At 39.8% G+C, this 121,896-nt stretch overlaps 1 protein-coding gene across 3 annotated transcripts; it reads right to left on the bottom strand.

The window, feature by feature from the left end:
• Positions 1–281: 281 nt before the first annotated feature.
• On the bottom strand, positions 282–69,549 carry ZFR (zinc finger RNA binding protein). 3 transcript variants are annotated; one of them, XM_087815317.1, is made up of 21 exons: positions 69,444–69,549; positions 69,044–69,143; positions 47,422–47,445; positions 45,710–45,992; positions 42,857–43,001; positions 40,366–40,584; positions 39,780–40,027; positions 36,101–36,292; positions 35,082–35,373; positions 33,038–33,231; positions 31,467–31,586; positions 30,404–30,549; positions 26,499–26,661; positions 25,063–25,268; positions 24,084–24,234; positions 22,428–22,569; positions 17,522–17,619; positions 16,565–16,660; positions 3,511–3,622; positions 3,308–3,405; positions 282–1,884 (listed from the first exon to the last, which is right to left on the bottom strand). In XM_087815317.1, exons 1-21 carry the CDS (start codon positions 69,478–69,480, stop codon positions 1,705–1,707), a joined length of 3,246 nt encoding a protein of 1,081 aa, XP_087671443.1. In that variant the 5' UTR covers positions 69,481–69,549; the 3' UTR covers positions 282–1,704. The 3 variants fall into 3 exon arrangements, with proteins under 3 accessions (XP_087671443.1, XP_016079801.1, XP_087671444.1); XM_016224315.2 differs by lacking the exon at positions 47,422–47,445; XM_087815318.1 differs by lacking the exons at positions 282–1,884; positions 3,308–3,405; positions 3,511–3,622; positions 17,522–17,619 and having other exon boundaries at positions 16,576–16,660.
• Between the last annotated feature and the right edge of the window lie 52,347 nt (positions 69,550–121,896).

Below are 121,896 nucleotides of genomic sequence, written 5' to 3'. Positions count from 1 at the left end.
CCAAATCTGGGATACTTAAATTCTACTTGCATGCCATGTCTTGAGCATTTAAATTCTACAGAGGGCTGGTTAAAAACACATCTGTAGGAGATACATGGTATAAAGATTAAAAACTCAGGCTTTTAAGCCCAGAACTCTCCAAGTATGCAGCTCTCTGATGACCTGACCCTATTCAAGAGACTATACTGAACCAATACAGTACTGAAAATTATAAAATTTTCTGCAAGTTATGTGCTCAGGCAACAAACATTTGTCAAGAATAACAAGATGTAACTACCCAATACTTTTAAATATGGTTTTACTAGAGCATAAGTCATTTCAAAGCAAAAGTAGTTTATGTCAATTATAACATATAATACATTTAAGTCATAATATGAATTTAAGTTTTTATTTGTGTATTTCACTGTAGTGCTGTGACAACAAACTGACACTGTGTACCAGAGCATACACACACCAACAGCAAGGTGTAACTTTCATTACACCACTGCTAGAATATTTAGCTTTTCGTAGGACACATAAGCATGTAAGATGGCCACACCAAATAATTTTCTGGGGTTTTTTTCCCTTAGATAATCTTAATTTTTTTTAAATCAGTAATACTTTTATCAATCTCACTGTTAATAGAACTGTAAATTATCTGGGTGATAGGGTATGGGGGCAGGGGGAAGAAATCATTCAATTGTGTTACACTGTAATAGTCGCTAGAGTAATCTCACACACACCAACAAGGAACTGTCGTCATAATTAAGGGCTAGTTACTGTTGTTAGTTGCACAATGATAAAGTTCTTTTCAAAATATTGGTTAGCCCACTTATAGTATGAAAAAATGCCCTCTCCACTTATGCAGAAGAAAAAAATATTCAGAAAGTTATTTTTGGCCTTGCTATGTCAAAAAGTCAACTGTACAAAGATCTACGTGTCAAACCTAAAATTATAATTTTAAAAGTCTATTAAAAACAAAAATGTCATGCATTTTTATTAATTATGCAGAGGCTTTAAAACTGTTGCAAGACCATATAGTATATATTAGCTTTTATACTGCTAATGCACAACTAACAGCAAACTTGATTAGATGAACAGAAATCTGTCTTAATTACACCTTTATATATCACACTAGAGAGACAAATGCCACAAGATCTGCAGAAACATTCAGTTCTGAGCACTTAAATGGCAGGGTAACTTTTTGAGTTGTAATCCATCACATACAGAATAACAAAATAAAAGGAAAAAATTCCGCAGCCTCACATTACAAGAAAATGTACTGCTATAAAATATTAAGGAGTAAAGGATATCATCTATAACACAAACAACTAGTGTCAAAAAACAAACAAAACCTCTAAATAAAATCTCAAAATACACATAGCAACTGAAGCACAAATACTGCATTAAATACAGTAAAGATTTAATAAGACTAATTAATAAAAGACACAAAAATAGGAGGAACTAGGGCAATGAGTAAATAAAACCAAAATAATGGGGGGGGAATCTGAACCATTGTTTCCCCCCTAGTTGGAGCACAATTTTTGGGGGGTGTCTTTCCATTCATATAACACCTAACACTGTACACGAAGATTTTAATGTCACAGAAAAACTTGGTTCTCCCATGAAATTCTTGATAAATTTTTTGTAGACATTATTATGAGTGAAAAACAGCCAATGAATGGGCACCTATTATTTTTAACACTGCAGATTTACAGAAACTTTTTAAAAGTTATCATAATCTTTTTTGTCTTTTTTCCCCTCAGCTTCAAATCCATCAACTCCATCACTATCCCTTCTTCGTTTCCTGTTGTTGTGGATGTTAAAACGTTGGCTCATTTGGGGTAATGGGTCCATGCCTAGAACTTTGTGTATCTGGCGGAATGCAAGGAGTCTCAATGCAAACTGCAACAAAAAGAGTCAGAATTTAGAATTAATTTTAAAAACCAAAATAATAATTCTTATTAGGTTTATACCTCCATATGTAAAAAAGCCTGTTTAATGAAAGAAATACCTTGAACAATTTTAGTTTCATAACTGAAACTAATTCACCCACCCAGTCAATGACTGAGGAACATTTGGGATGTTTCCACTTTCTCGCTATTATGCATAGTGCTGTTGTGTACATTCATGTACAAGTTTTTGTGTGGCACGTTTTCAGTTCTCTTGGGTATATACCTAGGAGTGAAACTTTTTCAAAATGGCTGCTGTTTAGACTATTTTTAGCCCCTCTGTATTTTCTTAAGCTGAGATAATACATTTAGTACATTTCTGACATTAAAAAGAAAAGCTATAGCAGTTTTAGATTAATTTTTTCATTCATTATTCATTCATTCATTCATTCATTCATTCATTCATTCGGTTCACATATTTTTTCCTTTTCCATAATTCTTCTTCTAATAGGACTTATAGCTGATAATGATGACGACGACAGCCAACATAAAGCTGGACAGTGAAAGCTGATAGGGAAAAAATTAATTCATTGGAAACATGGTGTTGGAGGAGAGCTCTATGGATACCTTGGAGCACCAGAAAGATAAGATAAGTAAGTGGGTCCCAGAGCAAATTAAGCCTGAAACACCACTGGAGGCAAAACTGACAAAACTGAAGGTGTCCTAATTTGGGTGCACATGAGGAGGCAAGAGGGAGAGAAAGACAAAATAAGAGATGGACTGATTCCATAAAAGAAGCCATAGGCATGAGTTTACAAGAGCTAAGCTGGACTGTTGAGGACAGGACACTGTGGACATCACTTACACAGTTACCAGGAGTCAGAGCTGACTCAATGGCACATAACACACACATTATAGTTACACATACTAACTCGTTTAATCCTCCTAACAACCCTGCCTGAGACAGATGCTGCTTTTATCCCCATTTTACAGATGAGATGGCAGAGCCTGTATTCAAACCCAGGGAGTCTTGACTCCAGGGCCCACGCTTTTAATTGCCACATTAAACAGAGAGGAGAGGCTAAATTACAACAATAATTACCATAAACCACACAGCACACCACTTCTATACAACCAGGTGACATAGTTTCTCTACTGATTTTGATATATAACCTAATACTCAGATTTAATGAGACACTGAAAATACTGTTTTATTTTTATATTTATATAATACACTTAAACACACACACAGTTAACATAGTAAAATTCCAGATTATATTAGTGAATCTAGTTTAAGTTATAATCTCTTTAGGGGCTTATTAAAGCAGAAGAATGAATACTATACAGTATTTCTTCTAAAGGACAACTATAAAAAACAAAACCTTAATTAAAGGCAGTGACTCAACAAAGCTTTGGGATTAAGAACACCCTTTTACCTGTGCACTGGATGTGATGTCCTCACGCTGCTGGTCAGTCATTGTTGCCAAGGTATCAAAAGGATCCTTCTCACAAGGATCCAGAAGTCCAGGACTACCTACAGCAATCACCACAGTGAGAGAAAAAATTAGTTTTTTGTAAAAGAAAAGAGAGTTTTTATTCAATTATCAAACACAAGCATTAAAAATGAAGTAAAACTTACCTTTCAGAATAATTCCTGAAGAAATGCACTCAAACACTCTTCTTAGTGCATCTCCAGGGCTCTGAGGACTAGAAGCACTACTGATTGCTTTCTCTACTAGTAACTCCATAGCCTAAAAATAAAAACATAAAAAATGTGTTTAACAGCTTACAGACCAAACACCAGAATGACAAACTACTTAATAAAAATTAAAAATTTCAAACACGGAAAAAGTACATAGAACAAATCACAAAAACAGAAAATAAAATTGCATGTAATGGAAAAAAATTAAGTAAAACAATAAAAACAACTCATAAAGCAATATATAATTTATTTTTTAAAAAGATTTTTTAACTTCTTTTCAGAAATTTTTTATTGATTAATTTTAGAGAGAAAGAGGATGGGAGGAAGTGAGGGAAGGAGAAAGAGACAACAACCTATTGTTCCACTTATTTATGCAGTCACTGGTTGATTCTTGAATGTGCCCTTACATGGAATTAAACCTTTAACATTGGCATATCGGAATGACACTCTAACCAACTGAGCTACCTAGTGAGGGCTACAATTTATTCTTAATAAAGAAAAACATAAAATAGAATATTAGGGTTTTGTTTTTTTTTTATTGTTTAAATAACTGCTATCCTTTCCTATTAAAAAAGGACAGTCCTTAAAATTCTTTAGATATTTAGGGCTCACATACATTTATTCTGTTATCGTAACAGGGAGTTACAGGAGACCCATCTTCTACTAAGTAGAGAAGATTTTTGTTTTTTCTTTACAATGTACATTATCTAAATTTTCATTTAATTCACAACTGAACTTCAATTATCCTTGAGAAAAATACAAATTATGCTTTCATTGTAAATTATATTTGAGAGACTTAAAATCTAAACTAATGAATAAAAGACAAAAGTAAAAATATAGATTTAGAAAGCAGATAACCCAGAATTATTCTGAAGGGCCTATTAGAAAATCTGATTTCATTTAGATTTTAAAAATTGAGATATAATTCCCATGATAATATTCCCTTTTAAAGTTTACAATTCAGTGGATTTTAGTATACTTACAAGTTGTCCAACCATAACCACTATCTAATTCCAGAACACATTAATCACCCACAAGAGAAACTCCTTACCCATTAGTAGTCATTCCCCAGTCTCCCTTTCCTCCATCTCCCTGGCAATGACTAAAGCACTTTCTATTTCTATAGATTTGTCTGTTCTGGATATTTCATACAAATGAAGCCATGTAAAATGTGGCCTTTTCTGTCTGGCTTCCTTCACTTTGCATAATGTTTAAGGTTCACCCATACTGTAGCTTTTACCTTACATTTTAAATAAGACCACCAATAACAAGTCAAAGAAAGTAAATAGACTAGAAATACAATAAAATCCCGAAAATAATATTGAAGCTGAAAATACCTTAGTGAGAATCCATTTTTAGTTGCCTGCTTAAAAAGCTCACAGATTTAATCAGAGGTAAAAAACTATGTCAAGTTATTCACGCCAAAGCCATTACTCAGATGTTTTAAATAAGAATTTTAAAATGTTTGGACACGTGAAGACTGTAGTCCCAAATAAATTAGGAATAAATTATAAGAGAGATGGGAATTTAAAGTGACACATTAAAGAGTGCACATCAACAGTAGTAAAAAAATGTCTGCTGGCAGTATGAGAGATTGGGGAAAAAAATTAAAATGAATGTTCATAATGATAAATGTAAATCAAACTAAAAAAAAAAAAAAAAAATCAGGATATTCAGTTTACCCAGTTCAAGAATGCAGAAGATACTCAAGACATTTTAAAAGGGGTTTCATTTAAAAATTTCAGTGCTTTGTAAGGAATCAGCTTCAGTTTTCCATACAATTCTATGAATGTGTAATAAATATTTCTTTACCAAACAAATCAAGTATTATTTTAAGACGTCCAACAGACTGTGAAATCCTGAGGGATAAGGTCAATGTCATATTTTGAACCCCTCTGCTTAGCATAAATGGCCAGCATACAGAAAATATTTGATAAATATTTGTGAAATGGAATACTTTTGGAAAGAAAGTAAAAATAATTCTGCTGACAAAAGAAACCAAGGGTAATAAGCAAATTACTTACTGATGTTGAGCTTAAATATAAAATTGAAGTAATAAAATATGCCACTTTCCATAAATACCTAAACTTTTACTAAGTACCTTTAGAGAATGTTAAGAGAAAAATAAGTATTAAATAATCACCTATAATCTGTATGTCAAGATAGAGAATATGTTTCAAGTAATTCAAAGCCTTTTCAGCCCAGCTGGGGTGGCTCAGTGGTTGAGCATCGACCCATGAACCAAGAGGTCACTGGCTCAATTCCCGTCAGGGCACATGCCTGGGTTTCGGGCTCAGTCCCCAGTGGGGGGTGTTCAGGAGGCAGCCAACTGATGTTTCTCTCTCTCTCCCCCTCCTTCCTAAAATCAATAACAAACATGTAAAAAAAAAAAAAAAGAAAGCTTTTTCAAAATCTGCTTATTGGGAATTTGTGGGAAGTGGGAATTTGTGATTTCTACTTGCATACAAAGGTAGATAGAAACTAAGACTCAAGAGAGAAATTAATTATTTACGGAAAACAATAAGTCAATATATTTAGAGATACAATGAAACTAAAAAAATCTGACCTCTGAGAAAATTTGCTATGAAGCAAGCAATTTAAAAATATGTTTTCTATAGAACAGGGTTATTCTCCAAGCAGATATCTACAGTTAGAAAAGCAACAGCAGTAGAATATATGTGGTTTTTAAACTCTGAAATATATATGTTAAAAAGTAAAAGTACAACATCAAAGATGAAGAATTAAATTAGGGAAATGATATTTAGGCTGTAATGTAAAGGATCTTGGTGGCTTAAGTTATTTAAAGAGAAAAGCTCTGCATATTAAATGATTTGAAATCAATGATTGCAATATTTGTTTTAAAAAACAGTCATGAAGCATGTATTATCCTCAGTACTATTAACAACAATAATGCTTACTAAATTAAATGGCAGGCACACTGCCAAGCACTTTAAATGCATGATTTCATTTAATGTACATAACTAGATGTTATTATACCACAATTTTAAAGATTAAAAAAAGAAAACAAAGAGGTTAAGTAGTTTGTCTAAAGTCATACAATTATAAGGTAAAAAGACTAGGATTTGAACCCAGGTCTGATTCAAATCTTGTTTTTTTTAACTACAGCTATATTTCAATAAATATCCTTTTCTAGTTCTCGTAGAGGTCAAAAGTCATAAAAAAACCCCTACAAAACCACCCACAAAAGCCGGTGAGATTGTGGTGACACAGGTATTTTCATTTGGTAGGAATATAAACTGGTAAAACTTTTTTTTAGCACACAACTGGCAAGCTCAAAGGCACATACCAGCAATGTCAATACTAGAGATTTACAATAGGGCTTTTATACTTAAATGAATGCATTAAAATATTCAGTGCAACTGTTTATCTGTAACCAACTGGAAACAAAAGAAATATTTAACACTAGGAATTCTGGTTAAATAACAGTAATAGGAGCAGTTATCTTCTTCACCATTGTAACTTATTATACACTAAGCACTGTCTGAGCCTTTCCAGACCCAATTTTAATCATCACAATCACTGTTAGGAGACAGATATGACTATTATTCCTATTTTACAAATAAAGATGTTTATGTTATTAAAGTAGGACTTTATGAGTACCATTACAACAAGTTATTGTATATACAAAAATCATTTCTATATTCTAGCTGACACAGGGTAATATTGATACATGCACAACAGACTTTCATTCCTAAATCCATTTGTAGGATGTTATTTATATTTGTGTATTATATTGATACACAGCACCTTATTTTATACTCAACAATTCTTCATAAAAACTGTCAAGTCTTGCGGGGGAAAAAGAGTTTATTCATAACTATTGGTGATTTGGGAGTGCGTGGGTAGGTACTTAGTTTTAGTTAAGGGACAGTTAAGTGCTGAGTTACTACTATTTTTAAGCTAAAGTGAATGAGATGTAAGCAAAGAGAATGTTAGTTATTTGTCCTGAGTTATCAGTGTGCTATCATTTAAAAACTTTTCATTGGTTCTAAAAGTGACACACAAGAACTCTCTTGCTATAAGCCACCACCACTAAGTCTAAATTATTTGTATCTATCTAAAACACTCTTGAAAAACCAGTAAAATATTTGTAAAGAAATGTTAAATCACATATTTCAGTTGCTGTTTGGACAGAAAGTATAATTACGATATTTCTCTCAGCCTATTCTTTGATAACTGTTCTTTCACATTTGACAGATCATTCTTAAAAACAAACAAAAAAAGTGAGGCCCTCGCTGGGTAGCTCAGTTGGTTGGAGCATCGTCCAAATATGCAAGGTTGCGGGTTTGATCCCTGGCTAGGGCACATAAAAGAAACAACCAATGAATGCATAAATAAATGGAACAACAACAACAAAACAAACAAGAGAACAAGTGAGGTAAAATTCACATAACATAAAATTAACTATTTTAAAGTGAATAACTCAGTGGCATTTAGTACATTCCCTGTTTCACAACCACCACCTCGGTCTAGTTCAAAACATTTCCATCACTTCAAAGTAAAGTTCCTTACACCCAGTAATAAGTTTCTCCCCACTCCCTCCTTCCCCAAGCCTATAGCAACCCCCAATTTGCATTCTGTCTCTATGGATGTCTACTCTGAATATTTCATACAAATGCAATCATATAATGTATGATTTTTTTGTGTCTGGCTTCATTCACATTTTGGAGGTTCATCCATGTTGTGACAGACCTTTTTTTTCTTTTGTAAAATATTCCTCACTGTAATATATACTGTTTAGAAATACACAATAAACATTCAAAAATTAACTATTGCTTTTTTGTAAATTACAGCAGGTATACTATTTTAAAGGAGGTTTAGATACTACAAAACAATTCTGATGTCAAACCAACCTTACACTAGGAACGCTACCTGTATTTACTTCATCACCATGGATTTAGGACAAAAAGAACAACTAATCTGAAGGCAGAGTACTACTTTCAGTACTCATCAGTGGTCAAAGAAGAGCTTAAAAGCAGGCATTGTTACTTAAGATTTATTCAGATAAAGTAACCTGAATGCTAAAGTAAAACTGAAGATTTATGATTAAGAAATATGTTACAACACACACACCTACTGCCACCCAAGCAAAACTGTAACAGCTTCAACCAAAAAGAGGAAAAGGCCAGTGAAAGAACATTTCCAAGAAACTGAGTGGCTTGGCCAACTCTCCACATAGCTCCTCATTTGGCTTTCTAGAGAGAAGACGTGGGTGGTGTTGGCAGTTGACTGAAAAAAATAAAAAAAAATTTCACCAAGAACTTCCCAACTCGGAGAGGTATAAAAAGTCATGTTGTAGGTAGTCTCAAGAGAATTTTCCTAAATGTAAAACCCCCCTCTGACCACCTAATACCTTACCAGAGAAAAGCAAAGTAATAGAATTCACCCTCCTAAATAATTTCTGTGGAAGTGAGGCAGGGAAGGGTAGAAGAACCCTAATTATCCACATCTAATTATCTGTAACAATAAATAGACATTTGCCAAACATGTAGATAAAAGAAAACATAAATAAGGTAGTATCTTCCAAAGGCCTAAGAGTTAGGGAAAAAGTGATATATCAAAGATGGCTGTGAACTCTCAAAACAAATCTCCCAAAATATCTTCAAATACCCCGACCCCCTGCTGATTCAGAGAAATGAAAAGTGTTTCTGAGATGGTGAATAGGCTCAGGAAAAAAATACAGCGGATTCTGCATAGGAAAAGGCTCCAGGAGTCTGTCCTGGGTTGGAAACCTGAAGCCTAAAGGTGTGCCAATGGAACCCAACTCATAGAGTACTACAGCACATTTGATCAGGGCACAGGAGAAAGCACAATCCATGTCTGCAACAAGGCTACATGCAGCCAAACCCTACTCCTTTCCACAAGCAATCCTCTAAGCAGATCTCATAAGTGAAGATAAAGGAGAGGCATTTAAAAATGTGTGCACAGATTCAAAACAATTGTTTGGATGTTTCAACACAAAAAGCTGATATTGTAAAGGAACTGACAATGCTAAGCACTAATGAGATGAAGAAAAAAAAAGGAATTTGGGTGGAACAAGCATAAAAAATAGATGAAAAATCTATTCTTTATGAACTCTGAGTGATAATGATGTGCTAATGTAGGCTCATCATTTGTAACAAATGTACTGCTCCGCTGTGAACTTTTGAGCGGAAGGCTGTACGTGGCATCTCTTTGTACTGTGCTCAATTTTGCTATGAACCAAAAACTGATCTAAAAAATAATGTCAATTAAAAATATCCAATCTGGAGAATCTTAAGGGAATAAAGATATAATCTGCTAATGTTGTGAGTCATAAAAATCTTTTAAAAAAATGTTTTTATTGATTTCAGAGAGAGGAAGAGAGAGGGAGAAAGAGAAACATCAGTGATGAGAGAGAGAGAGAGTCATTAATCGACTGACTCCTGTACACCCCCTCCTGGGAATCCAGCCTGCAACCCAGGGGTATTCCCTGACCGGGAATCGAATTGTGATCTCCTGGCTCATAGGTCGACAATCAACCACTGAGTCACACCAGCTGGGTGAGTTATAAAAATCTCGGTGAGTACAAAAAGCCAATAAAATTAAGAGCTCAAAGTTGATATGAAAAGACTGCAGAGCTGATACAGAAAATTGAAATGAAAAATAACATTATTATAGAATAAATGAATTATAAATAGCACAGAAGATTAGGACATAGCTGAAAATCAAGTTACTGCCAAAGAAATAATCACACCCTGACCAGCTTGGCTCGGCAGATAAGCACTGACCTATGATCCAGGAGATCGAAGTTCGATTCCTGGTCAGGGCACATCCCCGGGCTGAAGGCTCCATCCCCAGCTGGGGGCATGCAGGAGGCAGCCGATCAATGACTCTCTATCATTGATGTTTCTCTCTCTCTCCCTTCTTCTCTGTGAAATCAAGAAAGACATATTAAAAAAAAATTAGAAAGGCAATAGTTGTCTAAATAATCAGAAGAAAAGAGATTTATAAAAAAAGAAAAGGAAAAGGTAAGAATTATGGCAAAGGAGAGAAAAAAACAAAAATATGAACAAAACTCATAGCAGACAAATGTTAACAAAAAGAAAGCTAGTTTCAATATTAATAAATGAGTAATTCTTATTAACTCACGTCAGAAAGTATTCAATAAGGGGCCCTTTAGAAAGGCAAGATGTTCAAATTCGCGACATAGCTATCCTAAGTGTCCAAAAAAAAAATCACTGCAACAAAACAATAAAGCAGAGGGTGTAGGAAACACAACAGAAACAGAAACACAACAGAAGTAGCAGATTTTAATTCACTTTAGTCAGTTCATGAACAGATGAAGTAGACCAAAAAATACGTAAGAATATAGAAGATACAAAATGACTGATGAAGTTGAGCTAAAAGGTATATATTTACACACTATAACTTGTTGAGAACACATCTTCTAAGTGCCCATTTATAAAAACTGTACAATTATTAGACCACTAAGAAAACATTTAAATTTAAGAAACTGAAAACAGCAAAATATATTTACTAGATTACATTACTATACAAACTAGAAGTTATCTACAAAAGGAAAAGCCACTCTCCTTCAATCACACAGAATTAAAAAATTCCCTCAAAACCACTCTTGGCTTAAAGACAATATTAAATCACATTTTAGATAGCATAAAAAATAAAGAGAAAAATACTACATATATAGCCAAAAATATGTTTGACTTTACAGTTTTAAAATCTCTATATAATTAAAGTGTGAGTGAATGAAACAAGCATCCGACTCAAGAAGTCTGTAAAAGAACAACAAACAATAAACTCAAGGTAAACAGTAATCAGAATTTAATGAGTTATTAAAGAAGAAAATGATAGATCTGGCAGATAATCCAAAGAGCTGATTTTTTGGGAAGAAAAAAATAAAATAAACCACTACCTAAAAAAATATAAAAATACAATACTAGGAATAATTTTTAAATGTCAAAAGACTGACATTTTGGTGTGTTTTCAACTACTGAAAGAAATACTGGTGTACTTTATGTCACGTGTATATGATTTCCAAGATCAGTAAGGAGCTTGGCTCGTCCCTCCCGACTCTCCCCCATCATTGCCCTGCCATGGCCTATGCCCCACAGCTCCTTTCACCTGCGCACCCTCTCGCCCTCTCTTTTCCACTGAGTTCTTGCAGCTCTACACCCTCAAAGGAGAGAGTGCTCTATAAAGTTGATTGCTGTCTTTGGTAAAGAGGAAAAATAAGGTGTAGAGCAGAGCAGGGCCACATGCACATATTGGACTTCCAGACTCCACAAGTGGCCCAGAAGGAGAGGCTTCAGAGACCATCCTCACAAGTATTGAAGCTTGGATTTACTACAACAGAAGAAGGTTCAAAAGCTCCTGGTATGAGGAAACTGAAGTTGAAGGAAGCACAAAACAGAATGATGATATCCGATGCTTGTATTTTTACAAATTTTTAACATTTGAAGTTGTAATGCTTATTTTTTATATTTAAAATCTATTAAGAATTTAGTGAATTCTGATCACAAATAAATACTGAAATACCCATTTGTCATTGCTTCTATATGGCAACTGCTATTACTTGCTAGTCTAATCAAATAAAGAAAAATTAAAACCAGAAAAAGTAATCATAAATATGTTGCAAGGTATTTAAAAAACCCTGTTAGCAAATCTCTACTACATAAAAATCTGAGTTATCTGGTTGAAGAATTGGTTGATTTTCCTAGAAAAATATAAGTTACCAAAATTAACCTCAGGAGAGAGAAAAATGGATTAATTAGTCACAAAAGAAGACATTTAAAAAACGCTATCCCTAAAAAGGATTGGGAATGGATGTCACGTGAATTTTATAAACTGTAAAGGAACAGATGGTTTTGATGCCACTAAAACAGTTTCAGAATTTAGAGAAAGAACAAAGCTTCCAAAAAACATTTTTTTAAATTTTTTTAAAGAGAGAGAGGGAGAGAGAGGACAGGAGAGAGAAACATCAATTTGTTGTTTCACGTATTTATGTATATTGGCTGTTTGTTGTATGTGCCCTGACTGGAGGTTGAACCCACCACCTTGGTGCACTGGGACAACACTCTTAAGCAACTGAGCTAGCTGGCTAGGACTCAAATTGTTTTTATAGTTAGTTCATTATTGATTCAAAATCTGAACAAGAGGACAAAAATAAAACTACAAAAAATTATGTTATGACACTGAAAAATTTCCAAGTAGACTATCAGCAAACAGAGCTTAACATGTACTATATGAGACTCAACTCTGGAATGCAAATGTAACTAAATATGAGAATACCTATTTGTATAATATATAATACTAACAGATTAAAGGAGAAAAAAAACTATACACTTATGTCAATAAACCTTGAAAACTTATCTGATCAAGTTTAATTTCCATTTCTGATTCAAAATTATTTAGCAAACTAGTTCTAACATGACAAAGTAAGTATCTCAAGGCCATGCATCATGCCTAATACACTCAACATGCTACAACCATTTTCAATACAATTAGGAACATAACATGCATAGGAAAGTATTATTTCTTTTATTCCATATTTGTTGTAGAATATCGATTAAGTTAGAAAAAGAAGGAAAGATATAGGGAGAAAGGCTAAGTATCACTTTTAGATATGATTCTAATAAACATTTTTTTTATTTGTGATTTCAGAGAGAGAGAAAGGGAGGGAGGAAAGGAGGAACACCTATTTGTTGTTCCACTTATTTATGCATTCATTGGTTGTTTCTTGTATGTGCCCTGACCAGGGATCGAACCTGCAACCTTGGCATATTGGGATGACGCTCTAACCAAGTGAGCTGCTTAGCCAGGGTGTAGATATGATTCTAAGAATAGAAAATCTAAGGGAATCACATGAAAGAAATGATTACAAATAAAGGAATACAGCCAAGTGGTGGTTTACAAAATTAATATCCAAAGCAAATAGCTTTTATATATATAAACAATAACCAGAAAATGCAATGTAAGAAAAAACTCTGAGATAAAATACTTAAGTACAAAAAAACAAAAACAACCTGCACAGATCTTATTTAAATCTAAATAGGTACATAAACTTAATTTAAATAAGTAGAACATCCCATATTTTTTGTTAAGAAGAGTTAATGTTATAAAAGTGATGATATTTCCCAAATTATTAATTCAATGCAGTCCTACTTAGAAAGCATCAATAGAACTTTGGAGAAAATGAACAAAATGGCAGTCAAGTTCATTTGGAAAAAAAAACATATGAGAGCCAAAAAATTCCTCTGTGCAAAATGGAGTTTATAATGGGAGTTAGAGAATGGAGAGGGAGGAAACATCATGAAGAGGACAATTAAAACTTTGAAACACACTATGAAGCTCCAATAATTAAGAGTTTAGTACGAGAGAAGAAAGCAAACTGAGGAATAAAAGACTGCAGAAACAGGCCCACAAAAGTGAAACTGTGATTGATGACATGGTTTCTCAACCTCAGTGCTATTGATGACCAGTTTTGACAACCAAAAATGTCTCCAGACATTGCCAAATGTCCCCTAGAGGGCAAAACTGCCCCTGGTTGAGAACCACTGGTTTATGATAATGATAGTATTTCAAGCTGGGGATTGGGAACACAGATAATCATTATTTAAAAAATTGTTAAATGACATTGAAATAGTTGGCAATTGGTCTGGCATTTATAATTTTAAAATTGATTTTTAATTTTACAAGCAATAGATGTATATCTTATCCTTGTAAAAACCAAACAGAGTTCTCTATTTCAATCACCCCTTCCTCTCACTCCTCAGAGACAACCACTAGCAAGTTGGAATACATCTTTCTAGGAGCTTTTAGCTTGGGGGTGGGGGGTGGGGTGGGGTGGGGGGGTGGTGTGTGTGTGTGTGTGTGTGTGTGTGTGTGTGTGTGTGTGTGTGTGGCTCTAGAAGAAAGCATGTGTGAACTGATTTATAACCTAAAATACAAGAGGATTTTGTAAGCAGAATACAAAACCCAGAAGTCATAAAAGATTAGTTAGAATCTGTAACAATTTAAAAACTTTTGCCCTAGCCAGTTTTGCTCAGTGGTTAGTGTCAGCCCACGGACTGAAGGGTCCTGGGTTTGATTCTGGCCAAGGGCACGTACCTCGAATGCAGGATTGATCCCTAGCCCCAGTTGGGGTGTGTACTGGAAGCAACCAATCGATGTCTCTCTCTCACATTAATGTTTCTCTCCCCACCCCCCACCTCCCACTCTATGTGAAAAGCAATGGAAAAGATGTCCTCGGGTGAGGATTAAAAATAAATAATAAAATATAAAAACTTTTATGTAGCTCGGCCGGGCGTGGCTCAGCAGTTGAGCATTGACCTAGGATCCAGGAGATCGGAGTTTGATTCCCGGTCAGGGCACATGCCCGGGTTACGGGCTAGGCAGCCGATCAATGACTCTCTCATCATTGATGTTCCCCCCCTTTTCTCCCCCCCTCTTTTCCGCTCTCTGAAATCAATAAAAATATACTTAAAAAAAAAACTTTTATGTAGCAAAAATTCCATAAAGTTGAAAAGCAAATAATAAAAAAAAAAAGCAACTTTCAATACAAGAGTCAATTTCTTACAGAAATATAAATTTAAAAAAGTAACAAAGGAAATGGCAGTTAAAGAGAAAAATTACAAATGCCAGCAATCACTCGAAGAAACATTAAGTTAAATGAGACACTACTTTTGACTTATTATATTGTTACTAAGTGATAACATCCCACAGTTAATGGGGGTATGAAGGAAATAATCATCTGAACAGTTTTTGGAAGTTCTAATTAATCCAACTTTCTGGGGAACCATTAGCACATATTCTTTGACTTTGGAATTCCAGCCCTAGTAATTTATCACGTATATAATACTCACAAAAGTTTGACCACAGTATGAACATTTAATAGCAGAACACTACACACAACCCATATCCATCAAATAGATGCCAGTTAAATAAAATATGGCACATCATGCAGAGGGAATGCCACGTATGCAATGTGGAGAATGGGGCAGACCTGACACGCCCTTCTCAAAGAGCCCCAGGATTCGCTTTGTTAGGGCGGATGCAAATAATGTAAATAGCATGACCCCTCCAGAGAGAGAGAAAGGATGAAAGAGAGAGAGGGAGAGACAGAGGAAGGGAGGAAGGCAGGGAGGGAGGGAAAGACTGACTTTAGGTAACCCTGGCTAGTCAACTCTCACTAACCCAACCCAACTGTGGAATCAAAGGGTTCAACTATATTTTCCAATGAACCCCTCTGTCTGAATTTGTTCTATTCAGGAACCAAAAAGGTTCAAATATCAAAGGTTCATATATAAAAATAAAAACCTATATGCATGCCCTTTACCCCTGGAAGAAATCACAACAAACTGTTAAGATATAATCTGCCTTTAATCACTTCCTATTTTGTGCCTTTCTGCATTATTTGAATGTTCTACCATTACATATATTATTTCTGAATAATGTTTATTTCTAAATTTTTCAAATTCCTAACCTTGCCTGGCTGGCATGGCTCAGCAGTTGAGCATTGACCTAGGATCCAGGAGATCGCAGTTCAATTCCTGGTCAGGGCACATGCCCCGTTTTCGGGCTCGATCCCCAGCAGGGATCATACATGAGGCAGCCAATCAATGACTCTGTCTCATCACTGATATTTCTCTCTCTCCCTCTCTATTCCTCTCTCTGAAATTAACCCTGCAAAGGGAGATTAATAGCTCATTTTTAGTCTTTTGTACTGCTATATAGTAAAAGCCAATTAATAACTGCTGTCACTGTGAGACCAACAAAAAAAGGAAAGGAAAAGACAAAATAAAACCCCATCAAGTGTAGTTCTTTAAATACTAAATTCTCAAAAAATTAAAAACCCTAACTCCCCCAGGATTTCTCACTAGAAGAGGAAACTGTATTTAGGAAATGAAAATAAAGTATAAGATGAAATTATAAGAACTGCAAAAGTATTTCCTAAATGTTCATTTTTGACACCATACAGTTACACACTACTTACCCAGCTTGGAAAATCAGACCAAGTTGGAACTCGCTGACAAAGGTCCCGGAGAATACGTATGATAATCACACAGGATTGCAGACCATTAGCTCTAGCCTTGAGAGCAACACAAAAACCAATTGAATTAATCTTAGAAATACTACAAATATCCCTTGATGAAAAAAAGTTAAAATACCACTGTTCAATGGAAGCTCAGATAAAAATAAAACAAAAATAATCACACTTGACATTGGATTCAATGAGCTGCCATTTACAGCAATATTTTATGCCAGGGTTAGTATTTAAAAGCTGGTATTTTAGGTCAAAGTAAACAGATTATACAAGAATAATATTTCTTGATACCCTGTGAACCTTGACCTGTAATCATTTAAATCAATAAACTTAAAAAAAATCTGCCTACATTAGAAATAAAAGAAAAAGTAAAGAGCTAAAAAGTTTGTCTAGGGACTGAAAGGTTAAGGAAATCTGTTTGGTTTCCCTTCTGTGCCTTTGCATGACTGCAAAGTCACTAAACCAAACAGCTGCTTCCTCACCTTTCACTCCCTACACTTATTAACTTAGAGAAGGGGGGGGGGGAATCTTAAAACTATACACAAAGCTTTAAACACATATTCCATTATTTAAAGCAAAGTTAATCTGCAGCCTTATGGAATATAATATATATACACAAACATGTGATGTTCCTAAACAAGTCAACTTTAAATATAGCTATAAAAATAAAAATAAAATAACCCAAACTACAAAACACCCCCAAAACCTAAGTTCATTGTCAAATTAATAGTAACTGCAATATGCAGATCTTCAAAACCAGCTTTCTATGTTAACATATTTTCTGAAATTTAATTTAAAATAGTGTTGCTTGGGCAATCTTTTGAAATGTTTAAACACAGTTAAACATGTTGTACTGAACTACTCTCTCATAAGGCTACAATAAAAAAGTAAAATGATGTTCCGAACCTGGAACCACTTAGCGTGGCGTAGAGCAGCCAGAGCGTCAAGGCATTTTTGCCTGTCCAAGACGTCCGGTGGGTCTTTCACCATACCCGAGGTTACATCTAAAATGGATTGAATTGGCAAAATGCAGTGAGGAATGGGTGTTTGACCAGGTGAGCAAGACACTTCCTTAAAGTAGCATCAGTGTCACACGAGCCATTTGAGAGTTGATCAACACTTTAACGTACCCAGGGAATTATTTTCAACAAATTTACATATTCCAACACAACGGTCAAAAGGAGACTTAAATTCTTAATTCAGAAATATGATAATTTCTGAGAATATAAACCCTACCCACCAAAATAAAATAAAAAGGAAGGATTACTGGACACAGCGCACCAGCACAAAGATGACAAGACAAGAGGGACCACAAAAATCCACCTTAATAAATGAGAATGTACAATACACTACTGAGTTTGTTCAGTATTTTAAATGGCCATAGGTTATTTTGGAGCTAATATAGCAAAAAATTAATGATAAATATGGAATGACAACACAGTAATAACCATAGAAAAAAATAAAGAGGCAAAAATGGGCATTTCTAAGAGTTCAATACTTTCTCTTCCACAAGGGGATTAATTGTAAGGAAATATGAGAAATGCCTTTTAAAATTCAAAGTTCCCATAAAGTGTTCCAAATAACTAGAGATAAACAATGGGTAACAGAAAATGGCAAAAGGAACTAGCATGGTTAAAGAGTAAGCACAGAAATAGAAGAGATGGAGTAAGCAGAACACTTTGATGATAAATATAAGGTCTAAGGTTATAATAATTGATTTTAATCAGATTATTATATTAAAACATAAATGAGCTACATAAAACTTGAGAAGGAAATCTGAACCTAAACCAGGACAAGTAGTTAACTTTATATTCACGAAAGTAGCTGGAAGGCCAGCTTTATAGTCACCTAAACATATATGTGTAAAATGTGTTTAAATATAACAGTTTGCTAATCAAACTATTCACAAATAAATAGCAATTAAGTCCATCAAATTCACAACTCTTGGTGATTTTAACCGTATAAATATTTTCTAAATTACAGGGAAATTATATACCGGCAAGTAATCTATTCAATTTAAGTCTTCTGGCAAAAGAACACCAAAATTATGGGACAGTTAGGACATAATGTAATAAATCATTGAGGGTGCCAAATGGATGAGGGAAAAAGAATATGTGATAAAAGAAAAAGTTAAAGATGATTTTATTTTAAGAGTACTACTGCAACTCTGGGCAAGTTACTTGACTGCATATTTTATATGACCATTCAGAACTCTTAAGAGATCCTTGTCCATATTTTGAATAGATAACATACAAAATTCTATGCTCGGTCTGGACTATATGCTCATACTGTTGTTAGTTCCTACTCCTCAATAATCAGATGGCACAGATTTTTCAGAAGACAGGTTAGAAGGGAGACTTACAGATAATAAAAGAACACTATATGGTTTTGTGAGAATGAACACTAAGAGGAATCTGGGTTCTCAAAAGGAAATATCGCTTGGCCAGGCGTGGCTCAGCGGTTGAGCATCGACCTAGGATCCAGGAGGTAGTGGTTCGATTCCCAGTCAGGGCACATGCCCGGGTTGTGGGCTTGATCCCCAGTGGGAGCCTGCAGGAGGCAGCCGATCAATGACTCATCAGTGATTTTTCTATGTTTCTCCCTCTCCCTTCCTCTCTCTGAAATCAAGATTTTTTTTTTTTTTTTAAAAAGAGGAAAATATCAAGGCAGAAATATTATTTTTTAAAAGTAATAATCTCAAAACCTGCAAGAACAACTACCGAATCCAGAAATATATTGAACGTAAGAAATGGGCTATTCTGAGATAAGAAACACAGGAAAGCACAGCTAACTGTGGAAGAAAAAAGGAAGGAAAAAAGAAAGAACAAAAAAACCCGCACTCCTCAAAGCAGGGTTACAGAACATGCGGAAAGACCCTCTTTTCATGTCCCTAATTATTTACATTATTTGCTAAAGCTAGAACGCAAATAGGTGACAATGTGCAATCTCTTTCTAAAAATGTTTCTGAAATTTCTAATGTTAATTCAGAATGTTATTTCCTCCAATATGTAAGAAAAATTTCCTTTTTGCATATAAGCATTCATAACTTTGAAAATGTTAATGATATAATTTCAAAGATGCCAAGACACCTATTGCAATTTAAAAACAAATTAAGAGCTAGAAAATTTCTCTCAGATTGAGAGTGTGGATTTTTGCACCCATTTTATATTTCAAGCAGATTAACCCCTTAGATATACTGTACTAAAATCATACTTGTTGCCTAATACCCAGTTAAAACAAAACAAAAAAGTCAGTAAATTTATTTAAAAAAGGAAAATTCTTAACCTATAAGAATGTATTTCATAAAATTTAAGGGGTTAATCACCAGTTAGAAAACATGCTGTGTCCACACTATTTTATGATTAAAAGTTAATGGGAATATATTAACATGGTTATGTAAAATATATAATCCACCCAACCATTTAAAAACTAGTGTGAACACTGCTCAAATCTAGAAGACACAAAGACAAAACAAGACAGCCACACAAAGGACAATAAATGCCAGGCTCTGCATCCAAAATCTCTTCTTAATCAAATGGCAGGTGTGACACTGAGCTTTTGAAAACCTTGGTCAAAAATCCTTCCGATGTCTTGGCAGCAACCCCTGACAGGAATCAATCCCCTCTGCTAGAAGGCTTTGGACCGGGCCTGATAAGCTACAGGTGGGAAAAAACACACACAATACTTGACTTGCTGCAGAAAACACTATGTAGCAAGGGTTAGAGCATTTTGAACATTTCAAGCTTCAAGTCAATTAAACGTTTACTTAATATTTAACTGTCAAACACAGTACCATAAAATAGCTCTATCATGCGTTTAACAGTTATTTGGGCAGTTTAATAATTTCCTTTAAATAATTTTTGGCATTAAATAGGACCATATGCATTAAAGAGGTTACCACACTATGCGCAAGTCTCATGATTTACAATCGCTCTTCCGGCAAAGCCTTCCTTACCCCCTGTACTAACTCCCCAAAGCAAGCTATAGGCTTTAAATGATTTTAAGACACAGAGCATTGGGAGCTGCAGTGAGACAATACATACCGTTATTCTGCAGCAAGAAAGAAGCAATCTTCATAATGAAGCTAAAGACATGGTTTACTGCAGTTATCTGCAGCAAGGAACACTATCAATGTTTCTACATTTTGCACATCCAACTTTTCAGCTCAGTGTCTTGAAGGATAATCTTTCAACTTTGGACTGATCATTTCTCTCAACATAATATTTATGAAATTCAGAACAATAATTCTAAATCAAGTCTGGGTCAGACAAAAATATAATTTTGTTTCCTTTAAAAGGGATAGGTTATTAAACACTCTACTACAAATATGATACCATTGACTTTAGACTTTTGCAACATAAAATGACTTGATACAGCACAAATTAAACAGGCTAAATATAATTGGACAAAATATGCTCTGAAATAAAGTTAAAAGGTTATACAAGAATAATTTCATCCTAAATATAGCAACTTTTACTTATATTATGTTAGAAGATTTTTTCCTCCCCCAATCCCAAGAGTCATATGCTGCATATGAATTGACCAGATTGACTCAGGAACTGCTTTTCTGGTAATATCCATGGCCAGGCCTTGAGTGAAAATTCATGTTCATATAAAAGATTCTTTACATAAAATTCATTTATTTTTAAGATGCAAAGCTTATAGAACACACAAGTCCTGATATGGTGTATACACAAAGTATGCAAAATTAGACAAGTCTCCCAATGATGTTTCAAATAAAATGTTCTTTTTCTGGGTTGTAGAAAGCCCAGTGCCTTAAAAAAAATTGCTTTGCTGTAAGAAAACAAATTTAAATTGACAGTAATTGAGAGCCTACTGATGCTATTTTAGACAAATTTCAATATTCAATATATAGTATTTTTTTTCTCCTGTATGTATCACAAAGAAATACTAGTGTAGACTATAACTCCATAATCAACAAGTTAGGATGTACAAAAACAACATGAAAGGAAACAAAGTAAATTTTATCTGACCCATAAAACAACAGAACCAACATATGGCAGACACTGACCATGCTTTTTGGCTTAAGCTTTTGAAGCTTTGAAAATGTTATAGAACAGTCCCTAAAGCAACATTGCTGGCACCAGCAGGATTTCATATTCTATAATGAAGTAAAGTAAATCCTGAATTGTACTATAACTCACTAACTACAGCTACACCATTTATTTTTCAGTACCTCTAGTATAATAGTGGGGTCAAATGCCCAAATCTACGTGCAACAGGATACTCTGCATTTACAAAAGCGCTCCAAACCAAAGAACAACCTCAGAGAACTAGAAATATTTTTACCACAGGACAAGCCAAATCCATGATCACACATATAACAATGTCTCTAAAAATATAACTTATGAGTGTTTAACCAATTTTACTTCTGAAACTCTTGTCTTTTTTTCTAAGACAAGGCAAGAACAAGAACTTCTTAAAAGAAGTTAAATTTGTGGTCCCTTAGAAGCAACATTTAATTTTTTCATGTGTCGTGACTATGTCGGTAAGAATAATTTTGAACTTTTTTTTTCCAGAAATCTGAGGTTAGCAAGAAAAGAAAAAAAAAAAAATCAAGAAAATCAATAATAATACCATGAGTGTTTTATATAAAAGTACATTACTAAAAAGAGCATTTACTTTCGGGGAAATAATCTTAAGTAAAACTGGTTGCTATGTTAAATCAAATCTATCAAATTCATATGTAATGCCAGCATGTTGCCTTCTAGGGCTTAATGCCATCTTAAAGAGTAGGTAAATGGAAAAAAAAAAGTTAATAGAAAAGTAGAATGTTTAATGGCTTTCCAACCTCCTTCCCTCATGTTCTCTTCTCGAATAATTGGAGATGTTAGGGTGATAGTGACTTGCATTTTGGGTTCCACACATGAATTCAAAATTATTGCCGCTTCAGACACAGCGCATTTTATGTCATACTTCTCAGGACTTATAACCTATATAAATGAAGAGTATAAGAAATTAGTTGGACCTTTTACGTTATCAGACAAAGCTGATTCATCACAGCTCTTTCATTTTCTCACTACCATAAGCATTTTATAAGGACTAGGTCATATCTACTCCCCTGGAGAAGCCTTGCATTAAATGAAAATATCATTAAACTATCGCTCCACTTTCCTTTTAGGATTCTTTGAATTCCCTTATACCTGTTTCTATAAAATAGGACAGTAATTCTATCCTATAGGATCACTGGAGGATTAAGTGAATTAACTATATGAAGCACTTAAAACAGTGCCTACCTGGTACACAATAAGTATTATATAAATGTTAACTATGACGATGATGATGATGAATTCTATTTCTCTTGCTTATCCACTTGTATAATAAGTACAGAATGATTTGGAAAGAATATTCTGCTTTTCACTTTAACTGTTAATTATTTAGTTAATATACAACATTTCCTGCTTTGTGGTTTTACTAATAAGCACCACAATTAGGATCAAGATGTTTCTTGTAAGTTTACATAATTCTTTCAAGGTCCTCAAACGTCTTTGCTCTCCTCACTGTCCTAGCAGCCTCAACAGAGAGGTAAGAAGTAGACAATGCCAATTCTGCTGGCTCCTAATACTTAAAAACTTCGTATCTGGAACAACAGTAATACAAAGCAAACAACAGTAAGTGCCAGAGTTGTCAGAACTTAAGCTCAATAGCATGCTTCATCATTCCTTTGCTATTAGTTGCTTTGCTGTGGTCACTTACTATTTGTTCTGATTCATTACAATACACATTACCAATAAAATGTCAATTCTTGGATTTAGAATGCCTAATTAAATTGCTAGATTTTGAAATAAGTTTTATACATTAAATTACTCAAGGAATCTTTAGTTTAAATCTCAGCCTTAGATTCTAACAAGTTAATGTATAAAACTTTTAAAAATTCAAAATTGAAAAAAACACATTGCATTTGTAGGACCAAAAGGAGATATTCTATTAATTGTGTATTGTGCCATGACTTAATGGACACCAGAGAAGTAATTCTTACCATTATAACATGTAGAAAACTAAAAATAACTACAATAAAACTGGGGAAATTCAAATCAGAAAGACTATTACTTTATCATATTTTATTAAAAACATGCATTCAAGTAAGTAGGCAAGAGGTTCATGATTTTTAAAAATTTAAGCTTGCTATACATGGTCTTTGTTTAAAAAAATCACTTTCTCTCGGATGATTCAAATCTTGGAAAAAGAACATAAACAGGACATGCAATTTTACATTTTAAAATAAATCCCTAAGATGGCTTCATGCCATATACAAGCACTATAAAACCTAAAAAAGACAAAGTAGAAGATAGCTCTATCAATTTGCACAACCAAGAATAAAACTCAACATGGAAAGTAAAGCCAAAATTTTAAGGGCTGGCTTAGGTTTAAGCTGAAGCACAGTTAGTTCTGCCAAAAACTTCTGAACCAGGCAAGGGGTAAAAATGAACATTTCCATAATACTTACCGCAAGCTGTTTAGGTAGGTTTTCTGCAATACGGCTTAATAATGTCTTTGAAGGTTTCTCTGAGCATAGCAAAACAAGGTTGACATTTCTATCTCCTCGGAGAAGTAATCCTTTTGCCAATACTCCCACACGCAAAACTCCTTTTAAAGCTCTGCAGTAAAATCAAGTTATGACATTTCTCTTTTCAGCCAGAACAATGATAGTCTCTGAACACACAATAGTAAATTGAATAACTTTCTGTACTATTAAATTTTTCATCAACTACAGTATAAAAACATTCAATATTTGGAAGGACCTTTCATTTATATAGAAAATCGATAAATAAGTCAAGAGTTACGTTCTCACAGGGACAACTGAAAAACATAGAACATTAACATTTCTGTGTCACATTTTACAAATTAGAGTAAGAGTCATTACTGATATAATACAAAAATATTTCCAAATAAAGGGACCATGAAAAGTTAAAAGGTCATAATGCAAAACTGGAAAGATGTTGCTAAACCTTGGGTTTATTCATGCTTTATGGTCAATGCATTAAGGAAAAAGAAGTTGCTAAAACAAAGACTGAATGTGGGACAGAAGCAATCAATAAAAACTGAACAGCAGATGAATGCAATTCAAAAACTACAAACGCAGCTTTGAAAATGGACTAAAAATAGTTTTTGTTTTTTTTAAAACATCTTTTATTTTTTATTATTATTTTTTCTTTTAAAGTTTGTCTTTATTGTTGAGAGCATCACAGGTATATAAAAATAGTTTTATATAAACTTAAACTAAATGTGTAAATTTACAAGGTTGGAGACTGTATGAAATTGAGTATTTCTCATTTTAGCAAAAAGCAGCTGAATACATCAGATACCCAAGCATGATAAGCATGTAGATTCACACCAGAGTTTCAGTCTTTGTAACTTTTATTTCAAGTGTAAGGCCATGTAAGGAAAAGCAAAAATATACAAAGTACATAACTTTGAAGACACACCTGTCTTTACCTCCCTCTTTTTTATCATCTCCCTCTTTGCTCTTGCTCTTCTCATGTTCAGACAAACTGTCTGAAACAAGTTTTAAAGCACGTTCAGTGATAGAAACAATTTTCTGAACTGCCTGTAATTCCTCTTCAGTTGGGTAAATGGTTGCATGTTTTGTCATTACGTAACGGTCATCGGATGAGTCAGGACGACGTAAAGGCTACAGAAAAAAAAGTTACTTCATTTAAAAAAAAGTTTCTTAAGCAAAAGTAACCTATGATTTATAAAATACACATATTTTCATTCTATCTTCTCAATAACAAAGTCAATTATGCAAAATGTCCATTTAAAATTATCTTCTCCTTTTTTCCATTTCAGTAAAAAAAAAAAACTATGGAAAATTATACTACGTAAAATACATACTTTGCCTCAAAACAAGTAAAATTATAACACACACCATTTCAAGTTATAATACTTTTTTACTCAATTTTAAAAACCAGTGATTCTGCCTGGCCGGGCGTGGCTCAGCAGTTGAGCATCGACCTAGGATCCAGGAGATCGGGGTTCGATGCCCGGTCAGGGCACATGCCCCGGTTGCGGGCTAGGCAGCCGATCAATGACTCTCTTATCATTTATGTTTCTCTCTCTCTCCCTCTCTCTCTCTCTCTCCCCCTCTTCCTTCCCTCTCTTTGAAATCAATAAAGATATGTTTGGGGAAAAAAAAAATTTATAAAAACCAGTGATTCGGAAAATATTTTTTGCTTATAATAAAATGTTTCACTGATGCTTATTCTGTGTAAACACAAATGAGCAAGAGAATAGGTTAAAAAGGAGGAATTTGCTGTTTTCTTCTAAGTGTTCTCTAGAAAATAAAACCAACAAAAAGATCCTTTTGTTTTCTGTAGTCTGAACTTCTATGAAATGTTCCTCACACCCTAGATGTCTCTTCTTTTACCCAGATTCCACAGAACACAAACTCTAAGATGTAGATATTTCCTAGAATTTTCCTAATACATCAACTGTGGTGCTAATCTTGAACTACTTATGTACTACCCCTTATCTTGCACTCAGTTCAGTAGTAGTAGGTTTTAGATGGTCAGGATTTGAAGAGGGAAAAAATATTCTAAACCACTGGTAATGGAAAGATAAATCAGTTCCTGCTAATCTAATCTAAACAACAAAGGCAAGACAATCTCTTATGTTGACAAAGAAGCTCTATTCCCATTTAGCTTATACTGAAAGAAAAGACTCATGGAAATTCTATGAACCCTTTATACGTAAAGACAGGCACTGAGAACCTGTAATAAAAGGAGAAAAAATTCTAAAGCAGATGAATTTATAGCAAGATGATGAGATGATTAAGTTTAAGAATTGGCCCCCCAAAACTGTTATCTTCTAATGCTGAACCAGCCTTACACTGTCCCCCCACATGAACGAAGTGGACACTCACTGCAGGCCCCTGTGGCTGAGGCGGCATGCCTGGTCGGACTCCGAGGAGGCCTAGCGGGCCAGGGGGACCGTGAGGATAGCCACCGTCGGGCATTCGGCGGCGATCGTCCCAGTGGTGCTGCTCTTCCTCCATCCTTCTCCAGTACATGTCCTCTTCATAGCGTCTAAAACACAGAGAGGGGCATTACAAGCCTGCAGGAAAATGACATAAACAATCACATAAAAAGCTATTAGAACTTCAAATCAGCCTTGATGACGCCTTCCTTTTTTCCCTACTGTAACTGACTTTCCCTTATTTGCTTTCATTTAGAAGCAAATGGGAGTGAATAGAAGTGAAAAGAGAAGGTGAGAATACAGGGAGAAAAGCAAAACAAAATTTCACAGTCTGCGGTCAAAGTTGACAGAACAAGCACTGGAATCCTCGGCTCCTTCCAACTGCTCCCTCTTTAAGGGAGAAATTGTCAACTTAAACGCCTCCCTAAAGTGTCCAGACCAATATGTGTGTATGTAGAAGATCCAAAGCAAACATTTAGGAATTTCTTCATGAATCCAAAGAAATGTGTTCTCTCCTATTTTTTCCTTAGAGAGAACCTCTTAAAACTACCTTTAATTTTCCCATTTATGATACAGGTAAAAACAAAGACATTTCTCTACTATGAGGAACAACAGTACAAGACAATGATAAATGGCAACTCACATCCTGTCTCATTCCTGGGAATATTATGAGTGATGGAGACTATGGTAAAAGTACCAAGTCACATGTTCTGGCTAGAGACAACAGCTGTGACTTGGCTCCTATTAATTATTGCTGTAAGGTAATATATGTAATCCCAAGGTCACCAGGATTCTAATGTTTTTAAATGTCTTTTAAAGGTTGAGGTTGGTCTTTAAGTGTTAGTTCAGATTTTAAAATACCATGTGTACCAAATAAAACACCCATGGGCTGAACCTGAACTGTGGACAACTAGTAGACAGTCTCTGCTTTAATGGTCAACACTTACAGAATCTAACTTTTCATCATCTTACTCTTTCAGCTCTATTCTCACTTTCAGCTTCAAACTAGGTAACAGTAACTCCTAAGGGAAATCATGTCTTTAAAGAAAATTTTTGTTAACAATAAGCTTTTAGTAGACAAATTTATTTAATACAAAATGTGAGAGGTATGCTTCTCAAGTAGCACTGTAGAAATTACCAATTTTGCCAGATTGGGAATAAGCAGTGCTTTTTTTTAGGTCATCCAACTTAGGACAACACTGTCAATGTTATTTAGGCCTTGAGAGAAAATGAATAAAAATAGCTTGAAGGCTTTGATAAATTATGTTCATTCCAGTTTCAAACAGTTATTACTAAAAAAGTTAAATAAGGGCAGGGAACTTTATCCATTGTTTACCAATTCACACTCAATGCCGAGTACTTCAGGTACATGTAGGTGCTTAAATAAATAAACAATATATCAGCGAAGAGAAAATAACTGCATAATGTAGGAATAGAGAAGAATTTCCAAAGCATGGCAAAGGAAGAAACTTCATAAAGAATGTGACTGGTAGATTTAAATACATTTAAAAAAAATCAATACACAAACGAGAATAAAAATTATTTAAAAGTAACGTGTTAATAATGACTTAATATCTACAACATAAATGTCTATGAGTCAACAGGTAAGTAGGCAGAAAGATAAATGGGCAATTTACCACAGAAGAAATATAAGTAGTCAAGCATGAAATAAAAATTCAATTTGCAAGTCATACAAACACAAATGGTTTTCATATTTCACTCTCTCATTAGCAGAAATTTTTTTTTTTAAAGAATAGTTTATTGATTTTTAGAGAGTGAGGAAGGGAGAGGGAAAGAGAGAGAGAAACATTGATGTGAGAGTGCAACATTGATCAGCTGCCTCCTGCACATCCCCCACCGGGATGCCCGAAACCCAGGCATGTGCCCTGACTGGGAACTGAAACAGTAACCTCCTCGTGCACAGGAAGACGCCCAACCTACTGAGCCATACCAGACAGGGCCCACTGGCAGAGATTTAAATAAGTTATAGCAGCAGTTCTTGAAGTGTGATCCAAGAACCCCAGATGGCCCCTGAGACCCCTTCAAGGGATCACTAACTTCAAAATTACTTTCATAATAATGTTAATACATTTATTTTGCCTTTTCCATTCTCATTCTCCTATGAGTGTAAAATGGAATTATCCAGAGGCAAAATGTGGTATCATGATATACTGAACATAGATGTAGATATGAGAATTATGCTGCCTTTTATTTATTTTTAAAAAATATATCTTTATTAATTCCAGACAGAGGAAGAGGGCTAGAGAGAGAAACATCAATGATGAGAGTCATCACTGATTGGCTGCCTCCTGCACGCCCCCAACTGGGGATGGAGCCCGCAACCCAGGCATGTTCCCTTACCAGGAATCGAACCTCGATCTCCTGGATCCTAGGTTGATGCTCAACCGCTAAGCCATGCCTGGCTGGCCTATGCTGCCTTCTTTTTTAAATCAGACACTAAAGAGATTTGCAAAAATATAAAACAATGTCATTCTCATGATTCTGGGGAAGAAATATAGTTACTTGACTGGTTGCCTCTCACATGTGCCCCAAATAGGGGCAGGGAGCAAACCTGCAGAACCAAGGTACGTGCCCTTGACCAGGAATTGAACCAGCGACCCTTTGGTGCACAGGCTGATGATCGAAACTACCGAGCACACCATCCAGGGTCTGGCTTAATTTTTTAAAAAGTTGATATGTAAATGAAAAAAGTGGGTTATAAAATATGCATATATTATGTTTCTGTTCATAGTTTTTGAAATTACATTTTAAAATTGGCACACAAATACTCATAGCAGCAGTATTCATGATAGCCCCAAAGTGGAAACAATACAAATGTCCATCAATTGATGAACAAAATGTGGTACAACCATAAAAAGGAATGAAGTACTGACATATACAATAACATGCATAAACCTTGAAACCATTATGCTAAGTGAAAATAGCCAGACAAAAAATAGCAACTATTGTATGATTCCATTTATATGAAATCTCCAGAATAGGCAAATATCCAGAAAGAGAAGTGCATTAGTGGTTGCCTAGGGGTAGAGGGAGGGGATGGGGGGAAAATAGGCAGTGGCTGTTAATTGATTCTTGGGTTTTTTAGGGGAGGTGATGAAAATGTTCTAAAACTGATTGTGGTGATGGCTGTACAAGTGAATATATGTGAATTGTACCATTTAAAGGTATGTCCCTTAAAATGAAGATCTCTATGGAAGATGTTTCTCATTTCTCTTTCCCTATGGCCTCTAACTTTCTTTTAAAAAAACACTAAGATGTCTAGACTCTACCAAATCTTTTTTTTTAGTATGTCTTTACTGATTTCAGAGAGAGGAAAAGAGAGGGAGAGAGACAGAAAAATCAATGATGAGAGAGTCACTGATGGGCTGTCTCCTGCACATCCCCTGCTGGGGATCGGGCTGAAACCCGGGCATGTGCCCTTACCGAGAATAGAGTCGCCATCTCCTGGATCATAGGTTGATGCTCAACCACTGAGCCACGCAGGCCAGGCTCTCCCAAATCTTATATTCAATATTTTTAGCATGTAGCCAAATGTTCTACTTTGCTTGTTTTAAACTGAGGCATTTATTTATAACATTAAACTATTTCTTCATATATTTAATACATACAAGATACCACTTAACCACATAATTCCTACTCCCAAGGCCATGGTCAAATATTAGAATAGCCAATAACTTACCTATGACCTTCCTGAAAACTGAAAATTAGAAGTACACTAAGTAAATCTGGATTGCTTTGAATGGGAGTCCCATACTCAGAATACCACCCCCCCTTTTTTTTTTAAAGAAAGGCCGAACCACTTATCATGCTACTAAAAGTTAAAGCTATTACCTCATTTCCATTCTCCAGCGTTCTTCTTCTTCTCGTCTTCGCCAATACTCCTCCTTCTGCATTTGCTTCCTCATTTTCTCTTCTTGAATCTTTCTTGCTCGAATACTGGGCTTTACTTCTACTTGCAAATCTGGATTGACTTTTTTCTGTTAATATAGACAAGACATTTCAAAAACTAGCACCCCCCTTCAACAATCTACACATTTAAAAAATCATACAATCCCACATATTCTTTCATCACAGAGGCTTTTTAGTTGCAAATTTCCTATTATATAAGAGTAAATTCAGCATAGAAATTGAATCAGAGGAAAGATTCAGAATACATTAATAAAACATTCATTTTCCCCTCCCACCCCCAAAATTCTTAATTTTCCAAGTTTCAAATTACTTACTCAGTTCGTAAAAACTACATGGCTTAGTGCTGACCAATAGAAGAGATCCTTAGGAGACTAATGGATATTCAACTTTATTTTTTTGTAAACAGATGATTCTAAATGTCTGAGTGTGATATTAAAAAGTTTCTTAAAAAAAGAAAGTTTCTTTTCATAAAAAAGTATTGCCCTTTAACAGACTATTTTAATTTTCACCCCCTGTGTTTATAAGAGAAAAAACATGGATCTAATGCATTAGATTAGTTGTCTAATTAAAAACTTTACATACAGTATGTATTATTTACCTTAACGCTTGAAGTGTTTTCAATGAAGAATTCCTTATCTCAAAATTCATGTTAGTGCGAATTCTACCAAGATAAAGTTGGCAAATGGAGACCTGACACTTCTTTCAAAACACTTTATTATGTGAAAGAATTATCTTTACATGATTACTTGATCCAAGCAATGTTACCACTTAGCTACAATCACTGTGAATGATGAAATATGGTTATAATCTCTTACCTAAGTATAACTAATCAGTAAAAAACAAACATCTGAATCTAAGTGAGACAGAGTATGCTAATCTTAGAGTAGGAATTCATGGATTCAGTGAGTTAGCTTAGATGCTTTGTTTTATATCTAGAATGTTCCAAGCTGTCTAAAACATTAAAAAAGCTGAAATTTTTACTCACTTTGTATTGAAGTCTGTGTCTTCGCCCTTTTAAGTGCATTTCCTTAGCATTGGGATCATTAAAGCTGCACTCGCATAATTTACAATGGAATCGAATTACTTTTCCCTCATCATTTCGTACCTTGATGTGGGGGAAAAAATCCAAGAATCATAATGGGAATGCTACAGTTGAAGATTTCATTCAAATGGCCTCCCAGATTCTCTGATAAGTAATGTTGTGAAAAATTAGAGTTTGAAGTGAAGAAGGAAAAAAAGGGCAACGTCTAAAATTTTTAAAAAGGATGATCTCTAAAAACAAAGAATTTTTAAACTGTGGAGCATTAGCATACATGTTAGCATGTATTTGCTTTTGTAATTAACTGTAATTTAATACTTTTGTCTATATGTAAACATTTAAATGCAATTAGAATACATAAATTCTCTAATAAACAGTTACTGAATACTAGGTACTGTTGTTGGAGATGAAGATAAAGATGATTAAAGATATTATTTTGGTATACAAATTTCTACAAAGCTTAAGATTTTATACATGTAACTTTATGGAAAATCAATGTCAATTTTTTCTAACTGTACAACCAGTTAGGAAGACAAGAGACTAGAATGTTACTAAGAAGTTTATGATGAATACTATGTTCAAATTGTTAGGGCATGCTTTAAAGACTGGCTTTGAATGCATCTATCTGAAGTTTAGGATTACTTAGTTAACTATTATAGTTGGAGATTGGTGTTCTGGAGGTATATACTTTTTCAGATAACCAAATCTTACTCTTTTAAATTAAAATTGGGTGTGAACTACTTAAAAGCAGCATAGACCAGTTTCCACCTTGTAAACAAAGAACCCAACATACCCTGATGAGGAAGAGGATAAAGGAACAAGTATTTACCAAAAACCTACATGCCAGGTACTTTATTTCATTTACTCTTCACAACTTTGTTGGGGGAGGAGCCAAATTTTACAGATATAAACAGTGAAGTTCATAGAACTTACATACGTTCTAAAATAAAGAGTAAAGAATAGTGCTACATCATTCTATTAGTCTTTCTACTAACAGCAAATATTTATATCAAGACACTCTGATGTTTCCTCACTCCTCCATCTACTGAGTTTACTTGTCTATAAAACAGGAATAGTTTTCTAATCAGCTTGAAAAACCAAATAAACAGTGTCTTTTAAATTAACAACCCTTATTTTACACACGAAACTAAGTAATTGTTCAATAAAAGAAATATTGGCTTTGTTAAAATTTTTGGTGCTCATGATTTTCTAAATTTTTATGTTCAGGACAGGTGAAAGATACAGGAATGCCTACGAAATCAATGGAGGGCTGCTTTACACCACAGCGATGGTTTTAGCAGGGAAAGAGATAACAAAATATTGTGATGTCATTTAGGCTTAAAGAGTGTGCGTTTTAAAACCCTTAAAAAGATCCCTTTGACATTCCTTCATAAGTAACCTAAATTCAAAATATAACTGAATATAATTTAATTTTACATGTAAAACATGCCTACAACAAAGTGACACTCCTTTTCCCTTTATCTAATCTCACAGCAATGGTATTCTTTAATCAATACCTCCTCCACGTAATCATGGCCCACTGGCTGCACATCACTCTGCAAAGCGGCAAGAGATGCAGGTGTGACTGATTCTGACACTGTGTCTGGCTTTACTTCTGGAATCTGTACAGAAGTGACAGGAGTGCTTTTAATACATTCAGTTCCTTTTAAGTCTTCTGTTTTATTTCCTGTTGATTGCAGCTTATTACCACCTAGAAAAGCATAAAAGAATTACAGTAATTTTAACTTTCTTTATAACCTGACACAACAAACACTTCAGATAAAATTACCTTTTCTACTAAGAGTCAAACCCTTGCTTGACATATAATAGATGAGAAATTTGAAGAACCACATAAACCACTTGGCTTTTTTATCTTATTAATAAAACACACGCCTGGGTTTTCCCCTTCTCCACCACCCAACATCCAATGATCCTCTCCATCCCCACTATGGCTCCCATAACACCAAGTACCTAAAAAGGTAGGGTCTAAGCCTTATTCGTGTTTGTATCCCTAGTTCTTTGCCAAGGGAACTGGACACTGTCCTACATTTTGGTAATATAGTAAGAGTATTACTATATTACAATGTAGTTGCTTTTGATGTGCCAACAATTAAGGGAAGATACAAGTAATTATAATACAACGTGATAAGGGCTGTAATAAGTATGAAAAAAGTACTGTATGAATGTAAAGCAAAGAGGCCACTACCCTTTAACCTGATCCAGTTAGAAAAGGCTTCACCAAGGGTGTGACACTTGGACTGGGCTTTGAAAGGAGAGTAACAAGTATGAAGTGGCCAGGCAGAAAGAAGAGAATACTGTCTACACAAAAAGAACAGCATGTAAAAGAAAAGCACAACACGAACTTAAAGACTATAGTAAACTTAAGAAAGATTCAGTAAATCACTATGAATTACTACCTAGTAGAGATGATGACATATGAGGCAGGAGCCAGAATGTGAATGGCCTTGGATGACATAATTAAGGAATATAGAGGTTTTTTCCTATACCAAGGGGAATGACACTGAAAACTTTTAATCAGGAGTCTAACATAATTTGAAAAGTATTTTCACAAAATGACTTTGATAAGTGTTGGAGAGACTGGATGCAATAAGAGATAAAGCTCTGAGGAGCAGACTTTGAAGCCTAAAAACAAGGCAGTGGCTATGAAGACGACATTTTCTTGGGGCACAGAAATATTGTAGTATTAGAAACAAAAGAACTAGGTAAAGAACTAGAGGAGGCAATAAATAGGAAAAAATAATGTCAGTAAAATTTTCCAAGTGAAAAGGCAGCCATTTTATGAGGTCATTTCATGGTACTCTTGTAATGAGACAATAGGTTAGAATGAGGCACTAGTAGGCTGTACAGGTAATGACTGGGGATACCTAAAATACGGCTCTAGACTCAGATGGGGGTTAGAGTTTTCACAAAATATTTTAAATGAATACTGGGTGAGTAGAGTAAGATGAGAACAAAATCAGAATCTTAGGAACACCACCATTTAGTGAACATGAAGGAAGGAGAACAAATCAAGATACCTGAGAAAGGAGTGGGTAGACAGACAATAAATAGAGAAATAAAGACATATCTTAAGGTCTATGGTATAGCAGTCAACAGTGTCAAATATTAGAAAGGTCAATAGGATGAAATTAAAAACTGGCCACTGAATTTGGCAATCAGGTCTTTGGTGACTCCTGAAAGCAGTTTCAGAAAAGGGTAGAGTGGAAACACTATAACTGACTGAGGACTGGATAAGAAGTAGAGAAGTAGAGAAAGAATTAGGTTAGCAGCTTGAGAGGATAACAGGAATGGGAAAACATTTTTTTTTAAATTTAAGACCATGAAAGATAAAGGTATACCTGCATGGCTGAAGAGGAGAAGAAACCATTAGAGGACCAAAAATTCAAGGTAAAAAACCAAGAGATATGTGATTCACCAAGGTCCTAGAGAAGAAGGGAGGATATGGGTACAAGAGCATAAGCAGAAGGGTTAGTCCTGGACTGGAAGAGAAATGTTACTTTGACGGAGTTAGGAAAACCATAAAGAATCTTCAGTACTTGCCAACAAAGTTTATTTTGGGTGTAGATGTCTTCTTGGCAGCCATACTTGTAGGCACTGCTGATACTTTAGTGTTGGATGTGCTATTAAGAGATGAATTTCCTGTAGTTGTAAGACCTTTCACTGAGGAAGTTGCAATTGATGAAGTATTCACAGTACAATTGCTTGCTGCAATGCTTGAAGGAGAGGCAGTCGGTTTTGAAACAGACACAGCTGTTGAAGCAGTAGCTTGGCTAACAACATTTGGTTCTGTTGAAGGAATGGGTTTACCAAGTTTTGTGTGTAATTTAACCACCTACAAAATAAAAACACATTTATTTGTTAGAAAACAGTGTAGATTTTTGTCTAAAAGACATAAAATTAAACTGTATTTTTTGTTGTATATTTTCATATACAAACTCATTACTTTCCAAATAATCTCTGTGAAATAGATAGGGATACATATTCCATCTATTACCAGTGAGGAAACTTAAGGCAGAGAAAGATGAAATGACTTGGCCACATGCATACCAACCTAGACTTAAGCATGACAAAAGGAGGAAAATATACAATTTTCTAATTGGTAGAATGATCCAGATTAAAAGAAAGGTCTCTAGCCCAGCCGGCATGGTTCAGTGGCTGGGCATCAACCTCAGTGGCTAGGCATATGATCCAAGGGATTGTGGCTTGATTCCCCATCAGGGCACATGCCCAGGTTGTGGGTTGGATCCTCAGTGGGGAGCGTGCAAGAGGCAGCCGATCAATGACTCTCTCCATCACTGATGTTTCTATCTCTCTTTCTCTTCCTCTCTCTGAAATCAGTAACAATACATTTTTTTAAAAAGGGGGGGGGGAAGGTTTCTAGTCTAAGCAATGATTATTTGGTGTCGCCTTTATATATAAATATAGTAGCACATAAACAAGGCTTATAACACACTGAAAGTTTTGGAGCCACTTTTACTTTACACCTCCCCCCACTCCCTACTGAAAAAGTAAAAGAAAACAGAGTAAGGCATAAGGGTGTGTGGGGAAAAAACACCTACTTTCTGATGCTTAGCACCACGAATGTGGGCAGCATATGCATCTGCTCCTGTACAAGACACATCACAGAGCTCACAACGTAACTGATTTTGAGTCCCACGAGTAGAGTTGTTGCTGCTGCTGGTATTTTGTGAGGCTTTCAATGCGGCTTCTTTTTTTTTATGTTTCTGTCCTTCTAAATGTTCTTTGTAAGTCTGTTTCAAACAAAAAGGATAATTTTGTTTTATTAATTTTCTAGATACAAAATCATTTAAAGTTATTCAATTCTCAAATCTCTAATACTCATTTAAAAAATGAGCACAAAACAATTTTAAAAGCAATTTAAGAAAAGCACATGGGATGCTCTACACATGTGATACATCTGTGGTTCTCTGCACCTTGTTTATCAAGAATACATTTGTCGCCCGGCCGGGCGTGGCTCAGCGGTTGAGCGTCGACCTAGGATTCAGGCGATCAGGGTTCGATTCCTGGTCAGGGCACATGCCCGGGTTGTGGGCTCAATCAATGACTCTCTCATCATTGATGTTTCTATCTCTCTCTCCCTCTCTTTTCCTCTCTCTGAAAAATCAATAAAGATATATTAAAAAAAAGAAAAAAGAAAAAAAAGAATACATTTGTCTAACACTTCGATTTGCAAAGGACTTTCACATATATCCACAATATCAATATTAGGTAACTGACTTTTTGGTTTCAAGAATTTGTATCTTGCCCTGGCTGGGCAGCACAGTTGGTTATAGTGTTGTCCCAATGCATCAAGGTTGTGGGTTGGATCCCAGTCAGGGCACATGCAGGAATCAGCCAATGAGTTGTGTGAATGGGTAGAACAACAAATCAATATCTTTCTCTCTCAAAAATCAATCAATTAATAAAAACTAAAAAAACAAAAAAACAAAAAAGAATTTGTATCTTTTACTAAATGCTTATGTATAATGTTGAATAAAGAATACTAGACAGTGATCATTCCACAAAGAAATTAATGGCAGGATTAAGATGGCAAGGGGGTGGGGGGATGTATCTACATCATGAGAGGGAAAAATAGTTCCTGTATGGTAACAAGACTCTTCACAAACAGATGTTTATTTATAAAATTAACTCAGAGTGCACTTTCATGTAAAAGTCTTGCCACCCTAAATAAAACCCTATTTAAAATAAAACAGTGAGAATTATAATTAAGAAAAAAATTATTGTAATACTAGTCAACAAAATAATGAAATTATATATTTTAAAATGGTCTTAAATGCAGACAATTAAGAAGGCAGATTGCCCGGCCAGGCGTGGCTCAGCGGCTGAGCATTGACCTAGGATCCAGGAGATCAGGGTTCGATTCCCAGTCAGGGCACATGCCCGGGTTGCAGGCTAGGCAGCCGATCAATGACTCTCTCATCATTGATATTTCTATCTCTCTCTCTCCCCCCCTCCTTTCCTCTCTCTGAATTCAATAAGATATGTTAAAAAAAAAAAAAAGGCAGATTTATTAAAGTGAGAGGAAGTAAATATGGACTGCTGGCTCTTTCATATTTTAGTTTTAAAGATAGACATGATTAGCATAAAATTATATATTCATCACAGAATTTCAGAGCTGGATGGAACTTTAGAGATTACCTAAAATAATAATTTTCTAAGTTTTAAACAAGAGAATACTTTCTGTAAATAATCTGCACCCAGCCATTGTGGCTCAGTGGTTGAGTGTTGACCCATGAACAAGGAGGTCACAGTTCAGGGCACACGCCAGGGTTGCCAGCTCCATCACCAGTAGGGGGCATGCAGGAGACAGCCAATCAATGATTCTTTCTCATCACTGATGTTTCTCTCTCTCCCTCTCCCTGAAATCAATATAAATAAATAAATAAGTAAATAAGTAAATAAATATTATGCACAAGTAAGAACAATTGCTGTTTTTGAAACAAAAGGGGAGACCTAGGACCCTGCCATTTGATTCTTCTCTCATCTGTGGCAGTCTGAAGTGGTCCGTGAAGCAGGTAAAGACTCAATTATTTAGGATAAGTCCCTATTATAGAAGTGAAGAAACAAAAGCCCAAAGGAGTTAAGGTCTCGGACCTGCCCAAGGACAGTTAGTGTCAGAGCCAGGACTGAAACTATGGAAGCTTAAACCTGAACCAACTACTCTCCCTCCTTATGTTCACACCTAAACTCTAACACATAATCTCAATGATATTTTTCTCTAAGGCTCACTTCATTAACTCCTTAAGGCACTGCATCTGACTTGCAGAAGTATCCTTGGCCTGTTCTTGTGTAGCCATTCAGATACCCCAAATCAACGGTGAGCCTTATATATACTCATTCTAAATACTGCTGTTAACCTATCACCCTAGAGCCATGTTCTATCCTTCTATATATGGGTGCCACATATTCAATAAATCTCTTAGGTTTACATTTGCCACTCAGAGCATCGTCCTCTCTAAAAAGCCACCATAGAGTAGGATATACTCCTCAAATACTAAGAACAACATCCTTGTTCCTTTTCATGTTTAATCCCAGTCACTGTAAAGATTCCTCACCTGTCCCCTCTCCTCCAACCATGCAATCATAATGAAACCATTTCCTATGACACTCAAAATAGGGAGAAAAAAGGTTTTATGTAACTAGCCACATATTAAAATATTCCTTAAGTTGATGTAATTCAGGGAATGCTGGTAACTTATAAAGAACATACACAAATGGGGCAGGAGTGAGAGACAGGTCTAAGTGGAAGAAACAATTAGAGTCAAAATCTGGTCTAAATCAAATAATATACCTATTACCTACCAAACTGCTTATCACATTTTTATATAAAAACTAGACACTATTAAGGAAAGTATTAACTAATTAGATTTTAAACAGACTCATGCCTAAATCATATATTTTAAGGTGCAACCAGAAGGGAAAAAAAAAAAATCAAAAAAATGGGGGGGGGGGGGGGGAATAAAGGTTCTGCATGCTTCATTAGTTGATATTTTTGAAAAACACTTCCCTATACTTTCTTGTTCCCCAAATTCCTATTCCCTCATGAAGAAGATTATATATAAAACATATATAAAAGTTAGTCTCATTAGAAATGTTATCCCCAAAATTGTAGATTAGAACTTACTTTAAGGAATTTTAAAATTCCAGAAAGACAATTTTTCCTGCTAGTTATATGCTTCAAAAAATAATACGTTTGACAAAGTCCTTTCATCTTTAATGCAATATGTAAACAATTATCTCTATGATCATTGTTTTTCAGCTGTAAAATTCTATACATACACTCAAGTACGGACCTTGAAGAAGAGCTAGTGAAATCAAGAATTTTGTATGAAAGCTTTAAAATGCAAGTTTTAAATGCTAAAAAAGAAATAAAAATTCAATCTTTCCCCCAAATCCCAATGAATTCAAATATAAAACTTTTACACACTATATTTAAGTTTTATTTAAAGAGCAAAGTATCCTTCTTGAAAAAAGCTCAATTTGCCCATTTTCCATTTTCATTCATAATCATTTTTACAGTTTGTTCTTAATGAAATTCTTATGTCTTAATACAAATACCTTTTCCAAAATGGCATTTAGTGAACTATGTATGCCTTAGCTAAAAGCTAAGAGGAAAGAAAATGGAAACCTTTGCAGGCGCAAGAGTTACAATATCAACTATACTTAACTATTAAAAACCACCACTGAAGACTTGTGGTGAAACATATAAGTAAGTACCTGTGGTCCAGCACAGCTGATCTTACAAACATCACAATAGTGAATCTGGGGTGGTTTGGGAGGCTGTTTTGGTTTCAGTTGCTTATTTTGGAATGGTGCTTTTTTAGTAAAGGTGGTCCCTGTCCAGGCAGCTGTTGCAGCAGCAGCAGCAGCTGCTGCTGCTGCCTGCTTCTGTTGCTGCTGCTGCTGTTGGTAGTAGGAGGATGCAGCTGAATACACTGCTGCTTCATAACCTGAATAAGATGTACCTTATAAACAAAATAAAACAAAGATAATGTTACATAATTATAAAAGGCCAAGTGAAATGTTATGAATTTAAATTCAATAAATTCTGCTAATAAAGGTAGGTTCACACATGCATATTTACAAATAATGCACATCTCACAAACCTAGAAAACATTTATCTTCATTTTATATGTAAGTGTAAGTCAATCACCAAGTATTTCCTCACCACATACTAGGCGTTATGGGGGTTTAAAGGAAGTACAAGGTTGGACATTTGGTCCTTATCTTCAAGAAGTTTATAGCTCGGGGGAGGAAAGTCTCTTTCTAATATCTTTATTTAAACACTGTTTATCAGTCTTACCAGAATAAGTAACTGCTGTGGTACTGTAAGTAGCACTCTGGGTGTAGGATGGCACCACAGTAGCTGCAGCTGCTACTGGCTGTACGGTAGAAGATACAGGATAAATGGAGAAAGTAGTGGTAGCTGGACTTGGTGTCGCTGGTTTTATGGCTGTCACTTGTCGAGTTTGCTGGGCTTGTGTATACTGAGTTGCACCTTGGCTATAACCTGCTTTGGGGGCTAAATAGAAAAAGAGATATCAGAAAATTAGAAGGATAAAACCACTTATAGTATTCACTTTACTGCGCTGGTCTGGAACCAAACCCACAATAATATTTCCAAGGTATGCCTGTAGTTGCTGTACCAACACCCTGGAAAGCTAGAAAAAGTAGGTTAAAGTTAACTGTAAATTAGATGCCAGCAATTTCTTCTTGCCAAAAGGGGTAAAATTCTTATTACCAGTTGAACAAAATATAACATCTATATAAATTACTACCCCATCCCAGATGCTTTCCACATATTTCCAAAGTAATATTTTGTAAAAACTTACAACTAACTGAAATAGCAGTTCTACTTAACACAGGTATTAATAAATAAACTTTTTGGCCCAGCTGGCGGGGATCAGTGGTTGAGCGCTGACCCATGAACCAAGAGGTCAGGGTTCGATTCCCAGCCAAGGCACATGTCCAGGTTGCAGGCTTCATCCCCACAGGGGGCATGCAGGAGGCAGTTGAACAACGACTCTCATCATTAATGTTTCTGTCTCCCTCTCCCTTCCTCACTCCGAAATCAATAAAATAAATAAGTAAATAAATAGTTTTTGGAAAAGGTTTGTAGGTGTGTTTAGGCTAGTCAGTCTACCTGACAGTTATGCTTAATATTGGAAATAGAACAGAGAGAGCCTTAAAGTACATATTTCAATTCACAGTAAAAATGTCAAAGTTTAATTATATGGGACTTGTTCATGTACCAGTTATCACATCTTACTGATTTATTCGTAATTCCAACTCACAAGGGGCTGACAGTTCTTCAAATGCAATAGCCTGAGTGCAGCTATTCTTAAATGGCTACCATTAATGTCTCTGCTAAACTTTCTTCTACCTTTGACCATATTCGAAATAAATCTTAGGAGCCTTAGTATCCATCATTGAATTAATAATCACTAATTAACGATCACTAAAGCATACAAACGTAATTTCTAAGGCCCAAATACCAGGGGGCCAAACTCATTTTATGCTCAGTTACGTAAAGGTAGCTTAAATAAATAGCGCTTAAAGAGTTTATAAAACTTTTTTGGGGGGCGGGAGAGAGAGACATTGATGTGAGAGAGAAACATCAACTGACTGCCTCCCGCACACACCCTGACTGGGGATAGAACTCACAACCTGGGTATGTACCCTGATCAGGAATCAAACCTGACACAAAACAACTGAGCCACACTAGCCAGGGCAGGAGTTTATAAAGCTTTTTGAAAACATTTTGAAAGTCAAAACTAAAATTACGTAGTTAATGTCAGAACTCAGACTAAATCAGGGTCTTTGACTCTTAGATAACTCAATAATTTTAAGCAAAATCCAACCCTGATAATTAACCAGGAAGTTTACTACTGATTGCTGTACTGCAAATCAGAGATGCGACTAAGAAAATTCAGGATTTTAATTCAAAATATTTTAAAACCACTTTTAAAAAACACATAAAATCTTAGAACTAGAAGTAACCTAACATCGATGTTTCTCTCCCCTGCCCTTCACTCTCTCTGAAAAGCAATGGAAAAAATATTCTTGGGTGAGTATTAAAAAAACAACAAAAAAGTTTGCAGGTTCGATCCCTGGTCAGGCGTGTGGAAGGCAGCAGATCAATGTTTCTCTCTCTCTCTCTCTCTCTCCCTCTCCTCTCTTCCTTTCTTACTAAAAATCAATAAAAACATATCCTCAGGTGAGGATTTTTTAAAAAAAATCTGAAAGATGTCAAATCTCCATGAAAAAAAAATTCATCTTTTAAAGACTACTAATGTGTTGGATTCTTTGACAACGAAACACTTCATGCGTTTGAGCCAAACGTAATATTGGTGGCTGGTTACAGAACCAACTGTCATTACATATCAGACAAAGATGCCTTAAAAAATATGGACCCACAAACGGTCTCCACTGGTTACAAAGGCCGTCAGCGGTATGTTCTGGGCATTTCTGGCAAAGATAAGAAGGTGGCCAGAAGTTAGCACAACTTCTTTTGTATAGCTTACTTCAGCAGGAAGTGAATTGTAAGCTGAAGACCAGAAATGAAATACATTTCTAGGAGAGAAGGGCACGACTATGAATTACTTCCATGACCTTCTCTTTGGGACTCAAAGGCATTCTAGCAGAGGAAGAGAACGACATGGCTAGACCCTGCCTCTTCAGGTAATATAACACAATGAGTTTAGATGAACTCCAAAGCATATTTTCATTAAAAACACCCTAAATAATATATTTCAATAGTTTACAATGAAACCGTGTATGTTAATAAAACCTACCTGTCTGATAGTAGGTTTCAGCAACAGAAGGCTGAGGCTGGGCAGCAGCAGCTACAGCAGCAGCAGTTGCTGTTGGTTGTTGGTAGTACTGCTTACTATCGTAAGCTACAGCAGGAGCTGTGGATCTTACATATGAGTACGAGTCCTAAGGAAAAAGAATGAAAGAAAATCTTGCTATGAGTGAAGATGCTTAGTAAATGCCCCTCATCTTTATTATATAAAAGTATAATAAAGGAAATTAAAAAAATAAATATATATTTAGACCTAGACATAAGAGTCAAATTCAATTACAAAGGGGATTCATTTTGGATTTCACTAAATAAGGTCAAAACCATTTCAAGCAGCATAACTTTCAAAATCAGAAAAATTACGAAAAACACTTTAAAATAATGCTTATTTTATTGGTTTTCAGTGAAGTGATTTTTAAAAAAAAATTATCTTTATTGTTGAAAGGATTACAGATATCCCCTTTTTCCCCATTGACCCCTTCTACCCTACACCACCCCGCCCCAGGCCTTCACCACACTATTGTCTGTGTCCATGGGTTATGCAATAAAAATAATGCTTATTAAAAAAAATTTTTTGAAAAATTCATGGCAGTTTTTTCTTAAAGATGGATTCCATAGTTAAGAACACCTGTGTTCTAAACTTTGTGATTGCTCCAGCTTTCTTTTCACTCTTCCTTATTTACTACTGCCATTAACAAAGTAATGAATAGGAGCTTCCAAATGGAGGAAAGGGGAAAGGAGGTGTCACAGAGAAGGCACATTATCTATAAATCTCCAAGGCAATGAAGATCAAGGTGAGCTGGGTAAATTCTGATACTGCATAAAGTGAGGGATGGGAAGGCATTCAGGTAGAAAGGATGAAGGAGTAGGCAGGGTGCAGGAAAAGATGGGCTTCATATATCCTATTAAAAAATGGAATTTATTATATTCTGTCTCTGGACATAATGAAAATAGTAACAAAAGTCAAAAGAAATTCCGTGTTTAGTAACTTGCCAAATATTAAAGCAAATGCTAATATTGTTGATTTACAATGTCAATTTCTTAACAAAATAAATTTCTATAATTAGGAAGAATATAGAAAAGGTAGGCTAAGTCCAGAAGGATCAAAGTTTAAAAAATATCCTAAAAGCAAACAAAAAACAGGTTAATTTGCAGAGCAAAGGAAACCATCAACAAAATGAAAAGACAACCCACTGAATGGGAGAACATATTCGTCAATGATACATCTGATAAGGGGTTAATATCTAAAATGGATAAAGAACTTATATAACTCAACACCAAAAAAACAAACAATCCAGTTAAAAAATGGGCAAAGGACCTGAATAGACATTTCTCCAAAGAGGACACAGAAGGCCAATAAACATATAAAAAGATGCTTAACATCACTAATCATGAGAACTGCAAATTAAAACCACAATGAATATCACCTCACACCTGTCAGAATAGCTATCATCAATAAATCAATAAACAAGTGTTGGCAAAGATCTGGAGAAAAGGAACCCTCCTGCACTGTTGGTGGGAATGCAGATTGGTGCAGCCACTGTGAAAAGCAATATGAAGCTACCTCAAAAAATTAAAAATGGAACTGTCTTATGACCCAGCAATTCCACTTCTAGGAATATATTTGAAAAAACCTGAAACACTGATTCAACATAATATATGCAACCCTATGCTCGCTACAGTGTTATTTACAATAGCCAAGATTTGGAAGCAGCCCAAACGTCCATCAGTAGATGGATGGATAAAAAAGCCGTGGTACATTTACACAACGGAATACTACTTGGCCTTAAAAAAGGAAATATTATCCTTTGTGACAGCATGGATGGATCTGAAGAGCATTATGCTAAGCGAAATAAGCCAGTCAGAGAAAAGACAAGTACGTATGATTTCACTCATATGTGAAATCTAATGAACAAAATAAACAAAATAGAAACAGACTCACAGATACAAAAAAACAGACTGAGGGCAGTTAGAGGGAAGGAGTGAAAAAGGTGAACGGATTAAGCTAAGCAAAGGAAAACAAAACAAAACAAAGATACCTCATAAACACAGACAACAGTATGATGTTTATCAGAGGGTAGGGAGAGATGGAAGAGTGTGAAAGGGGGATAAACGATGATGGAAGATTTGACTTGGGCTGATGAACACACAACATAATGTACAGATGATGTATTAAAGAATTGTACACCTGAAACCTGTATAATTTTACTAACCAATGTCACCCCAATAAATTCAATAAAAATAAAATAATAGGTTAAAGGAAATTAGGACCAAATTTAATTAAATAATCACATAGTAATTTAGTGCCATAATAAACATAATAATGAAGATGATTAGACCTCTATGTCCCCATAGGGCTGAACAAAAACCAACTAGATGAATTAGAGGAGGATCATTTTCTGTTACATACTAAGAAAGAACACCTTGAGGAAAAGATAGTACAGACACCAGAAATTCCACCCTTGGCAAGTTTCAAGACGACACTATAATTTGTTTATCCTGTATAGCTTAGGCTCGTGGTTCTCAAAATAGGAGACACAGCTGTCCTGCAAGTGGACAAATAATACCACAGTAAAAACAAAGGGCATTTTCCCTGTATCTTAATTTTTCTCAAAAGATATAGTGGAATAGACCGGGGGGAGATTATGAATATAAAACTCACAAGGAAACTTAATGCTTGGACTATGCCCTTAAATTACCTAGGAATACACATTTACTTTTCTCTATCATTACAGGTATATTTTGAAAGATCCAAGTTTGAGAAGCACAGGCTTAGACAGCATATCATACATTGAGGATACTGAAGTCTGAATGTTAAGGCTACTGAAACTAATAGTTTTCTTACCTGGTAGTTTTGTGTAGTAGCTGGCGGTGGGGGCGGGGGTGCTTCTTGTTGTCTCTGGGTATAACCATAATCTGTTGCTGTGTGTGCAGTGGGGTAGCCTCCATAAGCAGCAGCTGTTGCAGCAGCTGCAACAGCTACAGGAGCAGGCCTGGCAACTGCAACTGTGGCAGCTGCTGGTGCATAGGCAGCAGTAACTGTGTGAGCAGCTACTGGAGCCTGATGGACAGTGTAGCTAGCAACTGTAGTTGGATGCGAGTAGGCTACACCCGAAGCTGGCTGCTGGCTATAATGTGAAGAAGAATAGACATAATTCAATTTATTAAAATCAGGGTTTAATCAATTTAAATAAAAAGTACATATTCAAGGAATTTACTCATGGACTACAAAAGACCCAGTATTTTATTTGAACTTAATAAACCTCCCAATCAATACCATATTTGTTATTGTTATGTAATTTTCACTCCTAAATCTCAATACATTAGATAGTCACATATTATGTTTCAGATCACAGATCATATCGCAAAGTAGGGATGACAAACTGGGATAAGGAGCAGTATTAGGAAGAAGAGAAATTGATCAAACACGGAATTTTTAAAAATACTTGTTGTGCATGAAGTTCTTTATTACACTCTTCAGTTTTTTTAACATCTCTACAAAGAGGTGTTAAGAAAAATATTGTATTCTAACTCCAATTATGAAAAACATTTAAGGTAAAAACTATTATCCAGCTGACTTAAGAAGTACTTCTGCTCTATCTAGGGCAGTGATTCTCAATTGGGGGAGATTTTGCGGCCCCAGCTTCCCCTGCCCTGGGGACATTTGGCCATGTCTGGAGGTATTTTTGATGGTCACAACACAAAGTTGGTGGTGATGTGTGCTACTGACATCTAGCGGGGAGAGGCCAGTGATGCTGTTACATATCCTACAATGCACAGGATAGCTACTCACAACAAAGAATTATGCAAAGAATGTCAATAGTGCTGAAGTTGAAAAATATTCTAGGGTATAAAACCTACAATGCAGTATCTATTATTTTAGATAAATTTTCCAGATTATAGGCAGAATTTCATCACACAAATTAATTTTTCTCTTTAAAATGTAGCAGATGTTGCAAAAGGAGACCTAAGTCAGATGTTTTGCAACCATAACCATTTAAAAACCTTGAAGAGGCAAAAATTTTCCAAAACTCTAAGTCAAAAATTTTGCAAAGTTCTTAATTTTTATTTTAACCTGTAAATTGAGAGCCTATGCCACATAAAACCAAAGGCCTAAAGATGTTGGAATATTAATAAGCTTATTTGTTGTTCTATGACATCTGAGTAACACACTCACAGTTACGTGCTAAGGCACTATTACCAAGACAGAAATGCCTTCTAAAAAAAGAGAGAAAGCTCCAACAGTTACTTAGCTGACAGTGTTGTTTAGCTGACCATAAGTTTTAATATGACTCAGCAGTTAAGAATAGTACAGGGTATTCTTCACTAGTGTTCACAATACCATAGAACTGTGGCATAGAATTAAAATTTGGGGCCATAATATTTTAACTGTATTATAGAAATCACAGGTAATTAGGAATTATTAAAAGGGAATCAATATGAAGCTTTTAAGTATGAAAATCATTTCGTATAAAATGTGGAGGACCTGGCAACATTCAGTCTAGAAAAGATGACTGAGGAAGATATGATAGCTGCCTTCTAATAGAAGAGACTTACTCCATGCTGCTCCAGAGAACAGAACTAGAACCAATGGATGGAAGGGTGGCAGAATTCAGCCCAATATGAAAAAGAAAAAAAAACAAAAACTTAGAACAGTCCAAAGAAACTCATTTCTATTTGGATGAGGTTTTTCATATTGATATTATTTGATATTAAAATTAGCTAACATTTGCTACATATATGCCAATTATAAGACAGGAAAAGGTAAGTTTAAATTGTAATAACGGGAAACTGGTTTGGGATTGACATTTTCTATGGATAATTACACATTCTTAAGAAAAAATGTCAGTAACATATTATGCTTCTTGAAAATTCCTAGAGCTAGGAAAAAGAATTATATTTAAAATATAAATACAGCAGTTCTGTGAAACTTGTATTTAACATTTACTGATAAGATTCCACACATTCAGACCTACACTGCATACATAAAAGGGGTTTTGGTTCTGTAAAAATTCAGATAATCCTGGATTCCGATATTATTTCCATTCATCCCCACTGCTATTGATCAAGTACCTGTCACGTTTCTTTCGCCCCAAAATGTGTCCTTTTGGATAAAAAGCAGGGTACGAATAGAATAGAAATGCCAAGTCAACCAGGCAATTTCACTTATACTGTCTCTTACACACTTAAAAGCCCATGCGACTCACGATGGGATGACCATATGCTCTGGTTTATGGCCACTGCCCCAGCATAATTATTAATAGTATTCTCACTCTCTTAGTGTCTCAGTATGAACAATAAATTTTACAGTCATCCTTCCAAGAAACCATATAAAAAGATGCCAGTGCACTTAGCAATTACCATATACATCTCTAAGGCTGCTTAACCGAACTCTGCTCTGTACAGTCAGGTCCGTACCCATCATCTGTGCTGACAATATCCTCCACCAAAAGCATCATGAACAATGATGATCCAGTCCCAGTTTCCAGGGGGTCAAGGCTAGGGTAGCTGACTACTTGCTGTTCAGAATAAAGACTCTCAGAGTATTGTCTTAAACCCATTTGGGAATTTCTCTTTCAGTTTCAAATATCCTTAGAAAATTGTCCTTTATTGTCCTTTATGTGACATAGATGACCAGACTGGACTATACCAATTCAATTAAGTATCCAGTGATTAAGTCTAAAGTTAATTTAAAAAAATTCAGGTCAAATAAAGTTCAAATTAATTTAAGTAAAATTTGTCTTAAGTGGAAATAGTTCAAATCAAGGTTTTTGCCTAGCTCTGAATAGAATAAAAGGTGTTAAATTATACCCCTACATAAAATGTAAGACTTACTATCTTTAAATTATTTCTTAAATAAAGCAGGATAACCCAAATAAAGTAAATAACCCAAATGTTATGCCTTAAAAATAATTTGTGAAATATGAGAAGACTTTCATTTACTAAGCATCCAGTAGAGTGGAAGCTTCTATTTAGATAATACCCTTTGTGAATAAATTAAATCTAATCAGCCTCAGTCAGTTTTTAACCAGGACAAACTAAATAATAAATGATAAAAGAAACATTAAAAAATAGGTAAAAAAGGTTAAGAAATAATTGAAAAATCAGACATAAAATGGAAGGATATTTCTCTCGGAAGAAAAAAGAGGAAAAGAAATGTTTCAGGGAATATTAAAGAGTAAAAACACTTTATATTCTTGGATTTAACCCAGACGTTAAATCTACCTGCTTACTAAAAAGTGAAGCCAGCTAGAAGTGCTTACCAAAATAGACAGCCAACCAAAATTATCACATATTTAAATTGCATAAAAACAAAACAAAACAACACACCAAGAATGAGCCTGTGGGAATCAAATATTTTTCAAGGTAACAAGACAAGAATTCTCAAAAACTCAATGTGTATCCATATAACAAGAACTTTATACTAGTTAGAAGATAAAGTTGAGGGATACAGATAAGATATGAAAACTATAAAAGAAGATAAATCTAAGAGGTCCAATATTCAACTAGAAGGAATTCTAGAGAGAAAAGAAAAAAGCAATGAAAGAAATTAAGAAATAAAATTTCCCACATTTAAAGGGAAGTACAAATTTTTCAAATTCAAAGGCCCTACACAGTGCAAAGCAGAATGAAAGAACCATGCCAACAGACATGCAGCATTTCACAACATCTCACGACAAAAAAAAAGATCCTTTAAGTCTCCAGGGAAGAAAAATAGGTCACCTACACACAACTAAATGTAAATCAGTCTCTTAGTGATAACACTAGTGGCTAGAAGATAACAGGTTGTCTTGAAAATTCAAGGGAAAATGATTATTAATATAGAATTCTGTACCCAGCTAAACTATTAAGGAAGAATATAGATTTTTCTTGGCATTCAAGGACTGAAAGAGTTTACTTCCTATATACTGTTTCTTAGGGCACTACATGATGATGTATTTCAACAAAATACAAAAGCCCTACCCAGCCAGCATGGCTCAGCAGTTGAGCATCAACCTAGGATCCAGGAGATCGAGGTTCGATTCCTGGGCAGGGCACATGCCGGGGTTGTGGGCTCAATCCCCAGTGGGAGGCGTGCAGGAGGCAGCCTATCAATGACTCATCACTGATGTTTCTCTCTCTCTCTCCCTTCCTCTCTTTGAAATCAATAAAGATATAATTTTTAAAAAAAGAAAAGAAAAAAAACAACAGCCCTAGGCGGTTTGGCTAAGTCGTTAGAACATTGGCCCAAGGACAGAAAGGTCCCGGGTTTGATTCCGGCCAAGGGCACATACCTTGGTGCAGGTTCAATCCCTGGCCCTGGTCACGGTGCATTTGGGAAGCAATCAATCAATGTGTCTCTTTCACACCTATGTTCCTCTCTCTCTCTCCTTTCCACTCTCTCTGAAAAGCAATAAAAAAATATCCTCGGGTGAGAATTAAAAAATAAATAAAATACAATAAAAATTGTGAAATCCTACAAACATGGATCCAAACCCAGGAGTGAGATGAAAGCCCAGGTTGCAGCTGTGTAGCAGCCCAGAGAGACAATGAACTTAGATTGGAATCAAAGGAAGGACAGAAGCCTCCAGGAGCAAGATGTTCTGGAAAGAGGGCTGGACAATAGACAGCAGGCTGGGAGACTGGAAATATTTTAAAATATAATCAAGGCACCAACAAGATTTGGGAGGGGGGGCGGGGGAAGGTAAGGAAAGACTTCTGGAAATATGAAACTACGTAAGAAAGGTATGATCCTGGTAAAAGACATCACAATTTGAGCTATTAGTAGGGCATAAAAAGGGAAAAATCATTTAAATTTGCGCCTAGGAAGAGTCTTCTATTAAGTGGTACAGGGTTGTAAAAATGAAATAGGAATTACAATCATAAGACAGTACTTGGCTCACAGCAAATACTATTTACATGTGTAGTCATAATAGTGAAAAATTTTGCTTTAAAGTTTTATAATCAATCTATATTACAGAAGGTAAACTATGATTACAGAATACAATGTAACTGGTATCACAAGTAAAACTGTAGCTAAGTTGGGGAAAGGATGGAGAAAGAGGTAAAGAAAGCAAAGCACAAGAGTTTCAAGATTCTTTTCCTAAAATAGTACTGAGATACTGTCTACCTTTGATGGAACTAGAAATGGAGTGAACTGTTTATAGTAACAGAAATAGCCGTTATCATTCAATCTGGGAGGAGAAATGAGAAGCAAGATAGAGTGTACTAATTCCTAACTATGATTATAGGAAATCAAAATATAATGTATAAAGTTGACAAATTAAGACATGGAAAAGCATTTTTTTTTTTTAATATATCTTTATTGATTTCAGAGAGAGGAAGGGAGAGGGAGAGAGAGAGAGAAACATTAATGACGAGAGAGTCACCGATCGGCTAGTCTGCAACCCAGGCATGTGCCCTGACTGGGAACCGAACCCCAATCGCCTGGGTCCTAGGTTGATGCTCAACCACTAAGCCATGCCTGGCCGGGCTGGAAAAGCATATTATTTAGTGATACAAAGTTTAGAAATAAAACCAGATTGTGTAGAATTGGGAAGCAGGGAGAAGGAAAATAAGGGAATGTTGTTTTCATATTCCCTACACTACTTTATCTTTAATTACATCATGTATTACTCTGGTGGGGAAAAAGTATAAAAGTATTAGAAGAGAATTCTTAAACTGGCAACTTGGATGACTAACAAACTAAACCCAAATTTAAATACTGCTCTCTAGTTGTTCCAACTCGACTCTAACTTCTACATTTCTGTCCTCAACCCTAACATATATTCAACTCTGAACCCATTTTTAACGCTTTTAAATTCCACTACTATGATCTAGCTTTACATTATACTAAACTTATAGTCACTAGTGAAATTAACTTATGTATACAAATAGCTTGTCCATATAAGTGGCATCTGGTAACACTTATATACCTCCTTTAGTTTCTGTATAACAGTGGTTCTCAAAATGTGATCCAAAGACCATGAAGGGACTCTAAGGGATCTTTCAGAGGGTTAAGTTTTCCCTTTTTCAGTTACAGACTGCCTTCACATATTTTAATCCAAACAATTTATTACAACAGACTGAATGCAGAAACAGATTTTTGAGAATCCAACCATCATAACTGAGATACTAAAAGGATTTGTAAAAATGTAAAACAATGCCTCTCATCTCTCACTACTTTTGGGGAGGTAGGAATATAGGTATTTTTCATAATGACATTTTTAGTTAGCATACAGTGATTTATTATTCTTATTTTAAGATGGTTTGATAAATACTTTTTAAATTTTATTATAGTATTATATAACCCATATAAACAAAAGCTCTTTGGGGTCTTCAATAATTAGAAGTGTTAGAGGGGTCCCAAAAATCAAGTTTGAAAACTGCCATTTCATGAAGAACATTCACCGAGCAGTCAACTTTCATTTTCCTTTTTAATTACCTTTAAGCAAAATGTTTCCTTCTATCCAACAGGGAAACAGTGTTAGTTCTCAGGGAAAAGGAGCAGTGCATGAGTGACCAGAGCCCCAACTCTGTCACCTGCAGCTGCACTATCCTTACTCAGGGCTCCAAATCTCTCAGTTTACCTAGTGTGCTGCTGTACAAATACCATCTTCTGTGTCAGCAGACACATTAAAAGCACGGGGAAGCAATGGCCTAGAACTCTGGGACTCACACAAGAAACCAGCATGTAGGGTGAATTAGAGAAAAGCCTACTACTTCCTCCTTTAAGAGAGAACTATAAGGAAACTTTCTTGTCTCAGTCCTGGCTCTGGGTAAAGAGGGGAAAGTTTCTCCTGATGATGGTAACCACAAACCACCCTCCCCTTAGGTTTGGGCTCTGGAATTCACATTATCTAAACAGGAAAACTCTAAGCCGAGAAGTTAATGAATCTCTGGGATGGCAGTGTTTCCAAGTGCCACAAAATGCATAGTCCTATCCAAATGCTACAATGTTCCAAAAAACAAGAGATCACAATAAAAAAAAATCACAACAAAACCCATAAGGAAACAAGTTACAATGAGCAAGCATTTGCAGAAAAAATTTTTTGAAGAGACGAAAAGTATTAGAATTACTGAATATAAAATATAAAATAAGTACACTTAAAGTAGTAAGAGGCTATCAAAACTAAGATCAAGGACTAAAAGACTGATCAAAAACAACCAGATAATTTTTTTAAATCCTCACCCAAGGATGTTTTTATTGACTAAATTTAGAGGGAGAGGAATGGGGAGAGAGAAACATCAAAGTGAGAGAGAAACATTGATTGGCTGCCTCCCATATACGTCCCAACTAGGGATCGAACCCACAGCCGAGGTATGTACCCTGACCAGGAATTGAACCCACCACCTTTTGGTGTACAGGACAATGCTCCAATCAACTGTGAGCCCTGGCCAGGACCATATACATTTTTCACAAAACCAAAAAGAATGAAATACTGTATATTAAAAATTATCATTAGAAACTCTGAAAGGCATTACATAACCGATTAGACATGCCTGGCAAAAAATTAGTGAACTAGAAAGTACCTATAAAAATTACCTAGAATGTGCAGAGAGACAGAGATGTAAAATATTAAGGGTTGTCCTAGTCAGTGTGGTTCAGTGGTTAGAGCACCGGCCAACGGACTGAAGGGTCCTCGGTCTGATTCCGGCCAAGGGCAAGTGCACATGGGTTGCAGGCTCGACCCTCAGCCCTGGTCAGGGTGTATTTGGGAGGCAACCAATCAGTGTCTCTCTCTCACATCGATCTTTCTCTCTGTCTCTCCCCCTCCCATTCTCTCTGAAAAGCAATGGAAAAAATATCCTCGGGTGAGGATTAAAAATAAATATATATGTATATTAAAAATATATGTATTTAAGGTTAAAAGACCTGGAGGATAGAATAAAAAGTGGTAACATATCTAATTAGAGTTGCAAATGAAGAAAAACGGGAGAGAGGAAACATCTAAAGAGAATGTCTGAGATTTCCCAGAGTTAATAAAAGATAAAAACTCTCAGATTCAGGAGCCCAAACAAACCCCAAATAGTAATATATTAAAAGGAATTCTCACCAAGATGCATCTAAGTAAAAGAGGAGCACTTAAAAGCAGACTGAGGGGGGAAAAACTTCTACAGAGACTTAAGTGATGACTTCTCAAGAATGAGGAAGGTGAATTAAAGACATTTTAAGATAAAAAAAAAAGTTACCAGATCCACATTAAAGGAAAAGTCTCAAAGATTTACTTTAGGAAGAATGAAAATGATTTCAGAATGAATGAATGCTAAGTTAAAAAAAAAAGCAGTAAATGTGAATGTAAATTTAAATAATCACTGACTACATAAAACAGTAACAGTGTTCAACAACGACCGGTATGGGTTAAAAATCTAAAATATTTTACAACAACGGTGCAAAAATCAGGAGAGTATTGATCAAGGTTAAAGCATTTTAGGTCATTACACTGTTAGGAGAGTGAAAATAATAATTAACTTGCCCTGACCCTGGGTGGCGCCCTGGCCGGGTCCCTGTCCTGTGCACCGGGAGGCCGAGGGCTCGGTTTCCGGTCAGGGCACATGCCTAGGCTGCACGGTCCACCTCCAGGGGTACATCCTGGAGGCAACCGATCCATGTCTCTCTCACACTGATGTTTGTTTGCTTTTCTCTCTCTAAATTTAATAGAAACACATCCTCGGATGAGGATTAAAAAAAAAGAAAAAAGAAATTAACTTTAGACTAAGTGAAATAGTCAGGCTATATTCCTAGAGGAACCACAAAGTACAGAAGCAGAATGTTTAATTTCTGATCTTGTAAAAGGAATGAGGGAAAGGTCTTGATCAAGAAAATGCAGACAGCTTCTGTCACTCTCATTAAATGTACTTTTTTTTTCCTCCCTTGGAAAACATACTGTGTGTGTGCGTGCTCTGGTTACAATGTTGGGTAATATGAAAAGGTAACTGATAGAGAAAACATTTTTTTTTTTCTTTTTCATGGCACATAAAACACAATCTAACTTTTCCATTAGTTCAAATTAATGCTCAACATTGTTGGACTTCACCTGGCCAGCACAGCTCAGCGGTTGAGCATCGACCTAGCATCCAGGAGATCACGGTTTGATTCCCGGTCAGGGCATATGCCTGGGTTTCGGGCTCCATCCCCAGTGGGGGGCATGCAGGAGGTAACCAATAAATGACTCATCACTGATGTTTCTCTCTCTCTCTCTCTCCCTTCCTCTCACTGAAATCAATAAAGACATATTAAAAAAAAAAAAAAAAAAGAGACACCAAAAAAATGGTTGGCATTGTTGGACTTTTCTACGTCAAGTTATGCCATTTTATGCATCTACAAGATTACTAACAGATTTAACTTTAGATTTAATATCTTAAGGTTAAAAAAAGATGCAAAATTGAACTTCCTCATAAAATCATCCTAAAACCAAACCTTCTTTAATTATTCCTTATATTTGATATTATAATGCCTTGCTTCCCTTACCTTTATAATGTTATTAAAATAATATCTTTATCATTGTACAATTTTAGAAATTTAAATTCAGGCTCAAACTTCTAAAAACTAAAACACAACCAATCCTACAATTTCTATCAACTGGTAGACTACAGGGGAGAAGGGTTGCTAAATATCATATAAAAACTATATATAGCTCAGCTGGTGTAGCTCAGTGGTTGAGCGTGGACCAATGAACCAGGAGGTCACGGTTCTACTCCCAGTCAGGACACATGCCTATGTTTTGGGCTCGATTCCCAGTAGGGGGTGTGCAGGAGGCAGCTGATCAATGACACTCTCAGCTCTCATCGTTGATGTTTCTCTCTCTCCCTTCCTTTCTCTGATATCAATAAAAACATATTTTTTAAAAACTATATATAGGTATACCTCATTTTTAAAAAGTTTATTGATTTTTAGAGAGCGAGATAGAGAGGGTAAAGAGAGAGAAACATCAATACAACAATGTAACATTGCTCAGCTCTCTCCTGCATGTCCCTTACCAGGGATCAAGCCAGCAACCAGGGCACGTGCCCTGCCTGAGAGCTGAAGCAGCAACTTTTCGGGGCAACACCCAACCAACTGGGCCACACCGGCCAGGGCTAGGCATACCTCATTTTATTGTGCTTGAGCTTTATTGCACTCTACAGATGTTGCCTTTTTTTTTTTTTTTTTTTAAACAAATTGAAGGCAAGACCCTCCAAAAAGATTATGATTTGCTTTATTGCAATACTGGCTTTATTGTGGTAGAATGGAACTGAACCCGTAATATCTTCAACCTATGCCTGTAGTTTTCTTGGGATTTTTAACTATACCAGGAAAAACAGCCATTACCATTTACAGTCTAGGTCGGTAGACTGTATAGATTTTTACATTTTTTGGTAGTTTTGAAGTCATTTTACAAGAATGGGAGATAATGAAAAATAACAGAAATTTTAAACTAAATATAGTAAGCCCAGATTCTTATTCCATATTGTCCTGCTTTTAAAGGTATATAGACAAAATGGACCATGTTCTCTGAACATAACTGCTCATCAACTTTCATGCACGAACCTGGAACATGTCCATCTCATTAATGCTAATTCCAGATTTCAAATGTATCTCTATCTAATGAGTTCTAACTCATCATTGCTTCTGGCTTTTCTTCCTGTATCTGAATTGTCAAAATGCAATGCTTAAAAATTTTTTTAAAACATCTGATGGCTCATATTTTGTTGAAGAGATATGGTCATGTTCTTTGCTCCATAATCATAAAACATTTTCAATTTTAGGTTTGGAATGATTAATAAATCTCTTCATTTCTAAATCATCTCTTTCCTTCCAATTACATTTGTATACACACCTGCCTTTAGCATTTGTCCACTAATGAATCATATCAAGTAAATTCTGGTGCACAAACATCATAAAAGATGAAAGAATTCTGCCACGTACTTTTAGCAATATGGAATGTCTGAATCTTGTCATAGAATATTACACAATGAAGTCTTTCCTACTGAACAGATGAGAATACCATATTTTATCATCCTTAGAAATACATTGTTTGCTCTGATAAGTTTGAAAAAATTTAGGACACTGTATATGAAGACTCTTAGTATGAGACTTTGCTCACATAATCAATTTCTCCATCATCATTAGCCTATAGAGTGGTACTGTATTTTGCATTCATCTTATTTACCTAATAATTGTCAAACATCTTCCTGTGTTAACTGTCTTTTTTTTAAAATATATGTTTATTGATTTCAGAGAGAGGAAAGGAGAGGGAGAGAGAGCTAGAAACATCAATGATGAGAGAGTCACTGATCGAGTCCGCAACAGGACATGTGCCCTGACCGGGAATCGAACCCCGATCACCTGGATTCTAGGTTGACGCTCAACTGCTGAGCAATGCCCGGCCGGGCTTCCTGTGTTAACTTTCTTCTCCTTGCTACTATGGGAGAGAATGAACAATTCTGAATACTCAACTGTGTTGAAGGAAAACTAAAAGCCAATTACTAAAGGTAGTGGTCTTTACTTTCTTTCATACCTCCTTGAAAGATGATTCAGTACTTTTGGCAATGCAATATCTTCTAGTGATTTCACTATCGTACCATCCTTCTAGATAATTCTAACATTCTTCCATTTTCCTATTGTATTAGTCTTTTTTAGCATCCTTGGAAGTGATGAGTAAAGAGAAAATATTTCCTACGACAATGAAATAGCAAAATGTTTCAAGGCAGAAAAATAAGATCACTAATAAGATCCCATACTGTAAACCTTAGATCTTATTTTTAAAAAAGACCCAATGGATCCATAGGATAATTACAAGATTAAACAAATTTTATTCAATTTTTAAAAATAAGCAAATTGTCTTCCTTGAAAAACTCTAAGGAAAAAAAAGTCACAAAACGTCAATCCTTGTATCTGTAAATAGAACTGCTCAAAAAAGTAGCTCACAAACTACTGGGTACAATAAAAGCTAATGGATACATAGGTTAATTAGACCAAAGTGCCCTATATAACTTTATACTCAAGAAAAACACACCCTTGCCCTGGTTGGCATGCTCAGTGGTTAGAATGTCAGCCTGCATACCAAAGGGTCTTGGGTTGGATTCCCAGTCAAGGGATGGTACCTGGGTTGCAGGTTCGATCCCTGTTCCAGGTCAGAGCACGTGTTGGAGGCAACCAACCAATCAATGTCTATCTCACATTGATGTATTTCTAAACCACCCCCCTTCCCTCCCTCCCCCTCTCTCTAAAAATCAATGGAATAAATGTTCTCAGGTGAGGATTAACAACAAAAAAAACTACATCCCCTGGGCTGGGCGTGACTCAGCAGTTGAGAGTCAACCTAGGATCCAAGAGATCAGGGTTCCATTCCGGGTCAGGGCACTGCCCCAGCTGTCTGCTCAGTCCCCAGTTGGGGACATGCAGGGGGCAGCCAATCAAAGATGGCTTTCTCATCATTGATGTTTCAGCTCTCTCTCCCTCTCTCCCTCCCTCTCCCTGAAATCAATAAAGATATTTAAAAAACAAACCAACAACAAAAAAACACATCCTTCACTATTTCTCAAACTCATTAACATTTCTTCGGGGAAAGGTATGACTATTCACACTAGCTGAGATTAAAAAAAAAAAACTAAAAATAGTTTTTTTTACAAACTTAGTAGGAGTATTTTCAGAAGTTTTTAGATTTCATAAAGGAATTATAAACATGTACAACAACCTGAAGTCCTCTAAATATAAAACTAGGATAACCAGGTATTCTGAAAGTAACAGGTACAATGAATGATTTTAAGAAGAGTGTTATGATTAAATTTACATTTTATAATGACCATTCTGCTTATACTAAAAACATGGTTTGGATGGGTAAGACTGGGCGAGTGAAAGAAGCTATAAAGCCATCTTCATAAATCACAACTTTCTTGCCCTCATTTATATGGTTATTGTTTAAAAGACTTTCTTATTGTTTTTCCTATAAAAGTGTCATATTTCTTAAAATCTCTTTTCAAGGATGTTCTCTGTCCATTTAATACCAACTACCATACCAATGTGATAATTTTATACAATACATATAGTTCACCCTTATCTGCAATTTTGCTTTCCGTGGTTTTAGTTACCAGCAGTAAACTGCTACAGTCTGAAAACATTAAGTGAAAAATTCCAGAAATAATCAATTCATATTTTAAACTATGCGCCGTTCTGAGTAGGGTGATGAAGTCTCATGCAGTCCAGTTTTGTCCCACCCAGGATATGAATTGTCTCTTTGTCCAGCATTTCCACACCGTATATGCTACCAGCCCGTTAGTCACTTACTAGCTGTTTCAGTTATCAGATCGACTGTTGTGGTATCACAGTCTGTGTTCAAGTAACTTATTTTACTTAATAAAGGCCCCAAAGTGCGAGAGTATGATGCTGGCAATTTGGATATGCCAAAGAGAAGCCTTAAACTGTTTCCTTTACGTGAAAAGGTAAAAGTTTATAACTTAAAAAGAAAGAAAAATCATGCTAAGATCTTGAGTAAGAACAAATCTTCTGTCAAATTGTAAAGAAGGAAAAATCCGTGCTAGTTTTGCTGTTGCACCTCAAACTGCAGAAGTTACAGCCACAGTGTGTAGTAAGTGCTTAGTTGAGATGGAAAAGGCATTTGTGGGTGAAAGACATGAACAGAAAATGTGTTTTGACCAATAGAAAGGTGTTGTGCCAGAAAGCACTGAGCTTACAGTAGTCCTTGCTTGTCCACATTCAAAGACGCCCAGGGGATGATGCCTGAATCCATGGGTAGTAATGAACCCTATATAATATACCATCTTTTCCTACACATACATACCTATGATAAAGTTTTACTTATAAGTTAGGCACAGTAAGAGATTAACAATAACTAATAATAAAATAGAACAATTATAACAAAATAAAGGTTACCTGAACACAAGCACCCTACTAAGTGACTAACAGGCAGGTAGTGTATACAGCATGGAAACATTGGACAAAGGGATGGTTTATGTCCCAGGGGGATGGAACAGGATTGCATGAGATTTCATCACATTATTCAGAATGGTGAACACTTTAAAACTTATGAATTATTTCTGGAATTTTCCATTCAATATTTTCAGACTGTGGTTGACCACAAAAAGCAAAACCACACATACTGGGGGACTACTGTATATAAATACTTCGGCAAGGGTATGTCCGTACAGGAAAATAACATAAAAGTTTGGTACTATGCATGGTTTCAGGCATCTACTGGGGGTCTTGGAACATATGCCCTGAAGGGAAACTACTGTTTTTATGATTTCCCAGAAATAAAAAATAAATTTAAAATTTTATTTTCACTTAATTGATCTTCAAACAAGTGCTTCCCTTCCCAATACTTAAGCCCATTTGACCTCTAGGACCCTAAAGGATTAATTTAAATATTAAATTAGACTAAATTATTTTATGCAGCATTGTATGCTAGTCTTTCTGTAGCTCCAAATGATCTGATTCTACCAATTAATTATACCAATTGATTAAAATTATACCAATAATTTGATAACTATCAAATGCTTAATCCAATGTCTCTGAAGCCCTAACATTGCTGACTACCCTCTCTCCTGAGTTTTATGACACTACATTCTCCCAGCTCTCTGCTCACCCAGTATTTGTTTCTTTCTCTGGCCCTACCTTAAACACAGACATTACCCCAGTGTGTAACCACAGCTCTATTTTTCATTCATTCAAAAAATGTTTACTGATGTTTGATATCTGCCAGGCACTGTACTCTATTATGTTTCAACCATACTTATAGCTATTAATGGTGGATCATCACCATATGGGTAATATCCAGATTTACACTACCAGCCTTTCTTTCTTTTCTAAGCTCCGTTTCCAACTGTCTACTGAATATAATACTAACATTGATGGGGATATAATATATGCCAGGAACTGTTCCGAGCCCATTACAAACATTACCTCATTAGATCTTCAAAACAACACAATGGGCCTATATAGGCCTCCCAGGAACACTGGTAATTTCTAATTTTTTATCTGAGTGCTGGTTATACAGTGTGTTCAGTATATAACATTTCATAAAACTATACTATTATAGGTGCAATTCCTTATATATATGTGTGTATATATATTATATAACAAAGAATTTTTTAAAAAATCTCAACCTCATGAGGTAAGAATTATCATCTCCCGTTTATAGATGAAGAAATAAGAATTATTTTCTCCCATTTATATCAGATGAAGAAACTGTTTGCTTAAGGTCAGGTAGTAGAGGGAACCAAGATTCAGCTGAGGCAGCTGACTTCAGAGCCCATCCACTCTCAAGCATATCAACCAATTCTTATATTCCTGTCTTGGCTCAATACATTTCCTTTGTCTAAAATAACATTCCCTGGATTTTCAGAAAGGTCATGAAGTCTACCTCAAACTCCTATAAGAATCCTCCAATTCCCATTTTATCATTTCATAAAACTGAGTTATGATCATTATCATGGCATAGTTATTTGTGGGTACTGTGTATCTGATCTGTTCCCATGCTCATCCCCCAAAAGTATAAAGTCCTTGAGAGCAGAGACTGTGCATATTGTAATATTCATTAAATACCATGTGAGTTACTCCCTATAAATATATTTTAACATACATACCATACAAGATGACTAATAAGACAAAAAACCCAATGTTCTTTATTTCATTAATTTGTGCTCATAAGTAAGAATTTAGAGCTGCATTGCAGCACACGGCTTTCACAAGACACTAAAAAATGCCATATTCAGAATAACCCTAATTCTGATAGAGTGGTGCGAAAGACAATTCACGGACAAGCACTGTAGGTATACTCCTCACCTTTTATCATATATCTAAGCGATTCTAACATACTTAACCAATTACTACATTTATAAGCCCAAGGTCTGTCATTTTTTAAAAATTTGTCTTTATTGTTGAAAGTATTACAAATGGCCCCTTCCCCCCAACTGAGTCCCTCAACCCCACACCTCTCCCCCTCCAAGCCTTCACTACACTATTGTCTGTGTCCATGGGTCATGCATATATGCATGTAAATTCTTAGGTAAATCTCTCCCCACCCACCCACCCCAGCCCTCCCTCTGACATTCATCAGTCTATTTCCTGCTTCTATGTCTCTGGACCTATTCTGTTCATTAGATTCCACATGAGTCAGATCATGTGATACTTGTCTTTCTCTGACTGGCTTATTTCACTTATAATACTCTCCAGGTCCCACCATGCTGTCTCAAAGAGTAAGGGATCCTTCTTTTTTACAGCTGCATAGTATTCCATGGTATAAATGTCCAAGATGATGCTTGATATGATTTCAATCTTCTTTAACTTGAAGTGACTTGTCTTGTGTCCTGACATGTGGTCTATCTTTTGCGAATGTCTCACGTACACCTGAGGAGAATGCATATTCTGCAGCTTTGGGGGTGAAATGTTCTGTAAATATCAATTAAATCCATCTGATCTAGTGTGTCACTTAGAGTCACTGTTTCCTTGCTGATTTTTTGTATGGAAGATCTATCCAGTAAAGTCAGTGGGGTGTTAAAGTCCCCTACTATAACTGTATTGCTGTCAATCTCTCCTTTAAAGTCTTCCAGAAGTGTTTTTTCCATACTGTGTGAGGAGTCCTTTGTTCTGAGGTGAGTCTCTTGTAGACAGCATATAATTTGGTCTTGTTTTCTTATCCAAGAACTGTCTTGATTAACCTGATGGCATATTTCTGAATAATAATTTGGCTGATTTTTTTTTTTTTTTGATCCTCACCCCAGGATATTTTTTCCATTGCTTTTCAGAAAGAGTGGGAGGGAGGAGAAGGGGGGAAAGAGAAAGGAGAGAGAGAGACATCGATGTGAGAGAGACACATCGATTAGTTCCCTCCCGCATGCACCCTCGCAGGGGCCGGGGATCAAACCTGCAACCAAGGTACATGCCCTTGACCAAGACCCTTCAGTCTGCATTTTTTTTTTTTTTTTGACAAATACCTCTATTTAAACAGCTATACATTTTAATCCAACTGCCCATAAGCATAAATCAATCTCTGGGATCTCTATTTTAATCCAATGATCTATTTGTTTATCCCTATACCAATACCACATTTTCCTGTTTAATAAAGTCTGGGTACCTGATAATACAAGACCTTCCTTATCATACCTTACAGATGGTCAAGACTGCTTTTGGACCAATACTCTTTTCAAAACCAGTATTAGAAGCCCTTTATCCAGTTACTCCAAAAATCCTGTTGAGATTTTTGTTAAATATATGGATTATATATGGATTACTTAGGGGAAAATTGATAACTCAATGGTATTGATTTTTTTCACTCCATGAATATAGCTCATCTTCATTTATTTATGTCTTCCTTTATATCCTAATATATTTTTCCCCTAAAGTGTTTGCATATCTCATTGATTTTATTTCTACTTAATTGGTTTTGTGGCTATATATAAACGGGACTTCTTTGACATTGGAACTGAGGTCTACCAATACTCATGTACCTAATTTTAAACCTTTTACTTTGAGGTTATGAAGCTCTATATATTAAGTATATGATAAACATCAACTAAGGAGTTCTCTAAAAACCCTCATAGTATTATTCATATCTCTACAGAAAACTAACAGTGGTAAAATGCCTACTGAAAATCAGGCACTAGGCTAGGAACTTTTATATTTAATATTCACCTCAAGGCAAGTTAGGTAAGAAAACCAAGTCTCAGAAAGGTTAAGCAACTTGGCCAAGTGACTGAAGGGATAGAGCTGGGATTCAAATCCCAAGTCTGACTAGCTATAAAATCATGACCTTTTCATTGTAGTATATTGTAAGGTAGTTTACAAGAGCACAAACACACACTTTTAACATTTTATACAGGGGTATTCTGGCTCACCCTACTCTTAAAACTATTAACAACATTAAAAGGAAATATCATCAATGTTAACAGCAACAATCCTTTCGGAAAGAAAATTTTCATTACTTCAAACTCATTCATGCACTATGAATCCTAAGATCTCTGATTCAACAATGGAACAGCTGATATAATTAGCAGTTACAGTAATTTTTTTGTGTAGAGCCAGTACATTTCCATCACCATGACTGGTTTCAAAAACCTGTTAACCTGGTTTTTGCAGTTTCTCAGCAATTATTCCTTTTCTACCTTACTAGTGTTACTTTTATTATTTCCTTCAAGACAGAATAGTCTTAACACTATATTCAAATAAAAAGTTAGAGAGAGAAAAGAGAAAAAAGGGAACATTCATCAGCTTATCCAATCAGCCTACCCAAGTTATCTTAGTGATGCAAGATAATTATCCTTTAGGAACAGATTGTCCTAAAGACATCTCAAGATGTCTTAGAAGAATCATTAGATGTGATCTAGCCGGTTTGGCTCAGCAGTTACAGCGTCAGCCTGTGCACTGAAAGGTCCCAAGTTCGATTCTGGCCAAGGGCACGTACTCTTGGTTGCAGGCTTGATCCCCGGCCAGTCGGAGGCAACCAACTAAAGCCTCTCACATCAATGTTTTTCTCTCTCTCTCCCCCCTTCCACTCTCTCTGAAAAGCAATGGGAAAAATATCCTCAGGTGAGGACTAAAAAAAAAGAAAAAGAATCATTAGACGAGATGCCTTCTTTTGACTAGCAGATACTTAAACTAATGTCCAGAAAAGTCAAAATTCACTCAAACATTTATCACTTAACATTTGGTAAGACTAAGAATATGGGGTTTGTAAAGTAACCATTTTGCACCTTCATACAATCTCTAGTCTTCAAATTCAATAAACAGTGGATATAAAAAGTGTACAAAATGCTGCTAAATGATTATTTTATTTTTAAAAAATATATCTTTATTGAGTCGAAAGGGAGGAAAGGAGGGGGAGAGAGAGATAGAAACATCAATGATGAGAGAGTCATTGATCGAGCCCACAACCTGGGCATGTGCCCTGACTGGGAATTGAACCCAGCCGTCTGGATCCCAGGTTGACGCTCAACCGCTGAGCCACGCCCGGGCGGGCTAAATGATTATTTTAAATAGCTAACTATATTGAAGGTAGAATAACATTCAGCTACCAACGATACACTAAGAGTTATATATAAGACAAAGAGTAGTTTACACAAAAGCTAAAAATTTAGGTTATCCAGGTAAAAGACAAGTATCTTGACTAGCTAGAAAGATGACAAGGAACTGGTATGTCCAAGGCTTTTCTAAAGAATAACAGAAACTGGCTGCTTAAAACTCTCAAAGAAATGGTTATGTTGTATTAATAGTGGTATTTAATGGGATTAAGTATATATATTTGCATATACCACAAATCCCCTTAAAAAACTGAAGAACTATGATAACTTCTGTATTACTGCCAATGAAAGAGTGATGATTTTGATCCTATGAAACTATTAATTAGCAAGTTTTCTTTCCTCACATTCTTTGCTATCCTAAGTCCTTATACCTATTAAAATATTTTCCAAGACTTATTATAAAATTAGACTTGTCTGTCTAAAAGGAATTCTATCTTCTCAAACCAAAAAGGTATTCTACTGAAGTAGGTTACCTACCCAACCAAGTTCCCTTTCTGCCTATTTTTTCACCATGCTTGAGATCTGTCTTGTCCTATTGTACCCCAAAATAAATTCTATCAAGAACAATACATATACGTACACAAACACTTAAAAAATTTTTTTTGATTTCTTCATTTCCAAGAGGGGGAAAAAGCAAATGAAAGGTCAGAAAATGACAAGATTACATTTGCAAGAGTGGCAAATGGCATAATAGGTTTACTTACTTGCAGTGAAAAATACTCAGTAGCTAATGGAACATGTAGCACAAGGACTGAATAAATGCTTACCACAAAAATGTTTCATATGCATTATACAAATGAAAAACTTGGTTTATCTTGAAGTTATTAGTAGCAGAACTTATGAGATCTTTATAATCTCTTTTTAAAAACCTTGACTTTTAGTATAGCATTATGAATCTCAAATATTAACAAGCAATAAAGTCTAAGCTCCAAATAAATTTAACCAAATGCCTTATGTAGCCGTAACCAAAATAACTTAGAACCAGAATTAAATCTAAACTTAGGAGTTACTTTTAGTTATCTGTATTTAATGATAGGTAAAGCAACTATTCACAGCATCCATATGTAAATGCTCAAGATTTTCCCAAGTTTGCATCTTTCAAATTAAAAAAAAATTTTTTTTGCACAGTAAGCCTTTGTCTTCCATATCTAAAAGTTACATTGTAATTTCTCAACAGGAAAAAAAAACAAGCATCATCACTGCATTTTTTGTATATGCTTTTATTTTGAATGCTACAGTAAAACCTCTAAATAGGGGAAATTCAGGCAAGGGGGTGACAGTTAAAGCTCAAAGTCTGTTATATAATAAAGTAGGTTTTCCGAATGCGTATGTTAAAAAGTCAACAAATTAGTTTTTCTACCTGTTTTTACTTATGTAGACATGTTTGTGTAATTGATGTTTATGTCATTAAAATTATGTATGAAAAGTTTAATTTCACAGAAAAGTTTTCTGTAATACTGTAATTTTAAATTTATACTGAATATATCTAGCAAATGTGTGCATTCACCAATCATCACAAGTAAACAAATGCACACGGCTGGAGTGTGGCTTAGCACACGTGGGAACATTGCCAACACCCAGTATGCTTTAAAAACTGCTGCAGAAAGTCACACCACGTGACAAGAACTAACTACCTCAAGAGATGCAGTGTGATCATGTGCTAATCATTCGCCGAACATTGTTTATGAGGGTTGATTCTCAGATTAAATATGTAGACTATAGTTGTAAATATGTACTATTTATTTATGTTGGCGAAATTACTAGTGTTTTTTCCAATGTATGGCCTATTTGCTAAAATTATTTGTTAAAAATAACAGTGAATTAATAACAAAAAATAATTTGTTAATTATAAGCAAATCTTGGTTTAAAAGCATTTTAAAATTAACAAGGTGTTAATTTTCACATATGACATACGGACTAGAAATTCTGTCCGTTAAGTCCATTAAATCGAGGTCTGCAAAATGGAGTTTATTGTACATGTTCATTTTTGTTGAACCAACAGCTTTATTTGGCCTAATTTATTCCCATTAAAAGCAAACAACTTCCATGTACTATACTTATACATAAGGAGAGAACATCTGTTACTTTTGCCAACATATGCATAAGTAACATAAAAAAACTAGTCTTTTCTCACTAGACATACATATAACAAGCAGTAACTGGACTGTTGTTAGTTTACTGGAAACTATGATTCAAGGCCAAAGAAAAATTAGGTACAGAAATTATTTACTATCCTATTATTGGGATAAGATACAAACATACAACTATTTTAGTTAAAAAACAAGTATCTTTAAGTTGGCACTTCCTCCCCTCATTTCTATTTGTAGTTTTGCATAAAAAAATATTTCAAAACTGCGGCAGAGAACAAACTCAGTACATTTTCAATAAACGAAGTTAATCCAAAAAGCTATCACTCTGCCCAGAGTAACAGAAAAATACTGGGTAAAACAAGTAAAATTTTTAACAGCTAAATACAGCCTTGTCTAGAACACAAAGTACTTGGTAACACTGGATTTACCAAACAGATGCTGATTAGCTATCTCTTGTTTCCCAGAAAAAGAAAATGGCTCTTTTTCTCTCTCCACAAAAAGTATCAGCCCTAAATGGTTTTAACAAAGTAGCTGAGACTTTATTAGCCGTTTACAATTCGTAAGCAAAGGATTTGTTAATGTTTAAAAAGCCCCAAGATTTTGCCCCAATCTGTCATCTCAGTCTTTTTTTAGAATACAGGCCTCAAGATAAGAGAGACTTGTAAAAAAATTCAGGGCATTCAATAATTAGTAAAATACCAATTTCGTCAAAAAACGCATATTTATATACTTTAACATCTCTTAAAACCCATGGTCATAAGCACTGTCATTTTCTAATTGGTAGCAAATTTTTTTAGTGATATATAAAATGATACTCCTTACAATAAATGGCACCTTAGAAGTCCAGGAAATATGGCAACTTTCTCAGGATTACAAATTTTAACTCCAAAATATGACCGAGTATCTCATTTTATATATGAGGAAAAAGAAAGTCCAAATAAGTGATGTCCCCAACGTCTTAAAACCAAGAGCAATGACTGGAACCCAGTCTTCTGGTTCCCAATGATGCTCTTTGCATTACCCGGGCTTAACCAATAGCTGACGGGCTTAACCAATAGCTGACGTATCTAATACAGTTACCTAATACGACAATCTCTCACTACAGGCTTATCACGTAGGAGCCCTGTATGCTTTTGGCCTGAATTTGAAGAGAGGCTGTCTCAGACTGACTCAAAAGTAACAAAACAACCACCATCACCACCCCCTTTTTGGTTAATGAACTACGGACACTTCAGAAATTAGAGCTTCCCTTAAGGTAGGAATTTCGTAAGGTGCATTACAGTAGCTCAGTACAATCTCACTTGCACTTTCTTTTCCCCAGGAGAAAGAATCACCACGGGAAATTACTGGCCCACAGGAGCCTGAACTCAAAAGCAAGAACGAGGCTGTGGACTCCTTTATCAGCACTAGAAACTTCGCACATCTTTTGCAGTCTACCAACTACACAATTCACAGGTGGTTGGTATGTTTACATCGCTCCTTGGAGGGAAAACTGAAGGAACCCAATGACTGTAGAGACACCCGCAGTCTGTTTGCAGGGCTCGGGTGCAAGGCCAGGGGAAGCCACAGGCCGGAGGAGAAAGTAGGAGAAAGTACCCGAGAAAACGACACGTTATCCGAGCTCAGGGAGAGGGAGCGCCGAGCGGGGAGCGCTGCACCGCAGGCGTCGCGGGAGTGGCCGGGAGGCCCTGGACTCGGCACTCCTAGTCGCCCACCCGCTCCGAGACCAAGTGGGAGGGGGACCGGAGGTGGGGACAGGCCCGGCGGGGAGATCGGAGCCTCGGCCTCCGATCCCTCCGTCTGCCTGCAGGGCGGGGGTGGTGGCTGGGCTCCCAGGCCGCGGGAGGCCATTTTAGCTGCGGGGCCGCCGAGGCCCTCCACGTCCCAAAACCTCCCCAGTCTCTCGTCCCGCCCCCACGGGGGGCCGCTCCCCGCCGCGGGCCGGGTGGGGCTGGAGAGGCCGGGGGCCAGACCCGCCGCGAGGGGGGCTCGGGGCCGCGGGCGGGGGCCGGAGCGGGGGCGTCGTGTCGGCGGGATCCGGGCGGAAGAGCGAGCTAAGGGAGAGAAGGGAGAGGGCGGGGAGCCGTTACCTATACTGGGCCGCAGCCGCCGCCGCCGCCGCCCCGCTGTGGGTGAATCCAAAGTAGTTGCCGGTCGCCATTTTGGCATCTTCCCCCAGCCGGCTGGGCACTGCGGCGGGCACGGAGAGTCGGGTCCCATGGCGGGAGGGGAGCCGCGGAGGCGCAGAGACGCCGAGGGAGGGAAAGGCAGAGAGAGAGAGGCGCCGTGAGAAGCCGCCCTAGCCGGGCCCGAGCCACGGTCGCGGCCGCGCCGCCTCCCCCTCCCGCCTCGCACACCCTCACTCACTCGCACGCCCCGGTGGCGGCCGCCGCCTCCTCCCCGGAGCCAGCCCCAACCCCCGCGCCTCCCCACTGCCCCAGGCTGGGGAAGGAGCTGGGCAGGGACCTCGGCGGGGCACATTATACTCACCATAGGTGAAAGAAACTACAGGGCATATGGGAATCATGGGCTCGGGCTGCTGCTGCTGAACTCTGAACTCTCACCCGCTGCCTCCCTCCTCTGCCCTGCTCCTCCTCAGCGGAGAACAGACCGCTGCCTCCCGCCGCACTGCGCACGCGCCGCCGCGCTCGGCACCCTGGGAGCTGTAGTCCCCGCCGCCTTCGCGGCGCCACGGGGCGCGTGCGGGGGTCTCCGCCGAGGCTGGCCGGGAGTGGCGGGGGGCGCCCGCGCTGGAAGGCAGGCCTGGTTCTCCTCCAAAGCCGCAGTGACAGCGACCTGCGATCCGGGCGACAGAGGGGCGTGCGAGGAGCGCCCGGCCAGGCCGTGGGGGAGTCGGGGAGAGTGCCCCGGAGAGTGACGTCTGTTCGCCTTCTTTTTACTCTTCTTTCACTATTGCGTGCGCGTTTATTCTCCACTGTTCAGTCCTTGTCGCCCGTGCACTTTTCACCAGAATTTGAGCCGAATGAATTGGGGTTCTTCCATGTTTCCAGCACTCCCCCTTCTCGTCCCCAGCCTCTCAATTGCGGAGGGGAAGACGGAGAGGAGAAGAGAAAGCGGAACGGCGAGCGCGCTGTTCTGCTGACCTGGAAGCACCCCCACGCGCCCCTCCGCAGGCTCCTCCGCGCGCGCTCCCGCCGGCGGGCAGGCGCCGCTGGGCTCCTTCAGGGTGCGGGGCGCCCCCCCGCCCCGAAGCGTCGGGCTGGGGCCGGGACGCGGCAGTGCGTAGGAAGGGCCCTGCCCGCCTGGGGCAGTGGGGAGGGTGTCGCACCGCAGCCACGCAAACCGCGTGTGGGTTGGTGGCAGCTCTGAGGGTAACGACGACGGGGGGCGGGCGGCAGGGTTCCCGGGAGGGTGCGCGCGGGCGGCCCCTGCGGGAGGGCTGGAGGGGGCGGTCAGGGCCCGGCGCGGCGGGGCCTCGGGGCGGGGGGCCGGGGCGGGAGCGCCCCGCGGGGAAGTTCGTGTCGCTGGAGCGGGGCCGTCGGGGGACGCACGAGGTGCCAGATCTTCCGCGGCGCGGACGGAGCTCGGCTGTCCCCGTGCGAGTGTTTCTCTCTCCCCTCCGCTCGCCCACCGACTCCCCGCCGTCCTCCGGGCCGTCCCCGGCCGCCCCTTCCTCTCGCCGCCCCTCCCCGGGCGGGCTGTGTCCCCCCAGCTCCCCCTTTCCTGCGTCCGTGGGCGCCGCGCTCCTCCGCCTCGCCTGCTCCCCGCCGTTCCCCGGGACCCCCGCCCCCGGTTCCTCCTCGGCGCCGGAGAGGAGCATTAAGAAGAAAGGCAGAGGGTGAGCCAGAGCGCTGGCGGGGCTGGGCCTTACGCCGCCTCCCCGGCGGAGCAGGACCGAGACCTGCACTCGCGCCGGGCGCCCCTGCGCCCCCGCCTCCCGCAGGGCTCCTGGCTCCAGGCACCGGCCTCAGTTACCCCTTGTTTCAAAAACCGGGAGATGTAGAAAACTTGAGAAAAGTCAATAGCATTGTTATTATTATTATTATTATTATTACTATTATTATTTTGAGAATACTGATGTTTCCCTAGGCTAAAGTGATCTGTGCTCCAAGTGTGTTGCTAGGGGGAAAAAAATATATATATCTCTTCAACAAGTGGGATATTAGAACTGCATTTTAAAGTAATTTGCCTTGAACGTCATGGAGCAAGTCAAGCCTTCAAGGCACCGACTGTCAGTGCTTTGGTGAATCTGCACTATTAGTTACCAGGCTGTTGGAGTAAAACTGGAGGAGAAAAGACAGGTGTCAATCGCCGGCCTAAGAAGATTCTTTTTTAGGCCAGTTTTACACTTGTTTGCTTGGCAGGCCTTCTGGGGATGGAAGAGGGCTGCTGGCACACCCCGGGCGCAGGCAGGTGTCTAGAGGGTAGAGGGTGCCTCTTCCCTTGGGCAACTGTCCTTAGAGGCCAGAGTAGGTGTGGCAATAGTAACAATTGTTTAGGACAGTGCTGTCCTCAAAGAGAGAGCCTGTGGGAAGGGCCTCAACTCACCCCTGACCTGGGCTCATTTAAAGGAGTTTTGGAATGAGTTTGGAATCGAGGACTTGTGTGCTTTTCCTGGGCCTTTCGTAGGGGGGTGATGTTCTTTAACCTTTTTAAACCCGTATGACAGGAATAACATCTCCCTCACAGGACTGGGGTGGAGATGAAATGAGATAGCACTTCTGATAAACACAACCAACCAAGCACAAGGTATTTATATAAAAGAACTAGGCTGGATGATTGCAAATCTTTTTAAAATGTACCTTCTAGTAACTGAATGTACTGTGTGGGTCACTCACGTAAAACCAGAAAGTAGGTGGCTCTGCCTTATGGTGTACCCAGTCTTAGGCGACATAGCTGTGTGCAGCCCTCTGGACCAACAACAGACGGTGGGAGACTTTCCTGGAAGCAGCCAGTTATAGTACGTGTCACCCTTCATGTCCAGAAATGGCTGGCCTCAGAATACAAAAAAGTTACACTTAACAGTCCTTCTCCACACTTCAACTAGAGTAATGGGTTCAAAATGAAAATCTGGTCAAACCCTTCTGTGCTTCCCCTCCCTCTTTGGATAAAGCAAATGCACTGGTGGGGCCTACAGAGCCCTGCTTGGCCTGGCCTGGCTGCCTGCCTTTTCCACCTCTTCCCCCTTGTCCTCTCCGTTGCAGCTACCCTGCCTTGCTGTTTACTGTGCTCCCTCCCACCACAGGCCTTTGCGTGTTCTCCCCGCCTAGAATGTTCTTCTCTTCACCTAGCCAACCCTCTTGCTTCAAGATCTCCACTCAGTGGACTCCTCCTCAGCCTTCCCCGACTCCTTTATTATGCTCTCAGGGCACCAGGCCATCTCTCCTTAGTTGCCTTTGTCACAGTTGCAATCTTTTACTCATTGTGTGATTATTTGATTAATATGCATGTTAAGAAAAAAAGAAAGAAAGAAACAGCAGGCCAAAATGGAGTCACTTTTGCTAAGCCATATCACCAAAGCAAAACTTAGTAACTAATCCAATTGCAGTTTTAGCCTCTCCTAGGAGTGAAATTTTAAACCAATCAGTGGAATTTCCTGATCAACACTGGTGAGGGAATCTGCCTAAGATCCCTGCTTTCCTCTAAGGCAGCAATTTTCAACCCTTAAAAAAAAAAAAAAAAATCTCATGGCACACATAACTAATTACTAAAATTCTCTGGCACACCAAAAATATATTTTTTCGCCGACCTCACAAAAATACAGCTGTAATCTTGATTCATTCACACTGAATGGCTATTGTTGTGTTGGCTGTTGTCATTTTTTTATTTAACAATCTCAGGGAAAAGAGGTGAGTGCCCCTGACTAAACAGTCAGGTATTACATGTTTTAAAAATTCTTGTGGCACACTGGTTGAAAATTGCTGCTCCAAGGGAATGTGGTGGTGTCTGAAATAATTCACTCTTTTAACTTCTTTGCCCCACCTCCTTCTGCCTATAAAAACCTTCCATTTTGTACAACTTGTGGGAGCACCCTGCTAGTTGCTCAGGGATGCTGCCTGAGTCATGAATCACTTAATAAAACCAATTAGATCTTCAAATTTACTCAATTGGATTTTGTTCTTTAACATATATTTCCCCCATCAAACTACAGCTTGATGAAGGCAGGGTGCCTGGTGATAGGCTCCCAGTAAGTACTTATTTAGTGAATGAACCGGGCTGTGCACAACGTAATCGCCCTTGAAGGATTCGGAAGGCAGTTGAGGAACTTGCAGCGCCCCAGTCACCATTAGGAATCGCAACAGCGTCTGAGGGCACATGAGGAAATGCTCATTGGCAGACCAGTAACCACACGGTGGAGCTAGCTTGAGAAAGCTTGCACCTCAACTCCGGAAAATGTATCTGGTTGCCTTTAGTCACACCTCTGAGTCAAGGCCTGGTATCCTGAAGGGCCTTGTTACAACACAAACATGTCAGCCAGAAAGGATGCCATAAGAGCTACTCTGTAACAGGAGGAGTATGGCATGGGGAGTGAGAGCAGGGACTCTGAAACTGGACCCACCTGGCTTCCACTCTCAGCTCTCACTCCCCGCCGTGTCACCTCCACCCTGTGCCTCATCTTTCTCCTCTGTGAACAGAGTTGATAAAAGCATCTACAGCAGGGGGTTGTTGGTAGGGCTTAACAGCCTCCTAGATGTAAAACTTCTAGATCAGTGCTGGGCTCTTGTTATTCTAACCACCAGCTATTCTTTAAAAAAAATTTTTTTAAACATATATCTTTACTGATTTCAGAGAGAGGAAGGGAGAGGGGGAGAGAGAGAGAGAGAGAGAGAGAGAGAGGAACACCAATGATGGGAGAGTCATTGATCGGCTGCCTCCTGCATGCCCCCAACTGGGGACCGAGCCCGCAACCCTGGGCATGTGTCCTGACTGGGAATCGAACCGCGATCTCCTGGATCCTAGGTCAATGCTCAACTGTTGAGCCACACCCGGCTGGGCTAAAAAAAATTTTTTTAATTGATTTTTAGGGAGAGGGAGAGAGAAAGAGTGTGAGGGTGGAACATCACTCGGCTGCCTCCTGCACTCCCCCTACAGGGACTGAGCCCACAACCAGACGTGCCCTGACCAGGAATTGAACCAGCAACCTTTTGGTGCATGGGGTGATGACCAACCAGCTGGGCCACACAGGCCAGGGCTACCTCCCATTCTTAACACGATCAGAAAATGAGCCAAAGAACAGGAATGTTTTTTGTAGGGGAAGGGGGGGGGGGATCGAGCCTATGAGAGCATAAAAAGGAGGTGCCGCCCGGCTGGACGTGGCTCAGCAGTTGAGCGTTGACCTAGGATCCAGGCGACTGGGGTTCGATTCCTGGTCAGGGCACATGCCTGGATTGCGGGCTGCAGCCAATCAATGACTCTCATCATTGATGTTTCTATCTCTCCTTTTCCTTTCCTCTCTCTGAAATCAATAAAGATATATTAAAAAAAAAAAAAAAGTGCCTGGATAGGGAGGAGCAGCATGGAGGATCATAGGAGGCATGCAAGGGGAAGCAAGGAGCCGACTGCTGCTTCACTGCTTGCTGGGGACCCCAGGCAGGGAGCAAGGAGGTTCGTCAACATGAGCAAGGAGAGGAACCAGCATTTACCAGTGCTGTTGACAAAGAGCCCAGAGGATTTAAAAAAAAATTTTAATGTGCTGTTACGAAAGCACTTGTCTTCATTCTCCAATACTTAGAAACTCCACATCTCTACAAAGTAACATCATTTTGCCCTGGCCAGTGTGGCTCAGCTGGCTGAGCTTCATCCAATGCACCCAGAGGTGGGTCACCAGTTCCAATCCCCGTCAGGGCACATGCCAGGGTTTCAGGCTTGATCCCCCATAGGGGGGATGCAGGAGACAGCTGATGGATGTTTCTTTCTCTCTCTCCCTCTCCCTCCTTTCATCTCTCTCTAAAATCAATAAAAACATATTTAAAAAGAGGCAAAGTAGCACCACTTTATGATTTCTAAAGGACAGAATGAAGTTTTATTTATTTATTTTAAATATATCCTTATTGATTTCAGAGAGAGGAAAGGAGGGGGAGAGAGAGAGAGACAGAAACATCAATGATGAGAGAGTCATTGATCGGCTGCCTAGCCCACAACACAGGCATGTGCCCTGACCTGGAATCGAACCCTGATCTTCTGGATCCTAGGTCGACGTTCAGCCGCTGAGCCACACCCGGCCGGGCCAGAATGAAGTTTTAAATGTTAAAGACTCTCTAAATCCAGTGTTTTCCCCAACTTTTCAGTGACAAAAAATCACCTGGGGAGTCTTCCAATAATATAAATTCCTGTCCTAGCAGGTTTGGCTCAGTGGTTAGAACGTTGGCCGGCAGACTGAGGGGTCCCGGGTTTGATGCCAGCCAAGGGCACGTACCTCAGTTGCAGGCTCAATCCCTGGCCCTGGTCGGAGCGTGAGCCAGAGGCAACCAATGGACGTGTCTCTCTCACATCGCTGTTTCTCCCTGCGCCCCCTTCTGCTTCCTCTGAAAAGCAATGGAAAAAATATCTTTGGGTAAGGATTAGAATATTTTTTTTTAAATGAGATACCCTTAAAAAAAAAATAATACAAATTCCTGGATCTCATTGCAGTCCCACTAAATTGAAATGCCAGGGCCTGTGGCCTGGGAAACTATACAGTGAACAAGTTCCCCCTGAGTGATTTTTATCGGTAGGGAAGTTGGGAGACGTTGGGCCCACCCTCATCATCTGAAGATGATGCTGAAGCCCAGGGAAGCTGAATCACTCATGGAGGATAGCTCTGGCTGTGCTTGCATAAGCTCGGCTGCTTCTGGAGGAGCACTGCCTTTCTTTGAGGGAGAGGCCCAGAGGACTGAGAATCTAAGAGGTGAAAGAGGCTTTATTTTTTCATTATATGCCCTTTTATGGTAGTTGAAAAAGAGAAAGGTTTTTACCATATAACAAATGACTTTTTCAATTAAAAACCTAGTTCTAAGTACATCTGATTTGCATACATCTTGGAAACACGGTCGTTTATACCCTGGCTCCCCCCACTCCCATCTATCTTGAGTCAGCTTTCCAGCTGTCAGACAGCCCCCTCACTTCCCTTCCCCCTGCCCACTCCAGACGCCTCCACCTGCGCAGCAGCTCAGCCAGGCTGGAGGCCAGAAGCATTTGAACGAGCCCTTCTCTGCCTGGAGGGCCTTGGCGTTGAGTCACCCTCCCCCTGAGATTCGTGGAAGCTCCAGAGCCCCGGAGACTGCTGGGCTTGGCTGTGACAGCCGCAAGCCTAAGCAGCACCGAGCCCTGAATACCTTCAGAGAGGACTCTATGGTGAGGTCCTTCCTTGTTTTTCAGAGCCATGTCTGAAAGCCACACAGGCGAGATTCTGTGTAAGGTGGGATTAGAAGACGTTTAAATGTCTAACCAGGAGAGTGTGGAACAAGTGGAAGTATCATAACTGCAGTGGGCGTGCCAATTATTTCAACCACTTTGGAGAACTGTTAAAATATTAAAGCTCAACAAGTGCATACTTACTATCCAGTAATACGACTCCTGGTATACCTACAGCAATATATATATATTTACTAAAGGCTATTCATAGGAACAAGTATTCATATCATCTAAAATTGTAAACTGCCCAACTAGTCATCAACAGACAAATGGGTAAGCCAAATTCTATTATATTCCTACAATAGAGTATTATCATTAATGAGAATGAATTATTGGTACATGCAGTAGCATAGTTTATTCTCACAAATATAACACTGAGTAAAAAAAAAAAGCCAGACATAAATAAGTTTTTTAAAAAATATGTTCTTATTGATTTCAGAGAGAGGAAGGGAGAAGAAGAGAGATAGAAACATCAGTGATGAGTCATTGATCGGCTGCCTCCTGCGCGCCCCCCACTGGGGATGGAGCCTGAAACCCGGGCATGTGCTTCCTGACTGGGAATCAAACCCTGACCTCCTGGTTCATGGGTCAACGCTCAACCACTGAGCCATGGTGACCAGGCTAAATAAGTTGATGTCATTTATGTAAAGTCTTTTTCTTTCTTTCCAGCTTTATTGAGATATAATCGACATGTTACGTTGTATAACTTTAAGGTATACTATGTGTTGATTTGATACATGTATATACTGTGAAATATTTACCACAATAAGGTTACTTAACACATCCATGACCTCACATAATTAAAATTTTTTACATGAAATTTTAATTAAAAACAGGCAAAATGAATCTCTGTTGTTATAAGTCAGGATAGTGGGTGGGAAGTGACTGGGAAGGGGTATGAGGGGGAGTTCTACGGAGCTGATAAAATTAGGGTCCATCAAAGGAGACTGGTAAGCTAGAAAACTTTAAAAATATAAATTGGATAACAAATGGGTAATTTATAAAAATTCACTGAGTGATCCACTCCTGTTTTGTGCATTTTTCTGTATATATGTTTACTTCCAGATGAAGTTGACTCAAAAAATTAGTCCCCATGAGCAGTTGTTCTCCACTTTATCAAACCCAAATGCCCCCCTTTAAAACAGATGTTTTATAGCACTCTCCTGAAATGAAAGTTGGAGATAATTGTATATACTACATGTATAAATAAAATTTTTTCTTTTAAAAATAAAATGTTAATTTTATAATTAAAAAAAATCAGTATAGTTGAAGTATAAATGAAAAAGAAGAGGGAAAAACTTCATAATAAAATAATGTGTATTTCAGTGTATTAATGTTTGGTCACAACTACTGTAAAAGACACCGAGTACGTGAGGTGCTCACACCTAGTATGACAATCTCCAGGAATGCAACAGCTACAAGTGCAGATGGCATCGGGTAATGTGCTAGCTACTTACCAGGGCACGGGTGATATGATTTTCTGAAATAGTAAACAATCTGTGCTAAAAGTCTTCAACAGGACATAGTACAATCATTCTTCCATTTGTGCAATAATGACATTCCTTTCAAGCCTAGAGCATGTTAAAACTATGCAAAAATACTTGTGTGTTCATATGTCAAAGCCAACTTAGATTCTAGGCTTAGATAATTATAAACAGGCTTTGCATGTACATGGATGTCTACTTTGATACAGTATTATGAAGTCATGTAGGATGTGAGACAATCCATTGTCATATAGGGCTGTCCTGTGCATCGCAGGATGTTTAACGTCTATGGTCCCTGACCATTAAATGCCAGGGTTGTCATCGTGACAACCACTAATTTCCTTATTTCCCCGGGTGGCAGTGTCCCTTTGGTCGAGAACCATCAGTGTAGAGGATAATTTCTAGGCTACGTGTCATTAATGCTCTCATTCACAGAACCCTTGAAGATCTACATACATCAGAATAATTTGATCGGCATAAAAACTTGAATAAACTGTCTCAGGTCTTCAAGACTTCTCCCCCCGTTACACAGCAGACCTGTCCCAAATTAGGCTCCCTGGAGTCCCAGCTTAATGAAGATTTGAGTGTTCTGTTGTTGGTGCCCGAGGTTAAGGGTCCATCGGAGGAGATGGGTAATGTTCCTGAACAAACAAGTGAAAAGTATGCCTGTAACTTCAAGCTATATCCCCAGCTCTACCCTGTGAGCCCAACTCCCTTTATCATAAATAAGACTCCCCAGATGTTCCAGAGCAGAGAGTGCCCTTGATTTGTCAGCCTGTACACTCAAGGATTGGATGAATCCATGCTAGACATTCTTGCCCGCTAAATACTGAATACGTTTGAGCGACTGTTATACGTGAGGCTATATACCAACCCTATGGTAAGCACTTCACAGGCGGTGTTTCATTTTATCGTCACAACAACTCTAAGTTAGTTACTATCATTATTCCTAGGTTTTGATGGGGAAGGACACTGAGGCACGGAGAGTTTTAGTAATATTCTCAGGGTCACATAGTTAATAAGCTTTGAGAGCCAGGATTTGAACCCATGCATCTGATTCCAAAGCTGCTCTTAAAACCATTACATTATTCTGGCCCCGAGCAGGGAGAACACCCTGTTGCCAAGAATATGTACTTTGGGCACAGAGAAATGGTACAGCCTTCCATTGGCTAACTGCCTTTTGGAATTCAGTTTGCCTGGTGGCCTCCTGTATCAGTGAAATTCCGTTCAGCCTCAAAGAACAAAGTCCCAGGGTTGCTTAAATGGCTCAGTATTATCATTAGCACCTTTGGCTTTCCCATCATCACGGGGCCTTAGCTTTCCTTCCTCATGTATTTTACCTCCCGACCACAAGATAGCTGCTGCTGCCCCCAATGCACAAGAGAAAGGAAGGGACAGGAGAAAAAGAATTGTTTGGTGGCTTTTCATCCCTAGCCAACTTTCTTTTACATCTCATTGGCCGCAAAGGACTGACATTCCACCTCCAAGCCCATGAGTGGAAAAGGAGAATGGTATTACAGTGACTGCCTTAGACGAATCTATTCCTCCCCGGGGTTCTGTTGCCAGAAGTTTCTGCCCATCACAAAAATAATTTTTTTTTAGGAAAGGGAATGGCTGCTGAATTAGTTTGCTAGGGCTAAAGAGCAGAAAACTGGAGGCCAGAAATCCAATATTAAAGTCTATCAGGGTTCAGTCTCTGGTGACAATTCTCTTCCTATTTGGAGACAGTTGTTATCTGGCTGTGTGCTCAGAAGGCCTTTCCTCAGAGGGTATGCTGGGTGAGGGAGAGGGAGAGAGAGAGAGACAGAGGGAGGGAGAGGGAGGGAGAGAGAGGGAGAGGAAGTTTTTCATGAAAGCAAGGACTGTCTTTTTCACCTTTGTATCTCTAGTGCTTAGCACAGTATACTTGAAAAGTATTTGCAGAATGAGAGAAAGAATGAATCTTCCAGGATTAGTCTGATACAGACCTATTTTCTTTAGAGAATGGGAAAGTGACAATACCGTTGACCAGCCACTCACTGTCCTCAGAATCCCAGACTGAGTGCAGGCATAGCTGTGGGGTTCCTGTGAGTTTCCACATAGGCCACCAGGAACTATTTTCACAAAAGAGCCTGGCGCTTGGTGCACTGGGACTGACAGCTGGCCCCAGGACTGTACCCCACCTTCAGTTAGAGAATGTTCACTTCACCTTGACCCTTACAGGGACGTGTTCTGAAAGGAAAACCGCTCACCCCAGCAAGAGCGCTTGTGCTTGGCCCCGGAGTTCTGTTTAGGTTGGCGAGGAGACAGGGTTTCCGTGCAGCCCTGAGCAGATCTCAAATGATCGTTAGGCCCAGCTCTGCTGTATCAGGCTCCTGGGGAGAGCTGTGGACATCAGTGCAGGATGGCTGTTTTAGGGCCTCATCGAGTTTAACCCAGGTGGGAAGAACGTGTGTCCCTTCAGCAGCATCTCAGGGGCGCTGTACCTGGCCTCTGACCCCAGAGGCATGGGAGATGCCACAGGGGGTGGTGAGGGCACCAGCCACAGTGGGGAGCATGGAGACCCATGCAGCAAGAGCCACAGTGCTTGTCTGGTGAGGCGTGACTATCGGAATGACAGGGAGCTTCGTGGAAGCACTGGGTGTGTGCCAGAGAAGGGTACTGGATCAGTCAGGGTTTACTGCACTGAGATTGGTAAACAAACAAAATCCAATTTCCGTGGCTTACAACATCAATGCCACACCCATGTTTCTCACTATAGGTCTTCAGGTCCACTGGGGCCCGGTTCAGGTCAGCTCCATCCACATGTCTCTCAGGCTGGGACTAGCAGCTTTTCATGGCAGGTGACAGAGATTCAAGAAGCCAAGACCAACCATGCAAGCACGTTTAAAACCTCAGCTTAGGTGAGAAACAAATATTCTGCTGACAAATCACAAAGTCAAGCCCAACATCAATGGGGCATGAAAAGGCACTGCGGCGGGAGACCCTGCAAAGCCACATGCAAAGGCTGTGGGTGCTTCTGTTGCGGGGAGGAAGTGAAGGAGCAGTAACCCCATCTCCCACAGGGCCATGAAGGCTGTTTGGAGGCGCAAGTGAGTTGCCATGGAGACACCTGGAGTGAGAGGCTGAAACCTCTGTGGTAAAAGCATGCTTGCTGAAGATTGTTCCTTTATTCCTGGTACTGTGATATATAATCCTTGATTCTGACACTCCAGGCTAAAATTTGAGCCTCTCTTAATTTTACCCCCAGGTTAAATATGAGACTTTGGAAGCTCAAATTACAAGACCAGTGCCCTGGCCTGTGTGGCTCGGTTGGTTGGAGCATCGACCCATTAACCAAAAGGCGGTGGGTTCCATTCCCAGGTTGTGGGTTCAGTCCCTGGTAGGGGCGGGTGCAGGAGGCAATTGATGTTTCTCTCTCTCTGTCTCTCTCTCTCAAATCAATTTAAAAAACAAAGCAAAACAACAAGAACCACCTGGCAGACTGAGAGGGAGCACACAGACCTTACAACTTCTGACCTAAGGGGCTGCACGCCCATGCAGAGTAATGCAACAGTCAGGCCTGGCATGGGAAAAGACACACCTGGGTCTTTTTCAGGTAAGAGAAAAATAAAAAATAAAAATACAAGTAAGATCTTCCTTGCTCTGCTTGCTCTGCATTTAATGAGCTTGGTTCTGCAGTGACTCCTTTTCATATCTAAGAATTATATCAACACTCAGCCTACCAACATGGTGTGAGAATCAAGGTTCCACATAACTGATCTTTCTATTTAACAGGAACTTGCCCCTTCAAGTGCCAAAACTGTGTTTATCTAACCACTTTTTAAAAATAGAAATTGTTATAAGATATAAAATTTATTACCTGTCTTAAAAATCAAAGGGACCTAAACATAAGTCAGTCCCTTCTTAAAGACTCAGAACATTAATCTATGTCTGTTATTGTGAAACACACACAGTTTCTCCTCTGGTTTTCTGTGTTCTTTTTTGTATTCAGCTTTCATTTCCTTTTGCTATCATTTGACTTGTTCCTTTAGAAAAAGTCCTAAATTTATTTCCTTGCTTCCAATCTAAAGTAGATAAGGAAATTGGTTATCCAGTTTTATTAGAATCATATGTTAGGACCCATGCATGCAAGGGAAGTCAGTGTTTGATAAAGATGGGATTTTTAAATCAGTAGGGAACAAATGGAAAATTAGCTATCCATTTGGAAAAAAATAAATAAAGTGACTTCCTTGATTCTATTGTAAGTTTCAGATGGATTTTTACATTTATTTCAAAAGCAAAACAATAAAAGCATTTGAATAAAATGTTTAGGAATAAAATATGGAAGAATCTTGAAATGGTGAAGACCTTTTTAATCAAAGAAAATACAGAAGCAATGAAATAAAAAAAGTGAATTTTGACACCCTCCTAAAAATAAAATTTTCTGTATTACCAAAGATACATATTCAACTTAATAAACAAGCAAAGAAGAATTGTCACAAATATAAAAGACAAAATATTAATAATCAAGAATGTATAAGAATGTCTACAGATTAGTAAGGAAAAGAATACCTAATAGATATATGGACAAAGGAAATGAATATCCAGTTCTGTGAGGAGGAAATACAAATGGCTGGAAAACATAAAAAGATACCCATTCTCCCCAGCGATAGAATAATGTATAGTAAAACAAAACAGAGATAGCCTTTTCACCTATTACATCGGAAAAAATGAAAAAGACCAATTATAACCAATATGGATGAAGTTGTGTGGAAACAGGTATTTGCAAGCATTCTGGCTCAAGTGCAAATCATCTACGGCCTTTTTAGAAAGCAAATGGTCAGTATTTATTAAAATTTTGCATTTTTATACTTTCAACCTAGATATTTACTTCCAGGTAACTAACCTACAAAAACCTTACACATGTGCACTATGAAACATACGTGGAACCTTCCCTGTTGCATGTTAATTGTATGAAAGATTAGAAACAACCCAAATATCCATTAACGGGAATTGTTAAATAAAATCTGGCAAACCCATACCTTATGTTGGGGGAGCCTCTGTTTCTTTTCTGTTCTCGCATTCCTAATAAGAGAAAATAAAATTAGAGTAACTCCCCTGTCCCCTTACTTGTACCTCTCTATGGAAAGCAGAGACATCTAGAATTAGTGAGTTTGGGAGAAAGAACCACGCACGCTCAGCTAAATCTTTTCCTTTTGCTCATTTTTGATGACCTTCAAGGACACTGCATTTTGACCTGTTTTCCACTGTGTGGCCTTTATTATGTCAGATATTGCATTCTTGGAAGGCGTATCTTCTTGTTGTATAACCTTTGGTGAATTATGCTGGACATTATGACTGGGTGTGTTTTTGATGGAAACATAATATGGAGCACATTTTTGGCTTAGGCAACATCAAGGTCTAGGAGTTACTTAAACAAATGAACTTATTCATATTAGAGTCTTCTGAGGCCAAAATAAAAACTGTCCACAAGACAGATCTACAGGAGAGCAGTGGTTGATAGAGGGAATAGACTGATAAAGATAGAAGATAGGAAGATTCTGAAAAATGCCCAATCTCTTCTCCCAGTGGGGATGGGGGAGTTAACCATGGCCCTGTGGATTTTGGCCTAAAAGGGTTACCTCTTATTCACTCATTCATCCCTATGGGAAGAGGGCTGGTTTGCATGATTGGTAAGTTAGGGAGAAGGAGCTGGTCACCTTAGCTCAGCCCTGCTTGGAGAACATTCTAGCCTGTGGACTTCTGTGTAGCAAGCTCTGAAGCCTAAGGACATATTGGATGTCCTGGAATGCCTGTGACCTGACAGGTAAGTTTTTACTCACTTGGGGGTGAATATAGCAAGTCCTTCTAGAAGAACCTTAAGCCATGTTTTCTATTCCGCTTAGCAACACAAACGTTTTGATTTCTGTCAGTTTCTGATTTACATCTCTCTGCCTCTATTGTCTTCTTTCTCCATGGATCCCAGACTTAGGAAGGAAAGGAAGTATTAATTATTTTGGCTTTCTGAACTCCCAGCACTGTGGAATAGTATATAGCAGTTAAAAAGAGCTAAATGGCTCCATATGTATGCACATGGAAAGATTTATTGATAAAGAGAGTCTTACTCTTAATGAAAAGAAAACCAAGCTGTGAAAGAAGATAGGTACAATATGATCCTGTTTGTAAAAAAACCTCCACAGTCTCACAAAACTCTCTATTTCTTTATGTACATTTATATAAGTAAATATATACAGACAGTTCTATAAGGACAAGTTCCAAACTGATAACAGTGGCTTCTGTATGTTGTATTTGGTATTTTTAAACAATGAAATGTACCTGTGTAATTTATGATTTAAAAAAATCTTATTATGAGTCAAGTGTCTGGCTAAAATCCAACCCCTCCCCCTCTTTTAAAAATTCTCACCCAAAGACATGCTTATAGAGAGGAAGAAAGAAAGGGGGTGGGGAGAGAGAAAATTCGATGTGAGAGAGAAGCGTTGGTATGTGCCCTGGTCACACCTGCAAGCCATGTATGTGCCCTGACTGAGAATCGAACTGGCAACCGTTCGGTGCAGAGGATGATGCTAAACCAACTGAGCCACTCTGGCCGAGCAAGGCTAACCGCTTTGGAGGATTCAGAGGCCTTTTTCTATCACTGCCTGGTTAGAAGCTGTGAGATTTTTCTCTAATTGTGGGGGTGGGTATGGAGTGGACATTCAAGCCAGATGGAGCCCAGGGGACACAAGGTAAATGGCAAGCTCTGACCCTGGGAGCATATTCTGGGGTCCATAATGAGGGGAGAGTGTTGGGTTGGGAAAACAGACACAGGAGCTGGGCAGGTGGGCCTGGAATAGAAGTATGGGTGCTGGAGGAGCCAGAGGGTCCATGCTGCACTTGGGGCTTGATTTTTATTGAGTGCTTTCTGTGACGTGCCCTGGTGGGTGAGCCTGACTCAGTGTATAGAGTTGGGTCCGCCATGAACTGTTTTTAAGGGTTGCTAAATGTCTGCATTTGTGAAATACAAAAGTGCCCAAGTGTTTAAGGTATTAGAATAAAGTGTGAGGATGTCACCAGAACTGTGATATACTTACCTCTCAAGCAGTCCTGATGCATCTTTGAAGGGGACTTAGCTGCAGCTCTGTAAATTGTAGTTTACCTTATAACCGCCAGGGGGCACACGCATTTCAGTCAGAGACCTGGCTTAGGGCTGGGCAGGAGCCAGGAGGGGATAATTACTTCCAGGTGTAGGGCATCTTTTTTCCCCCCTCAGGCCATAGAAGTGAACCCTTTTATTGGCCAGTTGGGTTTTGTCTTCTTGACATTTGGTTCTGCCCTCTGGCTATTGGCTCTAAACAGGTTTATAAAGACACTGCATTAATGAATTTCATTTAACTGTTTATCATCCCAACTTTCATTTGAGAACTCTTGGAGCTGGTGCTTCTTTCTTATATGTTTACTTTTAAGTCCTAAGCAAATATGGTAAAAATGGAGTGGGCGAAGAGATGATCATTTGTCCTCATTTTTGACATTAAAGACTAAATCACACCCACAAAAAACCCATCCCTTTGTAAACAGAAATAAAAGAGAGAAATGGCACAGAAATTCCTAGAAGCAACATTCCATCTTTTATTTGTCTGCTTTGTTTTGAGGATGTGAACAGATGGCCCAGCTGCATCAATAAGATGTCAGAGCTTACTAGAAAAGAGTTAGCTGGAGACTCAGGGGGGCCGGCTGTGCTAACAGCTCACCCCATCTCCCAGGGGCACTATTTCTCCAAGTACAGTCTGACTACCATGTGAATCTGAGCCACCCGGGAGGCGGAGGCTTGTAAAAATGCAGCTTTCGGGGCCGCATCCCAGCCTACTCAGTCAGAAGCTGGATCTCAGAATCTGCATTTTCCCCTAGTTGATTTCCTATGAATATACATTACATTTGGGATTAGAGGTCAGCCTCCTGGGGTGAAGAGGGGAGGTGTGGCACCTGGGGGTATTTCTGTATCGGGTTTCAAGGACCTTACCCTGACATGGCTGGCAGCTGGGCCCCAGGATGGACAGGAAAGGCTGTGAGGCTGTGGGCTAAAGTCATTGGGAGCCACCTAGAAGGAGAATTGTGAATTATTGGACAACGCAGAAAGTTGCTCTGAAGTGTCCCTGAGGACTCCCTGTTCTCTGCCACGCAGAAGCACCCAGAAATTCAAAGCACAATATCCAACAATATTGGTACCATCTACAGAGCACCTGTGAAACATTCCTCTTGGCCCCCAAATATCTCCCTTGTTTCAGGAAATCTCCTCACTTGATTGCTCTTCCTGGAATTTCACCAAGTACAGCTTCACTTGTGTGGGATTTTTGTTTTGTTTGGAAATGTTCTTTTCAAATGCAAATCCCCTTGGGAAAAAGAAGCTTCTATTGGCATGTTGGAGAGAATTTGCTTATTACCTCTTGCACAGTCGTGATCTCTTACACTAAGAAGAGAAGAAACATTTTTATTGAATTGAGAGGAAGGGGTAATTTTAGAGCCTGGGAAGGTTGAATGAAGGGAACAGAAATTGATTCCAGGAACATTGTAAGCAGGGAAAACTCCAAGAGTTGCTTCTGGTCCAGCAGAGCTTCAAGCCCTGGGGTGCCCTGGCCAGAAGAAATCAGAAATAGTGTGTACTTATAGCAGAAATGAAATCTTAGTTTGCAAATTCCGGAATTGAAGACATACAGCTTTCTTTATGTCTCTACATCACCCTAATATCTATTTTGCCTCCCTGTACCCATCTAGAAACTGGTTGTGCTTCAACAACAATCAGCCCCCAAATCCCAGTGGCTTAACATAACCGAGGGCAGAGGGACCATACTTGGTATTGTCACTTAGGGATCCAGGCTGGAGGCCTCATTTCCACACACCAAGGTCGCTGTAGCAGAGGGGAAAAGAAAATATGATGAATTGCACATAGGCTCTGCATTGGTCAAGGTTCTCCAGAGAAGAATTGGCTCACGCAATTGTAAGGGCTAGAAAAATCCAAAATCTGCAGGGCAGGCTGGAGTCCCAGGGAAAAGTTAATGTTATAGCTAGAGTCCAAAGGCAGTCTGGAGGCAGAATTCCTTTTTCCTCGGGAGACTTCGTCTTTTATCTTACAGCCTTTAACTGACGGGATGAGTCCCACCCACATTATGGAGCTGCTTTACTCAGGGCCTACTGTTTTAAATGTTAATCTCATCTAAAAAATACTTTCAGTGGTGTTTGACCCCAAACTGGGTACCATGGCCTAGCCAAGTTGACACATAAAAGTAGCCATAAAATAAGCTCTTAACCTTCAGCTTAGACGGGATACATCTCATTTGTGCTCTTAAGTCACTGGCCAAAATATATCACATGACTGCAGCTAACTTCAAGGGCCAGGGCAATGCAAATCCTACCATCTACCCAGGAGGGGGACAACCAGAATATTTGTAAAAAGCCCCAATGGCCACCATAATCCTCATTTCACTAAGGCAATAGAACCATGCTCTAAGCCAATTTGGGGTCTTTCTCTTTCCCTGGGTTCTGTCTATGGGGTGGTCGAGGGCTTACATATGCCATATAGGTGGAGAGTACCTGCTCCCCAGTCATCATCTACTCAGGTTGGCATCTCCTGGGATACTCGTCTGGTTCGCAGTTACCTGCCCACCTCACTGCGGTTTGCAGGGACCCAGCAGAGCCAATGACTTTTTGGATACATCTGTGCCTCTCTGAGACAAATGGGATTTGTTCTGCTCTTATAGGGCCGTTCCAAGACCCAAGAAACTCTCTGAGGCTGGGGTTGTGGAGATCATTAGTTGCTCCCAATGTCTGTTCTTCTTTCCTTTAGAAACAGAACACCGAATTTTTAGCTGGGCACATGCTGTCCAGAGCAATGCTTCTGTGCACCTAGTTAGAGTCATGAGACTAGATTCTGGACATTGGGATATTGGCAGAAGAGAATATGTGCCACATCTGCCAAGGAGCCTTAAAGGAGGAGGGTGTGCTTTTCTTCCTCATTTCTTCCTCCCTCGGGCCTGGGACATGGATGAGATGGCTGGACTGTGAGCAGCTATTTTGGGCAATGAGGAGACTTTGGGAATGGAGGTCCTGCAGAGTGAAGCAAAACTTAGAAGGAGTGCCATACCAACCTTTGAGCATCTCCCATTGATCTGCTATGTAAAAGACAAATTAACTTCCTACTTGTTTAAGCCCTGTCCCTAGGTTTTCTGTTACTTTGCAGAACATGAAGTAATGACAGCATTGCAAGAATTTCTTTACATAGCAGGAGGTAGGTCCTTGAGGCTGATGAGGCCTCTCCCTCAACTGAAAGGTATCAAAGGCAGTGGTTCTGCAACCCAGACCCCTCTGACTTGGCAGGTCACTGCTCAGAGAGGAACGAAGGAGTCATCCACTGACCTGCTTGAATCCCCATCTGGTGTGTATCTTTGCACTCTGTGCTGCCTCAGAGGCAAGCTGAGGAGAAAGTAGCCCCTGAACCGTGTACAAGTCACTCATGTCACTCTTTGAACCTGCCCTGGATTTGATGGAACGACTTCTTGCCTTTGTTTGGGCTCCCCAAGAAGTACCCTGAAATGGAGACTTGAGTGCAAGTAGTCTATTTAGGAGGTAACTCCAGGAAATGGAATGGAATGGGAAATTGAGACTGGGAGGGGAAGGGAGCCAATCAAGCATACACCAGCAAGTGGGTGTCCACCTTGGGCACCGGGGCTCATCCAGGAGGGAGCGCTGAGAATCATCCCAAATATCCCTGTTCCTGAGGGGCGAGGAGGGTGAGGAACATATCCACTAAATCTCTGTTCCTCACTGACTGAAGGCTTCTTCTGGAGGCATTACTGCTCCAAGTTTTCAACTCAGGTTTAAAAAATATATATATATATATATATATATATATATATATATATATATATATATATATATATATATATATATATATTTTAAAAATCTTTATTGATTTCGGAGAAAGAAAGGGAGATGGAGAGAGAGAGAGAAACATCAATGATGAGAGAGTCACTGATCGGCTGCCTCCTGCATGCCCCCCACTGGGGATCGAGCCCGCAACCCGGGCATGTGCCCTGACCGGGAATCGAACCACGAGCTCCTGGATCTTAGGTCGATGCTCAACTGCTGAGTCACACTGGCCAGGCTCCAACTCAGATTTTATTTTCCTCCCCTGCCTCTTTTTCTGAGTTTTATCTTCCCCCCTATTCCTGACACTGAAGACCCACGACAATTAGAGCTCTCTCAAAAGTGCCCCAGGGCCTATCTTTCTGTTTTTGACATGAAACAGCCCCATTCTTGGATTAGCTCACGCTGGATAGGAAGTCCTGCGACACGGCTGATATTTAAGCCTGTATTTCTTAGTTGCAATGCTCTCATAGGTTGCTATGTAGCTGGTTTCCCTTCTCACTGTCCCCCGGGTCTCGTTGGCTAGTCGTTGAGAAAGCTGTTTACATTAGGTCTCCAGCAATCCTGGCCACATATACCGGGTGAGAAGCGGTGGTGACTGGGATGGGGGGAGGGTTGGAGGCAGAAAAGGGCTGATTCAAGAGAGAGTGAAAATGTAAACTCCTTAGGATTGGGTGATAAATTAAATAAAAGATACAAAGATATCAAGGAGGGTTCCTAGATTTCCAGTATGAACAAAACATGGTTTCTCTTGTTTCCAGCGAGGGGAAAATTTCTGCTATCTTTCTTGTTTTTTTTGGCTGGTCTGATAATTAAATTGACACGAGGCAGATGAACAGGAGAGAAACCCCCCCACAAATGTAGCCCTAGTCAGTTTGGTTCAGTGGTTGGAGCGTCAGCCTGCAGACTGAGGGGTTCCAGGTTTGATTCTGGCCAAGGGCAAACGCCTTGGTTGCAGGCTCGATCCCCTGCCTTGATCAGAGAGTGTGCAAGAGGCAACCAATCCATGTGTCTCTCTCACATCGATGTTTCTCTCTCTCTCTGAAAAGCAATGAAAAAAACATCCTTGGATGAGGATTTAAAAACCCCTCACACACAAAAAATTTAATTTGTATGCACAGAGGCCTCATAAATATGGGACCTAAAGGAATGGGACCTAAAGTGGGAGGTTTTTTATGCTTTTTAGACAGAAACAAATTTGAGAAGAATTGACAGGACAAAGAAATGTAGGCTTGGATGCTTAATTAGTTAGGAGTCTAAGCAGAGTTTGGGCTTGGGGCAGTAAATTAGTAAAAAAGTGAAGTTTGTTTATATAGGCCCTTTGGCCTTCAATTTTCTATCTTGGTGATAAAGATGTCTCTCTACCTCCTAGTGTAAAGAGGGTAACTTTCACGTGGGAGATTTATCTCCTGCTTTTAGGGGGACTCGAAGGAGGTCAGAGTGCTCTTCTTCCACTGGTTTCTCAAGTAACTTTAATTCAAAATAGTCAGTATGTCACAGGGAAATACTTTGGGGTGGCCTGCCCTGGGCCCCCATACTGTCCTTCACACATAGGATCAATATTTAGTGAATTTCTCCCATGTGTCAGGCACTGTTAGGCCTTTCAGATACTTAGCTCCTTCCCCCTCATAATTTATTTGGAAAAAGCCACGTTCAGTCATTCCTTATAAGCTCCATCCTAAATCTTTTCCTCTCATGGAGCAGGGCTCTTCCTCACTAAGGAAGGTCAACATCCAGACCAAACCAAACCAAACCAAACACGAAACATAGAAACCTAAACACTGCAGCCTTTCTCATCTACTAAACATACTAAATATACACAAACTTAAGGATTAAAAACTCATAGACCAGTAGACTTAAGAAGGTAAGCTTAACTCTATATAAATTACACCTCAGTAAAAACAGCTTTTTAAAATTCTAAAGCAGGGTCTCTCAGTCTCAGTGCTATTGACATTTTGGGTCTAACGATTCTTTGTTGAGGGGGCCTGTCCCATGTAGTGTAGGATGTTTAGCAGCATCCTTGGCCTCTACCACTATATGCCAGGATCACCCCCTCCTCACTCCTTCCTCCAGTTGTGACAACTGACACTGTCTTCAGATATTGCAAAATGCTCCCTGGAGGGCGAAAATTCCCCTGATTTGGGACCACTGCTTTAGAGGAATACTAAGTTCCTCTGTTAACTCTTTGGTATTATTAGAAGTGTAAGTGCTAAGAAAGTATGCTATTTATTTATTTAAGATTTTTTATTGATTTTTAGAGAGAGAAGAAGGGAGAGGGAGAGAAACATTGATACAGGAACTAAACATCCCCTGCTAGGGATCGAGCCCACAATCCTTGCCTGTGTCCTGACTGGAATTCAACCAGCAACCTCTTGGTGCATGGGAGGACACTTCACATGAGCCGCACTGGCTCCAGCCAGGGCCAACTATCTACATTAAAAAAAAAAAAGTCTTTATTGATTTCAGAGAGAGGAGGGGAGAGGGAGAGAGATAGAAACATCAGTGATAAGAGAGTCATTGACCGGCTGCCTTCCCTAACGGAGATGGAGTCTGCAACCCGGGCCTGTGGCCTGACTGAGAGTTGAACCTTGATCTCCTGGATCCTAGGTTGATGCTCAACCGCTGAGCCACGCTGGCGGGTCCAACTGTCTACATTTTTATACCTTAAAGAAAGTGCTTCAAAATTAAATTCTACAGTGTCTACACCTATTCCTGGTTACCAGGAATGTTCTCTGCTACCCAGAAGCAGCCACTTGATTCTGGTTTGTCGGTAACTACCTCTGTGTGTCTAAATACTATGCTTATACTGCTATTTTTTGGTTTATCAAGTTTAGACATTATTTCTTGGCTTCCTGTTGTGAATGATAAGGGTTGAGCTCACTCATACTCCTTACCTAGTAGAGGTATGTCTTTATTTTTATTTCCTCTGTTGGTTACTCTTTTAAAATTAGTTAATGGACTTAAATCTCTCTCTCTTTTTCTTCTTTATAATTATGTTAAGCAGTATTTTTTTTTTTTAAACACTACTGAGTGTTTTTTTTTGGACACTACTGAGCGTTTTTGTATCCTACCTGCCTGAGGGCTAGTAGGGTGTAGGTCTCATCCGTGGACAGGTTGACACCATCATCACACTGAGTGGGACAAAAAGGGACTTACTGTCAGTGGCATCACCATAAACCAGGGTCTGGAACTCACCTAGGAACTCCCAGCCCCTCAGAGACTTGTGGGCGAGGGACAGAAATGCCCATGCTGAAAAAGATTCTGGGCTTTAAAGGTAAAATTTGAGTTTAGGGGGTGGGGAGGATTATATGATTATTACCTTCAAGGCCTTCTGTTAGCTGAGGAAAAACAATCATGCCTATGTTAATAGTCTGTATTAACAGCATTATCCCAGAGAGTCCTTAACAAACATTCCCATTATAGAGGTGAGAAAACAGAAGCTTAGGGATATAAGAAAAAAAAAAAAAAGGAGTACCTTTTTGACTTCTCCCTTTATTAAAACCAAAAAAGCTTGACTTTCTCTTAAACTCCTAAATTCTATTTCCCACTTTCTGACACCTGTAATTTTACTTTCACTTGTCAAGGCTTACATTCTGTTTTTTAACCATAATTTATTCCTCCATACTGCACCTAGCTTGATTCTAAAAGGCGAAAATCTCTCCAGGGAGGAGAGGAATGGGGAGAGAAGTTTGGGAGATCCCCCAAGACAGGACCTGACTTGAAGGGGTCACCTGGACAGGAATAAGGGGCTTTTCATGAAAGGGCTTCATTCAAGGGCCAGTGAGTGGGAGCTGAGTCATCCCCTGCAGGGTGTGGTCCTCGCCTGTCATTAGCTGCACGCAGGGGCTAGGCTGGCTGGGCCTGAGAACTTCTCTTCAACAGTAGCCAGTGCATCACTGACGCCATAGCAACCTAGTGACTCCTGCCCATCCCTGAACCTTCGATCAGCGCCTATTTGACTTATCCTCTATAGCTGATGCTCATTTCATAACACCCTGGGACATCAGTCAGCCTCTCCGACCCCCAAAACCTTAGAACGCATCAGGGGAATTCCCCTACATTGGTCTGGGAATTTGAGGGGGGCAAAGGTCCCAGCTTAAAGGCTCCACCCCTGGGTCTGGAGCAGCTGCACAAACTTGTAGCTGGCTCCTTGCTTTCCTCACCTGCCTTTGTCATCCCTGCAGAAGGTGGGGAGGCGATGCTCCGTGATGCGCTACACATTTGTGACAGTTTTGTCCAGACAACCAAATCATTTGTACAGCAAAGGTCCTTGGAAGCTGGAGATAATGTTTCCTGATCAGTATAATAAAGATACTGTCTTCCCTGGGCAGAGGTGGGGCAGGTTCGCTGGCCGTTCCCTTATGGGATCGGGGGTTTCCTCGGTTGCGAGGTGGGCCTGTGTGCGGTCAGATGCACCCCTGCCCACTCCCCGTTGCCCCCGAGGCTGCGGGACAAGCAGACCCCACGTGAACGCCGGGCTCTATGCTGCGAATAATAAACATCTACATGGGTTGGGCCGGTTGTTTCCTTACTGCCTGTGACAGTGTGGCAAGTCAGCGGACCCAGCAGCTGTGTAGTCATCCTGTTTAGGGACAGCTTGACCGCTTGACACAAAACCTTGGAGGGTCTGTGGGCTTCCTCCCGGGAGTCAGACCCCCCTCACATTCAAGGCAGAGGCTCCCTTCCTTCTCTTGCCTCCCAGTCCCTTCCTGCACTGTCGTCCGGGGGTGTCAGGTGTGGGAGTAGTAGATTATTCATGTGTGTGCTCAGGTTACCTGGTGGGAACAGAAGTGCCATTTGCATTTCTATCTAGACTGAAGAAGGGATACAGAGGGAGTCTTTTGAGATTTTTCAGCAGCTTATATCAAAGAACACTCAACGACTAAATTGCAAAGCATAGTGTACCATAAAAAGGGACATTTTTGCTGATTCCAAAATCTATCCCTCCTGCACGGCTCCTCATATTTTCACCACAGGGATCAGCAGAACCTTTTAAAGATCAGAGGCTGAGTGGTGTTTTCCAGCCCCAGGAAAGAAGGAAGAGTGCGGGGGCATGTTGCGCTCCGCTGCAAATCTCAGGGCCCAGCCGTGCGGATTGGTTTGCAGAACACCATTGACACATTCCCTCATGCAGGGGCTGAAGCAGCCTACAATTACTAGGCTCCTAGTACAGCTAGGGTGCCTCAGACCACTCACCTGATGAGACCTTAAGGTGGAAGTGAGGCCCTGGCTGAGGGCGAGCAGACTGCGTCTTCTGGAAGGCACCATTGTGGAGGTTTTTGTTTCTTCCAGAACAAGTGTGGTGGGGTTTCTGTTGTTAATATCTCATGTCACGGGCATGGTTCCTGCTAACCTATACAGCATCTTTGTATTAATTAGAAAAAGATACCTAATGCTGCCTACAGCATCTATTTAAAAGAAAGTGTCATTAGTATACTATTATGTTAGAATAAGACCATCTGCTGTGGTTCAGACCCTCCCCTGACCTTTCCTCATCTGACATGTTGCTAGTCATCCAGGTTAGACCCCCTTAGAGGGGGAATGAACAAGGGGGGCAGAGAATAGCCCTTAAGCATTAAGCCCCAGGACAGTGAGGTTCTGACTTGCATCAAATATATCTAGGCCTCAGTTTTGTTTTAGCTCAAGGCCCAGAAAAGCAGCAACACCAGACAAATGACTCCATGGCTCACATCAGGACCAGCTGCATTGACAAATGACCCCTTGCCTAGGCACTGACCAATCGTTGGAGACCAAGACCTTGAAAGGACATGTCTGGAAAGCTGATGAATATTCTATTGGGATCCTCCCTTGAGACATGCAGAGAAATACCCTCAATATGGAGGACCCAGCTCTATTTTCTTTTTTGTTAATCCTCACTAGAGGGTTTTTTCCCCATTGATTTTTATTTGTTCTTTTTTAAAAATGTTTTTATTGATTTCAGAGAGAGGAAAGGAGAGGGAGAGAGAGAAAGAAACATCAATGATGAAAGTCATTGATCGATTGCCTCTCGCACGCCCCCTACTGGGGATGGAGTCTGCAACCAGGGCATGTGCCCTGACTGGGAATCAAACCCTGACCTCCTGGTTCATGGGTCGATGCTCAACCACTGAGTCATGCCGACCAGGCTCCAATGATTTTTAGAGAGGGGAAGGGAGGGGGAGAGAGAGAGAGAAACATCGATGTGAGAGAGGCACATTGATTAGCTGCCTCCAGCATGTGTTCCGACCAGGGCCGGGATTGAGCCTGCAACCCAGCTACATGCCCTTGACCGGGAATTGAACCACAACCCTTCAGTGCAAGGGCTTACACTCTAACCACTGAGCAACACAAGCCAGGGCCCAGCTCTGCTTTTTCTCTGGAGCATGGTCACACCTCTACCCTCAACCCTTCCCCCAGGCATGTTTTCCTGTCATCTTTCTTTCTCCTAAGTTCCAAGGGCCCTTGTTTTGCTTCTCTGTAACTTGTTTCCTGAGCCCATTTCTTCTATGGCTCACTTCCTCTACCTTTGTGACTTTCTAAATAACATTTATAGTTTGAGTCTTGACTCTGAAGTCTTTCTTAGTCAGAACTCAAGTACCAAGGTTGCTCAACCAAGGTCCAATCGCTGGTAACATTCCGGTGCCATTCCACTGCCAACAGATCCAGGGCTTTGGGCCAGGAGAGTGCTGGAAAAGGGGGCAGGAGAGGCCTTTGCAAAGGGAAGTATCCAGACCATTGACACTTCCCAGCTGAACAAATCTGCAGGCTATTATGTTAAGAAGCATGCCTGACTCATTTTGTTATTCTAATCTATTTTGTATTCAACCCCAAGAGGAAGAAGGGTAAAGGAGAAAAAAAAATTTTTTTCTGCCACATATAAAATATCACAGATGTTAACCAATGATTACAAAAGATAGTCAAGCAGGCCAAAAAACCGTTGGGAGAAGAGGGGTTGTTCATGAAGCTGAATGTTCAGGGCAAATGCTCTGCAGGATTACATTACAGAGAATGAGGCTGTAGGTGCCCCTCCTCCTTAGCCCCCCAACCCCCCAGCTCAGTAGGGCTGGGGGCTATTTCAAGCCAGTGGGAAGGAGTCTGCACTATACCTCTTGAGGAGGCACTTTAAGCCCTGGCCAGGTGACTCAGTTGGTTGGAGCCGTGTCCCGTACACCAAAAGGAGGCACTTTATTTTCTCCCTGGTTTTCGAAAATAATACCCAGCTTTGCATGTATGTACGTACGTGAGAGACTCAGCATCAGGCTGGGCATGTATGGATTTTGTCTCCTATCCAACCATTCCTTCCTCCTGTGGTAACAGCCAGTGATTTTTCGCAGGGGACAGTGTTCCTTACTCTCTTCCCACGTGGTCAGTGAGACTGACCCTCACCTGACCCAGCACCCTTATTCTGAGCTGGGCACTTACATCCACCTAAGCAGTTGGTCGCTGTGATTGTACTGGGGTGTCCATGTGACTTAAGTTAGGAAGATGATTGTCAGCCCCAGGACTTTCGCTGTCACTTTTGAGAAAGAGGGGCTTGCTTTCTGCTGTGGGTGCTAAATGGATGGGATATAAGTGGGGAGTGGCTCCTGGCTTGCTTTGTGAAAGCTTGCCTGAGAATGAAGCCGAGTAGAAGACATCCAGTTGGCGATGAAGAGAGAAGTTCCCAAGGGGGTGGCCTGAGCATGTGCATCCAGCTGCAGCTGAAACATTCTACCTGTGGACGAAAAAGGGGCCACATGACAAGCTCAGGGGGGGCCTGCGTGGTGGCCTTACAAACTCAGAGACCTAAAGTAACCACATAGGATGGTCTGAATTTAAAACTTTCTAGCTAAAAGCAGTCATACCTGAAGTCAAGTCCTAGGCCGGCATCTTTCTGGACAAAGGTCAATCTTTACCTTCACTGAGCCCGTCTATTGTCTTTTTGCATCTATATAACATACTTTTGGAAGTTCAGGGTAATATCCTTTGTCCAGGCCCATCAGGGCACAATCTCCCACCAGACCAGGAGACCACAGAGCCCCTCATTGTTATTATCATTTAATTGTTAACTGTTAACTGTCCTACAGCCACCTCTGTAAAAGAAGCATGTGTCTGTTACTCCTTACCCAGTTCCAGAGATTTCCCCGCTTTGCTTTCTCCCACCCCCCTAACCAATGAATTTCATGTAATCCCTTTACGTCTTCCCCTTTGATTCTGATGTATAAATTAAGTGGCAAAACTGCCATTTTCCGGAGCATTTTCTCAATTCCTGGCAATTGTGGTCAGTTTGGCTCAAATAAACTCATAAAAATTCTGATAGGTTTGGACATTTCTTATATTGACACACACCAGCACTTTTAAAATATATGTGCCCGAAAGTCTTCCTCCGTTTCTTTTATTTTCATCATTTTACATTCAGGTTTTTGTCACTTACAACCCAAAGGGTCCTACCTAGTACCCATGACTGCAGAAAGCCCAGGAGGCTTGTCGAGGTCACTGTGCCAGGCTGCTAAGTGAGCGCTGCTGCTCGGCCATTGCCCTAGGCTGCTCTTGCTGCGGATTAAGCTCACTGCCTATTTCCAGGCCACGTCTGACCTGGAGCACACAGCTGCCTCCGAGAAAGATTGCCAGCCTGGAGTCAGCAGCCAGAGCCCAGCTGAACAATCAATCAGCTCTGTGCTGTTGTACAGCAGCGCTCTCTGAGGACACTCTGAACAAAGATGAATGTGCATAAAAGTCCAGCCCATGTTGGGAAAGCCAGAGTTTCCACTTGCACCCATGTGCAAAGGAATAATTGTTCTCAGACCCCCTGGAAGACACAGCTCTTGGCTCACTGACATGAGCCTTGAGTGAAGGCAGCAGGAAGCAGCTGTGAAGGGTATGGGCAATTAGAAAAGAGAGGCCACTTTCATATTTATTCATTTGTCCAGCAAACATTGATTGAGTGCTTCCTATTGTGCTTAGGGACAGAAACACTAATAAAAGACAAAGTTCACGTTCTTGACAAGGAGAACTTTCTGATGCCCTAAATTAAAATTAAATTACAGCAGGTCAGAGGGTAGAAGGAAGAGACAAGAGAGGTTAATCAGTTAACAACTGCAGGGAAAAACCCAACAAAAGACTGCTTACATTACTTGAGTGTATGTTGAAATTTTAATTTTAACTTCTAGGTGGCTATCTTCTCCGAATAGCTAAAGAAAATAGCCAGGATCCACCTCTCTTTCTTGCCTAGTGCAAACTTTCTGGACTGTTGTCCACAACCAATCCAGCGGCACGAGCACTTCCCCTTACAGCTTCTGCACCTACTGCAGGACTAGCTGGCTTCACCTTCTCCCACTCTCTTCATCTGTAGCCAATGTTAATTCTTTAAAAAAAAATCTACATGTTTCTTCCCTAAACTGTTTGCATGAAAGAGCCGATCAACTCTAGGGCAGCTCTTTTCCAAGTAGCTCTGTTGCTGGTGGTTTAAATTGCATCCCCCAGGACCTGGTCCTTTTCTGGCTAGCATTTGGCTCAACAAACCCTTTCTTTCAGAAAAGCATTTGGCCCTGAACATTTTTTGTTTAGCATTCTCAGGAAACCTGCAGGTGGATTAGAGAGTCAGGCAAGAAAATCAGTGGATAAGTATTATAACTAGTGATACTTTAAATGGAAATAATAGAAGTGTGATGACTACCCAACAGCATCCATCTCTTCTTCCTTAGTTCCTGGATCCTGATTTTATTCAAGGAGGCAAGATGCTCAGGTAGGTGGACCCCATGCACAGGCTCAGGATGAACCATGGCAGATCTTAGCCAGCGATTCTAAAATTTTGGTAAGCATTAGACTCACCTGGAGGGCTTTCAAAACCCAGAATCCTGGGCCTTACCTCCAGAGTTTCTGATTCAGTAGGTCTAGGTGAGGCCCAAGAATTTGTGTTTATTTATTTATTTACTTATTTATTTATTTACTTTTATTGATTTAGAGAGAGAGGAAGGGAGAGGGGTAGACAGATAGAAACATCAAGGAGAGAGAGTCATGATTGGCTGCCTCCCACACGCCCCTCACTGGGGATTGAGCCCACAACCTGGGCATGTGCCCTGACCAGGAATTGAGCTGGGGACCTCTTGGTTCATGGGTCGATGCTCAACCACTGAGCCACGCTGGATGAACAAGAATTTGTATTTTTAACAAGTTCCCAGGTGATGCTGCTGTTGTTGGTGGGAGGACCACTAATCTAAATCAAGCATGGCCACCTGGCTCACCTGTTCTGGCATTTGGTTTAGAGTTGGGCACATGACCAAGCTCTGGCCAATGAAGTGAAAGGAGAAGCCTAAGAAGATGGAAAAATTCTAGGAGGAATTTTTGCTTCCTGGGAAAAAGTGAGATAAAAGGGAAAAGTGGGTAGAGATATGTGAGCAGATACTGTTTGGAGCTTCTATTGTCATGTTGTGTCTGTGTGGACATGACTGAGTCTTGCAAAAATCCTGACCTAAACCCTTGACCTTGTTGAGCATCTAAGTGAATCATCCACCTTCGAACCCTTCATTGTGTGAAATAATAAAGTGTTGTTATTCCCATTTGCAGGTAGAGTTGTAAGAACTGATTCAGAGGGCCACCAATCAGACTGAGTGGGATGGAGCATCAGGTAAGGCTTCCAAGAGGAGGTGACTCACTTTCACTCACAGCTCTTCAGGGAGAATGGTTCCCACTTGTGCTCTGGCAAAATGACAAATGATGACACGTTATAGACTCACTTTAGAGAGTGACTTTTGAAGTGGCTAAACTAGAAATGTTAAATTTATAAATGCCAACGGTTTATTTCATGTATAAAAACTGTGTGGAAACAGACAATAAGGGAATTATTAAGTCTACCTGTGGTGGAGTCAAGGAAAAATTTGTGTAGGAGGTGACATTTGGGGCAGGCCACTTAGAGCTGATGTGGGGTGGGGGAAAGTACGGTGCTACAGCCTGTTATGTGGTATGTACCCATATGTTTGTGGGGCTTAACTGATCTTAGGAACACATCATCCAGAGGAAATGGCGCGGACAGCAGTCCAGAGGCGTGACTGAGCTTGGCATTGGATAAGAGCACACACTTTGGTGTGGTGATTTAGAGGCCGTACAGGTTAGGCTCTGCCATAATATGGAAAACGTTGGAAAGTATTAAATTAGATTAAATTAGAAAGCAAAATCAAGGAGATCAATTAGGTAAACAACAATAACTAAAAATAGACTATTCCAACCCTCCAAGTCTTCTGAAACCCAACCCCGTCAGCCTTTCTGCCTCAGGGGTACATCCTTCGCCTTAAGGAGGCAGCCCTTCCCACCCCCCAACGTGGGAGTAGGAATTGTTCATTTTACTACTCCAGCAACCAAAACCTAAACACACCATGGCCTGGGGTGGAGCAGGGTAGGGCAGAGCAGGTTGTGAAATGAGCCAGACCATGACAATACAGTATGATCGTTTGTACAGCAGACTGGGTTATACAGATAAGATTGCTTACAGCGGGGGGTGACCAGCCCAGGGACTCCATTTACTCAGGCTCCACCCAGCCACCACAGCAGTGAGGGGACCAGGAACTCTACACATCTGTAACCCATTGCTTACTTACATTTTAAAAAGTCCCGATGATGTTACTGAGATTGGAGGGTGCTGAAACAAGAACGATGGAAGATGGTTTCATATGGGTTGAATTTAGTGCTATTTAGTGCAATTTCTATGCTAGCACGGACAAGTGAGGTTGGCTTTTCTCTTTCTCCAGTGAAAATAGCTTTCAAAATGATTCAGAACAATGGTTATTAAAACAATACAGAAAAGTTCAGCATCTATGAATCAGATCTCACATCTGGACCCAGGAAATATGCACCTTAGACCCACTCCCTGGAGAAAGTAGCTACTTCTTTTTGTTGTTTAAATAACAGCTTTATTGAGATATAACACACATGTCCTAAAAGTCACCACTTTAAAGTGTACAATTCAGTAGTTTCAGTAGATTCACATGATTATGCAAACATCCCCTCTCTCCAGGAGAGCTTGTAAGCGTCCGATGGAACCCAAGGGGCTGTATGGAGGTGACCAGCAGGACATTGAAAGGGCATGCAATGATCTTTTTACCTTAATTCTAAGTTTGGACAGTTAAAAAAACCCCACCTAGAATGAATGAACAAATGTTCCAGTTGAAAGAAGGCATGCTCAGTTAGTTGGGGAGCAAGACTCTGGACATCTGCTGCATCATGTCTTCTCCAAAAGCCATTATCACTTGATCAAACATCTGTCCTCAAGAGGGGGACGGCAGGATTTCACAACTCTGTAAAGTCTGCCTAGAGTTTTCTCTGACCCCCCCATCACGCAAACTGCGGTACTCAACCCTTGTTACTGAGACAGTGGTTGCTATTGAGGCCCTGGACTTTTTTCCTATGACGCATGCAGCCCTGGTTTATGACAAGGCATAAACCTTTGTTATAACCTCTGTCCCCCAGGCCATGGTTTTATTTTGTGGATATATGTGAGATACTCTCTGGGGATTCTCAGAAATAATTGAGGGGCGGGGAGGAGACTTTAAAGGTGGGAGCGCTGTTCCTGCAATCAGCAGGTGAGGGCTAGGGGTCAGGACACCGCAGGCAGAAATGTAAAGATGACCTCATTTGTGTTCTGGCTGGTGGGACCAGCTGCCCAGCGGTGAAACAAGCGTCAGAGCTGCTCCCTCACAGCTCTCTCCATCCCAGGAGATGCTCTCTGTAAAACAGGCCCAAAGGCCAGCCTCACAGGCACATCTTTCTCTAGCTTTGTAATTTACCTTATTAGAGGGGGTAGCAATCTTTGGGACCCAAGTCCTGGGCATTGAACCAAGGCTATCCCAAGAAGAAATCATTTCCAGGGCAAATAATGACTCAACCCAAGTGGAAAACAGCCCCCTTAGCGCTCTAAAAGGGACTTTTGGGCAAATGACATCACACCAGAGACTTGACTCAAGACAAATCTCTAGTGACCCAGAGGCGCTGGAGGCGGTTTCAGAAGCAGTCAGCAGCGGAGGGCTATGCAAGGGCTCACAGGAATTGCCTCACTCGCGCTGTGACGTTCATCCTCTGCAGAACTCGGCTCCTCTCTGCAGCTTCCACCCAGCACACAGGAAGCAGAGTTCACGACACCAGGAGGTCGGGAGACCTTGGACATATTCTCCATCTCTTTCATGGGACAGGTGGGGGATCCAAGGCACAAAGAGATGAAAGAATTTGCCCAAAGCCACACTGTGAACTGTGAGCAGAACCCAGGTCTCTAGTTTCCTGGTTCACATATTTCCAATGCCTGGTGCCTTGTATAGTAGCTAGGCAGGTGTGGCAGCCACGTAGATTTGCTTTCTTGACAATCCATCTCTATTCCTGGTGCAGAGCTCAAGCATCCATCAACACACAGTAGGAAGAGATAGCCGTGGCTCCATTGTATGGGGGCAGCGAGTGACAGTGTGTCGGCACAGACAGGATTTAAAGCAGTGCCATGGCAACCAGCACTCACTCTGGCCCCAGAGAGCACGTGAGCTACAGGTATAATTGAAAATGGCTTCTCAATTGCTGAGTGGAGTGCTCAAGCCTGTGTTTCCCCTGCAGGCACTGACTCTCAAATATACCAGGCACTGAGTGCAGCAACAAGACTAGTTCAGCTTCTTCACCCAGGGTTGGGGAATTTCTCGCAGGAGAAATAAACTCAGCAGAGTTGGGAATCCCCAAGAATTACTGTCTGGCGTATGGGTTTGCAGTCTAGCAGTATGGTTTTGATTCTTCTCAGAGCAATGCATTGTTTCAAAGTGTGTTCCCTGAGCGCTAATGTTCCAAAGAGGTGCCTTAGGCGGTGAGGGGAAGGCAAGGGAGAAGGGCCTACCACTGGTATCTTGCATATTGCAGGTTCTGTTGCTACCAGAAAAAAAAATCATAAACCAGGAGCAGTTTGGATTGAGCTTAGCTTCCTCATGGGCCTGATTATCAGGCCGTTGTACTGAGATGCTGAAGCCTTCTTGATTTTGACTTGAGTGCTCATGTAATCTGTCAACAGAACTCTTCAAATAGACCATTTGTCGTTCCCCAGCATGTGCTTTCCCCTTCTTTCTCTGAGTTTCTAATTGGGCACCTTGGGATGAAGACGTGCAGCTTCCCTGACTAGTAGGATGGCTCTGTGGCCAAGTCTGATCACTGCAGCATGAGCGTGACTGCCACTTTTGGGGTCGGGCCCTCCTCTCCCCTCTTCCTTTAGCTGGTTTTTGGCCATGGTGGTGACAAAGCACCTTGGGTGGTGAGGAGGATGGCAACACCACGGGCATGGTGGAGCACTAAGACGTACTTTTATGATAACTAAAAATATTGCTACTTATTTATCACCACTGAAAAGACAAAGGGATGTGAGAGGTACCCGGTATGTTAGACAGAAGACGCCTGGTTCTGGGTGAAACTCTTGAACCTGAACTGCCCTACGGGTGACGCTAAGTCAATGAGATAAAAGTAGCATTTAGGATGCTTCGTGCTATAAGTGACAAGCCTTGCTGACAATAGCTTAAAAACATAGGAGTTCAAAGAAAATGATGTCACTTCACAAGAAATTCAGAGGTAGGGAGGTTGGTTCATTGTTGGCAAGTTGCTGCTATGACAAATTATCACCAGCTTGGTGGCTTCACACAACCAAATGTATTCTCTAATAGTCTGGAGGCCAGAAGTCCGAATTAGTTTCACTGGACAAAAGTCAGTTGGCAGGGCTGGGCTTTTATTTATTTTTATTTTTTATTTTTAGGCTCTAGGGAGAATCTGTTTCTTTGTGTTTTTTAGCTTCTGGAGATTTCTGCATTCCTTGGCCCATGGCCCCTCCTCCAACCTCTTGCTTCCGCCAAATCTCCCTCTGCCTCCCTCTTGTGAGGACACTTGTGATTACATTTAGGGCCCACCTGGATAATCCAAGATAATCTCTTCATCTCAAAATCCTTAGTTCAATCACATCTGTCAAGCCTCTTATGGTATACAAGGTAAAATGTGCAGGTGCCCGGAGTTGGAGCCCTCACCGTACATAGTCTTTACGGTATTACTGACTATATTCTCTATGCTGTATATTACATCCCATGACAAATTCTATAACTGGAAGTTTGCATTTCTTGATTTCCTTCCTCCTCCCCCATCACCCCCCTTCTCTCTGCCAACCATCAGTTCTTTGTATTTATGAGTTTGTTTCTGTTTTATTTTGTTAGTTTGTTTCGGTTTTTAGATTCCCATGTAAGTGAAATCACACGGTATTTGCTGTCCGACTTATTTCACTTAGCATAATACCCTCAGTATCCATCCATGTTGTACAAATGGCAAGATTTCATCTCTTTTTAAAAACAGCTGCTGCTCAGCCATTCTCAATGCTTTGGCAACATCTCCCTTCATGGTTTGAAAATCACTTGAGGGCTCTAAGCATCACTTCCTCATGAGGCCTTGCCCTCAAGAAACAAGGGAGAGTGTTCCCATCCCTTCTCTTCAGTCATCAAGGAGGACCCGCTTTTTCACAGCTTCTCAGCAGAAACGATGGAGCCAAGACCCGGTCGCCTGCCTGTGCTCTGGCTGCAAATGGGGCTGAGGATTTGCCAGCCTGGCATTTTTAACCTCTGCAGCAGGCTGTGGTTGCTGCTGCTCAGAGGTAGAATGACTGCTAGGAAGGCAACAACTCACTTTTTAAAAAAAAATCCTCACCGAGGATAGTTTTTCCATTGCTTTTCAGAGAAAGTGGAAGGGGGTGGGGAGAGAAACATCAATGTAAGAGAGACACATCGACTGGTTGCCTCTCACATGCACATGGGCCTCAGTGACATCTGTCTTTTTGCCTGTCCCTCCTGTCACTGAGCATGAAACAATTTTTTTCTGGTGTGGAGAGGGCCCCCTCCCCCAATCCCACTTCCCAGTATTTGGCTCTGTCCAATTCCTCTTACTGTGGGCATTAGGCTTTTGGAAGCCACAGTCAGGAAGTCTGTCTGTCTGTCCGTGTCTCTTGCTCTCACTCTCTTTAGCTTTCTATCCTCTTATAGCACTTCCAAATGGCAATGGCATGAAACAGACTATCTGTTGGAAATAGAGAATGGGCAAAAGAGAAAAACACACGGGAAATATTAGTTAAGCCGTCCACATATTTTGCACACATGTGGGTGGGAACCTATCCATATAACTAAACCAGTTGGAACATCTGGAGTCAGAATCACCTGTGTGCTTCCTACAAATATAGATTCCTGAGCTGGATCTTTCCAGGCAATTCTATGTGCACTAAAGCATGAGAATATACTAGACCCAGCCTTTACTAGATCATCTACTTGGCTGTCATGTTGAGGTGTGCTCATTCCCAAGCTTGTTCAGAGCACTGTAATGTGCATTTCAGATTGTGTGGGGTCTTGTTAACTTGGGTGGTGGGATCTGAGAGTCTGCATTTCTAATAATGTTCAGGTGATGTTGCTGCTGCTGGTTGGAGGACCAGACTTGGAGTGGCAAAGTGCTAGAGTCTATGTCAAGATCCTTTACAGACTTTTTGAGTTCCTGGTGCCAGTGGTTTGCTTGAACTGGGTTGGAGAGTCTGCAGCCTTATGGATACTGGGCTTTGTTGGCTGGGCTCCACAAAGGGGTCTCCTAGATGCACTCTGCCTCTCTGCTTCCCCCTTCCCTCCCCTCACTGACCCAATACTCCCACCCTCACTCTGCTATCCCCTCCTCTGCCCTGAAGGGGCAGCCCCGATGCCATACTGCGGTCTTCCTCACCTGTAGGTAAATAACTAACTACAGGTAAATGACTGAACATCTCTAGAGAACCTTTAAATTTGCTAATACATTAAGTCCTTCCTTCTGGGGAACACAGGAAGTGAAACTTGAGCAAGCAAATAAAGGTGAGTCAGGAGTACTTTTTCTTTCAGTCCACCGCCAGTGGGGAAAAACTTTACAACTTCCCACCCTAGCCTTGACTTTGAAAGAAGAACTGAGCCTGTGGGAACTCCTGCCCCTTTGTGATAGGTGGAGAGAAAGGGGAAACCCAAGCTTCTTGCACAGAATGTGTTTATCCCTCAAATCCTTGGGGAGTGGTGGGGACAATTATAGAATTTAAAAGCGGTGAGATGCTTCTCTGCGTGGCTTTAATTTTTGTTACTTAATAATAAGAAAGCGGGTCTAGTATAGGAAAACCAGACCTGTGGTGCTTTCCAGACATCAGTAATCATCTGTCACACTGAAAGATCTAATGGTTGGAGCGAAGCCACCAGTGATCAGTGGACTGTAGCACCAATGGATTCAGAAAGAGTACCCTGATCATACGGTTGTTGACCTGTGGTTCTGGACCAGAGTGAGATCCCCTAGGGCTTGGAAGGGTAACCATGGAAGACACTGGCCAGACCAACAAAGACAGCACATCTCAGAGCAGTGGCACCCAAACTAGAGTCTGCAGAAAGCTCTGTCAGGGTCACCTGGGCAAATTTAATAACAATGACTTCAGTGCCCACCCAGAGAGGCTGATTCAGCAGGTCCCAGTGAACTATATTTTGAAAAGTACTTCTGGATGATGTTTGACACACAGTCAGGTTTGGGAACCAATGCCTTAGCACACGATTTGCCAAATTTTTAGCAGAAAAATTTATTCACTAGATAAATACTTATTGAACAGCCACTATGTGCCATGCATTGTTCTAAGCCCTGGGCAAGCAGTCATAAATAAGACTGACAACGTCTTCCTGCAGCTCCAAAGTCTGAAACAGACAAAAATGAGGAGTGTTTAGGAATCTCATTTTTAAAAAAAATCTTCACTTGAGAATATATTTATTGACTTTAGAGAGAGAGAGAGGGAAACATAGATGGGAGAGAGAAATATTGATTGGTTGCCTCCCATGCGCACCCTGACGGGGAATCGAACCTGCAACCTTTTTGGTATGCGAGATGACACTCTACCCACTGAGCCATCTGGCCGTGGCAGGCATTTCATGTTTTACTTGTCAGACAATGATGGATTTTTGCTCTACCTCTGGAGCACCTTTGGGTTTTGTGGAGCGCGGTTTGAGAACCTCTGTCTTGGGGGCCTGGGAAGCAGGTTGGAGCAATCAAGCTAGTACAGGCCTTTCAGTTTCCTGGCTGATGAGGTGGGGACACCTCACAGTCATATGGTGAGTAACAAAAGACCCACGGAGTTTGGTGTGCAGCTGGCCCTCACTTCCTTTTCACTCTCGTTGCTTGGGAGCAGCTTACCTAATGGAGAAGGCAAGCGGGGGAGGGAACAAGACATACCTGGAAGTGTGTTGCAAGAGGACCTGCTTGCTGATTAGGTGGGATAAACAGGAGCACAAAATGCAACGGAATATTATTCAATCATAAAAAGAAATGAAATCCTGATATGGGCAATGGCATAGACTGAAAACATTATGAAATGTGAAAGAAACCAGTCATGAAAGACCACATAGTGAATGATTCCATTTATATGAAATGTTCAGAATAAGCAAATCTATAGACACAGGAGATGGATAGATGGTGTCCAGGGGCTGGGGAAGGAAGAAATGAGGAATGACTGCTAATGGGCATGGGATTTCTTTTGGGGCGATGAAAAGTTTTGAAATTAGATAGTGGTGATGGCTGCACAATCTTGGGAATATACTAAAACCCACCGAGTTGAACACTCTAAGAGGGTGAATTTTATGGTACATAAATTATATCTCAATTTTTAAAAATTTCAAAAGAAAGAAGCAATCACAGCAAATAAAGCCAACCCGCATCCTGTGGCTAGAAACTAAGAGAAAGCTCAGAACCTGTCGTGCCTCAGTTAGAACCCACAAGAGGTGGCAGATAGGACCCCAGGATTCGGATGGCAAACCTGGCCGGGCCTAAGTCCCTTTCTTTGCAGGGACTTGAGTAACTTACCCATCTCTCAAAAAAGAGGAATTGGTGATTAGCAAAACTATGCTGATTATACTTAAATAACGGTTTGTTTCTGGGCCTACCTACATTGATTGTTTACATATGTTTATATTTCAGCCACAGGGATGGCTTGTTAATTTTCAAATAATTTATTTTGTTATTTTTTCAAAGACCCAATTCTAGCTCATTCAGGTTGTTAGAAATTCAGTGCAAACCCTGGCTGGTGTGGCTCAGTTGATTGGGTGTCATCCAGAGCACCATAAGGTCCCTGGTTTGATTCCTGGTCAGGGCACTTAAAAAAAGAAATTCAGAACAGGTTGGTGGTCTCAAGGACTAGACATAACCCTTCACATTAGCCCGCCAGGCAACAACACACAGGTCCGGATTGGTAGGGCTCCTTGAACAAGGAGACTTAAGGGCTCCCACTGGCTGGGTGAGGACGGTCTTTTGGGAGAAACAAATTGAAATTTACATAATGCATGAAAATGCACTTGGAGGACAGAAGGTGTTTTTAAGCATGAAAAGTTTGGATCGTTGATGGGAATGAAGGCCTGCCAGTGCATCTTTATTCCACATTCTGGCTCACCATTGACTTTGGGTTTTCTCCTGTGAATGGTTCTGATAATGTGCCATTTTACAGAACGTGTCACTGTCGTTTCAGAGCTGCCACATATGCTCTGCTGCACATTTGGGATGACTGCATCAGGTTGGCAAAAAGGATTTTAAAAAATCTTTTGAAGTTTGCCTTCAGCGTTGTGCAAGGAGGTTGCTCACCAGCTGTTTGTTTATACTTTCTAGTGATTGTTTTTGCGCTTTATCAATGAACAGCAGCAATTACATCATTATAATGGCAAGCAGTAAACTGGATTCCCAGTAGGGTGTTTCTGGGGAATAAATGTATCCTCTCTAGTCCTAGTGTCGTGAAAAGTCTCCATGGTTTGACAAGCCAGTGGCTCCAGGGAGATGAGGGTCCTGTGGTTAACTGCCAAAGCCTAGAGCCTCTGGCAGTCCTCACCAGGCCATTAGCCAACAAATTTCAAAGTTTGCTGGGACTCTGAGGCTGAGACTTACCAGGAGTACCTATTTGAACCTCTTGCTACTCTTATTTCTGACCCAAATTATTCATGACAAATCTCTCTTCTGTTGGAATTGACACTGAATGAAAATGATCTCAAGGATCTGGATATAATTAGAGCCTCATTCATTCATTTTTTTTTTAAAAAAATAAGAGCTTATTGAGATATAATTCACAAACCATAAACGTCATTCTTTTAAAGTGTACAATTTAGTAGTTTTTAGTGTATTCACAGAGTTACTATCTAATTTTAGAACATTTTCATCACCCCCAAAAGAAACCTTGTATCCATTAGCAGTCCTGCACAATTCCCCTTCCTCTCCCAACCACTACTCTGCTTTCTGTCTCTGCGGATTTGCTTCTTCTGGGCATTTCATATAAACAGAGTCATACAATATGCAGTCTTTTGTTACTGGCTCCTTTCATGTATTCAAGGTTGATTCATGTTCAATGTATCTACATTCATCATTGAGAAATTGTGTCAATTGTGGTAAAATATACATAACGTAAAATTTACCCTCTTAACCATTTTAAAGTTCAGTAATGTTAAGTGCATTCACATTGTGCAACCAATCTCCAGAACTCTTTTCATCTTGCAAAACTAAAGTTCTACATGCATTAAACAACTCCTAACCCCACCGTTCTGCTTTCTGTCTCTATGAACCTGACTTTTTTAAAAAACATGTTTCTATTGACTTTTAAAGAGAGAGGAAGGGAGAGAGAAAAACATGGATGAGAGAGAAACATCGATCAGCTGCCTCCTGCATGTCCCCCACCAGGGGTGGATCCTATAACCCGAGCATGTGCCCCGATCAGGAATCAAACTGGCAACCTCTTGGTGCGTGGGATTACGCTCAACCACTGAGCCACACTGGCGGGGCTGAACCTGACTCCTTTAGCTACCTCATAGAAGCAGAATCATAGTATTTGTCTTTTGGTGACTGGTTTATTTCACTTAGTATAATCTCCTCAAGGTTCACCCACGTTGTAGCATGTATCAGAATTTCCTTCCTTTTTGAAGCGGAATAACATTCCATTGTATGTATATACCACATTTTGTTTATCTTTTCATCTGTCCATAGACACTGGGTTGCTTCCTCCTCTTGGCTGTTGTGAATAGTGCTGCTGTGAGTATGGGAGTACCAACATTTGAGGCCTTGATTTCACGTCTTTTAGGTACAGGCCCAGAAGTGGAATTGCTGGATCATATAATAATTCTGTTTTTAATGTTTTGAGGGACTGCCATACTGTGGCTAGGCTATGACTAGGCCAAAAGTCAGTCTAGATGTTGCTAAGAAGGCATTTTTAAAATGTGATTAACATTTAAAATGGTAGGCTTTGAGTAAAGCAGATTATCCTCCCTAATGTGGGTGGGCCTCATACAATCAGTTGAAGGATTTAAGAGCAAAGACAGAAATTCTCCAAGGAAGAGAGAATACTGCCTGCAATCTGCAGTGTCAAGACTCTGTACTCAAGACTGTGACACTGGCTCTTCCCTGGGTCTCCAGCCTGTCTTGAAGATTTGCCAGCCCCCCACAATCCTGTGAGCCAATTCTCAATGCCTTTCTCTCTTCCTCCACTCCCTCCCTCTCTCTCCCTCATCCTCTCTCCCTTCCTCCTCCCTTCTTTCCTTTCCCCCTCCCTTCCCCCCCCCTCCACACCCACCCACCACCCTCTATTGCTTCTGCTTCCTTTGGAGAACCCTGACTAATATGGCCTTTGTGCTCCTATAATTTAGAATTAGGGTAGATATTTGCAGCTGGTGGGGGTGGCCTCACTCTCAGGCGACAGGAGGCATGGAAGGAAATACAATGCACATGGCCAGCCTAGTTTAACCAGCGTCAGGAATCTTCACAGCAGCCTGCCTCCAAAGGACCTTTTTTATTTTTTTAAATCGTGTTCTCTTTCCCCTTTGTAGCTTTCTGTCTATTCATCCTTTTGCTGATGTTTATTTTTTCCACTCTTGTGGGGAATCTGCAAGATACCGGCCTCCCCACTTCCCTAGGCTTATTCATGGGGAGACAGTCAAGGCAACGATGGTCCATTTCTGTTCTATGCCAGAGCTCATCACCCAGCCAGCTGTACTGGAGACTGCAGGGGAGGCGCTTCAAGGATGCTCAGAGGCTGGCTTGAAGCAATTTAAATTGATGTGCTGGGAGGAGAGAGCTGCAGAGCGCTGGCTGCAGACAGAACCAGTAGGGGAGGGGACGGGGCTGGAGTGTGGGGAGAAGGTATCATGGCAGGCCTGGAATTTTTTTAAGCAACACAATTAAAAAGCTGGGAGACAGGACATGGGGCTGCAGAAAAAGGCAGCCTGACAGACGATTTCTCTTCCCGAGCCCTGCACATGCTCTGGTGGCAGCAATAGTTAGGGCCTATTATTCCTGTGACCATCATGGACCCCAGATACACAGAAATGACACTGATCATGTTCCCACCTTTGCAGTGAGTGTCCAGGAGAGGCGGTGTGTCTAAGCACCTGAAGCTACACCAACATCATCCATTTTGCTGTTATCCTGGTGCCTAGAGAAGATGTACTAACTCCTGGGTTGCTGTAGCAAATAAAATTATATGTATATTCTATCTATGAACCTATCTATAGATAGATAAGTAGATGACATGTATATGAAGTTCAGCACTTAAAAAAAATGATCACCTATTTGACGATTTCCATTGAAATTCTCTGAATTGTAATTTTAAAAAAGATTATTTGTTGTCGCTGCTGCTAAACATTCTGCAAAACACAGGAGAGCCCCTCACAGCAAAGAATGATCCGCCCCCAGATGCAGCCGGTGTAGCCGTTGAGAAACCCCGCCTAGGAGCAAATTCAGCACTCCTTCGGCCTGGGCCCGCTTCCCACTCCTACCTGAGCCTCAAGTGTGGTGATCAACATCCCCAGTTTCTTTCTCTTGCATTTTTGGATACTTTTCTCCTTTTTCTGGCTTGGCCTCCTCAGGGGATGCTATGAGTTTTTAAAAGTAATAAAAACAAAACACTCTTATTCAGACTTTGATACCTTTAACCCTTACATCTTTTTGAACTGGCTTTGTTTTTATCACCAAATTAACAAAAGAGCCATGCACTGGCAGTCCACAGGATCAAGGTCACAAGGCAGTGTGAGTGGCCCAGCGCCTACGTGCCCCCCTTGGTCCTCAAAGAGACTGCTTGAGGCCCAGCAGACCCCAGTGCAGGGGGAATCCGCAGGGCTGGGGCCTCCTCTTACATTTTTAAAATACAATTGAACTTTGAGGAAAGTTAACCTAAATGGCAGGAAATGGCAGGAAACATTCAGCTTTTGTTTGGGGTCTCCCCTGAGTAAGGGACTCAGAAATTAAGGTGTCTGACCCTGGCCCAGTAGCTCATTTGGTTAGAGGGTCATCCTGATGCACCAAGGTTGCAGGTTTGATCCCGGGTCAGGGCACATGCAGGAATCAGCCAATGAATGCATAAATAAATGGAACAACAAAATTGATGTTTCTCTCTCTTTCTCACCCTCCCTCTCTCTCTCTCAAATCAATAAAAAAAAAAAAAAAAATTAAGGATGTGTTCAAAGGGTCATGATAAGAGAAAGGTTGATAAATTACATAACTCAAAATGTCTTTTTTGAGATTGTTTGAGGCTTGGTGTGCTCCTCAAGGCCTAAACAAAGCTTATTTAGAAGCTCCCCAGGCCTGGGCCTTGGGTAGGAGAAAAGTGAGATGCTTAGGGCACAAAATTCACACACTCACTCTCAGGGTTGTGCAAGTTCAGGGTCAGTGTGGCACCAACCTGAAAGTGTCTCAGGTACCTCTCTTGCCTCACCCCAATCCTGGCCCTAAGGTTCCCCAACCTTTGAGAAGGGACTGGAGTCACCTTATGCCATTGAAAGGGACACAGGAGGAGGCAAAATGCTTATAAGCAGATAAGCATCTCCAGGCTCCTGAATGATCTTGAATCTCCTTTTGTCCAGCTTTGGAGATAAGCCTAACAAGGTCTCTCAGGCTCAAATTCTTCCTTCCTGCTCTGACCCAGCCTATTCTTAGTCCAGGATTATTTTACCTGGTTCCCTAAGATGTCTATATTATCTTTCCATTTACAAATCCTTTAGACTCCTCTTTCTGACTATCTGAGAAGTATTTCTCATTTGACCTTCTGAATCCCTTTGGTTCCTTACTCAAGGAACAAATGCCATCCATTTTTTCTTGCACTTACTAATTTCTAACTTATTCTTTGAGGTAGGCTAAATAATGGCCACCAAAGATATCCATGTTTTCATCACTGGAACCTGTATGTTGTAAGGTAATTACATGGCAAAAGGGACTTTGAAGATGTGATTAAGTTAAGGATCCTGAGATGAGGAGGTTTTCCTGGATTATCCAGATGGGCTCTACCTATGATCACAGGTGTCCTTATGAGAGAGAAGCAGAGAGAAAATGGACTACAGAGTAGATGTGATGATGGAAGCAACAGGTTGGAGTGATTTGAGGAGGGGCCATGAGCCAAGGAATGTGGGGGGCTGGAGTTGCCTTAAGCTATTGAAAGGACATAAGAGGATGCAAAATGCTTATAAGCAGATATTCCATCCAGACACTAGAGACAAGGAAGGCAAGGAAACAAATGCTCTCCTCAGAGCATCCAGAAGGAAACTGCCTTGCCCACACATTGACTTTAGCTCAGGGAGGCTGATTTCAGACTCCCAGCCTTCGGAACTATAAGAGAATACAACTGTAAGCCACCAAGTTTGTGGTGATTTGTTTTAGCAGCAATAGGAAACTAATACATTATCTTTGTATTATAGTAAATAGTGTACATGCTTTTCTAGACCTTACACTCCATGAAGAAGTCAGTGTAGCCTGGGGTGAAGAGTACTGGCTCCGGAGCAATCAAACTTGGGTTCAAATTCTCACTGACCCCTGTAGTAGACATTTGACAATAATTTGTCTTCCTTTGTGAGGCAGACAGTCTTATACACCTTCCTAATGGTGATTTTCCACCTTCCATTACTAATAGAACTCTAATTTTGTATAGGGTGGTAAATATGACCATCTTAAAAATAATCACATTTCAGTTTCCTTTGAAGCTATAGGCAGACACTGATAGTTCTTGACAAGTGGTCATTTCTGGGAAGGACTTTAGAGAAAGCTCTTAAAAAGTAGGTTGATTTGACTGACATGCACCTTTGTCCATTGACTTACCTTTTCTTCTCAGAATGCCACATGCTAGGGATGGTGGAGGGGAAAGGTAGACATATCTTGGGTCCCTGATGGAATCATGAAGGCAGTGTTCCAGCCCTGGTCTGCATGCTTCCAGGCTTCTTGCTTTGTGAAAAGAAAAGGCTCCTCATTTGGAAAACCACTACTTTTTGTGTTCTCTGTTTCATTTAACTCCATGATTCATTATTTGTCCCACTCTTATGGAACTCACTCATTTCTATCTTTGATTTTAGTATTCTAGTACAATGTAATTGCATCTATCTCCAGGTTCTAAACAACTTGAAAAAGGCAAATTATTAGTGGGTTGGATTACAGGCTCTGAAGTCCAATAGATCTGGTATGTTAGTTAGGATAAGTGGTGCTAGGTGCTATAACACACAGAACTCAAAGTAATTGTGGCTTCACACAACAGAAGCTCGTATCTTGTTCATATGAAGCCCTTTCTGGTGCACATTGTCATTCAGGGAACTAGGCCCTTACCATCTTGGAGCTCTTTGCTGCCTAATCTCACTAGAGTGGTTTTCTGATGTGTGCAATTAAGAAGTTGAACAGATATAGCTATTATTAGGTTGAGCTGTAAGAAATTAACATTTGAATACAAAAACAGCCTACATATGATTCTACCTGTTTTCACATGTGTGATTTTAAGCAAAAGACTCTCTAAGTCAATTTCCTCAGCTGTATAATGGGGTACAAATCCTCTCTCTAGGGGGGTTATGAAGATTAATAAGAGAATGAATGTACAGAACTTAGCATAGGATCTGACACATAGTAGGAGGCTCAAAGGGGTTAGCTATTTTTTACCTGGCACAAGGTCTCTGGCATATACTAGTGGCTCTTTAATTATATTTTTGAAAATTGAGATACAATTCACATACCCTAAGACTCACCCTTTTAAAGTACAATTGAGTGTTTTTCAGTATCTTCACCAAGTTGTGCAGCAATCATCACTAATTCCAGAATGTTCTTATCCCCAAAAGAAATCTCACACCCAATTAGCAATCACTTTATCTTTTGAATGCATAATCTTTGTCTCAAAATGGCTGAGAGTACCTGGCTCATAGGACTCACTCAGTATTTATTAATTTTATTGGCATCTCCTGTAGACTTGAAGGAACACTCTTTGTTTATTCAACAACAATCGGTCACCTAATTTAATGTGTGTGTGTATGTGTGTGTGTGTGTGTGTGTGTATCACAGACATCCACATCTAAGCTCAGGAAATCAGATTTTCTGACACTAGAATAAGAAAAAGACATCAACAACAACAACAGTAATAATGTCGACAACCATCCTGGCTGTGCATTTAAAAAGACACCAGGAAATTACTGTGATGTGGAGAGGCTGTGGGGATCCCCACCTCCACCTCCACCTCCGGCAGATAATTCATGAGGGAGGTTGGAAGGAAGAGCTCCAGCTTCCTCACTCTCCTCTCGTGCAAAGACCCTCCCACTCTCTCCATTGGCAACCACTGCGGCTCCTATAGCTGCAAGAGAAGACACTGAACCAGCGTTAGGAGGGTGCCTCGAAAGCTCCTCAGTAGTATTAATCTTTTATTTCAGAACATTTTATAAATAGCACTGTTTGGGGTACACACAAAGAAGGGCAAGTCAAAGTGAAAATAGCCTAGTTCCTCTTAGCTCAGAATGCCTACGTTCCACCTCTGTCAGATTGGACAGGATGTGTCTCTGTGAGAGTTTGCCTGACTCTGTTCAGAGACACAGCTGGGGAAGCATATACATTTTTGCCTACTTTGCATTCTTAAAGAAAGGTCATCCTGGAAAACACCCGCTTTAGTATTTACATTACTTGCCATGGTCAAAGGTTTCAAAAGGTTAGCGGCACTATACCTATTTTGGAGACGGTTCACTGCTCCTCTTTTTCGAAACAGCCCAGTTCTCTTTTGCACCTGCTGTGGCTAACGAGGGTGTCGCTTGGCTTGGGCCCTTCCTTAAAAGTGTGAGCTGCTGTCAACTCAGAAGGAGCAAGAGGTATTGTACGCTGCTGCATTGAAATCAAAACAGTTCCACTGTTTTAACCACTGATGCCTGAGAATGAACAGACACAAGAAGGAAACCTTTAGATGTGGATGTGACCAATCCACTGGCAAAACATTTTAAAAAAATTAACAGTCAAAATAAAACTTACAGACTAAACAAAGAAGCAAAAGTGAAAATAAAAACAGCCCATGGTGGGGTCCAGCCAACCTGTTATACAGTTGTCTGGAATCACATGGAATAGTCAGTCTGGTCCCTGACGGAGCAGGAAATTGAGACCCAGAGGTAAAATGTCTTACCTGAGCCCTATCCTGTCCAAAATCACTGTTGGTGTCTGGACTCAGCTCTTTAGCATTCCTTCTGCCACTCTATACATCTCTCCATGTGTCAATCCTCCGAATGACTAAATAACAGCAGAATTTGGGCACCTGTACCTCGTACCTTGAATTCAGCCAGCTCTATACTTCTACTTAGCTTATGAAGTCTGGAGCAGCCATGAATAAGTTTGAGGATCAGATGGCAACAAAAACGCCCTTTGATAACATGGACTATGTGTTACGCTTGGTATCAAAGAAGAAGATGATTGAGATCAAACTCTAGCACTGCTACTCGCCAGCTGTGTGATGCTGGTATTTGAGCATCCTAGGGCTGTTATCACCAATTTGGTGGCTTCAAACGACAGAAATTTATTCTCTCACAGTTATGGAAGCTAAAAGTTCAAAATTAAGGTCAGCAGGGGCCATGCTCCCTCTGAAGTCTTCAGGAAGAACCCTTCCTTGCCTCTTCTTAGCTTCCCGTGATACCCAGCAATCCTTGGTATTACTTGGCTTGTAGACCCTTCATTCCAATCTCTGTATTCAAATCTCCCTTTACTTTCTTTTATAAAGACATCAGCCATCGGATCTAGAGCGCACCCTAATTTAGCATGACCTCACTGTAACTTGATTACATGAGCAAAGGCCCTATTTCTAAATGAGGGCATATTCACAGGTACTGAGGGCTTGGACTTTAAATGTCTTTTTTGGAGACACAACTCAACCCACTCATTTGGGTAAGTCCCCTTTGTGAGTCTAGCTGCAGTTTCTTCCTTTGTATAATGGGGATAAAATACCGTCCTTCTGGAGTTGATGTGAACACTCAGTGGGATACCGTAGGTGCTTTAGAGATGATGCCAACTCCCCATTAGACCTCTAGAGCCAAGCTCAGTGACTTGCACATTGTAAGTATTCAATACATTTTTGGTGATAGATTTTCCAGATCAGAGGAGTAAATGCCTGTTAGGTTTGGCACAGTCTAAAGAAGGCCCAGCCATTCATTCTTTAAGTGTCTCTTCACAAAGCATGACCACCAGTCCCTCTTAGAGAATCACTGTTGAGATGACTTTCTGGTTCCCCCTACTTTCTTCCTCAAACCACAATGAAATATAATCTTTTCTGCACAATTAGGGTTCTACTTGGATACAGTAGCAACTCTTTGATATTTTTTATGAGAAATAAGTTACTGCTTTCTAAGTAGAGTTGACACAAAAACATTTGTACTTTTGAATTAAGACTCTTAATTCAGCTTTATAAGTAAGCTCCCGGTCAGAATATTAAAAGAATTAATAAAAGTTACATCAAGCCCTGGCTGGGGTGGCTCAGTTGGCTGGGGCATCATCCTGTGCTCCTGTGCACTGAAAGGTCATGGTTCAATTCCTGGTCAAGCCACATACCTAGATTGCGGGCTTGATCCCCAGTTGAGGTGCATATAGGAGGCAACCGATGGCTGTATCTCTCTCACATGGGTTTTTTTTCTCTCTCTCTGTCTCTTCCCTCCCTCTCTAGAATCAATAAAAATCAATCAATCAATCAACCAATCAATAAGTTGCATCAATAACCTAAGAAATGTGAATTTGTATAAAGTGTTTAAAATGGGCAAGTTTTATTAGAAAACGCCCTTGGAGAAGAACTGTTCAAATTCATAGCAGAAACGAGAAAATCTCCATCTTTAGATCAAAGAAATTAGTAAACTGAGAATATATTTTAGTACAATCTAATGTAAGGTGTCTCTACAAATTTCTTTAAAGGCAAAATTTGAGCAATAACTAAAATTGAGGACAGCAGAAAAGGAAAGCAACAGGGTAGAAGAAGGGAGAGTTGTTGAGGAATTTGCTTAACAATTCTAACAGTTGAAGTTTTTGAGAGAACAAGTTGAAAAAAAATCTGGGGAGAAATCATTTACTAATGATTTTTAAATAATTAAAAATGGTCACTTATGTAGGGTGAGGAAAATTACTCATCCATTTTTTTCATCAAAAATAATTAAAATAGACATAGTGGTTTGGCTTATGCACTTTGCTATGTCCCTCTGTGCTTCCGTCCATGTTTTCCTTATTTGGTTCTATGTCTCATTCTAATTTAGTTAGATGTAATTCTACATGACTTTCCAAATTCAGCATTGTCATATTTAGGGACATAAAGTCAACAGTAATGTAGGTGCTACTGTGAAAGAACAAAACTATTTCACTCCTGCCATCTAGGCCTGATGATCTAGCAGAAGTCACTTAGGGTCAAGAATGTCCACATAAGGTGTTACTAAAAAGTAGACTTCTTGAAAAACAGAAATACCAGAATCTATAAACCTGTCTTGGTCTGTTAATCATAGTTAAATTTTTGAAACTGAAAGTAATGAGCTGATTGCTTTCAAACAACATGAATCTACTAAAGATACGGTGATGCGAAAAGGCCACCTAGTTCTAAATGAGATAAAGGTGGCATTGCCATCTTGACCCTGAGCTGAGCTGTTGGTTTCTGTGATGGTCCAGAGTCAAGTATCTTACCTGCGTAGCTGTCCTGAATCCAGTATCCTGAGGTCTTGCCAGATTGAATTGACAGATTCTCAACACAGCATCACTCAGCGCTATAGTCTCTGGTTAAGTCGCTTTGCAGGGCTGTTGGTAGACTGAGTTCTTGTTTCAGCAGAGATATGACAGTAATAAATTATCTGTCCAGTCACTATACCTGATCTGTCTGCTGATACAGCTCGTGTTATGCTTCTGTGCAATCTCCCTAATGGTCAGCCAGTCAGGAAGATCCTAGCAATGGGCCCCAGCTAAAGAGGAGACTACTTGGGTTGAATTTTCATATTGGTTTCATTGATTATCATAGGCATAGCAATATAAGATGCACGCTAAGTATTGAGCACTCCAAAAAAGCTTACCTAAGTAGTACGACACCTAGAGAACTGCCCTCTATGGTAGTGTCCTTTGGACATTATATACTTGTTCAAGCAGTGATACCACATTTATACTCAACATTTTTTTATAATGGCCACCAGGGTGAATTAGTGATCCATATAAGGATATCATTTTATGAATGTCTTAATTACTCATATTACTCATCATGGACCTGAGAATTTCTTTTGCTCCTTACAAATAGAAATTAACCTCAAAAGCTAAAGATTTCCTGTCACTAGGGACATATAAAAGACCATGCCTCAAGCTCTGACAGCTATTCTCAAAAGAGAGTTCTGAAAGTTAACTTCGACCAATGTCAGAGTCACTGCAATGATTACACGGCTTTGAAGAAGATGACTTTCGAAGGAGAAAACACTCATTTGAGTGTAAGTTATGGCATATTTACTAGAAACTAATTATACTATTTTATAGAACATTAAATAAGTCAGGTATAGATAATATGATGATTTATGCTATTCACCTAGTAAAAATGGAATATACAATTTGCCATTATAAGATGCATTCTTCTATAAAAAGTGAGATAGCATATCCGATGCAAGTTGGATCAAAGAATAGCTCTACCACCAAGTTCAAAAAAGTCATCCTAGAGAAAAATGCTTAGCAGTTTGTATTTAAATAACTTCCTTAAGTATGTTCCTGTTACTCATTGCATATGACCTTACATATAATTCACATCTATTTGTAATTACTTGAGTGAGAAGGAGCATTAAACTTTTGGAATTACAAATTATTAACTTTTTAATGTTGTGCTGTGAAAGTTAATGTTAGCAGATAAATACAAGGCCTGCAGCAGCTTGTCTGGTAGAAGAAATTTTTAGTAGGTAGCTCATTGCCCTGCCCTTTTGGGAGCCAATACAGTCTTTCCTTCTATTCGTACCCCTACTCGTATCAGTTTTTCTCTTTGGTCCCCAGATGACTAGCATTATCCACAGCTGCCAACAGAGAAATTTTGCTCTTTCCTTTTGGTTGCTGGTGACTTTTTGATCTGGTGTTATGTCCTGTTAAAGTCAGGTCCATATAACGCCAGGAGAATCTCTTGCTGGTTCCTTCCCTCTCCGTCTCTTGGCCTAACTCCCCAGACACTTAGTAGAGTAGGAAAGGAGAAAGAATACTATTTTTACCATCTTCTTCAAAGCCTATGATGCATGACTTGTTTCCCCTTAGCTTTTTCTCATTCACGGTGTCTGAGGGCTGTAACTCATACCCTGTGAAGACAGATGCTTCTTGAGTCTCCTCTTAGGGGGAAGAGTATTACCCCCCATTCCCAGTTCCTTTTCACTTGTCTTCCCTTTTGCATGTATGATCCAAATGGCCCCATCCTAGGAGTCCCTGAGACACCTAGATGTCCAGAGCCACCAATTCTTTAATAGTCAATGGAATGGCAGTTGCTACTACTTCATGTGCTGTAGGACCTCCAGCATTCTCTCTAAGTTTCCGAAACTTTTCTGGAGGAGGTATGTGCTAGTCATTCTGAGCTGCTTCCCTGTTTTCGCCTGGATGCTAAGCCAGGGGTTACTGACCTCCCTCTGTGCCCACCCCATCCCTGGCACATAGCTCGGCTCCTTTTCCTTTATTTCTTGTTCCCTCCTCTTTGTACATTACAGGTTCAGCTCTTGTGCTACAAACTGAGATTCAGGAGAAACGTGACTTTCTTGATTTTCTATGATTGCATTTAAGGATCATTGCATCTAGTGGCAGAAACTTCATCTTAGCCAATTTCAGGTTACACTCATGATTTTCCCCCTCCCTTCTTCGTCCCCATCTAAATTCTGGACAGGCACAGGGTGGGCTTACATGATGTCAGAGCATCACGGGGGGGGGGGGGGACCCAGCCCATTTCCCCCTGTCTGTCCATGTCTATCTGTGCTGGTCTTAACTTAAAGAGTTCATCTCATCTGGCTCTTGTCCTGTTTCCTTCCTCACACTGGTTTCGCTGAGATGTCCTTTGTTCTGACTAGTCTATTCAGATCACGATGGGTGAGATATCCTTGCCCTGACCGCAAGGCCTCCTCACATCTGCTGGTTGTCGGGGCCACATCTGTGCTACTCAAGGCTGGTGAGGAAGACCTTCTGCTGAGTCCTGCGACACCTGGGGAGTCGCAGGGTTCAGCAAAGCTGCCTTAGGCCTGCCATCCTTGATGCACCACAGACATCCCTACCCACATCCTGTGGGGACTTGCCCACCCGAAAAGCAAGATGCTGCTTTTCGTTGCTCTTAGATCCCCAACGTCCCACCAGGGCTGGTCTGGGGATGGAGCAGAGCTACATCTAAAGACCCTAAAGAGAAGTTTCATTTCATTTGTCTCTGACTCTCCTTTTCCCTAGTCTGGAGACTCTCTGGAGAATGGTGGGATATGGGCAGAAAGAAGAGGACTTGACTAAGGACATAATATTTTAAATCCTGAGATCTTAAAAGTCACAAGCCAAGAATCTGACCCCTAGCTCTGCTATAACCCTCTTTCTTGTCGTGGTGGGCTGCTGTGGCTGAGGAAATGGGGAGTGGGGAAGGGAAAGAAAGTAGAAGTGCTGGGAACAGGAGCCACATCGGGTAACATTTCAAAATCCTGCTGCTTGAATAACTCTTTCTCTGAAGTTTTGGAAGAGATGAGTAATCGGGGGTGGTCCCAGTGTACTGCATCACAGGGAATTATTTGAAAGTCCCCCCGACCCCACCTGGACTCCAGGAATTTCTCACTAGCTGGCTATTCCTCAAGCTTTGGTCTTTCCCAGTAACTGAGCTGTTTCCTCTGTCTTTCTCTTCTCCCTGTTCCCCAAACTGCCTCTCTTTCTGGTCTACCAGCAGATACTCCAAATCAGTTCATTTATTTAGCTTCCTTTTTGTATCATCCATTTCTTCCAGAGCAAGGCCTGGGGTCAGGTGTATAGTATTTTACATCCCA

Source organism: Miniopterus natalensis, chromosome 3 (assembly GCF_054644295.1).
Source record: "Miniopterus natalensis isolate mMinNat1 chromosome 3, mMinNat1.hap1, whole genome shotgun sequence".
Lineage (NCBI taxonomy): Eukaryota > Metazoa > Chordata > Mammalia > Chiroptera > Miniopteridae > Miniopterus > Miniopterus natalensis.
Note: the sequence above shows the minus strand (reverse complement) of the source record. Positions and strands in the feature narration are given on the sequence as shown.

Bases quoted from the DNA above. Each gene is read 5' to 3' on its own strand.
- ZFR (XM_087815317.1), bottom strand. From the start codon at position 69,480: ATGATTCCCATATGCCCTGTAGTTTCTTTCACCTATG. The intron at 43,002-45,709 runs GTAAGAAAACTA...CTTTTTCCTTAG, and splicing joins CTACTACACAAAACTACCAG to GACTCGTACTCATATGTAAG. The intron at 3,623-16,564 runs GTAAGTAGTGTG...TTTTATTTTTAG, and splicing joins GGTCTGATTTTCCAAGCTGG to GCTATGGAGTTACTAGTAGA.